At 35.9% G+C, this 144,179-nt stretch overlaps 2 protein-coding genes and 1 long non-coding RNA gene across 15 annotated transcripts; 2 read left to right on the top strand and 1 right to left on the bottom strand.

The window, feature by feature from the left end:
• Positions 1–8,295: 8,295 nt before the first annotated feature.
• LOC110599690 (probable cinnamyl alcohol dehydrogenase 1) lies at positions 8,296–12,874 on the bottom strand. 9 transcript variants are annotated; one of them, XM_021736219.2, is made up of 8 exons: positions 12,717–12,874; positions 11,290–11,524; positions 11,109–11,199; positions 10,381–10,494; positions 10,072–10,302; positions 9,281–9,566; positions 9,008–9,158; positions 8,296–8,911 (listed from the first exon to the last, which is right to left on the bottom strand). In XM_021736219.2, exons 3-8 carry the CDS (start codon positions 11,195–11,197, stop codon positions 8,715–8,717), a joined length of 1,068 nt encoding a protein of 355 aa, XP_021591911.1. In that variant the 5' UTR covers positions 11,198–11,199; positions 11,290–11,524; positions 12,717–12,874; the 3' UTR covers positions 8,296–8,714. The 9 variants fall into 9 exon arrangements, with proteins under 9 accessions (XP_021591911.1, XP_021591910.1, XP_021591914.1 ...); XM_021736218.2 differs by having other exon boundaries at positions 11,290–11,520; XM_021736222.2 differs by having other exon boundaries at positions 11,290–11,345; positions 12,717–12,873.
• A 26,516-nt stretch (positions 12,875–39,390) lies between these two features.
• LOC110603243 (vacuolar sorting protein 3) lies at positions 39,391–64,414 on the top strand. 3 transcript variants are annotated; one of them, XM_043952155.1, is made up of 14 exons: positions 39,393–40,687; positions 47,546–47,821; positions 48,727–48,923; positions 49,023–49,164; positions 50,411–50,683; positions 50,771–50,843; positions 50,931–50,979; positions 51,470–51,758; positions 51,949–52,004; positions 57,737–57,805; positions 57,905–58,016; positions 58,729–58,818; positions 63,051–63,221; positions 63,965–64,414. In XM_043952155.1, exons 1-14 carry the CDS (start codon positions 39,512–39,514, stop codon positions 64,055–64,057), a joined length of 3,066 nt encoding a protein of 1,021 aa, XP_043808090.1. In that variant the 5' UTR covers positions 39,393–39,511; the 3' UTR covers positions 64,058–64,414. The 3 variants fall into 3 exon arrangements, with proteins under 3 accessions (XP_043808091.1, XP_043808092.1, XP_043808090.1); XM_043952156.1 differs by lacking the exons at positions 57,905–58,016; positions 63,965–64,414 and having other exon boundaries at positions 39,391–40,687; positions 63,051–63,191; XM_043952157.1 differs by lacking the exons at positions 57,905–58,016; positions 58,729–58,818; positions 63,051–63,221; positions 63,965–64,414 and having other exon boundaries at positions 39,391–40,687; positions 51,949–52,009.
• A 12,677-nt stretch (positions 64,415–77,091) lies between these two features.
• On the top strand, positions 77,092–89,657 carry LOC110604078. Of its 3 annotated transcripts, XR_006348965.1 has the most exons (3): positions 77,100–77,639; positions 77,756–81,762; positions 89,045–89,657. It is a non-coding gene; the product is annotated as an uncharacterized LOC110604078 (long non-coding RNA). The 3 variants fall into 3 exon arrangements; XR_006348966.1 differs by lacking the exon at positions 89,045–89,657 and having other exon boundaries at positions 77,092–77,564; positions 77,756–79,295; XR_002486202.2 differs by lacking the exon at positions 89,045–89,657 and having other exon boundaries at positions 77,092–77,639; positions 77,756–79,295.
• Positions 89,658–144,179: the final 54,522 nt, after the last annotated feature.

The following is a 144,179-nucleotide window of genomic DNA, read 5'->3' as shown; positions in this document are numbered from 1 at the left end:
CCGGGTACTACCTGAGAGAGTTAGAGTTAGTTTTGGGTTAGCAGTGAGAAGAAGCCAGTTAGTAGTGAAGATGGAGAGAAAGAGTAAGGATCAGAGTAGCGCAGTGGAAGCGTGTGGAGTTCAGGAGGAAGTTGGGTATTGCTAAGGTGGGTTTGGAAGACCTGGGAGTTTATACTCCAGCAGTACTCGTGTCTCTCTTTTAGGAGAGAGGTTTTTAGGTTTTGCTTGCTTGTTTGCTTGCTTATTTATGTATGCTTGATGTTATGTTTTATGCTATGCCCGTTTGTTTGTGGAACATTCGGGGACGAATGTTCTTAAAGGGGGGAAGAATGTAATACCCGGCTAGATTCCGGCATCGGAATCTCTACCTTCCGGCGGAATCTCCGTTGGAATCTAGAATTTCTGAAGATGCCAGAGGCTTCTAGAGGGGTAAAATGTGTTTTCTAAAATGTTTTCACAATGATTTCATGGTATTAAATGGAAAAGAATTGAGTTTTAAAAAGAAAAGACCAAGGAGGCGTTTGCCAGGTTCGGCCGCCGAACATGGAAAGGCTTCGGGAGCGCCTTTGGCCTCCGAAAGTCTTGTTTGAACGAGCCAAGGTTCGGCCGCCGAAAGTCAAGTTCGGCCGCCGAACATGCATGAGTTTAGGGGGCACGTTAGGCTGCCGAAGGTCTCTGACCAGGCCACCTATAAAGGGCCCTCAGATCGAAAATGGGTGAGTTTTCTCCCCATTCTCGAGCTCAGGTGAGTTCATGTCTTCTCTTGGCCGTTTTCATGTTTTTCTTCATCTCTTTCATGTTTTCATGAGCTCCATGGTTGTTTTGAAGAGTTTTGAAGCTTGAAAGCGAGTTTTGGGAGCTTGGAGCTTTTGGAGCTTGGATTCTCCATACCTCCGAGTTAGAGATCACGCAACCCTCGATCTTCAAGAGGTAAGTGTAGATCTTTGCTCTCCTAGTGTCTTTTGAAGTTTTAAGTAAGTTTAATGGTGTTTTAATGGGTAGATATGCATGTTTAGGTTTATGTGGGTTTTATGCCCAATGTATGCTTATGTATGTTTATGAGTGTTTATGTGATGTTATGATGAAGTTTAGGCTAGTTTATGCATGTGGGAGAGTGTATGCATGATTGGGAAAGAGCTAGTGAGGTTATGGGTTGTTTTGATGGTTTTGGCCTATGTGGGTCATAAACTATCTAGGTATGTTTTGATGTTGTTTTTGGAGTTTAATCTAGTTATTAAGCTCCTTTATGCATGGTTTAAGGTTTATGCATGTTTTGGTAAGGTTGGATGCTTGTGTTGGGGTGTTTGGAAGGTTTGGGAGGCTTGAATGCAAGAGAAGCTGAGTTCTGCCCTTCTGGGAAGAACTCAGGTTCGGCCGCCGAAGGTGGTTTCGGCCGCCGAACCTGCCTTTGGATGCATGGATTGGCCGCCTAACCTTGCCCCCGAAAGTTGAGTTTTGGCTTGAAAGCAGACTTTCGGCCGCCGAAGGAAGGATTCGGCCGCCGAAGGAAGGATTCGGCCGCCGAAGGAAGGATTCGGCCGCCGAAAGTGCCTGACTTTCATCTCTGCAGTGGGACTTTCGGCCGCCGAAGGTGCCGCCGAAAGTGCCCGAGTTTCGTCTCTGGAGGGAGGGTTCGGCCGCCGAAGGTGCCGCCGAAAGTGCCCTGTCCAGCCTTTTCATGGTTGTTTTCTATGCATGTTTAAGTGATGTGTTAGAGAGTTTTTGGGGAGTTGTTTATGAGTTGTTTAGAGTGTGTTGGCACCTCATTCGAGTCCACCTGTGTAGGATCGGACCCGAGGGATCGAGGAGGCCATCAGTGCTAGCAGTTGCAGAGTCAGTCAGCGTCTGCCAGGAGGTGAGTAGAACTAAACTTAATCTTTTGTGTACGAAATCTAATGCCTAAAGCATGTTCATGCACCATGATTACATGTAATAGGATTGATTGCACTAGTTTCACGAATATGGCGCATTGAATTATTTGATGTTGTTTCAGGAGGTTTGGACCAAGGCGACTTCAATAGCCCATTTCTGTCATTGAGTCTTGGGTACGTCCTTTGAGAGCCGGACAAGTACATATAGGAAAGTCCCTATGAGCTCTCTGTGGACTAGGTACCCTGTCATGTATGTGAAAGTCCTGTGTGAGCTCCTTTGGGGGAGCCGGGCACCGACAGAGGGAATTTTGAGGTCATGTCTGATCCTTGAGAGGAAAGGATGCTAGCAAAAAGAACTCTTAGAAACAGGTCCGTGGGGAGTAGATATTTGCATGAACCCCGAGACGGACAAGATATAGTTATGTGATTTCTTTGTGTTATGACGCATTTCATGAGAGCATGTAATTAATGAACTGTTTTCTTTGTTTCTACTCACTGGGCTTTTTAGCTCACCCCTCTCCCCTAACCCCAGTTTTGCAGGTCAGTGGTAGGTCAGGAAGACGTCAAGGGTAAAGGTCTTGCTTATGTAATAGTATTAGATTAGTGTTTTAGTGTGGACATGTAATGTATTTTTGAGATAATGGATTGTAAGATAATGATTGTAATGTAAAGTAAAGTTATGGTTATGGATTAGAAATGTGCTTGGCCCTAAGACTTGGTTAGTCCCTTTTTAATACATGATGTATGTTATGCTAGATGTTGAGTTATGTTTGAACTAAACTTGTAGCATGTGTTGTGTACCACGCTATGGTAATGGATGAGGACCCTAGTGGAGGTCTTGTGTTGTGGTTTGATGCATGCACAGGTTAGGTTTGGTTCTTTGGATGTGACTCCGGTTTGATGTATGTTATGTAGACCCAGCTAGAGTTTTGATGAGGGCTCTAGTAGGGGGTCCTTTTATGTTTTCAGTTATGTCGCATACAGGTCAGGCTCGGTTTGTACATCAGATGTTTAAGTTTTTATGTTAAAATTTTGATCATGTATGGGATTTGACCAGGTGATAGGAAGTATGTTTGGCTTGCTACGGGTCCCGGCGGCCTTAAGCCGATCTGGATCCTAGCGCCGGTGGCGGTTCGGGCCGTTACAGAGGGGTATCGGTTTCCGGGTCGTTACATGGGGATTCCGGCCATTTTTTCTCCGGGAGATCTTTTAGATCTTCGCTGGTCTTCTACCTCAGTGAGGTCTTCTACCTCTCAGTGAGGTCTTCTACCTCAGTGAGGTCTTCTACCTCCCTAAGATCTCTATATCTCAGTGAGGTCTTCTCCCTCTCAGTGAGGTCTTCTGCCTCAGTGAGGTCTTCTGCCTCAGTGAGGTCTTCTGCCTCAGTGAGGTCTTCTGCCTCATTGAGGTCTTCTGCCTCAGTGAGGTCTTCTGCCCCAGTGAGGTCTTCTGCCTCATTGAGGTCTTCTGCCTCAGTGAGGTCTTCTGCCCCAGTGAGGTCTTCTGCCTCAGTGAGGGCTTCTGCCTCATTGAGGTCTTCTGCCTCAGTGAGGTCTTCTGCCTCAGTGAGGTCTTCTGCCTCAGTGAGGTCTTCTGCCTCAGTGAGGTCTTCTGCCTCATTGAGGTCTTCTGCCTCATTGAGGTCTTCTCAGGGAGGTCTTCTTTTGCCAGGACCTCAGTGAGGTCTTCTTATGCCAGGACCTCAGTGAGGTCTTCTTTTGCCTGGACCTCATTGAGGTCTTCTCAGGGAGGTCTTCTTTTGCTAGGAGATCTTGGGGATCCTGGTCTTTGTTGCTTCGGGAGATCTTTTAAGATCCCCACCGGCCGTTTTTATTTTGTTTTCCCGAGAGTTCTAAGGGATCCCGGTCTTCTTTGTTTTCCCGGGAGTTCTAGGGGATCCCGGTCTTCATGCTCCGGGAGGTCTTTTAAGATCCCCACCGGCCGTTTTTGTTCTGGGGTGACCTCGGGGCCCCGCCGGCTGTTTGTGCTCTAGGAGATCTTTCGGGATCCTGGTCATTTTTGTTCCGGGGTGACCTCTGGGCCCCGCCGGCTGTTTGTGCTCCAGGAGATCTCACGAGATCCTGGTCGTTTTTGTTCCGGGGTGACCTCGGGGCCCCGCCGGCTGTTTGTGCTCCAGGAGATCTTACGAGATCCTGGTCATTTTTGTTCCGGGGTGACCTCGGGGCCCCGCCGGCTGTTTGTGCTCCAGGAGATCTCACGAGATCCTGGTCGTTTTTGTTCCGGGGTGACCTCGGGGCCCCGCCGGCTGTTTGTGCTCCAGGAGTCTTACGAGATCCTGGTCATTTTTTTTCCGGGGTGACCTCGGGGCCCCGCCGGCTGTTTGTGCTCCAGGAGATCTTACGAGATCCTAGTCGTTTTTGTTCCGAGGTGACCTCGGGGCTCCGCTGGCTGTTTGTGCTCCAGGAGATCTTACGAGATCCTGGTCATTTTTGTTCCGGGGTGACCTCGGGGCCCCGCCGGCTGTTTGTGCTCCAGGAGATCTTACGAGATCCTGGTCGTTTTTGTTCCGAGGTGACCTCGGAGCCCCGCCGGCTGTTTGTCTTCTCAGTTTGGTTCATGGTGTCAGGAAATCTAGGGGATCCTGTACACCTACCTCCCTGAGGTCCTGCGCAAGATTCGGGCTCTGTGGCCTTACTGTCGCTTCGTCTTCTCAGTTTGGTTCATGGTGTCAGGAAATCTAGGGGATCCTGTATACCTACCTCCCTGAGGTCTTGTTCATCTTTTTGAATTTTTCTGCAAAATAAGAGCTTGCACAAAGCGTATATAACGAGAATGCTCGTTGTTAATTTAATAATATTCATCAATAAATAATACGTCGCACACGTCACTTAGTTTCATACTTCAGATGAACAATTTATAAAATACTATGCTTGAACATGTAAAATATTGTGAAAAGTGTAAGTATTATTTACACTTTATAATTCTGAAATCAATAATAACTGCAAAACTATAAAGTGAAAGTAAAGTAGAAGATTCTTGAGCTTAAATTTTGTCTGGTTGTGACGGTGATTAGTAATGAATTATTTGCAGGAGGAGTAGATTGTGTGTAAGCTAATTTTAGAGAATCATTTACAATGGCATTGTTATAATATTTATAAAGGATTTGGGTACCTACCTCCCGGTGATCAAAAGCCACGTCGACCACTTTTGCATGGATTGTGTGGGCGCGTCACTTTACTGCAATTCCCTCAAATTAATAATTTTGATATTTGGCCGACCTGCTGCAGTCCGAGCTCCTTTCGGTCTTGCTACTCCGACTGGCCGATCGACCACCACATTTACATACGGACGAAATGTTAAATCATGATTCTTATTGGAATTCACAGCAATTTAAGGATAGAGCAAAGAAAATGCTGAAGAAAGTGATGTGCTTGATTTCTTCATCCTTGGAAAGCGTGCGTTATTGGAATTCAAGAGTACCCTTATTGTTGTAAAATCCAGCCATTTGTCAACTCTCTTCAACATGTGCGATAGGCATGCTCATACCAAATCTTTCCCTATATAAGCAATCCATGCTAAAGCTGTTAGACCGTCTGCAGCAGATCTCAAATGGCTTGAGAAATTCAGCCAATCCCGCAAAATCAAGTTTCTGAGTTTGCTTAGCCTTAATGAGAAGCTCCTTCTGAACACTAAAAGCTTCTTGCGCAATCTTTGTAACCTCCAACACCTGTCCACCAATCTTCTCATCCGCAGCCAAAAACCCTACCAAAGAACTGTCCCAATAGATCGTCAAATGCCACAATTGATGGATCGATGGTCACATCAGCTCCACTAAAGTCCGAAACTCCGCGGTCCCTGAACGCCGACGTAGATAGCGCCTTTAGCCGCGCCACTACCGATTCGAGCCTGTCAATTAGCTTCTCCTCCATGAAGCAGAGCGAAATCCTGCCAACTTCATTCCTCTCCGACCTCATGCATTTTGCCGTCTTCAAGCTGGCCAACACGTATAACCCGAATCTCTTCTTCGATTAGTTTGGGCATCTGATAATTTTGTATCTCCCTGTCGCCCTGATGCTTTCCATCTGTCCTGAAATGCGAGTCCAGCCTCAAACACGGCTTCGACCTCGACCACGAATCTAATTTCGAACATGGATCCGACCTCAACGAGCAATCTATCGCTGTGGTCGTCGGATTTGCCGAGTTTCTTTCTGTCTTGCTAAACACGGCTCCGACCTCCTGCATTACGCGAACCATAGCCGAGAGCGGCAACTGGACGCAACGATCATTTTTATCCGACCTGAAATATGAGCCCGATCTCAAACACGGCTCCAACCTCGATCACATCCAAGCTCGCGCACAGGTCCGACCTCAATGAGTAATCTATCGCTGTGGTCGTCGGATTTGCCGAGTTTCTTTCTGTCTTCCTAAACACGGCTCCGACCTCCTTTTTTGTCACGGACTCCTCTTCTCTTTCTCTCGCCTTCTTCTTTTCTTTCTCTTTTCTTTTCCCTTTTTTTTTTTTTTACATATACAGCAGACCTCAGAATTTTAACAAATACATATACTCCTCACCCTTCTTTTTTTTTTTTTTTTTTTTTACAGAAAATATTCACCAGACTTCAAAGAAAAAATCAGCCTAATAAAATCTAATAAATATTAAAATAAATTATCTGAAAGACCATCAAAATATTCTTTAGCACAATGAACCTTTCTTTTCAGCTGGGTTATCTGCTCAGACTTTCGTACCTTATGTGGATCTCAATGGGTGGATCTGAAAACTTTTGAGATAGTAAAATCTCTTTCGTTTCCCACAGACGGCGCCATTTGATAAATCTTTTCCTCTTCCTGGTCCATGATAGATCTGGTTTTCTTCTGGGTCCCTTCTTGCTGGGCTCCCTGATGGGTCTCTTCATGTTCTACCTGGTGAAAGGACCTATAAAATAAGAAAGAATGGTCAGGGGCCTACCGGGGGTGCCCCGGTGGAGGCCCTCCGACGCTCAGGTCAGATTTTATGGCTCAGAGTAGTATATTTGGGCAAGGGTTACAGAAAGAATAAAAATGGTGTCTAGGAAGGAGAAGGAAGAAGAAGAGAGCCCCCCTTCTGCGTGGCCTCTACCGTGATATATATATTTGTCTCTCTGCCACAATGCTAGCTGTCTTCTGCCGCCCAGCTCCGTATGTACGGATGTGTCAGGCGCCTGCTCCATGCGTAACAGCCATTAATTCTCCTCCGATACGCATGCGGAAGGACCCACCAGCGGGGCAGGTTAGTCATTTTCCTCTTTCCGGGCTGGGTTGAATGGTAGGGCTGAAGTTGAGCCTGGTGAGAGCCTGATTATTGGGCCGAGAGGTTTGGGCCGGCTTGATTGAGGAGTCTAGGCAGAGTCCGGCCCTGTGACTGAGCGGGCTAGACCTGGCTCTCGAGGGGAATATTGAAGCCTTCGGATCATGGACTGTTTTCATGGGCCTGGCCTTTAGGCCGAGGTGAAGAAATCCATCAGTCATCAGAGTATATATACATACAATAAATTAAATTTTTATTAAACTTAGAATAGCCCCAAATAACTATTTTGTTTATACTTTTATTTATAATTTTCTACCATACATTATCTAAGGATTTATAAAATTAAGTTTTAAATTCATTAAATAAAGTGCTATAATTTTTATAATATATTTTTTAAGATTATTGATATTAAAACTATAATTTCATTAAAATTATTATATATATATATATATAATTATTTGGTACAATTTAGTTTCGGTATGATTCTTGTTTAAAAATCAGAATTAAAATGAAATAGATAAATAAATTCAATTCGGCCTATTCAATTTTTACAACTGTCTTTCGGTCTGATTTTTTATTTCTATTCGAAACTCCAATAACCATCCACAATCCTACTTACCACTAGCATTTTACATATAAGAAATAAAAAGATACTAAAGAAAAACTGTTATACTAATTAAACACCATTCACTGTATACTTGTGTATCTCTTTTTTTTTGTCCAGTTTGTTCCATATTAGGAGTCTAATTTCATGGATTGAACAGCAAAACCCTCGTGATTCTATTGCTCATATAATTCTTTACTAGTTAATGCTTACTTTGCTAATGACTTTTGCCTATCCCCTCTGGCCGTCTTCAAAGTGAAACATTCCTTTGCTTCTTCATTTTCCAGCACAAAGTTTACAATAATTTATAATATAATTTTTCTACGGAACTGTTTTCATCTTTTTTAAGATCAAACAAATTAATCTCATCTCTTTTTTTTATGTTCAACAAATTAATTCTTCTGCTTAAATTCGTTGTTACTTCTAATGAAAAATAATCAAAATGCCCTTCTAAAGAACTTGAGAAAATAAATTTTGTTTCTATTTGCTTATTTTGCAAGTTATTCCACATTGAAAATGGATTTAAGAGTATTTCAATAATTTTTTGTTATAATTAACAATAAATAAGACATAAATTGGACAAATTACCATATATTATAGCGGAATTTGTCATCCCACCTAATTTCTAGTACCCCAACAACAGAATAATATTAAAAAAAAAAAAAAAAATACCAGAATGCAAGCATGCATGAATACATGTCACCACCCGGACAAACAGACAGAGCCATCTCAGCTTTGCCGATTTCGTTTGATTTCATCATCCCATTGGCAAATAATTTAGAAAGTACTTATTTGAATATTTGATGCCCAACACTTGATCACCATGACCTTACATTAACCAATTTCCCTCCAGACACGCTACTAGCAAAGGTTAATTGCCTTTAGTAATCAACCACCTTTTACTTAATTATTTGAGCAGAGATATTTCCTTTTGCTTCCATAAAGAGACTTCCCATACCTGCCAGATTTATATCATAAGCCTTCATCTCTATCTTCACTTCAAGGAGTTCTCTATATCTATCACAAACCGGTACTTCACATCTCTCTTTACTACCCTTTCAAGAGCTTCATTTGCATAATCAATAGGGATTAATTCTATCTCGGGATAAATTTTTTTAGCAGCACAAAAGTCCAGCATTTCTTGTGTCACTTTTGTACCACCCGTTATGCTACCAGACACGGTTCTCATACCTGTAATTTGTTTTTGTAACAAAAGTAACCATCAGTAACAAAGGCTAAAGCTCAATAACTTAAAACAGATTTTAATTCTAAAACTTGCATGATTACCCAGAATGAGAGATGCTGGACTGAATTTGACTTCACTTGGGAACCCCACAAGAACAAGAACCCCAGCAGTCTTCAAAAGTGACATGTATGGGTCAAATGGATGATCACCAGAAGCTGTGTCAACTATAAAGTCCAGTGATTTAGAGAGTGCCTGCAAAAAAGATCTCATTCGTGTTTTAGAAAAAAAATAAATTATAAAAAGGCAGATCGATTTGTTCTTTTCATATTGTGTTCACAGAGAAAGCTCTGGTAAGAAGATTTAACTGATTTTACCTTCATCTGTTCTTGGTCAGATGAGACAACAAAATTGTCTGCACCAAGCACACCCAAGGCTTCCTCTTTCTTAGAAATGCTTGTGCTAAAAACTGTTACTTTCAGTCCAAAAGCCTTCCCAAACTTCACTGCCATGTGACCAAGACCACCTAGCCCAATCACTCCTAGAGATTTACCAGGTTGGTTCATCCCATGTCGCATCATGGGATTGTAAACAGTAATTCCAGCACATAGCAGGGGTGCTGCTAAGGCCAATGGATAGTCATCTGGTATCATAAAGCAGTACCTGCAGATTTAAAAAATAAAAATTAACATCTTCAATAGCTAAAGCTAGCTCAATTTCCTGAAATTGGGCAAGTGGTCGACTCTACAAGCTATAGCATCACGTTCCTTTTGCCACATCCTTGCACTATGCTCCTCTGAAGTGAAGGAACAGAAGTGCATTATCCCGGCAGTTGCAAGAATTAGCACATGTCTAACTATGAGCTCAATAAAGTGGAAAACAATCACAAATGTCACAATATAATTCCTCCATTAATTTCCTTATTCCATGTAATACAATGAAATCCTCACATCAGAGATCTAAGACAATTGTGAGAAAGCCTGCATGCAAAATTGTTGCACAAGGGAAATTACATATCCTGAAGTGGAAAACAGTTTAGCAGCAGAAATGAATAATATCTTTCAGAGGCATATAAAGCAGGCACAATACAGAGGATTTATATCATTTTCCATATAATAAAATAGAAGTGGAAGGATAAGAATAAAAAGATTGACTCAAGGGGACTTGCCTTTCATGGACAACAATGTAGCTAGAATATCCTCCTTTTGTGATTGTACCGTCAAGATCAATGGCATTAAAAGTAAAAACTGACCCTTTTTCACAATGAACTTCTTCCCTATCATTACAATACTCGCATTCTTTGCATGAGTTGACATAAGTGCCTACTCCAACTCGGTCACCAGGCTTGAAGCGGCTAACATTAGGTCCAGCCTCTTGTACCATTCCAACAATCTCATGTCTGCATGCAGCTAGTAGTCATGGACTCATAAGTTTAAGGAACTTATCAAACTAGTGAAATTATAATCAAGCCACATACCCTGGCACCAAGGGATACTTTGAATCCCCAAGTTTATTCCTAGTCCAAATAACATCAGCATAGCAGATTCCACAATGTGTGATTTTTAGGGAAACATCATCTTCCCCAGTAGTCCTGAAAAGCGTTTACAAGATTAGCTAGTAAATCATTAATACAAGTTATCAAACTGATAGACCAGAAAATGAAATTCAAAAAGGAGTGATACCATCCTCAGTGAATCTAGGCCTTTGATGAACCATAAGAATGCTGCTGTTCTAAATATGATGCTGAGTACTAACAGTTAGAAAGTAAGAATTTATTGTAAAGAGAGAAAGAAAATACCCCAATTTCCAGCTTTTACTTGTTGGAACATCAGTATTGGGCAGGAAACCTTTTTTTCATAACAACATTATTTTTGAAAAAGGGGCTTCATTCCGTCAGTGATTCAAGATAATCTGGGACATCACTTGTGAAGCTTTTGTTTTTCTTTTATCTTAAGCAATCTGAATCTAAAACAATTTTCTGAGAACTTATGTGGTATATTCCAGGTTGTCTATATCATCACATCACTTTACATCATGTGTTATTTCATAAGATGCCAAGAAAACACAAAGTTTGACATTAGTATTTGAAAAATGAAACCAAACGTTATATAACAGGACATAGGCATGAGACAACAAAAACAGTCAATTGGAAAAGACCATTTCAGTAAATTTTCATAGATAAAGAGTAAGATGCATCAAACATACCTGCGCTTGAACTTGTATGGTGATAAAACTCCAGATGGATCTCTAGCTGCCCATGCAAAGCAGTCCTCCTTTACACTCTCAGAACTCATTCCTAAATGTCAACGATTCCACCATTAAGCATTGGCTAATCAGTTACTCCATGTAAATGAATCCCACATCAGTTTGGGATAAGGTAATGCACCCTTTATAAAAGCCTTAGGCACTTCTTCCTTGAGCTAACTTTTGGGTGAGTTAGACCTGATATAAATTTAATATGGTATCAGAGCCTCCCACCGATGTTGGATCTCCCGTAAATGTGTCACGTTCCAGTATAGTCCTGGGCGTGAGGGAAATTCTACATCGGTTTGGGATAGGAGTAATGTGCTCCTTATAAAGGCTTTAAGCACTACTTCCCTTCAACTCCTCCTCTGAACTATCTTTTGGAGTGAGTTAGACCTTATCCAAATTTAACAATATAAAATTTCTAAATAAAAAGTATTTTTAATAAATAACAAATTGCAAGTTGTAAGCTAAGATTGGGTTGCATCAGAGTGGGAGAGGGAGTGAAAAAGAAAATAGACAAGAGCTTAAAAAAGGAGAAAGAGAAAGACAATAAAAAGTTTGAGCACAACAATTAGCACAGATGTAGATGAGAAACAACCAATTGTATTTGTTTTCTTTTAGCTTATATCTTAAAGGAGCTCAAAATGCTTTAGGAATTTCATTCCACACCCAAAATGAACCAAACATGACTAAAATTACTCATACATACTAGTCAACCAGGTCAAAATAGGATTACACCAAAGACATCTTCTAAAAATTCATTGTATTGGAGATAAGCAAGGAGGTAGTTTAGCTGAAGTTTCAGACAGCCCATGAATGTTACCCTTTGTCTGGATTCCTAAATGTATAGGAGAAATTAAGGAGGAGAACTGGAGAGAAAAGAAAAGAATAGAAATTTGATTTCCAAAGGGAAATATAATTTCTTTTTACCCATACAATTTAAAAAAGGATCCTCTAGTTTAAAGGGCATTAAAGATTTTTCATACAAATAATCTTATCTCCATTTCCCACCAATTTGGAGTGAAATGTTTTAGGTTCACTCTAAGGGATTGAGAAATGATTTCTCTTGTTTTCTCCTCTTTTCTCTCTTCTAGTCATTGTCCAAAAAAGATAATTTAAAGAAATCAAATTTAGTTTCTTTTCTTTTCTCTCCAATTCCCCAACCCAAACACAGATAAGAAAAAGATAACAACATTTTGGGACGCTGAATAGACAATTAGGACAAACTGGAAAAACACCAATGTTTAGATCAAGATAAGCGCATGGGAGGAAATATTTAATTCGAGGAAACATAAGTTTACTCTCAAAGGCGCAATCAAAGAGTGAATCAAACGTCAGGATAAAATCTAGGACTAATTAATAAAACAAGAAGTTTAAATGCTGGTCCAAAGATGTTCAAATTTGGGATCTTCGATCAGTGAGTACAATACCGTCAATTGTAACAAATAACATTAAATTTAGCGAAATCAAATAGATATTGATTGTTGAGTAAAATAGTATGACTGAAATGAGATTCTACTAAAATCCAAGAGAATTGACAGATAAGAGTTGGATTTTATTTAGTACCTGGAATTATGAGCGTAGAATTAGGGCTTTCAGCGAACCAGATAACAATTCAGACCAGAGACGGAAGGTAGGGAGAGTGTATGTGTAGTTGATGTTGAGAGAAACAGTGTTCCTCACTAGTTCTGTGGAGGCTAAAAACTGAAACGCTTGGAAAGGCTAACAACCATTAATCTATATGATGTCCATAGTAAGACTATAACTCTAGAGATAATTTTAAAATAAAAAAAAAATTATTATTTTATCTTTATAATATAAAAAAACATTTATAATATAGAAAACTGATAAAACTACCCTCTCATTTTAAAAAATATATTAAAATATTATAATATTTTAAAATTTATATTAATTAATTTTTTATTAATTTAATTATTAAATATTTTATAATTTAATTTCTACCATTTTAAAATATTTATTAATTAATTTTTTAAATTTTTAGCAAGTCCATTAATAATAATAATTAATTTATGTAATTTATTATTAATTAGATAATATTGAATTAGTTTAAACATTATTCTAATTATCTATGATATCTTATCTACAGGTGTTTTAATATTCAAATATCAAAGTTAGAGAGCGAGTAGAATTACTTTAAATGAAAATAATCCAATTAAACTTAACAATAGAAAATATATATTCTATGCAGATCACAAAGAAAAATACAAAAACTCTTTCTTTCTTTCTTTATCTCTTGTTTTTCACAATCTTTAAGGCATGAGCTTTTACACTGAATAAAGAGAGTAATTCGGCTTCCTGTGATTACTTCTACTATCAATAGACCAGCTATACGAGATTAATGCTACAGTCATCCCGGTATTGTTTTCACTGCGCATCAAAAGATAGGTATTCCATCCACCCTCTTATATGCATATATTTGTATATGTATTGCATAATATTGGTAGCAGAGCTTTTAATGTTTTGTTTTGTAATTTTGAATCAATTAATTGTGTTTTAATTGATTAAAAAAAATCATTTTTTGCAATTTCATGGAGTTTTTCCATACATAGTTAAGTTATTATGTTTGAGTTTTATAAATTGTATTTTTTGGTATTTTATATTAGGTAAAATTGCACTACAAGAATATTAAAAAAAAAAGCTATAAAATTTCACAAGTGAATAGTCAATAATTTAATGATTAGTATTTCAAATATTTGATAAATCGTAAGTAATTTATTTTACCACATTTACAGAGTTTTAAATCAACATATTATTTCATTAATTAGATGAGAATGGAGGGAGTCATAGCCTTTCCAAGATGGCTCATTGAAATTGTATAACTATTTTTCTTTTGTTTATTCACTCAATTAGATGAGAATTTTTGGTTAAACATAGGATAATATGTGAAAACTAACTTTGAAAAAAAAAATCTCTGAGAGAACTGACTCATCAAATAGACATTGGAATCCAAAAACCATTTATTAGAAAAAGTCTAGATAGTGGGCTTGAATTGCACTCTCTAATTTTGAGAGTGGACTTCTCTAAGGTAATGCAAAACTAATAGGATTTTGCTGTAAGGCAATTTCTTATTGGTTGTAGTATGAAAAGTCTATTTAGGCCTCTTTTCAATATCGTTTCTTCATGAATTTATCGTTGTTGGATGCAAAATAATTTTCTTGATTTTTTGAAATCTGTTTCAAAACAGAATAAAAGAAAGAATAAGAGAAATGGTGAACGTCAATCACTACTACAAAATAAACATGATATCAGTCCTTCTCCTCTTCACACAAAGAAATCAATACTAGTGCCCTAATCTCTATAAGTTTTCTCACTAGAATCATGGGCTAAAAAAATAGGTTTGAGAAAGTAAAGGGTTTTCATCTTTAAAAACTTATTCGTAGGCACACTAAGCTCGAGAAAGAGTTTAGTATTCACAATTCATTCATTTTGTTGCAACAATCTCAATTGTTGTAATCTTCTATATATTGCTTCCTTGGTTTTCTCCATCTCTATAAATTTAGGAAGAAGTTAATAGTAATGGAAAAAAATAAAATATGAAAATCTATAAATCTCGATCCTTAATCTCAAGGTGTTAAAGAAATAATCTCTGAACCCTTGCCTAAATCCCTTTTTGTTTTTAGTTTTTTATCATTTTAGTTCTCTTTAGATCAAATTGGAGGCAAAGTCCAACACCAAACATGAGCTAGTATTTTTAGATTTTAGGATTAAATAATGATGGAAATTTTCCTGTTGCAAAAGTATATAAGTTTTACAATGGAAAATAAATTTGGTCCTTAATATCTTAATATCAGTCAATTGTTGCTAGAAATATGATTGCTAAAACTTCAATTTCTTGTAGTGATTTTAGAATTTATAGCATACATACATTTTGAAGAGTTTATAACTAATATAACTTCTTCATAGGAAGTAGGAATATCAATATGATCAGTTTCTTTATTAATGAACCATTCATCTTCATGAAGAAATGCATCTTTGTGGTGGTCTCAAAATCCTATTTGACTTTATTGGAATTCGAATAGATTTGATGATATGTTAGACCATCTTATTTTAATAAGATTAAGATCTACATCTATATCCTCTATTTGTTAGCTTGAATTTTGTTCCTCAAACACTAATTTTCTTCCTTTATCTCCCTCTTGGAAAAAATATTCCCCCAAGAATTTTACATCTTTGTTAATGATAACTCTTTGCTTATCATGAATATTAAAGTAATATATGAAATCCTCCTTGAGATAACCAATAAATTGGCCTAACTTTAATATATCTTCTAATTTATCAATTTTCAATTTCTTTAAATATGTTGAAAAATCTCAAACCCTAACATGCTTAAAACTAAGAGGTTTACCAAACCATATTTTGGTGGAGTAGTGGAGACTAATTTATAAGAAAGTCAGTTAAGTAGATTCAATATTGTTTTTAGTGCATTCCCTACGAGGAGATTGGTAAATTCCTATAGCTCATTATACTTCGCATCATGTCAAGCAAAGTATGATTCCTCCTTTATATTATATTATTTAGATGAGGAGTTTATGAAGGTGTTAACTCTGAAATTATGTAATTTTCTTTAAGAAATTGGCCAAATTCAGTAATTAAGTATTCACCTCCTTCATCAAATTGAAGAATTTTATTACTTTTTCCTATTTGGTTTTTTACTTCAGATTTAAACTCTTTAAACTTTCCAAATTACTTAGATTTGTGTTTCAATAAATATAAGTAATATACCTAGACAGATCATCTATAAAGAAAATAAAGTAGACAAACCCTCCTCTAACATTTTCCTTAAAAGGTCCATAAACATTTGTATGTATGATTTCCATTATTTCTTTGGTTCTTTGTGCTTGTCCTATAAACGTTTTTCTGGCCATTTTACCTTAGAGACAAGCCTCACATGTTGGTATAAGTTCCAAAACTAATTGAGACAAAATTCCTATTTGTACTCATTAATCTTTCTTTATTTATATGATCTAACCTTATGTGCCAAAGATATTTGAAATTATCTTAGATTGATTCATGACATTAATTTCACTTGATTTTTTAGAGTGGAACTTGGATTGAATATCTCCATAATAAAGGCCATTTTTATATATCCAGTGCCAGTTAATTTATTTTTTAAATAAATATGACAAAATCCATTCATAAAATGAAATTCATAGCCATTGCTTGTCAAATTAGAAACATAAATTATATTAACATAGACACTTAATATATACATATATTGTCCGAAAATAAAACATTATTATTTATATACAATATAACATAACCTACAGCTACAACAACAACCATTGCTCCATTGCAAAATATGACTTTCATGCAAGATCTTATTGCCATTAGTTCATGCAAATTGTTACAAACATGAGAACTAGCACTAATACCAATGATCCAAGAAGATGAAATAAGAGTATTAATAGATTCTAAATAACAAGAAATGGACATACCTTCAGAAGGCTTCACCTTCTTATTCTTCACATACTCAACGTACATTGGATAATTTCTCTTCCAATACACATCCTTTTGATAGTGGAAACACTTTGTCAGTTGGAGTAGCATCAACCTTCTTGTTTTTCTTAGACTTTTTCTTCTTAGCTATCTTATGTGAGGGACTAGTAACCAAGGCCTTCTTTCCTTTCTTGTTATGTTGCTTTCCAGTCTTACTAGTAGTGGAAATAAGAACGACCTCCTTGCCCTTATGACTTGGCATATTCTTTTGAGCAATCACCAAATGGTTAAAAAGCTCAGCTAAAGTGCACTCCATTTTATTCATATTGAAATTGGTAATAAAATTACCAAAGTTATCAATAAGAGATTGAAGGATCAAATCTAATTTTAATGTAACATCTATAGTAAAATCAAGAATGTACACCTACATCAGCTCCCTTATACATTTTCATCCTAAATAACTGCTTAGATATCTCATATCTTTGCACCCTACTATGTTCGCCAAAGAGCTCTCTAAGGTGAAAAAGCATCGCAGAAGCAGAAATCTATATTCTCATATTGCTTTTGGATCTCATCCTCTACAGAAGCTAACATGTAGCACCTAGCTTATAAATCCTCGTCCAACTTTTTACATGTGCTCCTCTTACAATAGTATATGATGATTGTTTTTCGAATTTATAACACTCTCTTTACAATCTTAAGGTAAAGAATATGTTTCAACTTGGAAACAAAAACTTCTAAAGCCAAAATACATTGATTGGAGCTTCACATAAGGTATTTAGTGCATTAACTGATCTTGCAAGAAATCAAATGTGTTAAGAATATTTTGACTATTTGAGCCTTGATGGTATATTTTCAAGTGTACTTATTACCTTACTGGTAATATTTGAGCCTTAATAGTATTTTTAAAGACGAACAGAAAAATATAAATGTCATTGTTATAAATACAACTATAAAACATAAACTTTCTTTCTATTTTTATTCTTCATTTTTATATCAGCCCTCTCAATTCTCCTCTTTATATTCTTTTTTTTTCTCTTGTATACTCTACTTTCTACTGTTTATTTTTTCAGTAGCAACCTATGCACTTTATATGTAAAGATTGCTTTCTTTGGTCAACAAGTGCTCATATTTAAGTGTGGTTGTTTTTCTTTTCTTGTACATGAATATTTCACCTACTAAAATCTCATGAACTCCAACAATATGTGTAAGAGACATTGTAATATGTTTTCTAAGAAAGTTACTTCTTGCATCAAATATTGAAATAAATAAATAAATAATTTCTAGTTGTACATTGATCCTAAGTTTCTTCCCACATCTTTCAATAAGGCCTTAAGAGGCATTGATTAAGCATGAAGCTAGAATCTGAATCATTGCAAAAGAAAGTACCACTACCATATAATCCTCACTAAATGCAAAATGCATTTGCAAAAAATGTTCAAGATTTCTATTTTTTGTTGGAGTGGATAAGCTTTTTAGTTTCTATATACTTATATGGGTTTTATTGACTAGTTGAAGGCATTTCCTTTGCTCTTTAATACTCTGACTCTTCATTTTGCCATATCGTACCTTCATAGGATATGACATGAAACTTATGTTCGATATATATTCATACAGTTGGACACTTGAATGATATATTCATGCATAGTTAATAGAGTATTCTTTTCTCTCAAGACGAGGAGCATGTATTCAGATAAAAATAATTATTTGGTTGTATTTTGGATGATATATTTAGTTATATTTGATACTCTATTTAGACTATAATTATTAATATTAGATCAAATCAAAAGTGGAAAAAAAATGTAAAGAGAAGTATACTATTGATAGAAAATTGATCTTATGTATTTCATAGAAAACTAATGTTTATAAAGAGAATATAACAATAGTGATGACCTATTTTTTTGAACTTAATATAACTGAAAATAAAAATAAAATAACAGATAAATATCTCTAATTTATTCCATGATTTCCTACTAAAAATGACAGCTCTTTAACATTCCTCCTTGGCATTTTTGTTACAGACTCCAATCCATTGTCTAAGAACTTCAAACCTTTCCTTGGGCAGTGCTTTAATTAACAAATAAAACAAGCTAATTTTTAGATAAACAATGGACCATAATCACTTCATTAGATTATTAAATTTCTCAAATCAAATGAAACTTGATCTTGATGTGTTTTGTCCTTCCATAAAATACATGATTCTTTGAAATTGATATTGCTGAAATGTTATCACATCTTATTTTAGTTGGACCTTTTTGTTGACAATCAAAATCCATTAAAAGCTTTCTTAACTAAATGACTTGATTCACAGTAGAGGCAGTAGCAATATACTCACCTTTCACTATCGATTGAGCTATTGTTTCTTGCTTCTTTGAGCTCCAAGTGAAGATACCATAACCCAAAGTGAACAAATTCTCAAAAGTATTTTGCAATCATCTAAATAGCCCCCCTAATCACTATTAGAATATTCCAATAGCTTCACATCTTCTTTTCCTGTACTTTTAAACATAACACCGAAGTCTATGGTGCTTTTCAAGTACCTAAGTACTCTTTTTGCTGCGGAAAAATATCTTTCAGATGGAGAATGCATATATCTAGACAAGGCACTCACAACAAATATAATGTCTAATCTATTGCTGTGAGATTCAGTAAGCTGCCTATGAGACTTTCGAATAAACTTTTATCAACGTTCTTTGCATCACCATCTTTGCTTAATTTTTCACATGTGGGAATTGGAGTACTCATTGGCTTGCAATCTTCCATGTGAAATTTCTTTAAGATATTTGTTTCATATTTCTTCTGGCATATGAAAATACCACAGCTTGATTGCTCCACTTTTATGGCCAGAAAATATTACATTAATCTAAGCCTGTCATCTCAAAAACTTGTTTCATTTTAGCTTTGAATGATTGAATAAGATTAAAATCTTCTTCGGTTATTAACATGACGTCAATGTACATAGACACTACTAAAATTTTGCTGCATTCTCCTTTGATGTATAAGGTGGCTTCATATCACTTCTCTTGAAACCAAGCTGCAACAAATGGATGTCAATTCTGCTATACCAAGCTCATGGAGTTTGTTTAAGGCTGTAAAGAGCCATTTTCAATAAATAGACATAATTTTCCTGTTTAGAAACTACAAAGCCCTCATGCTGCTCAATATAAATATTTTCATAAAGAAATCCATTTAAAAAAGCATACTCGACATCAAGTTAATGAATTTGCCATAGTGTCATACCTAGCAATAGGTGCGAATATTTATTGGTAATCAATGCCTTGTTGTTGTACTTATCCCTTCACGATTTGCATACAGAGCCATTAGAGTTTAATTTAGTTTTGACAATCACCTTTTGCATTTCAAGTCTTTCAATGAGCTACCATGTTTCATTTTTGTTGATCATATCTATCTCCTCCTATGTTGCTTTTCTCTAAGCTGGTAAAGATTTTGCTTGACTGAAGTTGCTAGGTTCTGAGATAACGAGATTGCACCTCTAATATACATCTTGCAGGGTTCTTGTACCTTTAATGGGCTCATCATCGAAAGTTTCCTCATCTGTAATAGGTTGTCGCTGGTTTGGTTGGCAATTAAGGACTTTAGGTTGCACTTTGCCTTTGTTGTCCCAATTCTAAACTGCCATTTCATTAAATTTGACATCCCTCCTCACAAGAATTTTGTTGGTTTTCAAGCAATAAATTATGTATCCCTTTGTGACAAGGCTATAACCAACAAAATTTCCTTTTTCTGCTCTTTTATCAAGTTTGTCTCTTTATTGCTGAGGAATTTGATAAAAACAAATGTATTTGAATACTCTAAGATGATGAATAGATGGCTTCACACCATACCAAGCCTTGTAGGGAGTGTTGCTCTTAAGAGCCTTGGTAGGTAATCGATTTAATAAATACACCGAATTGTTTATGGCTTTCACCCAAAAGTACTTCGGTAAGTTTTTCTCAAACAATAAGTATTTGACCATCTCCATAACAATCCAATTCTTCCATTTGCTCACACCATTTTGTTGAAATGTGTAAGTGATGGTCACTTGGTGTGCAATTCCTTCATCACTGCAAAACTTATCAAATTGGCTAGAGTTGTACTTAGTGCCATCATTAGATCTCAACATGTTAATCTTCAAATTGCTTTGATCTCAACATAGCAGGAACTTCACTTCTAGCTTTAAGAAAATAGATCCAACACATTCTAGAAAAGTCATTAATAAAGAGAAGGAAGTATCTATTACCATTCATTGATGTGATTTCATAGGTCCACATACATCACTATGCACAAGTTGCAACCTTTGAGAAGCTCTCCAAGCTTAGCCTTTTGGAAATGGAAGCTTCACTTGTTTACCTTGCTGACCAGCATCACAATCATGATGTTCAACTGTGATTTCTGATATATTTTCCACCAAAATTTTGCCTTCTGAGGTTGGTTAAACTCCTATGGTTGAAGTGCCCAAATCTTTTTGTTCCACAAATTTGATGACACGTAGCCTTAATAATTTGTTTGAATAAGTCTTGTATTAGTTTTTTATTATTATTCTTATTTGTTTTAGTTGTTGCATAATAGGTGGGTTGTTTCCTTGTAATTAGCTTAAGCTGTTAATTATTACTACTATTTAAGCTCATGAATAAAATAACCAAAGGCATGACAGAAAATATAACAATTACGTTTCAATTGAACGTAGAGGCCTTGGTTTCCTCTATTAAACCTTGTTCTTGTTCTTTATTTCCTTAACCTTCTGATTTTCCAGAATAGGTTCTAAAAGCAAGAGGCAGTTCGTACCAAAGTAGTATCAGAGCTCTGGGATGGACCAGAGAGTGGAGAAATTGGAGCAGACAGTTCAGTCCCTTTCTGGAGGACAGGAAGGAATTGCGAAGAGATTAGAAGAACTCTTTTCCCAATTGAACGTAAGAATGGATCAGCTGGCTACCCACTCTTCTCCAGGGAAGCACACTGAGCCTGAACCATGGACTCCGGAATCCAAGATTAAATCCAACGATTCGGTCGCTACCTCTTCATATGCGCCGAAAATGGTCAAACTGGATTTTCCACATTTTGATGAAAAAGAGAACGCCACATGCTGGATTTGTAGGGCGGAGCAATTCTTCCAATTTCATCATACCTCCGATGAGGATCGAGTGGGCATCGCCTCCTTCCACATGGTTGGGGATGCTCAACTATGGTACCAATTACTGAAGCAAGAGAATCCTGTCGTCACATGGACAGAATTCAAAGATGGATTTTATGCACGATACGGGCCCAATCAGCTGATTGATTTCTTTGGGGAGCTTTCGAAATTGCAACAGCACGGTACAGTTCACACTTATCAGACGCAATTCGAAAAGCTTTTGGCCAAAGTGGGGGGATTGGCGCAAGATAGACAAGTTAGCTGTTTTGTCAGCGGGTTAACACCATTAATTCGCACTGATGTTCAGGCCAATCGGCCAAAAACATTAGCAGAAGCCATTTCTCTTACCCGGTTGTATGAAGCACGAAACGCAGCTTCGGGGAAGGGGCTGCCAGCGCAAACCCGACCAGCACCTCAGGTGGTTCGATCTCCATCTCGGCCAGCATCAGATTCCATCAAAAGGCTGACATGGGATGAGCTCAATGAAAGAAAATGGCTAGGGTTGTGTTTTAAATGTAATGATAAATTTGGCCCTGGGCATAGGTGCAAGAAGCTCTTTTCAATTCAAGCAGTTCTTGAGGACAGTGATGATGACACTGAAATGGAGATAGAAGAGCAGGATTCAACAGAGGATGTTCCGGCTATATCCCTACATGCAATTGCTAGTTTTGAAGGACCATAAACAATGCGGCTATGTGGAAGGGTAGTCAGATTAGATGGAACGGTCTTGGTAGACTTTGGCAATACTCATAATTTCATAAGTGCAGAGTTCGCTAGAAAAGCTGGTTTGGAGCCAACAATAAGGAAAAAACTAAAAGTATAGGTAGCTTCCGGTGAGGAATTATCAAGCCCAGGTATTTGTACCCAGACTCAAATTTTAATTCAAGGAGAGTCTATAACATTTGATTTATATATACTGCCATTAGAGGGCTATGATGTCGTGTTGGGAACTCAGTGGTTGCGTACTTTGGGTCCTATTGTATGGGATTTTTCTAAGCTTTTAATGGCATTCAACTTAGATGGAAAGCAGGTACTCTTACAGGGCTCTTAAATTCATCCAAATCAAGCCATTTCAGCAATTCAGATGTAGTAGATGCTCAAACACATAAAAAAGGGGTTCTTATTGCAAATCATGAAATCAGACTCAACCATCCCACAAATTCCAAACCTACACCCTGAAATCTAAGATCTTTTAACCAAATTCAGCATGACCATGACCGAACCAGTGGGATTGCCACCACAACGCTTCCATGATCATAAAATTCCCTTAAAAAACCCAGAACCTATTTCAGTGAGGCCATACCGATATCCCCATTACCAAAAAATAGAAATTGAGAAAATAGTGGCAGAAATGCTTGCGACAGGAATAATTCAACCCATCCAAAGCCCCTATTCTGCTCCTGTTCTGTTGGTCAAAAAAGCGGACGGTTCTTGGCGAATGTGTATCGATTACAGGGAATTAAATAAAAACACGGTGAAGGATAAATTCCCAATACCTATTATCGAAGAACTTCTGGATGAGCTTTCGGGTGTCCAATATTTCACCAAGCTGGATCTCCGTTCAGGATACCATCAAGTAAGAGTTCATCCTTCAGACATTGAAAAAATAGCCTTCTGCACTCATGAGGGCCATTACGAATTCCTGGTAATGCCCTTCGGCCTCACCAACGCACCATCAACCTTCCAATCACTTATGAACGAGGTATTCAAAAAGCATTTAAGGAAATTTGTGCTTGTCTTCTTCGATGACATACTCATCTACAGCAAGTCTTGGAAGGAACACATCCAGCATTTAGAAACTGTGTTTTCAATTTTACAAACTCATCAATTATTTGTTAAAATTGAGAAATGTCAGTTTGGCACCAGGGAAGTTAAGTACCTCGGCCATATTATCTCTAATGGTGGAGTCTCTTTAGATCCAGAAAAAATTGCAGCAATACAGAGGTGGCCAAAGCCTACATCGCCAAAAGCTTTACGGGGATTCCTGGGACTTTACGGGTATTACCGGAAATTCATACAGCATTTTGAAAAAATTGCAGGGCCCCTAACCAGAATGTTAAAGAAAGATGGCTTTAACTGGTCACTCATGGCGGAAACAGCATTTGCTAGTTTGAAGGAAGCAATGACAAAAGCACCAGTTTTGGCTTTACCGGACTTCTCAAAAAAAGTTTTTGTGGAATGTGATGCTTCCGGCTCAGGAATTAGCGCGGTACTAATGTAGGAACAGCCAATTGCATTTTTCAGTCAAACTCTGCATGGTAAACATCTTCTTTTGTCAACTTATGAAAAAGAAATGTTAGCTCTTGTAATTGCAGTACAGAAGTGGAGACCTTACCTTCTTGGACAAACCTTTGTGGTCAAGACTGACCATCAAAGTTTGAAGCATCTCTGGACTCAAAGAATTACCACGACAGCTCAGCAAAAATGGTTGTTTAAGCTGATGGGCTTTGACTTTGTTATTCAATATAAAGGGGGAAAAGAAAACGTGGTGGCTGATGCTTTGTCCAGAAGAGATGAGAAAGATGATGGGGAGGGGCAAATTTCAGCAATCTCTTGCCCAATCCCAAATTGGATCGATTCAATTAAAGAAGAAGTACAATCCTTACCATTTTTACAGGAGAAGGTGAAGCAAGTTCAAGATGGAGAGGCTCTTGGACCATGGGAAAATAAAAATGGCATCTTGTTGTTTAAAGGGCGGATTTATCTGTCAAAGGAATCAGCTTTGGTCCAAGAAATCATTAACCAGTTCCATTCCAGCACCCATGAAGGATTCTTTAAAACTCTTCAACGAATCCGATCCAACTTCTACTCACCAAATCTCAAGGAGCGAGTGAGAAGATTTGTGCGAGAATGTGATGTCTGCCAAAGACATAAAGCAGAACACACTGCTCCAGCTGGTCTCCTTCAACCTCTCCCAGTTCCTAGCCGAATTTGGGAAGACATTTCAATAGACTTCATAGATGGGCTGCCGAAATCAAACGGTAAGACAACAATATTTGTGGTGGTGGATAGACTGTCGAAGTATGCTTATTTTGTGCCCATCTCTCATCCTTATACTGCTGCCTCTGTTGCATAATTATTTTTTGAAAATATTTTTAAGCTGCATGGGATGCCAAAAATAATTGTTTGTGATCGGGACTCGGCTTTTACTAGCCAATTCTGGAGAGAACTATTTGATTTAAATGGAACTCGGTTCAACTTTAGCTCTGCTTACCACCCTCAAACCGATGGCCAGACGGAGGTGGTGAACAGAACACTAGAAATGTATCTCAGATGCTTTTCTAGCTCCAAACCCAAACAATGGCTGAAGTGGATATCTTGGGCAGAGTATTGTTACAATACAAGTATCCATTCGGTTACTGGAAAATCTCCCTTTGAAGTTGTATATGGTAGGCCGCCTCCTACTTTGCTCACTTACATACCAGGTACTGCCAACGTAGCAGCAGTGGAAAAGGAATTGGGTGATCGTGATGTCATGTTGAGGGAACTCAAAAAAAGAATTCAGCAGGCACAAAGCAGAATGAAGCAAATATACGACTTAAAGCACCAAGAACGTGAATTTGCCATAGGAGACTTAGTCTATCTTAAGCTGCATCCTTACAAGCAGCGGACTCTTGCTGTAACGACCCGAAAATCGGACCCTATCGGCGCTAGGATCCAGGTCGACTTAAGGTTGCCAGCACCCGTAGCAAGCCTGCTATACTCTTTGTCTACCTGTCAAATTCCATACATGATCAAACATTTTCTGTAAAAACATAAAACTGATTCTCTGAACCGAGGCTCAACCTGTGCATGCACTATCTCTGTACTATAAAACCCCTTACTAGAGCTTGCTCTAGACGGGTTCAACTCATACTCTGTTAAGCCTGGTTTTTTTTGTACATACTGATAAAAACATTCACAGCACATAAACAGACCATGTATACAAAAGGGACTTACAACAGGGGTCAAGCACAATACTCGACACTATACAATACTAAAACATTGCTTTACAATATTACATGTCCACACTATGCTATTACAAAACTTCTTTACTCTTCCTGTACCCTGCCGACTTCCCTCTGACTCTGATCCTGTAAGACTGGGGTTAAAGGAGAGGGATGAGCTATACTAGCCCAGTGAGTAGAACAGATAAAACATGTTAATAAAACATGCTCATATGGAATGCATCACATCACAAGTAAATCACCCATCTCAAACGGACAGATTCAAAATTCCCTCTATTCTGTGCCCGGCCCCCGAAGGAGCTACTCAAGACTTCTCTACGCACCCTATGGCGCTCTGTACCCGGCCCTCTTAGGGCTCCTCAGGACTTTACTCGGAGGGCTAGTGAATCCAAAACTATGTCCGATCCGTACAAGCATAGAATATTGCAATGCGTCACATTAGTGTATTCTAGTGCACTCAACCTATTACATATCATGATGCATGGAACATGCTAAAAGCATTTAAGTTCTCATATTAAAAGATTTAGTTTAGTTCCAATCACCTCTGGCTGACTCTGAGCTGACTCTGAAGCAGTGCTCACTGCTGACCTCTTTGGTTCCTCTGGTCCGTTCCTACACAGATGGACTCAAATGAGGGACCAAACTAACTCAAGAACAACTCTAGAAGACTCCCCAAACCCCCCTAAAACATCCTAAAAGAATCAAGAAAAACATGCAAAAGAAGGCTGGATAGGGCACTTTCGGCGGCAGGTTCGGCGGCCGAAAGTCCCTTCCAGAGCCGAACCTCAAGCACTTTCGGCGGCACTTCGGCTGCCGAAAGTCCTCTCCAGAGACGAAAGTCCCTAACCTTCGGCGGCCGAAACCCTCATCCAGAGCCGAAAGTCCAAACTTTCGGGGGCAAGCTTGGCAAGCTTAGGCAGCCGAAACCACCTCCTTAGCATGTTCGGCGGCCGAACCCTCTTTCGGCGGCCAAAACTGGATTCTCCAGTAAGGCAGAAACTTGTTCTGCTTCATGCAAACGTACCCAAACTTCACTCAAACATGCACCCAACAAATTCCCAACCTGCATACACTCCAGGATAGGCACAAAGGGGTCCAAAACTAACTTAAAACCCCAACAAACAACACAACTCAACACATAAGCATGCTTTAACCACAAATCAACCAAACCTTAACTTACCCTAAACATGCATCTCTACCCAAACACTTCATAAAACCTTCATAAAACATGAAAAGAAGTTCAGGATCTTCACTTACCTCTTACAAACAAGAAGATAAACGATCCCAACGTGGAGATATGGAGAAACTCTCCCTCAAAGTCTCCAACTTCAAAACTTTTGGTTGATTTGCTCAAAAGCTTCAAAACAATATAAAACCCATCAAAACTTTGCAAGATTTGAAGAAAACATGAAAATCACCCAAGGAAGATCATGGTCTCACCTCTGTCTGTGAATGGAAAGAAAATCTTATCCATTCACCGACCTAGGGCCTTTTATAGGTGGCTGGCCAGACCACCTTTGGCGGCCTAACGTGAAACCAAAACTCATGCATGTTCGGCGGCCGAACTTCACCTTCGGCGGCCGAACCTTGCATTTCTTCCTTGGCTCTTTTCTTTCCAAAACTCATTTCCTTTTATACTTAAAACATTAAAACATACTAAAATCCTTTACAAAAACATAAATCTTACCCTTCTAGCGGCTTCCGACATCCGAGATTCCACCGGAAAGTAGAATTCTGATGCCGGACTCTAGCCGGGTATTACATTCTCCCCCCCTTAAGAACATTCGTCCCCGAATGTTCCACAAACAATGAAACACATAAAAAGGAGGAAAATAGCCTTAAAACAGATATGGATATTGCTGGAGCATAGACTCCCGTGTCTCCCAGGTGTACTATTCTAGATTGTGGTGGTTTCAAAGGACTTTCACCATTGGAATTTCCTTATTCCTTAGCTTTCTGATCTGAGTGTCTAGGATCCGTACTGGCTGCTCTATATAAGTGAGATCTCCAAGAATCTCCACTTCAGGCTCACTAAGAACCTTACTCGGATCTGACACAAACTTTCAGAGCATAGAAACATGGAAAACCGGGTGAATTCTCTCCATAGAAGCAGGTAAATCCAGCTTGTACGACACATTCCCGATCTTCTGCAAGATCTCACAGGGTCCAATGTATCGTGGGGCTAGCTTACCCTTTTTCCCAAACCGAACCACTCCTTTCATTGGAGACACCTTCAGCAATACCATATCACCCTCCTGAAACTCTATCTGCTTCCTGCGGATATCTGCATAGCTTTTCTGTCTACTCTGAGCAGTCTTGATTCTCTCTCTGATCATGGGCACCACTCTACTGGTGATCTCAACTAACTCCAGCCCTGCAAGAGCCGCCTCTCCTACTTCTTCCCAGCAAACAGGTGATCTGCACTTCCTCCCATACAAAGCTTCATAAGGGGCCATCCCTATGCTAGTATGATGGCTGTTGTTGTAGGCAAACTCCACCAAAGGTAGATGCTGCCTCCAAGAACCGCCAAAGTCTAACACACACATTCTGAGCATATTCTCTATGGTCTGGATGGTCCTCTCTGACTGTCCATCAGTCTGTGGATGGAAAGCAGTGCTGAAATCCAACCTTGTACCTATAGCACTCTACAGACTCCGCCAAAATCTGGAGGTGAACTGAGGTCCTCTGTCTGACACTATAGACACTGGGACTCCATGTAACCTTACTATCTCCTCCAAATAAACCTTTGCTAACTTGTCCACAAAATAAGTACTCTTCACAGGGATGAAATGAGCTGATTTCGTCAGTCTGTCCACAATCACCCATATGGAGTCTAACCTGTTGGATACTGCCGGTAAGCCCATTACAAAATCCATAGCTATGTTCTCCCATTTCCACTCTGGAATCGGCAGTGGATTAAGCATTCCAGCTGGCTTCTGATGTTCTAGTTTCACCCTCTGGCAAACCTCACAGGCGGACACAAACTGTGCCACTTCCTTCTTCATAGCTGGCCACCAATATACCCTTTTCAGATCCTAATACATTTTGGTGGCTCCAGGGTGAACACTATACCTTGCATTATGAGCTTCCCTCATAATGTCTCCCTTTAAACTTCTGTCATCTGGTATACATAGTCGATTCCCATGGCGGAGGATCCCTTTGCTGTCAAATCTGAACTCTGCACTGTTGCCTGACTGAACAGTCCTGGCAATTTTAACTAACTCAGGGTCCTCATGCTGTTTCTGAGCCACCTGCTTCAGAAACACTGGGGTCACTCTCATTTGTGCTATCAAAGCACCTATACCAGTCAACTCTAGCTGTAGCCCTTCGTCGATGAGCTTATAAAACTCCATCACCACTGGTCTTCGCTCTGCTGCTATATGGGACAAACTGCCAAGTGAGTTCTGGCTTAGGGCGTCTGCCACAACATTCGCCTTACCCGGATGATACTGAATCTTGCAATCATAGTCACTGAGCAGTTCTACCCACCTTCTCTGCCTCAAATTCAGCTCTTTCTGACTCAAGATGTACTGTAAACTCTTGTGATCTGTGAAGATCTTGCATTTAACCCCATAAAGGTAATGCCTCCACATCTTGAGTGCAAAGATAACTGCTGCCATTTCTAGGTCATGGGTGGGGTAATTCAACTCGTGCTTCTTCAGCTGTCTAGAAGCATAAGCAATCACCCTGTCATTCTGCATCAGAACACAACCCAATCCCACTCTGGACGCATCACAGAACACTGTGAAGTCCTCATTACTGACAGGCAGAGCTAACACCAGTGCTGATGTTAATCTTCTCTTTAGCTCCTCAAAGCTCTCTTCACACTGGTCCGACCACTCGAACCGCTGATTCTTCTTAATCAGTTTAGTCATAGGAGTAGCTATCTTTGAGAAGTCCTGAACGAACCTCCTATAGTAACCTGCCAAACCCAGAAAGCTTTTAATCTCAGTTACTGTGGTGGGTCTAGGCCAGTTAGCTACAACTTCTATCTTCTTGGGGTCTACCTCAATACCTTCGGCTGATACAACATGCCCCAAGAATGAAATGCTCCTCAACTAAAACTCACTCTTAGAGAACTTGGCATATAAACCATGCTCTCTCAGTGTCTGCAGAACTGTCCTCAGATGCTGGGCATGCTCCTCTGTATCTCTGGAGTACACTAAGATATCATCGATGAAGACAATAACAAAGTGATCCAGATACTCACTGAAAACTCTGTTCATGAGATCCATGAATGCTGCAGGGGCGTTAGTCAACCCGAACGACATTACTAAGAACTCATAATGCCCATATCTAGTGCTGAAAGCTGTCTTTGGCACATCTGCTTCTCTAACTCTCAACTGATGATACCCGGACCTCAGATCTATTTTAGAGAAACAACCTGCTCCAGCTAGCTGGTCAAATAGATCGTCGATCCTAGGTAGGGGATACTTATTCTTGGTAGTAACCTTGTTCAACTGCCTGTAGTCGATACAAAGTCTGAGGGATCCATCCTTCTTTCTGACAAACAACACTGGAGCACCCCAAGGTGAGGTACTAGGGCGGATGAAACCCTTATCGACCAACTCTTGCAACTGCTCTTTCAGCTCTTTTAACTCTGCTGGCGCCATCCTGAAGGGAGGAATAGAGATAGGTCTGGTACCAGGCAGCAATTCTATTGCAAACTCTATCTCCCTATCAGGTGGTAGTCCTGGAAGCTCGTCTGGGAAGACGTCTGGAAACTCTCAGACTACTGGAACTGAGGCTGGTTCACTAACCTGTCTATCTAGCTCTCTCACATGAGCTAGAAACCCCTGACAACCCCTCCTAAGCAAACGACGAGCCTGAAGGGCTGAGATCAAACCTCTAGGAGTACCCCTCCTGTCTCCTCTGAAGACACACTCTGACCCATCGTGGTCTCTGAGCCTAACTACCTTGTCTCTGCAGTCCAAAGTAGCTCCATATGTAGATAGCCAATTCATCCCTAGAATGACATCAAAATCCATCAACTCTAGAACCACTAGGTCAGTTGAAAGGTATCTACCCTCTATGAACACTGGACTGAAGCGACAGACTGACATTGCCACTGATGGGTCACATTTGGGTCCACTGACCCAGAGAGGACACTCTAACTCAGAGATCATCAGACCCAATCTCTCCACGGCTCTCGAAGCAATAAAAGAGTGAGAAGCACCGGGGTCCATCAAATCATACACATCAGAACACCCAATGATGAGATTACCTGACACCACTGTGTTCGACGTGTTCGCCTCCTCCTGAGTCACAGTGAAGATCCGTGCTGGGGCTACCGAACCTTCACCTCGGGAACCTGCTACTGAAGAAGAGGCTGACCCTCTCCCTCTGCCTCTGCCACTGCTCTGCGGTATGGCTGGAGCTGCTGGCTGTGCTACACTGCCTGAGCTCATCTGCTGGGATGGTGCCATAAAGGTAGCCTGAGGACATTCCCGTGAAAAATGTCCCTCCTGCCCACACTTATAACAGGCGGTAGATCCCAACCGACAAACTCCTCTGTGCGGTTTCCCACATCTCATGCATACTATACTGCCTGTGCCAGAGCTTGAGCCACTACCCATTCCCAGACTAGATTTGATCTTGTTCCAGAACTTGCCTTTCTTAGCTTTAAACTTCTCTCCCTTCTTACTGCCAGCAGCTACTGCACTGGGGGTCTTAGAACCCGAAGACTGTGCCACATGCTGTTTTACTGTTCCTTGAATAATGGCACTCGCCTCCATCTTCCTGGCGGCATCCACTATAGAATGGAAACTATCTTTCTCTGCTGGAAGAATCAAGGAGGAATACCTGGGATGCAGTCTCATCGTATATCTCCTTGCCTTTTTCTGGTCAGTGTCATAAGCCTGACCCACATACTGTAACAGATCCAGGAACTTATCTGTGTATGCATCTACACTCATCTCTTCAGTCTACATCAGCTGCTCAAATTCTACCACTTTCAGCTCTCTGGAACTGTCAGGAAAAGCCCACCCTGCAAACTCATTGGCGAACTCTCCCCATGACATGCTGTCCAACCTGGGGTCCATATAATTCTTGAACCACTCTCGAGCCTTCTTGCATTTGAGTGTGAACCCTGCCATCTCAATGGCTCTGCTATCATCAGCTCCTAACTCATCGGTTATCATCTTAACCGTTCTGAGGTACTCAAATGGATCATCTCCCGTATTGAATTTGGGAGCATCCAACTTTAGGTACTCTGTCATTTTCACTTTGCTTCCCTCAGCTGAGCTAGGTGGAGGTACTTGGACAACAGGGACTACTGGTTCTGGTGGTGGAGCAGAAGGTGCTGAACTTGGATCTGAACTGGGATGAAAAGGTGTGGGTGGATACATGGGATATGGTGGGTAAAAAGGAGTATAAGGCATGTAAGGCATGTAGGTAGGATATGGGGTAAAGCTAGAGTAATCTGACGTACCCCCCATCGGATACCCTGGGCCCTGTGGAAAGGGTGGATAATGGGGTGGATAACCAAACCCCGAGGCCTGAGCGTCTCCCTGAGGCTCTTCCATATCCTCTTCAAACCTGCCCATACCCATACTTTCCTCTCTTGTCTGTTGATCCACCTCCATAGCCTCCCTCACTTCCTCTGACCTTCCTCCTCTATCTGTTCCTCTTCTGCTCTCGTCAACAGACCTTCTAGGGTCCCTTGACGTATCCTCCCTGCTAGTCCTCTGAGACCTTGCCCTTGGCAACGCAGGAGGACGAGCATCTGAACCCTCATTCACTGGTGAGACTCCAGTCAATCGTGCCGATCGACGAGTTCCTCTCATCTTAACGTTCTGGAAAACAATACATAACAGCACACATCAGCATAGAAACATCACATAACAACAATGCACAGGCATAACTCATGGCATTACATCTCAGCAAATAGACAGGACTCAACATCCTATCCTAGTGGACATGCTTTCCAATTGTGCTTGACCTACTATAACCTCTATGAGCTCGACACTCGCTATCTAGGTCTGACCATATGAACCTAGGGCTCTGATACCAATCTGTAACGATCCGAAAATCGGACCGCTATCGGCGCTAGGATCCAGGTCGACTTAAGGTCGCCAGGACCCGTAGCAAGCCTGCTATACTCTCTGTCTACCTGTCAAATCCCATACATGATCAAACATTTTCTGTAAAAACATAAAACTGATTCTCTGAACCGAGGCTCAACCTGTGCATGCACTATCTCTGTACTATAAAACCCCTTACTAGAGCTTGCTCTAGACGGGTTCAACTCATACTCTGTTAAGCCTGGTTTTTTTTGTACATACTGATAAAAACATTCACAGCACATAAACAGACCATGTATACAAAAGGGACTTACAACAGGGGTCAAGCACAATACTCTACACTATACAATACTAAAACATTGCTTTACAATATTACATGTCCACACTATGCTATTATAAAACTTCTTTACTCTTCCTGTACCCTGCCGACTTCCCTCTGACTCTGATCCTGCAAGATTGGGGTTAAAGGAGAGGGATGAACTATACTAGCCCAGTGAGTAGAACAGATAAAACATGTTAATAAAACATGCTCATATGGAATGCATCACATCACAAGTAAATCACCCATCTCAAACGGACAGATTCAAAATTCCCTCTGTTCTGTGCCCGGCCCGCGAAGGAGCTACTCAGGACTTCTCTACGCACCCTATAGCGCTCTGTGCTCGGCCCTCTCAGGGCTCCTCAGGACTTTACTCGAAGGGCTAGTGAATCCAAAACTATGTCCGATCCGTACAAGCATAGAATATTGCAATGCGTCACATTAGTGTATTCTAGTGCACTCAACCTATTACATATCATGATGCATGGAACATGCTAAAAGCATTTAAGTTCTCATATTAAAAGATTTAGTTTAGTTCCACTCACCTCTGGCTGACTCTGAGCTGACTCTGAAGCAGTGCTCACTGCTGACCTCTTTGGTTCCTCTGGTCCGTTCCTACACAGATGGACTCAAATGAGGGACCAAACTAACTCAAGAACAACTCTAGAAGACTCCCCAAACCCCCCTAAAACATCCTAAAAGAATCAAGAAAAACATGCAAAAGAAGGCTGGACAGGGCAATTTCGGCGGCAGATTCGGCGGCCGAAAGTCCCTTCCAGAGCCGAACCTCAAGCACTTTCGGTGGCACTTCAGCTGCTGAAAGTCCTCTCCAGAGACGAAAGTCCCTAACCTTCGGCGGCCGAAACCCTCCTCCAGAGCCGAAAGTCCAAACTTTCGGGGGCAAGCTTGGCAAGCTTAGGCAGCCGAAACCACCTCCTTAGCATGTTCGGCGGCCAAACCCTCTTTCGGCGGCCGAAACTGGATTCTCCAGTAAGGCAGAAACTTGTTCTGCTTCATGCAAACGTACCCAAACTTCACTCAAACATGCACCCAACAAATTCCCAACCTGCATACACTCCAGGATAGGCACAAAGGGGTCCAAAACTAACTTAAAACCCCAACAAACAACACAACTCAACACATAAGCATGCTTTGACCACAAATCAACCAAACCTCAACTTACCCTAAACATGCATCTGTACCCAAACACTTCATAAAACCTTCATAAAACATGAAAAGAAGTTCAGGATCTTCACTTACCTCTTACAAACAAGAAGATAAACGATCCCAACGTGGAGATATGGAGAAACTCTCCCTCAAAGTCTCCAACTTCAAAACTTTTGGTTGATTTGCTCAAAAGCTTCAAAACAACATAAAACCCATCAAAACTTTGCAAGATTTGAAGAAAACATGAAAATCACCCAAGGAAGATCATGGTCTCACCTCTGTCTGTGAATGGAAAGAAAATCTTATCCATTCACTGACCTAGGGCCTTTTATAGGTGGCTGGCCAGACCACCTTCGGCGGCCTAACGTGAAACCAAAACTCATGCATGTTCGACGGCCGAACTTCACCTTCGGCGGCCGAACCTTGCATTTCTTCCTTGGCTCTTTTCTTTCCAAAACTCATTTCCTTTTATACTTAAAATATTAAAACATACTAAAATCCTTTACAAAAACATAAATCTTACCCTTCTAGCGGCTTCCGACATCCGAGATTCCACCGGAAAGTAGAATTCTGATGCCGGACTCTAGCCGGGTATTACACTTGCAGTGCAAAGGAACTTCAAACTGTCTCCTAAGTATTATGGGCCGTTCAAAGTCCTACGAAAAATTGGTGCGGTCGCTTATAAGTTGGAGCTGCCAGCAACAGCGAAAGTGCATCCTGTATTTCATGTCTCACTCCTTAAGAAGTATATTGGAGCTGAAAGTGGAGTACAGACGCAATTACCACAGTTTGACGAAGATGATGAATCGAATCCACAGCCTGAAGCTATTCTGGACAGCAGAGTAAGAAGAAAAAGAAGTGAAGTTTTGATTCATTGGCGTGGTTCATCTCCCATGGAAGCAACTTGGGAAGAGCTTGAGCAAGTGAAAAAGCAGTTTCCAGATGTCTCTCTTGAGGACAAGAGAATTGTTTAAGGGGAGGGGAAATGACACGTAGCCTTAATAATTTATTTGAATAAGTCTTATGTTAGTTTTTTATTATTATTCTTATTTGTTTTAGTTGTTGCATAATAGGTGGGTTGTTTCCTTGTAATTAGCTTAAGCTGTTAATTATTACTGCTATTTAAGCTCATGAATAAAATAACCAAAGGTATGACAGAAAATATAACAATTACGTTTCAATTGAACGTAGAGGTCTTGGTTTCCTCCATTAAACCTTGTTCTTATTCTTTATTTCCTTAACATTCTGATTTTCTAGAATAGGTTCTAAAAGCAAGAGGCAGTTCGTACCATTTGAGGAAAATAAAAATTATGAAAAAAAAGGAAGAATGAGAGAAGAGGAAAAAGATAATTAGAGAAAGGAGAAAAAAAAAACAAATGATTAGAGAAGAAAACAGATGAAGAGATAATAGGAAAAAATTATAGATAGAAAGAAAATGATAGAAGAAATTAATATGAATAAAAATTATAGAGAAAATAAAGACGATGAGAGGAAATTAATATGAATACAAATTATAGAGAAAATAAAGACAATGAGAGGAAATGGAAGAAAATGATGAATAAAAAAGAAAATGGAGAAAGAAATGGAAAGGAAAATTATGGAGGAAAGTTAACGAGAGAAAAAAATGATTAGAAAAGAAAATGAAGAAAGTAATAGAATGGAAAATTATTGAGAAAATAAAGAAAATAATAGAATTGAGAAAATAATAAGAGAAAAAAGAATAAGAGAAAAAATGAAAATAATAGAAAAAAATAAGAGAAAAAATTATGAGATAAGGAATTCAAATGAAAGAAAGTAATCAAAAAATAAAAAAAAAGAGAAAGAAAATAAAAGAAAAAAATAATAAAATGAAAGAAAGAAAAATAATAAAATAAATGAATGATAAAAGAAGAGATGATGATATTATATTTATAAATGTGAATTATTAATGGATTTAGTAAGAATTTATAATTTGTTACTAAATTTCCTCCTAGAATTATAAACAAATTTGAAATTCATTAATAATTTCATCGGTAATTATAAAAGAGTGGATTTTACAAAAATATAAAAATTTTATGTGAAATTTTATTGTAAAGCACCAACAAATTTATTAATGAATTGCATCCCTCGATAAATTTTAATAATTTTTTAATATATTAATTTAATAATAAAATTTAATAATAAATTTTTAAATTTTTTATTAGCAAATTACCAATAGATTTAAACTCCATTAATAATTTTCTAACACTTTTTTAAATTTATTAAGTGATTGAAATATATTAGTGAATTATCAATAAATTTATAATATATTTTAAATTTATTAGTAAATTTTAATATCAATTAGTTTTTAAATTTATAAATTATCAATAAATTTTAAAATTTATTAGTAATATCAAATACATTAATAATAAATTTTGAAATCTATTAGTAAATTGATTGATATTACTAACAAATTAAAATTAATTAGTAATTCGACAGATTTTTATTGTGATCAATCATAAAAATTACAATAATAAACAAATATATGAAATAAAAATTATAATTTTACGTTGGAATAAACTAATATTAGTTTTCTTAATTGGACCAACTCTAAGTACCAGTAATTTAATATTTTTATTTTTTGGGCCAAAGTTGTAATTTTTTTATAAAAATATTATTTTTATATTTGTGGCAAATACTTTTAATTCATTCTTATCGCCTAAAAGTAAATTATAAGAGAATAAACAAATTTAAAATAATTAATACAGTTGTAAAAAAATAAACCTGATAGATAAATTAATCTTAAAGCATCTTGAAACTATATTTCTAAATGGATGAGACTCAATATCTCAATATAATAAAAGTATAAAAGTAAAAAATCTTTGGTAACTGTATATATATATTTATTTCATTTGAATCCATTATCCTATAATTTTTTTAAAAATTAAGATTATCATTAACCAGAATAAAACCTAATTTATATAATCCGTTATTCAAAATTTTTTATTTTTTATTTTTGAAATACGCATTGAGAGAGTAAAAACTGAGATATCTTATATTTACTCAAATGCACTTATTACCAGACTAAATCTATGAGTGCTCAAAATTTTTTATTTAAAATTAGTATATTCAATTTGCATGACATAATTTATGTCCATTCAGGCATAGATTTATATTCTGGATTTTATTCATTCATATTTATTTCATATATTTAGAATATGTGCAGCCCACAATTAATAATTTTTATCAATAATTATTTGTTTTTATACTTTATTTTGTAAAATAAATATTTTTTAAATATTTTTATACGTTTTTTTAAAGTAAAACTAGTAATTATATTAATAAAATCCCATGAAAAAAGAATATTATCCCAAACAGAAAGACAATTATACCTAATAGATTTTTTAGCCAAAATATGAGCAAGAGTAGTATTACGACGAATTCATCTAACAGAATTATTCGTTATAGAGTTTAACAAATATTTACAATCATTCAAAATCAAACTATTGCATAAGATAATTTGGCAAATATGCTCCTCAAATGCCTGTCTAAACTCCTGCATAAGATAATTTAGCAAAGATACTCTAGCAAAGATACTCCTCCTTCTTTCTCATCTCTCGAGTATAAATCATTAAAATCTCTCGAACAAAGTCACGGAAGAGAGCTTGTACGAGATAAAGCTCGAATAAGATTCCAAAACTGACGTCGTCGTTGCGATTCTGGAAATCCATAATAACTAGTAAATCTCTATTGAATACTAACTTCCGAAACAACCGAATTAATAAAATTTAGAGAAAAGCCAACCACAGAAACATATACATGACTCTTTCATATTAACGAAAGGTCTCCTCCCAATTCTTGTCTATCGACTGAGAAGCAACCATCAAAATATAAAAAATTACGAAAAAATTTCATACGAGAATTAAGAGCTTTTGTTTCCATAAAAAATAAAATGTTCGACTTGTAACTAGTAACCAAATCTTTCAATGTATTAATAGTTCGAGGATTACTGAGTCCTCGGCAGTTTCAACACAGGACGATCATTGCTTTCGGCCCCTATGAGTCGCTTCACTGTTACCTGTCAAATTAATATGCAGGGGTGTTGTTAGAGGTATCCTGTTGAGAGAAAAGAAAACCTGTAACAACATTATGTTTAGTGTTTCTTAACCTTTTTTTAGCATCATCATTTATTCGGGCTGCAATCTCATCATCAAACTTATCAAGGACAATAACATCTCATTCTAAAAGATGCAATAAATCTGTCAAATAGGTATGCATATTCTGAAAATTGATTGGATTGTATGTGAGAAACATCCACACCATACAGAAATATAAGTGATGATCACATATCGTTTTCTATGGGGAAGAGAAAAAAAGAAGTTAAGTTTAAGGAAGAAGAAAAGACGAAAGTATCGGGTCACAAAGGGAGCACAGATAAAAATTTAGTGTAGTGTTAATATTTTTACACGTTAAACATAAAAATAATTAATTTTAAAATAATATAATAAATTGAACTATTTAATTGTAATTAGGTTGTTTCGTATATGTACTTTGTTTTTTTGTTAATATTGAATTGTTAATATTAAAATTAAGATAATTTTTAATATTAAAACAATCTCTTCTAAATAATATAAAATTATTTTATTATTAAATAATTATTTAAACACATCTATAAATCATTTAGTTAAATTAAATTATTACCTAAACCATATTAGATAATATTAAAATTATTAACATTTAAAATAACAAAACTCATTAATAAAATTATAAAAATATTTAAGTAAATTTAAAGTATTTTTTTCTTTCGCGTCACGCACTTATATAAGTACTTTTTTTAAAAAATTTATAGTTAAAAATTTTAAATATATTGTATACTTAAAGATTAATAGATTGGATTTTAATTCTCATAATTTGCTATAGAACTTTTAATGCTTCATGCATGGTAACAAAATTAAAAACCTATTTGTTATTTTGATATTTCAAAAATAATTTTAAATAAGACTTTATATCTTCCGATTATTATTTTTGGGAAAGTGCTTTATTATTTAATTTATTTTTTAAATATGGAAGTGCTTTATCAACAATGCTGTAACAGTAATCTTATAGTTAGGATTAGCAGGTGATGTGCACGTGACTTTCTAGAGCACTCTGGTTGACTGATGTGGCAGCTTGTTACTGGCTTGATCCGTTGGTGGAGACCAGGACCAGGACGAGGCCTGTGCAAGAATTTTCCTTGTTTCAAAACCTAACACTAATGGGAGTAAAACATCGTCTTCATCGTCGTCTTCTTCAATTTCATGGCTTTCTCTCCTAAGTCTTAGCCTCTCCATATCCCAACCTAACAGTCTCTTCACAATTCGATGGCTAACTCCGATCCCTCTGCTCGAACCGTTCTCGAACCTCTCTCTAACATTGACCTCTCCTCCTACTCTGGTACTTCACTCCGATCTCTTGCCATCTCTTCAATTTCCGATTCTCAATCCCTAATCTACGTTGGCACTTTCTCTGGATCTGTTCTTTTATTCTCCATTAACACTGGCGATAAAGCCACCGCTACTACTACTACTGCTGCTGCACCCAAAGACGCGCCGGCTGCTCTCGATTCCGACGCTTCTATAAAGAATGTTTCCTTTCTGCGAAGCATTTCTCTTGGGGATTCTCCTATAGAAACAATGCTCGTGCTTCCTGAGATTGGAAAGCTTCTTGTGCTCTGTGATGGTTCCTTGTTCTTGGTTGATACTCTTTCGTCCCATTCTGTTAAAAAATTGAGTTTTGCCAAGGGAGTATGTGCAATTGCGAAGAGGATTCGAAGCAGTGAATTGGAGAGCACTAGTTTACTGGGTATTTCTGTTAATACATTGGAGTCTTCAAGTGCCAGCCAGCGGATTTTGCTGAAATTTGGAGGTGGTATTAGAGCTAATGGAGTGAAAACTAAAGAACCTTTGCAACGGAGTGAAGGTAACAATGTTTTTGCTGTTGTGATTGGTAAAAGATTGGTACTTGTAGAGCTTGTTTCCGGCACTAATAGATTAGGCAAGACTGACCGAGACGTTGATAGTTCAAGTGGGTCTTTTGTAATTTTGAAAGAGATCCATTGTATTGATGGCGTTAAAACTATTGCGTGGCTCAATGACTCCATAATTGTGGGTACCATCAATGGATATAGTTTGTTTTCCTGTGTTACGGGGCAGAGTGGTGTGATATTTTCATTACCAGATATATCTAGCCGACCCCAGCTTAAATTGCTAATGAAAGAGAAGAAGGTCTTGATGTTGGTGGATAATGTTGGAATTGTTGTTAATGAGCATGGGCAGCCAGTTGGAGGGAGCTTGGTTTTCCGTATCAGTCCAGATTCTGTTGGGGAATTATCTCCTTACATAGTGCTTGTTAGGAATGGGAAGATGGAGCTGTATAATAAGAGATCAGGTAGTTGTATTCAGACACTAACATGTGGTGGGGAAGGAGTTGGGCCATGTATTGTGGCCAATGAGGAAGGTGGGATTGGAAAACTTGTTGCTGTTGCCTCACCCACCAAGGTATGCATTTATTTTCTCCTAAATCATATTTATTTTTTCTTTCTGTCGATTGAGCTGCTTATTTTTAGTTTAGAAGTCCTTTTTCATTTCCTTCTTATTCTTGTTCTCCTTCGTATCAACAGATTTAGGAAAGTTTATAGCTTGGATTGGGAGACAAAACCCTTTTCTAGGTTGTGCTAATCTAGGATGTAGTTTGGTATACCTAAAAGTTAAGCCCCTATCCATCCTCTCATAACCTCTGGTTATTGCAGAAGAATGAAATAAAAAACATTAGCTTGGCCAGTGTTTGCATGAGGAAGGGAGTGGAAGAAGGATATTTTATATCCGTTGTTTGCTTATGTAGTAAAGTGAAGAGAAAACTAATGGTAGAATTTATATATATAAATATATATAAAATCTCAGGTGAGGACTTGTTCTTTCTTCACTATCTAATCTATTTGGTGGGCCTAGTAACTATTTAATTATAACTGTAGGATAACTGAAATTCCTATCAGTGAAATCTTCAAGAAAGGAAAAAAGGCTGTTGTATGTTTTCCCTCCAAGTTGTATACGTTGATACAGTTGAAAATATCCAACATGTTAAGACTGTCTAATCTGAATGGATGCACAAAATATCTGATGTGAGATGTCATCGAGTTACCCCATCATGCTTACCATGATCCATGAAAGGTCATAGGGATCAAGGTCCAATCGGCTCAAACCAAATGGCCAAATGATAATCCCTTCCTATTGGGATCAATTTTGAAAGGATGCCAGCTTTAGATGTGGCACAAAGTTCATAGGCGATTTCACTAGAGACACTTCTTCAGAGGAAATGTGCAATACATATATCATTATTTCACTTGTAGATGCTAGATTAGCTAATAACTGTGAGTTTGTAAATTGTTATGGGTGGTTCAAGGCATAGGCCATCTGCAGTCTTATAATTATGCCTCCAATTGTTGAAACCTGACCAATCACTATGCTGCCTGGTCAATACAAATGGAAAAACAAAAACTTAAATTTGGAGAGCACTAGGAGGTATAAAGACCATAACTGCCTTCATCTCATTTTGTTAGTTTAGAGGTTAACATAAGCATCAAAGGTTAACTGACAAGGGATTCAATACTCGAATCTCACTTCCTACCGTGCGGCACTTGGCTCCATGAACTAAGTTCAACCTTACCAATAGCTCAAAATAAGAGTGGTTGGGTGATTGTGACAACGGAAGCTTGATTGTAGAGAAAAAGGTTTTGGCTGAACACAAAGGAGAATGATGATGGAAGGAAGAAAATTCTATTGCTTCAAAAGAAAGCTTTACAAGGCTTCACTCTCTTGTATGAGTGCTTCTATGTCTCTCTATGTATCACAACATATGTACAAATGAATCCCTAAGTGGCTATTTATAGGCATCCCACTTTCTTAACATGTGGTGGAGATGCATTCTCTAACTTGTGGCTAGAAATTATCATCTAGAACTTTGAGGGACTAAATCGTAATTTCTCACCCTAGAGTGAATTCTGGTTATGGTGGCTAAGTTGCCTGTGGGACCCACTTGGCTAGGGTGAATCTGCTGCCCAGCAAGTTTCTGGGCTGTTCTGGCGGGCTGCTGGCTGAATTGGGCGAAATTGGCCAATTCCGGTCCATTTTGGAACCTTTAGCGGCCAACCAGGATTCTCTGGCCTGTTCCCGCACACCCCAGGCGCTTCTGGAAGCTTTGCGCGCCTTCCAGCACGTTCCGCGCCTTGCACTGCCTTGCGCGCAGATTGGAACCTCGTCTGGCGCAGTTCCATAGGCCAACCAGCTCCGTAGGCCAATCAGCTCCGTAGGCCTACCAGCGATTGCCCTCCCTGCGCACGCCAGCCTTGCGCACCACAGCCGGGCGCTTGCAGCATTGCTACACGTCCCATAGGCCTATCATGCGTTCTGCAGGCCCAGTTGGTAGAAGGCCGTTCCCCCGCAGGCTTACCAGTACCTGCCAACTGTAGTTGTTGCCACCAACTGCATGCCCCGCAGTTGTTGCCACCAGCTGCATGCCCCGCAGTTGTTGCCACCAGCTGCATGCCCCGCAGTTGTTGCCACCAGCTGCATGCCCCGCAGTTGTTGCCACCAGCTGCATGCCCCGCAGTTGTTGCCACCAGCTGCATGCCCCGCAGTTGTTGCCACCAGCTGCATGCCCCGCAGTTGTTGCCACCAGCTGCATGCCCCGCAGTTGTTGCCACCAACTGCATGCCCCGCAGTTGTTGCCACCAACTGCATGCCCCGCAGTTGTTGCCACCAACTGCATGCCCCGCAGTTGTTGCCACTGCCATTAATTATAATTTCTATTGCTGCAACCCATCCATAAAAGCATCCATAAAAGCCTATTTTTTTTTAATATTTTAAATAGGCAGAAAAATATAAGTGTGTACCTGGTCTTCTTGCTTAAGTATAAAGTTAAGGCTAAATGCATATTTGCACACCTATACTTTAGTAATTTTACTTATCAAATACCTCAACTTTAATCGTGGCCTAATAAATAACTAAACTTTAAAAAATATTACTTTTAAACACAATTTTACCAAATTCATAGTTTTAAAGTTATGTTTAAAAGTAATTTTTTAAATCCATGATTTTAAAGTTGTATTTAAAAGTAGATTTTTTTAAAGTTTAGGTGTTTAAAATATTATTATTTTTTTAAACTTTAGGTGTTTAAAAGTAATGTTTTTTAAAGTTTAAATGTTTATTAGGTTACGATTAAAATTGAGGTGTCTGATAAGTAAAAATGTTAAAGTATAGGCGTGTAAATATGTATTTTTTCATAAGATTAATTTGAGACTTGAGGCCGTAAATTAATCAATTTAAATAAAAGCAACAAAAATTAAACAAAACAATAATAAATCAATAATGTATTACCATTTAATCAACAATTAATTAATTATACAAAATATATGTACAAAAGCCATTAATTATAATTTCTGAAATTTTAAAGCTGAAAACAATAGAATAACACCTGTTTAAAATAAATAAGAAAGCAGTCTACAATTTCTAAAATTATTCAATTATAAGCAATACGAAACAACATGAGTACATAAAGTAATTAACTAAAATTGCAGACCAAAAAAGAAAAACAAAAAGAAAAAGGAGCTGTTCACCTGCTGTCACATATTTGGGGAAAGGATGAAAGATAATGGATTTATGGAAAGATGAGAAGAGGAGAGGAGGAGGAAGAGAAAAGAGAAAAGAAAAAACAAAGGTGCTATAGGCTGCTGTGGGGCAGCAGTGAGGAGGAGAAGAGAATATGATTATGAGAAAGAGAGGAGAAGAAAAAGAAAGAGAGAGAGGAGGGAGAGACATACTTGGTGCTGTTAGGAGGAGAGCTTTCTTTTGCTGTTTACAAGTCTTGGCTGCTTAACGTTGTAACTCTAGGTTCAAAGTTAAAAACCTTGAAACTTGAAAAAAAAAAGAAACTTGGTTAAGAAAGGCTGCGCCTCAGGGCCTCTTGGTTGGCGCCTTCTCTTTGAGAAACTCGATTCAGAGGAATGTGCCTCACTAGGCATAGGCGAGGAGAAAGAGGAGTGCGTCGCATCGACTTCCCTAATAAATCCGGCCTCCTCCAGCATCTGCATTTCTTCCCTTGTAGCCTGCTGCTTCTCTTTCCTAAACACCCTTTTCTTCTGCTTTATTGGTTTGGCTCCGGGGAGGATATTTAATTTGCGGGTCATCACCTCAGGATCAATCCCTGGCATGTTTGGAGGCCTCCAAGCAAAACTTGAGGCATGTCCTCTGATCAGAGCCATTGCTGTCTCTTTCTGGTCTTTTTCAAGGCCGGCATTGATACTGAAGACCTTGTCGCCTTCTTCCTCGGATAGTGGGAAAGTCTCCAGCTTATCAACCAGTTCGGTCCTGGCCTCCTTCTCATCTTGGACCTCCATGACTTTTGGGTTTATTTCTTTTGGCTAAGCGCTCAGCTCTTCTACTGTAGCCAGATATACAACTCGGGCTTCCTCCTGTCTTCCTCGCACTATGCCCACCCCTGATTTTGTTAGGAACTTCATAGTCATCCAGTACCGGATGCGGCCTTCCCAAAATGGCATTATAATTCATGGGCAGTTTTACCACGAGGAACACTGCATAGTAAGTGCGGAATAGGGGTGGTTCTCCCAGAGTGAGGGCTACTTTTACTTTACTCTCTTCTGCCACGGGGTCCCTCCTATTTAATGTTATGGATAATGGATAAATCAAAATCCATTACCGTTCCAATGTTGAGAAAGTTTTTTCAAATCGGTCTTAATTATAGTTCAAATTAGGATAGGTTTCTTGATTATCATCAATATTTATCATTATTTAGATTAGGATAAACTTTCTGATTATTATTAATTTTTATTATTATTTAGATTAAGATAAACTTTCTAGTTATTATCAAGTAAGGTAAGACTTTTATTTTGTTAGAAATCCTTATGCTATTGTAAATCCTTCATTATATATATGGGGTTAATTTATGAGCAATAAAGCAAACAAAAAAGTTATAAACAATTTATGATTTAAGGCTCTCTCATTAATGAGTTTGAGGTGTTAACTGCTCCCTTTGATGAGCTCCTTCCCTCCTTTGATGAGCTCCTTCCTTACTTTGACGCAATCCATTACCCAGGACCATTATAAAGTGGTATTAGAGCCCATTTTCATGGGAGATTCAACAAACTTAAGTGAGAAACTGAAATCCTTGCTTTGCAAAATGCAGGCACAAAATAAGGTTAGATTAGTTCAGTTAGAAGTAAGGATGGAAGCTAGAATTGCTCAACTCGAGGCTCAGATGCAAATTATGTTTTGCCATTTACAAAATTTTCTTTCTAATCCACATGACAATTGTAACAAAGACTTGGATATAGGTACAAGTAACAACTTTAGTTTTCCTAATAAAGGCATCTAAAACGAAGATAAAATTGACACTCCGGTAGAAGTAGGGAAGACGATTGCCATGTATCTACTACGAGCATTTGACTGCAAGCAACAATTGGAGAGAAGTAGTGAATGGAAGGCAATTTCTTGGTCCGCAACACAATCTACAATGGTTCATTCTAAGGTTACGAAGGAACCTTCTCTATTTATTAAAAAGCTCACTAAATCAGAATAGCGGAAAAAAATGCCAAAGGTCTTTCTTACAATGGTGACAGATTTTATTTGGTTGGTTATCAATGCAAGAAATTATTTTGGCGGGGAGTGGAGGAGTAGGAGGATCAAATGCTGATAACAGAAGATGATGCCCTAAAAAGGAATATGCTATATCACTTTAGCCAAGGTTATCTAGAATTTGAGCGTGAGGACAAGCTTTTTGTCCAGAGGATAAGTAATGTATGGATAGATTAAATCCATTAGAGACCAAATATTGAGGAAGTCTCTTTTCAAAACTGGTCTTTATTATAGTTCAGATTAGGATAGGCTTTTTGATTATCATCAATCTTTATCATTATTTAGATTAGGATAAACTTTCTGATTATTATCAATTTTTATTATTGTTTAAAATTAAGTTAAACTTTTTAGTATTATCAAGTAAGGTAGGACTTTTAATTTGTTAGAAATTCTTATACTATTGTTAACCCTTCTATATATATATATATGGGGTTAATTTATGAACAAGCAGAAAAATTACAAACAATTTGAGATTTAAGACTCTTATTAACGAGTTTGAGGTGTTAAGAGCTCCCTCTGATGAGCTCCTTCCTTACCGTGACACATTGGGATTGTAACATTTAACAACACTGATTACAACCTTTCTCTATTTTGTAGGTTTCATTTGTCAAGTCAACATGTTCCACATATTTCAAACCACATTATGTGTTATCTTTTATAAAGAAAAAGGAAATCACACTTTATAAAATTGATAAAAGAGATTTAAATTTATAACTAGTAAATGTTAAAAATAAATATTGTAAGGGTTTGGTTCTCAATTCCAAGGGACAAGATGTGATTGAACCTCTTGGATCAAAAGCTATAAAAGATTCCCTAGTTATTAAAGACGCAACTCACACTCGAGGCTTTCAAAGATTCGACACCAAGCTCCTCTACGGGAGAATGCGAGCGGCAATTGCCAGGTACTCGCTTTATGCGCATAGGTGTACACCTTGTTTTGAGTGCAAGGCTTTAGAAAAATGCGCCTTTATTTCCACCTTTAGCAAGCACTTCTATTGGAAAAAACACTACTAATCAGATCCAAGGTTTGCTGGTTTGCCAGAATCCGATAATGGCACATTATACATTTCTGAAAATTAGTTTTAGTATTTAGTAGAGATAATTAGCTTCTAAGATCTTATCAAAATACACACCCATGATTACAAACCTCCCACATTGCCATTTTCAACACTCATGGTGTTTTTAATCCTCTTATATTGCTTTGTTTTCAATTTCTTTTATTATCTTTCTCATAATCTAATGTTAGCTGTTTTTGCACTCCTCTGTTTCTAATTTATCTGAAATTGTCCTTTAAATACAAGTTACAATGTTATGTGGGTTCTTCATTTTAGTACTTCTTTTCTTATTTTTCCAAACAAAAAAAAGAGACTAAATTTTTCTTTTTTTAGTAATGAGGTAATTTTATTTATTGATTATTTGCTATCTATTTATAAAGTAATAGTAACATAATTATTTTTAAATCCTCTATTTCTAGTTGTCTAAAACATACTTTTTTTTTCATTTTCTTTTCTTAATACTCATAGAGCTATTTGGATTTGTTTGTGAATATAAAAAATCTAAATTGTTTTTTGAATGTCCAAAATTTTTGTTTATTTTATTTTCTAACAATTTCTAACGAATAATATTAATGAAAGTCTTTGTTATGCTATAAGGCTTTGTAGTTGATAAGACTTTTGATATATTATTGTGTTTCACCTTGATTATTTCTAGGTTATATGCTATTGCAAAGTATCTTCTGAAGAACAAATCAAGGATCTTTTGAGAAAGAAAAACTTCAAGGAAGCCATCTCCTTGGTGGAGGAGCTTGAGTATGAAGGTGAAATGTCCAATGAAATGCTATCCTTTGTTCATGCCCAAGTGGGTTTCCTCTTGCTTTTTGACTTGCATTTTGAGGAGGCAGTGAATCACTTTCTCCAGTCAGAGACAATGCTGCCATCTGAAGTGTTTCCTTTTATAATGCGAGATCCAAATCGCTGGTCACTGCTGGTATATCTTACTCTAACCTTATTAGTGGTGTTTATCATTATCGTGCCATCCAGTGGTTCAGATTATTCTTGGTGAAAACTGTTGTCCTATTTTATGTTACTGTCAAAACATTAGCATGCTATACTTTACAAAGTGAACAGTAAATGGGAAGTTTAGATGAGTAAAAGCTTGCTATTCATAAGGAAGTTTAGCTTCAAGCCAATTATATGCATTGCATTTCTGTTGATGTATTTTCTAACACTTTCCTTTATAGTGTATGAATTTATTTTGGCAGCTATAATTTATCATAATTGTCAGGTTGTGTGGTCCAATGACCCAGTGCTGAAAAGAAAGGGTTTTTCAGGGGTTTATATTTGGCGTTCTTTCTTTCTCTCTTCTTCTTTTAAGTTCTTTTCACTTCCTTTCCTTTTCAAGAGAACGTATTCTTATGTCAAACTCTTGGATTTTCTCCTGGGCTTCCATCCTCCTTTAAGCAAGCAAGTTAAAAATGAAAATCATTGATGACATATGGATCTGTAAAATGTGTTGTCTGATAAAGTAATTGGTAATAATGCCCTCACTGAATTTTCAGAGACAACCTATGAACCGCTAATCTTTCATAAGCAACAAAAGCGGAAGGAGTTAATTTCTATGAAAAAGAAAAATAGGAAAACTTCAACTCATTTAGCAACTGGTTTTGCTTGATGTGCTTCTTTTGGATATTCTTACTTTGTCATTAGATATGTGTACTTTAATATACAATTAATTAACATGCTTAGTATGATGGCTAGTTGTTGTGAATATGTTTGATTGACGTAAATCAACAAATGGAGCAGGGAAAAAAAATACTGTTCTTCTGATCCTTGTATCTAGACTTGTATGCTTGGCACTTGCAGGCAGTCATAATTTTGAACCCACCTTTTCAGGTTCCTAGGAACCGGTATTGGGGCTTGCATCCTCCTCCGGCCCCCCTTGAAGATGTTGTAGATGATGGGTTGTTGGCTATCCAAAGAGCTATTTTCCTCAGGAAAGCAGGTGTAGATACAGCAGTAGATGATGATTTTGTATTGAATCCACCTACTAGATCCAATTTACTTGAGTCAGCAATCAAGAACATTATCAGGTGTCTACACTTTTCACAGGAGTTTTTCATTTTATAATGGTTGAATTTGTTAGCCTGTAACTAATGTTGATCCTACCTTCTCTTATTTATTTACTACAGATATCTGGAAGTTTCTCGTGAGAAAGAGTTGACTTTGTCGGTGCAGGAAGGAGTTGACACACTTTTAATGTATCTCTACAGAGCTTTAAACCGGGTGGATGATATGGAGCGGCTTGCTTCTTCAGAAAACAGTTGTATTGTGGTATAATCATTTTCCCTTATGCTTGAGATGGTAATAAATTGTTTCCATTGTTATCCTTGGAGATGGATTAGTTACTACATATCTAAGTGACTGCTACATGGTGAAAATTTTCCTCAATCATTTCTGTGAATAGCAGAAGAATTTATCATGATAAAAGTAAGAACTTCAGGATCTAGTTTTTTCTTTTTTTGGTGATGAAAAACAAGCTTATCCATTGTACTTCTGTTTTTCTCCCAATGCATATCACAGTAGTACTAGACTTAAGAATGAATAGCCTTCCCCATCTTAAAAGCACCACTTGGTTATTGGAGGTCACTGGTGGTAGCCCAAGATATTTTATTATTAGTTAGGGAGATTTATTGGCTGGTCTGATTGATACCAACAGCTTGTTTGGAAATTGTTAAGTTTTTATTATAAGAAAAAGAAAGAAGGGAAGGGAAAGAATAGAAGAAAAGGAAAATAACTAAAAGGGCTACATCTTTACTCATTTTCCATCACTCTTACATAATACATAGTGCATATTTATAGTGAGAAATTACCAAAATATGGATCCTTAAATTTAGGAAGATATGTTCCTTAAATTAAGGAGAGACTTTAATCCCTAAATTGAGGAGTAATTTTCTTCTTAATTTAAGGAGAATCTCATCAATTCTAACCGAAATCATGGAATATGATGGGAGAAAATTTCTGTTGATTTTCTTCTTCTACATGGAAAAGAAAATCAAGTGAAAATCTCACCTTGTGGTTACTATTTGTTCCTCAAATTGTGGTTATTATGATTTTTTTTTTCTTAATACTGTTTCTCCTTATTTTCTTTGTTCACATTCTGCATTGAACTAAGTCTCAGAAAAGGGAAATCCATTCCCCCAATTTTTCATCCCTTCATTTTTCTCCATTCCTTTATTTCCTTTTTTTTTAAAAAAAAAAAACATGCAAACCAACGGGAATTCCTTATGCATCTTTGACAAACAAGAATTTGGACATTTTAGATGAGGTCAGCTGAAATCTTCTATTCGAGCAATTATAGAACTCAAAAGGGGCATTACTAGTATCTATAGTTGATTCATCCAATTTATTTTGGTTAGAAATACTGCATTTGAAATTGTGCATCAATATCAAGTTAGTTTATAGGCCTCAAGTAAGTGGTAGACTGTGGAATCTTAGTATTCCAATGCATTGCAAAACAGAGAGGCTGTTGTCAGGAGCTTGCTTGAAGATGACTGTACAACTTCCATGGGCGGTGCAGGAGGAGTTAGAAACTCTATTAGATGACTCTGGGCATTTACGTACACTTGCCTTCTTATATGCAAGTAAAGGGATGAGCTCAAAGGCTCTTGCAATATGGCGTATTCTGGCAAGAAATTATTCTTCTGGTCTGTGGGAAGAGCCTGTTGTGGAGACTGACTTACAGGATGGCAGTAAAAATATTCTTTCTGGTAGAGAGATTGCTGCAATCGAGGCATCAAAAATTCTAGAGGAGTCATCTGATCAAGATTTGGTTTTGCAGCATCTTGGATGGGTAAGTAGTTTTTGAGTTTCGCTGATGTTTAGAGAATTTGTATGGAAGCTAATCACTAATTCTCATTTGGTGATTTCTATCTATTAGATTGCAGATATTAACCCCATTCTTGCTGTTGAAATTTTGACTTCAGATAAAAGAGTAAATCAGTTATTGCCAGGTTAGCTTGGTTAGAGAAATTTAAATATTGGTTCTTTTGGAAAAAAAAAACTGTGGCCCAATTTTGAATTTTATTCTTTCATTCCAGATGCAGTGATTGCTGCCATTGATCCAAGAAAGGTTGAAATCCTTCAAAGGTACATCCATCGCTTATTGAATAAGTTGCAGCCTTTTCGCTATACTAGTGCTTGAAAATTTTTTAAGCCATGTGAGCAGTAGGAGATGTCTTTGGTTATTAATTTCTTCCCTTGAAAACTTTTTAGTCAGTGGTAGCCTTGTTATGAATTTTTGTTTCATATTTTATTTGCCAAAATTCTCATCATACTTCTCGAATTCCTTTCATTGATTCGTTATAGTATTTGATCAGGCCAATAACTGGTCTTGGAAGATAGTCCTGCATCTTGATAAGAGGAATTGGATTATTCTCCCAAATAAGTCCTATATATTTAATTTTTCAATTTCAAATTGCAAATTGCAGTGTCTATCATCATCACTGTTTGGCAGAATCATTTGCTATAATGTTTTCCTTGTGGATTTTTCTAGCTTTATCCTTTATTGCTAAGTACTTTGTTTTTTGAGTTTGGTCCTACATGGCAAATACATCATATCATGATCTGTATTGTGCAGTTATCTCCAGTGGCTGATTGAAGATCAGGACTCTATTGACACCCAATTTCACACATTATATGCCCTCTCACTTGCAAAGTCAGCAATAGAAACCTTCGAAGTACAGAGTGTCTCCAAAAGCCCTGATGATGAAAGGTTAGAGGAGGCAAAATTTTCCGATTTTAGTCAAAAGTCAATCTTTCAAAGTCCTGTACGTGAAAGGTTGCAGATATTTTTACTATCATCAGACTTATATGACCCAGAAGAGGTCCTTGACTTGATTGAAGGTTCAGAGTTATGGCTGGAAAAGGTTTGGAGCTGCTTTCTTTTGTGTTCTTTGATATTGCTTGTTTGATGACAATGAGACTTCCTAAATTCTTGGTGTTTGTCCTTTATGTCCATATTCTTTTAGGTCAATCGTGGATTATTGATACTTTTGGATTGCAAAATCATCACTTCTAACTTTTGCATACTCATGGAAGATTTTGTTTACTTGACAGGCCATTCTGTACAGAAAATTAGGGCAAGAGACATTGGTGCTTCAAATTTTGGCGCTGTAAGGTTCAAATCCTTTTAGGAATATTAATTGCAGTAACCTGTGACCAACTTATTCAGATGTCCACTTCATGTTGGGTTCATTTGTAGTCATTGAATTGGTCAACAGTGCCAGAACATTTTTTTTTTGGACCAAAATGAATTGAGAACCAAATATTTCTTTATAATATTGTTGACTTATTTGCTGATCCTAACTGATTCTAGGGATATGATTTGATTTGATTAGGATCCTTAATTATCTCTGGAATTATTATTTGATTATTTGCTTCCTGTTTAGATATAATTCTTTGTGTATAAATAGTCATACAAACCAATTGTAAAGATTAAGAGTGAAATATAAGAATTCTCTAAATTTTTCCAAAATTCTTCATGGTATCATAGCTTTTTCCTGATTTTAGGGTTCAAATTCAATTTTTTCCTCGTTAGGGTTTCAAAATCCTAGATTTACCTTTTTTGGTACTAACCCATCTAGGAGCCTTCCTCCTCTCACCGCCGGTACCAGGATTGTCGCCGGCCGATCGCCCAGCTCCGACGCTGAAAAAGCCTGCACGTGAGGCTCACGCACCTCCCCTTCCCGACGCGTGACCAATCGCCTGATGCTGCTTCGCGGCTCCGATCACTTCGGCGACGATTTCGACCATCTTTCCGACCTTTCTGTGCCGCTACCCGGTCTTTTGGTGAATCGATTGGGCTCTCTTGTGTGTACAACCTTGGGTACCTCCTATTCTTTCACTGTTCATAAATCTTTACCATGACAGAAGGTAAAAGGGTCTTGATTCCTAACTCTGATTACTCGTTCTCCGGTGCCACATCTAACTTTGTAAAGTCAGGTAATACTTCCTCTCTTAATAATGTTCCATGGATTATCGATTCTGGTGCGAATAGACACATGAAAGGCTCTTCTAAAGGCTTTCTCAATTATTTTCCTTCTCTAATCAAAGATAGTGTTGGAATTGCTGATGACTCTTTTACTCCCATATCCGGAACAGGTTCTGTTATTTGCACATCCAACATTAAATTATCATCTGTCCTTCATGTTCCCCACTTTCCTGTCAACCTTTTATCTGTCAGTGCTATTACCAATGCCCTTAATTCTAAAATTGAATTCTTTCCTGATCATTGTGTTATTCAGGATCTTTGCACAGGAAAGAGGATTGGCAATGGTAGGCTGCATGATGGCTTATATATGTTGGAGGGTGATCTAGGTTCTTCGATATCTCACGCTTGTTTTGGAGAAAATAAGGATGTCAATCAGGAAATAATACAGTGGCATAGACAGTTAGGGCATCCATCATTTTTTGCCTCAGAAAAACTTTATCGTAATTTGTTTGCTAGAACTCAGTTTGATTCTCTATTTTGTGATGCTTGTGAGTATGCTAAACACACTAGAACATCCTATCCTTTGAGTCATAATAAAAGTCAAATTTCTTTTGCGACTATGCATTCTGATGTTTGGGGGCCTATTCAAACTGCCTCCTTGTCTAGTAATTGATGGTTTGTCACCTTTATTGATTGTTGCACTCGAATGACTTGGGTCTATTTGATTAAAGCTAAAAGTGATGTCTTTTCTTGTTTTCAATCCTTTCATAAGATTGTTTGTACTCAATTTGATACTAAGGTGAAAATTTTGAGAACTGATAATGGAAGAGAATACATGAATAGTAGCTGTTCTGCTTATTTGGAGAGTAATGGGATAGTACACAAGACTAGTTGTCCTTATACTAGTGCTCAAAATGGCGTTGCTGAGAGGAAAAATAGGCATCTATTGGAGGTAGCTCGATCTCTTATGTTCACCATGAATCTACCCAAAGCATATTGGGGCGATGCAATCCTTGCATCTGCTTATCTTATCAATAGAATGCCTCTCAAGACCCTTGACTTTATGAGTCATTTGGCGGTTCTACAAGGGAAGAATTCATATGTTGTTCCACCAAAAGTATTTGGGTATGTTTGCTTTGTCCATACTAGGACGGTAGGGAAATTGGATCCCAAGGCCCTTAAATGTGTGTTTGTTGGGTATTCTCTAACACAGAAGGGATATAAGTGTTATTATCCTCCATGTAGGAAATACTTAGTCAGTATGGATGTTACATTCCGAGAAACTGAACCCTACTTCTGTACCACCCACTCACCTCTTCAGGGAGAGAATAATGAGCAAGAAGAGGTGATTTCGAATTCTGTGATTCTGAATGATATGGTTCAACTAGAAAGTTTGAGTTCTAGTAGACAGGGGGAGATGTCCAATTAGGGAGAGAGAACTGATCGTTTGGACAAGCCAGATTTGAGAATTATGCAGTCTACTCAGAGCCAAGAATCTTCTCCTGGGGAGTTACCCAGTCAAGAATCTTCTCCTGGGGAGTTACTCAGTCAAGAATCTTCTCCTGGTGAATTACCCAGTCATGAATCTTCTTATGGTGAGTTATCCACAACTCTTGAATGCTTCAATGACTTAGATAAACCTATTGCACAAAGAAAAAGGGTCAGATCTTATACTAAACGCCCTATTTCTAACTTTGTTTCTTATGAATCCTTATCTCCTTCCTATAGAGCCTTTGCCTTGTCTATTTCCTCTGTGTCTATTCCACAGAATTGGAATAAAGCTCTTGCAGATCCTAAATGGAAGAAAGCAATGATTGAAGAGATGAAAGCATTGGCTAAAAATGAGATCTGGGAGCTTGTCGCTCTCCCACTTCGGAAGAAACTCATTGGCTGTAAATGGGTGTTCACGGTGAAACACAAAGCTGATGGCACAATTGAACGGTTTAAGGTCAGATTGGTTGCTAAAGGATTCACCCAAACCTATGGAGTGGATTACCAAGAGACATTTGACCCAGTTGCAAAATGAACTTAATCAGAGTTATGTTATCCTGTGCAGCCAACTTGGACTGGGACTTGCAACAATTTGATGTGAAGAATGCTTTCCTCCATGGAGATTTAGAGGAAGAAGTGTTCATGGAAATTCCTCCTGGGTTCGCTGATGAGAAGACACAAGGAAAGGTGTGCAGGTTAAAAAAGGCTTTGTATGGACTAAAACAATCTCCCAGAGATTGGTTTAACAGGTTTAGCAGAGCCATGATGTCCTTTGGTTACCAACAAAGCAATTCTGATCACACTCTGTTTATCAAACCTCACAAGGGTAAGATCACCCTTCTTATTGTTTATGTTGATGATATAGTGGTGACAGGCAATGACAAAGAGGAAATGGCTCAACTAAAGAGGTTGTTAGCTCAGAAATTTGAAATCAAAGATCTAGGAAAACTACAATATTTCCTAGGTATCGAGGTGGCTAGATTAGAAAAAGGAATTTTCATCTCTCAAAAAAAGTATATTCTGGATAGTATGATGGGGTGTAAACCAGCATAATCTCCCATTGAAAGTAATTACAAGCTGGAAGCAGGAACTGGTGAGTCCGTGGATATTGGAAGATACTAGAGATTGGTAGGGAGGTTGATTTATCTCTCACATACTCGACTGGATATAGCCTATGCTGTTAGCTTAGTCAGCCAATTCATGCATAACCCTCGCGAGACTCATATGCAGGCTGTACTTCGCATCTTAAAATACCTAAAGTCTGCACCAGGGAAATGGCTTCTTTACTCTAAACATGGTCACCTCCGAGTTGAAGCTTGGGCAGGATCTCTCGATGACAGAAGATTCACCTCTGGCTACTGCACAGTTGTGGGAGGGAACCTTGTCACCTAGAGGAGCAAAAAACAAAGTGTTGTTGCTCGGTCAAGTGCTGAAGTAGAATACAGGGCAATGGCCCAAGGTGTGTGTGAACTCTTATGGTTACAGAAGTTATTGGAGGAGTTGAGGTTGCTCGAGAGAGGCAAGATAATTTTGTATTGTGACAATAAAGCTGCTATAAGTATAGCACAAAATCTAGTCCAACATGACCGGACGAAACACATTGAAATTAATCGGTACTTCATTAAAGAAAAATTAACAGGCAGTGTCTTGAGTTTAGTTCATGTGACTTTTACTGGACAACTTGCAGATGTGTTTACTAAAGGGCTCAACAACAAGATCTACCATAATTTGATTTGCAAGTTGGGCATGTGCGACATCTTTGCACCAACTTGAGGGGGAGTGTTGACTTATTTGCTGATCCTAACTGATTCTAGGGATATGATTTGATTTGATTTGATTAGGATCCTTAATTATCTTTGTAATTATTATTTGATTATTTGCTGTTTTGTATGAATAGTCATATAAACCAATTGTAAAGATTAAGAGTGAAATACAAGAATTCTCTAAATTTTTTCAAAATTCTTCAAATATATATGATAAGAAAGAAAAAGATACTAAACATGCTTGAAGAATGCATTAAAGTCAACTTCTTTAAAGATAATAATCTCGTTGAATCTGTTGTTTTTAGTCTGTTTCACATGCTTTTTAGGCTTTCCAAGACATTTGTCTCTCTTGTGCTTCTATTATCTCTCTTTCTCCCCCTCTTCCTTTGAAAGACATGGGGAACAAAAGCAATGACTCTCTTTACTGTCTTTCCCAGCCAAGTTATTATTTTTGTTTCATAATTTTTTGCCTACAGAAATAAGAGAGAGAAAGAGATTATGGTTGAAAGAAAGAGGAGAGAGAATAATTATCTTGAGTGGCTCACCAAGCATGCAAATATGTTTAAGAAGTCCGATGTGGTGGTTGTGTCAGGTGTTGAACTTTGAACAAAAATTAGCCAGAATTTGTCTTCAATAATTTTATTGTACAAAAAAAGGGTTTGGTGATTTTTTAATAGACATTGAAAATTAATGGATTTAATGGGATTTAGTGACGTTTTCAGTAAGTATGAGTGAAATTGAACTCTTTAAATTGATAGGATATGATAAGAGAATTTTCTATTGTGAATTTATGACATACATGAGGCTTAACTAAGAAAAGCTTCTTGACAGATTCGACAATTTTGAATTGGCTGTTATATTTTCTAAAATTCAAGTATTATTGCACTTGTTTCAGCTAGTACTGAATTAACCTGTGTTTGGTCTTACACAAGCTTAGCTTGTGTATTTTTGGCCTATCTTGCTGACTAGGCTATTCTCGTACGTGTCTTGAAGCTTTGTATGACTCCCAGTGCAAGTTCACATATACTCCTCATTTATCTAGGCTATCTGGTTGTGTGATAAATGATTTCCTAATTATTGTACATAAGGTTAAATGTCAGATACATTTCTAGGTGTTAATTCAGCCAGTCGGTTGTATTGAAGATGCAAGGAGATTAATAGCTGTAGCTTATGGTAGACCTTGTTAGGGCAGCTCACATTCCTTGATCCATAGGTTCACGATGATGTAGCATTCTTAGGTCAAAGAAAGCCTTGGATGTTTGGAATATAGGGGTTGTTAAATATTTGGATAAGCTGAATCAAGTCACACAAAGAATATAAAGTTTAGTGAGAATAGGAATATAGATGAAATAAATAGATATTGCTAGCTGAGTACACCTTTTGCTTCCAACGATGAGGGCATTGTTCATGTGCTTTTGTATGCGAGTGCACATTATTTCCAAGCAATCCTTATCTCTGAACATTTGTTAAAAAGTTGAACCTTTTTATATTTGCACAAACAAATATTTTATTCTTGTTAAGAGGCAGTGCACATAATTTGTTGACTAGAAGTGCCTGAATTTCTACCCTCACCACCTTGCTTGGTCCAAAAGAGGGGAGGGATGTAGATCTAGCAGCTTAAAATTTGGGCATATTTGAATAACTTATAATGGTGTTTCAGGAAGCTGGAGGACAGTGAAGCTGCTGAACAATATTGTGCGGAGATTGGGAGACCAGATGCATATATGCAGTTCGTTTCTTTCCTTATTTTTCCAATTCATTATTGTCCTTTTCTCTAGACACTGTGTGCCAGATGAACTTTTTCAACCAACTGTGATATGATGTCTAGGTTACTTGATATGTATTTGGATCCACAAAATGGTAAAGAGCCTATGTTTAAGGCTGCTGTTCGCCTTCTGCATAATCATGGAGAATCACTGGATCCCTTGCAAGTTTTGGAGGTACCAACCCAAAGCAAGAGAAAAATTGCTGTGAATGAGGCACATTAGAATAGTTTGCATATACACTTTATCCAAATTGCAACTATATGATTTTTGAAAATGCATAAAGCATTTGCTTATCTATATCTGGCCAATCAAGGACTTCAAGCAAGTACATTTGACAACTTTTTTTAGTGGATCTTATAACCATTTATGAGATTTATGACATTTGCTTATTGATGTAGAAATTATCAAATGTAGCTGTTTATGAAAAAAATATGCAATCCTGAATTTGCTGTTTCACTTTTATAATTGCTGTATACCAGCCAGGCTTGGGAATCAACCAGACCCCAGACCTGATAATACACTATTATGGGTGGTTCCCAAATCCATTATATAAGAAAAAAAACTCGCACCAAAATGAGGACTATGACAATCAAGAGACACTTGACAAGTTTGGGGAGGGCTCAGCTTGGCATATCAAATTTCTGTCACTCATGGTTCTCTTTATATGTGAAGGAAAATGTATCTGACTGCTTATTTGGTTGCACAAAATAATGGAGTTTGACCATGGTTGGATACTGGTTGTTCATCCTCAAAGTGATTGATGCTAACATTTCATTTTGTAACTCAAAGGAACACTTTATTCTGCTGGAACAATAATGTTAGTTATTACTTTATTGTATTGCTTTTTGCACCCATTATTCTTAAGAAATAAGTTTTTCTGTTGCAGACATTGTCCCCAGACATGCCTCTTCAACTTGCATCTGATACAATATTACGAATGTTGAGGGCTCGGCTTCACCATCATCGTCAAGGACAAGTAAGCTTTTTCACTTGAAATTGTAGGACAATCTGCGAGTCTACTTCTATCTGAAAATTGTCAACCTTGGGTTAGGTAGTCAGCATAAGTTTTAGACTGTGCCGGGACATTGTATTTCTAAGTTTATTGAAAACATAAAAAGTTAAAGATTTCCCTCATATATCCCATGGCTTTCCTACCCTGCAATGTGAGTGATGTAAAATTTCAGTAAATATTTTTCTGTGGTACCCTGTCAAGCCCCATGTGGATGCAAACAATTGTACAGTTGGGGTTTGGTGGATAACTTGGGGAATTTTGGGACCTACCTTATAAAGGCACGGGGTTCCATGCCTTATTTAACAACTGGACGAGTAAGGAAATACATTGAAGACCACTAAGGGTGTTCAGGTCATGTTCAAAAATTACATCGTACACTGGATTGAGAATCCACAAAATAAGAAAGTGCATGAGCATCTCAAAATATTGTCCCCTATGCCTAAAATGAATAAGTTTGGAGCCTTTTATCTAGAGTAACAAAGAGGTGGGATTCTGACTCTCAAAAGTCTTCATTCTCTTCTAATATTGTCAACTTTAGCAACAAACCTACATGAATAGGCACCAGGGCTGGATGTGGAGGGACTACCGAGTAGGTATCAATTTGAACAAGTAGTTATAATTCAATGAAAATTTATAGATTCTCCTTCATTCTCTTTTATGTTGTTGTTGTGCGTGAAAGTTTTCTTTTTTATCCTTTCTTATTAATTTCATTCTTCCTTACATTCTGCCTTAATGATTTTTGTCCTAGCTCCTGCAATTACAATGCTTTTCTCACCTTGCTGATGTTATCTAACAAATTGGGCTAAGAAGATGGAGAAAGGGGATTGTATATTGATAGAGATTCAAAACAATACAATCAATCCTTCTAGTGCAATGCTGCTCTGTTCTCTGTAAGTGTAAAATACCAAACCAGGAGATATTCTCCTGAACTAGAAAAAGGTGGCCCACAGCCCAAGCTGCCACAGCTGATGACAAGAGAAAAAACCACCCTACCAGCTATCCATCCCCTTGTTTATATTTACAATAATATGACTATTCAGTCACCCTGCTGATGCTGATATTTTTCCGAGAACCTCGCAATAAGTTACACTGTACTGCTCCAGAAACTTCCATTCCAGCGCCAGCAATATTCTCTTCTATTCCAGCTCCAGCATTATTCCTTTTCCACCTCTGATAATAAACTCTCAAATGTCCTGGGCCTTGTTGAACTGGGCCTCCATCAGCATTGCTAACATTACCCTCCCCTTAAGAGATAGCCTTGTCCTCAAGGCTGAAAGAAGGGAACTGATTTTTATGTCCACAACATCATCCAAGTTGCGTTATATTTGGATTTCCCTTTCCATTTGACCGATACTTTTTGTATCCGCTGCCTACTGATGGATTTAGTGCGCTGCTGCAAAATGTTTTCTGGTTCAATTAAAGGTTCATCCGCAGCAATATTCCTTGGTAACTGCTGTAAAACTGAATGATTGCCCACTGATTTCATTAATTGAGAAACATAGAAGATGGGATGGATACGGGCTTCCGGTGGTGATAACTTTGCGAATTTTCTGAGTGATTTTGAAGGGACCGAAATATCTTGCAGCCAGCTTGGGACTTATAGTCTGTTGAGAGATTGTTGGCGATGAGGTCTAATTTTTAGGAAAAATGAATGGCCAATTTCAAATTGAATGTCCTGCATGCTTGTTAACAGCCTTCACTGTTCGTTTTTTAGGCTCTTGTGAGATTATACTTCAATTGCCTGAGTAACTGATCCCTTGTCTCCAATTCTTGGGCCACAGCTACTTTAGTCTCTCCTGGAAAATATTGCTGAATAGTAGGTAGAGTACGGCCATAAATAGCCTGGAAGGGAATCATTCCCACTACTGTAAGGAAGCTGGAATTATAATAATATTTTGCCCAAGCCAACCATTTTCCGCATTGTTTTGAGATGTTTTAGGTCAATAAATGAGCATATTTGGATAAGTGGTCTACAACTACTAACATAGCATCCAATCTATAGAACGGGGTAATCCTGTGATAAAATTCGTAGAAACACCTTCCCAAATTTTGTTGGGAATTGGCAAAGGTTGAAGTAACCCGGTTAGATAGGTGGTTTTGTATTTGTGTTGTTGGCATATCAAACTAAGTAGCAACATAATTTTGAACAGACTCTATACCCGGACGGTAGAGATTTGAAGCTGATCTCTGTTAAAATCTTGAATGCACTGGCATGGCCACCCATCGTGGTTGAATGAAATTCAAGGAACAATTTTTGAATCAAGCAAAATTGGCAGGTAAAACAAGTTGACCCTTATAAAATAGTTTGCCTTGGACTAGGGAGTGATGGATGTGATCCTTTAAATTGCCTTCTAAATAAGAAATTACTTTTTGGAGTAAATTTCACCCATTATCCCAAAATTTATGGTGTTGTAACGATATTGTTTCAAAATTTTAATTTATAACATAAAACTCCCTAAATTTTGATTTATATAATATAAAAATTCTCTTAACCTATAATAACCAATTTTCTAGTCTTAACATGAAAAAAATATTCTAATACCCTTAAAAACAACTTAAATTCACACACTAAGAATGATTTCAAATCCATGTCCTTCCGGTGTTAATCTCCAATCCCTTCTTCACCCATCTATGGCATTTTTCTTCAATCCAATCATCTTCCTTCCTCCAGTTTCTTCTTGCCTCTCTTCATCTCTCAATTTCCTCTTGTCCCTTCTTCTATGCTCCAACCATACCAAAGCCACATGTGTACAAAATTTTGCAACCCATAATCACAAATTCAAATCTCAATCGGCACGTTTAGTTTCTTGTTCATAGGCATAATCAACATTACTATTAAAACCACCCCAAATATGGTGTTTTGTAGCATGTTCAAAGCTATCGTGGGCTTCTAGTACCCCCTAATCAGCACGTCCAACTCACAAGCTATTATCTCTTTGATTAACATGGAAGGACCACAATGGCCAGTGGCACGTCTGAGAAGAACAGTGAGAAAGTTGGGTGGCTGGGAGTGGAGAAAGGGGGCTGTTGGCAAGGTAAGAGATTTGCATTGATATTTGAAAGATAATTAGAAAAATAAAAGATTGGTTGAAGAGGAGAGACAGGCTTGAAAGAAAAAAAAATTGATTAGTGTGGCAATAGACATAGAAGTCAAGAAGTTAAGGTTATTAGGAAATCACAAAAAGAGTAGAGTAGAATTGATGATGAAAGGCACATGGAGCAAAGAAACAGAAAGGATGGTGGTGAGAATGGGAGAGGTAGAGAGTAAATTGAAGAGTGGGGAGATGGTCACCAATGAAAGGTAGTTGAAAACTTAAAACACGAAAAACGCCATTAGAAATAGGAACTATGAACAATGAACTTGTTTATAAAATAAAGGAGATGCAAAGGAAGAGGAAATTGGGGATAGAGATGGAAGCAATGAACCTATTTCAATTATTGACAAAAAAAAAACCTGTTCTAATTGTGAGATTAAGGATTTATGAGATTGCAAAGGGTACTAGTGTAATGGTTTTATCCATCTATAAGGCAGAGGAGAAGGAAAGAGATTCTAGAAACTCCATGGGAGTACAGGACTGAAGGCAGAGAAAGGAAGGGCAATGGTATTTTTTTTCATTGAGATGACGGAGGAGAAAAGAAAGGGGTACAGGGTATTTAAGTCATTTTGATTAATTTATTTTTCATAATAATATGCCACAGGCGAAAAAAAATGAGAAAACTGGTTGTAGCTCGTTAAAAGGACTCATGTGTTAGTTAAATTAAAGCTTAAAGAGTTTTATGTTACAAATTAAAGTTTAGGAATAATATTGTTACAATACTCTTATTTTCTGCAGCTCTGGATCAACTTTAATTTCTTCTTCCAATTGTTCCCAATCCATCCAAGTAGGACAGCTGACAACTAACAATTCCATTGGTTCATCTTTGTGGGCTTTGAAAGAGTTTTGAGAAATAAATTTAAGTTGAATGACCAAATTGAGAATATACCCCAAAGTTGAGAGCTGCAGATGAAATTAGCCAGCAAACTGGAACTTTTTGAGTGTGCATGTATTTAGCTATTCCAAATTAAAATGTATGTTTGTGGTTAAATAAGAAAGAAAAAATGTATATTATGTGCTTTGACCTATCGTCTACTACACGTGTTCTTTATCCCCTTGGCCCATTGTAGTGTTTATATTGATGTGTTGCCTGCTTTTCAGATTGTTCATAATCTGTCTCGTGCTATAGACGTTGATGCAAGACTTGCAAGATTGGAGGAAAGATCACGGCATGTGCAGATTAATGATGAGAGCCTCTGTGACTCTTGTCATGCACGCCTTGGTACAAAACTGTTTGCTATGTATCCTGACGATACCATTGTCTGTTACAAGGTTGGTTGCTATCTTTCTCTCTTAGTCCCTTCATAATTTTTGTTGCAAAGTTCAAGTTCAGTAAAAAAAAAAGTATTAATAGTCATCCTAAATAGCATAAAGCTGATTATCCCTTTTGCAACCCTGAAGATTCTCTCAAATTCACAATACTACTGAAGTTTATGAATACTTTAGTCATAAAAGAACTAGTGAGGCTGTGAAATCTATGATCATGTTTCCTTATCTTTTGTTCATTTTTTGTGTTCTACCTGTTTGTATTGCTATAAAAGAGGTTTTTGGAGGTTTGGCAAGATGCACTCGGATCGTATGGGTCGGTATGCTTTTCATCGCATTACGCCTGGTGACATATGCCCTAAAATACTGGCCCAGGATGTAGTGGATTGGTGATAAGTCGGAGCGTCAAATCATGTCGACCCCATTTCGATATCAGAGTCGACATGTTAATCTCAACTAGCTCTGGATTGAGCAAGCTTTCCTTTGAGCAGAGAAAAAACAACAAAGGTTAAAATATAATAATGGCATTTGGTCAGATGAGGTCTGGGTTTAATTTATGCCATGGGGGGAGCATAAAGGGTAAATTGCAGGAAGAAAACACCCGATGAACTGACTGAAATTCATGTCAGAAAATAATCTAATTCCGTGGAATTTTCTCATTTCTGATTGCCCATCAAATTGCCACTGAGCATTTCACGGTGAAGTAATAAATTTTGGTAAAACTAAATATTTTTTTCCCATCATTGCAGTGTTTCCGTCGTCAAGGTGAGTCAACTTCGGTCACAGGCCGAAACTTTAAGCGAGATATACTGATAAAACCAGGTTGGCTTGTAACTCGTTGAGCATGCAACACTGTATATTGGAGGAATTAAAAGACTGGCCTAGGGTTCGCGGCTATGCTTGATGGTCCTAAATATCGATTATGCTCGGATGAGTGGTATAGCAGCAGGCCAATTGATGTCTATATGCGGACCATGAGTCTTTGATCTGATCAAAGAAAGAGTTGTAGACAAATACTTATTTGTAGAGTAGTATATTTTATTTTGCGAGTGCTGAATGTATAAACCCACTCAATTAACAGTAGTTTTAGGGAACTCGATAGAAAGCGTTGTTTTATAAATATTATTGGGATAGATAGTTTATTTTTAGTTTTTTTTTTCCCAAATATTTGTAGTTAAATAAAGGGTTGATTCTGGTTATTCTGATTGTTTTTGAAATTTATAATGTGGTGACTATTGTAGTAATTTAGGTGGTTTCTATTTTTTTTTTTCATTTAAACTAATTGTTTTTTTTCCTTCCATACTCTATTTCCATATTGCATTTCACACAAGTCGCATTCTATTTCGCAAATCTACAGAGATCACACGAATTACAGCTTAGACTCAACTTAGAAAATCCAACAGATTACAACAATTTTTAACAAAAATAAAGAAAGATACAAGATTTAATAAATCACTAATTTGCGTCCGTATTTGTAGGCTCTGGGGAAGAAGAATAAAAGTCTCGTTGAATTATTTTCAAGTTAAAACCATTAAATGCTCACCCTTAAAATTGATATTTAGTGAAGTGTTGTAGGAGTGAAATGAAAAGTGAAATAAACTACATAACAAGAATCAATACAGAAGATACATATCAATTTAGTTTTGAATAAATTAGAAAGGTATTTACATAAGAAAAATTTAAAATTTTTTACTATTTTATAATTTAATTTAAAATTTTAAAAGTTTATAAAATTGTCTAAAATTATAAATTTTATTATAATTATATTTAAGTTTAAAACTTGAATAGGAGATAGCGTGTTTTGCTGATATTACAATATATATGTGAATTATTTTATTATACGCTACTTAAATAAATGCTATTGATACGAAAAATTTAAAATTTTTAACTTTTCTGTAATTTAATTCAAAATTTTAGAAATTAATATAATTTAACTCAAAATTTTTAAATTTATTCTCATTCACCATTAAATTTTTAAAATCATATTATTATACTTCATTTTCAATTTCTAAAACCATATTACTACATTTTCATTTGTTTAGTACAAAAAATTAACAGGATTTCTTTCTATTTTGTAGTTTTGATTCTCTTAATTCAATTCATTTTTAATAATTTTTTCTTAATACAATATTTATACTTGTATTGTCAAGTTTTGATTTATACTATTAAATAGTAATAAAAAATTAATAGCACTGTAAATAATAAAAATATAATTTCTATTTTTTTTATTAAATTAATATAATTTTTTTATAATGAATATAGTAAAGTTTATTGTGATTGACACTTAATAAGGTATTTAAAAAGTAAAAACTTAATAAATATTATACGGATATAATTTTTGTTGAAATTAGTAGAAAAGAGAAAAAGTTAAAGTTGTATTTTTTACACCAAGCTAGATGAAAACGAAGAAAAAAACTTTAGAACATCAATTTTTAAAAATTCGGATTAAATTATAAAATAATAAAAAATTTGAATTTTTTATATCAATAACATTTATCTACAAGGCATATAAATATAATAAAATATAAAAATTCGGATTAAATTATAAAATAATAAAAAATTTGAATTTTTTATATAATAACATTTATCTACAAGGCATATAAATATAATAAAATAATCCACGTTATGTTGCCACATCGGCAAGACATACTCTTTCCAATTTAAATTTTAAATCCGGATATAATTACAATAAAGTTTATAATTTTAAAAAATTTTATCAATTTTTAAAATTTTAAATTAAATTATAAAATAATAAAAATTTTAAATTTTTTTTTATGTAAATAGACTTATTCAAAATGAAAAAAAAATATATTTATAATTTGATCCATGCTAATACCGAAAAAATATATATATTTTCTGTTTACATATCAGAAACGAAATAAAAATCAATAATATTTTAAATCCAACATCATTTATAAATTAGAAATAGAAGAATTTGTTTCTAAATATAAATTAACTAGAAATAGATTTATTTCCATTTCAAAAATTCGTTTCTAATTAGAAAATTAAAAAAAAAAAATTTGTATAGAAGTGGACTTTTTTTCTGTTACTAATTGAAGTAGAAATTCGTTTCTAATCTTTTTTAAATTAACCAATACTAAAAAAGTATTAATTTCAAATTAATTTAAAAATGAAATGACGACACTACAATAAATTAAACTTTTTATGGAGAAATATATTTCTTCATAAAAATTACTTAGAAATTCTAACACATGTGGGAAAATCATAAACTCCCTCACAAATAAATGAAGAAATATGTGCGCTCTCCCCAAATCCACTTCTTCTTCCATCTCAAACTCGAGAGCCCTAACAAGCTTGGGTGCAAAATGTCGACTCCAAATGCACTTCTAGAAGGCTTTAGATTACTAAGAGGAACTGGAACTAAACAAGTAAGGAGATAGAAGGTCTCCTTGTTTGAGCCCTCTAAAATGAGTAATAAAACCAGTCTTATATCTATTAATATTAATAGAGAAAGAAACAGTAGAGACACGAGACATAATCCACCTAATCCATTTTTCATGAAAATCAAACCTTATAGGCCTTATTAATATCATGTTTAATAGCCATACCATAATCTTACTTTTCCTGTGTGAATGAAGGTAATGTAAGATCTCATGGTCAATCAATATGTTATAAGAGATAAAGATGGTTTTGGGTAAAAGCACATTGTTCTTCATCAATAATGGCATCAATGAGAGGTTTGAAACGAGATGTGAGGATGTTAAAAATAATTTTATACAAAATATTACATAAGCCTATCTGTTGAAGATCCTTAATATATTTCACCTCCTTAACTTTTGGATTAAAGCAAGTGAAGTACACAAGCATGGAAATATGATGAATTCTTATCACCCAATTTCAACCAGCATTTTTGGCCTAGTAGGTTTCCGCCCTTTTAATCTCAAAAGCCAACTCTTTATCCAAATCTCTAATAGTATGAACATTCCAAATTTCGTTGTTGTTTTTTGCTTGTTTTAAATGCTTATGCAGGGGCTTCAATCTTTTGTCTTCAGTTGTGTTTGTTTGACCTGCAATAGTTAACAATAAATATCTAAAACATGTTCATTTTATTACATTACAGTTACCCCCAATTTTTCCATTTAAGGGTAAAAAAGCATTAAAGTCTCTTACAACAATTATAAAATAATTAAAATTACGTAGGTAGTTCAAAATAAAATCAAACTGGTGTTTCATAAGCTCTTCTTCACTATTGATGTGCATAAAAAGCATGTCCCATGATCTATGTCTTTTAGCATCCACTATTGTAGCATGGATCATGAAATTTTTCATCTTAATAACTAAGAAAAAACAATTTGATTTTCTTGCCAAATATAGATCTCCATGCAATACCAATAGGATCGACACAAACTAAGTAAAAAAAAACCACGTTTGTTATATTTTTTCGAAACAAAAAAATTCATTTTTGATCTCCACCAAGTAGACAACATCGGGAGAATGGGTTCATTAATGCCCTTGAGGTTATGGAATGTCAGGGGTCTCCCTGTAGCCTAACAATTCCAGTTGAGGATCTTAATGGCGATTGTTGAGGCCGTTTCCAGTTGGCCTCCCCAACCTTATCAAAGCAAAAATCATCATCGCATAATTTTTTATTGCTAAAAATAATTTATGTTTCTCTGCTTCATTTTCTTTAAGTTGGGTGCCTCTCAAAGGATTGTATGGGTCCATAGTTTGCCCATCTTGTGTAAGCTCCTATATGGTAACACCTTATGCTTTGTTCTCCTTCATCCAAGCTTTTCTCTTCCAAGTTCGGATAGATGGTGAAGGTGTTCTATAATTTGCCTCCTCTTCTACTCGATTCAAACTCTCTTTCTGTTGAGGATGGAAGATTTCAACTGCCATGTGTATCAGACGTTCACAAGGAATCCATTCTTGAATATTCATCACTTTTGGAGGGATCTCCAAGGTTTTAAACGACGTGCAAACCTAAGTTTATGTGTTTCTCATGCAGTGTCATTAGTCCAATCATGCTCCAAATTATCTTTATTTTGTTCCCCATATGAAAGAAATTCAAAAGCTATAGTTAGCTTAGATGTGAAACCGATATAGGCGTTGCTGTTAGTGGTAGTCTCTTAACTTGATATTAGTTTAGAGCTGTGTGCTTGATTTGTGTGAGCTGCTTGAAATGGCTTTTAAAACTGAAGAAAACAGGCTCTTCTCCGAGTGTTAAAAAGGCTTGAGAGGTATACTTCACTAAAGGCCCAACATTATGAAATAGTCTCTCCTCCGGCATCTTATCATTGAAACTGACCGTTTCTCTATCCAGTCTCCATCTCCTTCCATCACTGCTCTCCCAACTCTCATTTAATGTAGCATGCTGAAAATATTGCACAAGGTAAGGGTGTTGACAATTATTTTGTATTTCAAAAGTTCCAAATCCCACATGGATTAGGAATCGCAGTTTCTTATTGGTTTATAAATGGGTTCTAGCTATTGAGCTTGTAAAGAGTAAGTGAGAGGAGTAGGGCTTGCGTGCCTAATTCAAATCCATCTATTTGCCTCTCCTGTGCATGTGAATAAAAAGAATTGCAAAATTTCTATTTTTCGATTGTTTAAATTTTAAACTTTACTTGCAAACAATTATACTTTAACCGATTCAAAATTGTTTAAATTGGATGTTAATTTCCTAATATTTGCAAAACTGCTTATATGATAATGTGAGATTTTTTGTTATTGCAGATAAAATATTTTGCTATTGCATATTTGATTTTTAGAATTAATTTTTACAATAACTAATAATTCCACCTTTAAATAGTGGTAGCTGGATCATCATGCACCTCAGGGTAAGAAAAAAGTGAGAAATGATAATTCTCCTAAACCAAAAGTAGATTTAGTTGAAGGAGATGATATTATTGCTACAGTCACTTCTCAAACTTTTCTTATAGTTTACAAGAAAGGGTAGTAGACTCTAGTGCTACTACACATTTCTGTATAAATAAAAATGCATTTATTTTCTACATTACTGTTGAGAAAGGAGAACATGTGTATCTTGATAATTCTAGGACTGCAATATCTATGTTAAAGGGAAGGTCATTCTCAAACTTACATTTGCCAAGACCTTGGCTCCTAGTGATGTTCTCATATACCTAATATGAGAGTAAATTTAATTTCTATAGCTTTATTAAAAAAAAAGGCTTGCATTAAAGTGTCTTTTGTGTGAGACAAAACTGTATCGACTAAAAATAGTAATTTTGCAGAAAAAGGTTATTGTAATTAGAGACTCTTGTTCTCAATTTTCTAAAATACTGAATGAAAGTGCATCTTATTTTGCTTACTTGATTGACTTTATTGATTTATAGCATGCTAGAATATGATTTATTAGTGTTTATTATATTAAAAAAATTCAATATCTTGGTTTAATATCTAGTATTAGTGATACATATTTAAATAAATATGAAATTTGTGTAGAATATAAATTAATTGAGAAATCGTATCCAACTATACTAAGAGAAACTGAATTTCTTAGTTTAATACATACAGACTTGGAAAATTTAAAACAAACTATAACTAGAAGTCGTAAAAAATAATCTTTATTAATGACCATTGAAGATATAATAAAGTATATTTGCTTAGAAATAAAAATGAAGTCTTTGATATGTTTTAAATATATAAAGTTAAAGTAGAAAAAATTAATTACATAGAAAATTTAAAAAGGATTAGATTAGATAGAAATGGTGAATATATCTTATTTAATGACTTTTATAAAAAATAAAAAGAATAATTCATGAAATTATTCTTCCTTTATTCACCTGAATCTAATAAAACAGCGGAAAGGAAAAATAAGACCTTAAAAGAAATAATGAATGTTTTATCATTGAGTTCATCAGCACCTAATAACTTTTGGAGAAAAGCCTTATTATCAGCTTGTTATATACAAAATAGGATATTTTATAAAAAAACTAGTAAAATACCCAATAAATTTTGAAAATGTTATATACGTAACATAAAATATTTAAACGTTTTAGAGTGTCTTACCAAACTAATACTTCCTAATCCTAAAAAAGGAAAATAGGTTCAAAAATCTCTGATTGCATGTTTATAGATTATGCTAAATCTAGTGTTACATATATATTACTTATTCTAAAAAGTGATGTGCTTGATTATGATACTATAATTGAGATAAAAAAAAATGTAAATTTTTTGAACATTTCTACCTTTAAAATCTAAGAAAATTTTCCACGCACTGAATGAAAATTATTTTTGAAAATAATAATGAAGATTTAAGAAGCAAAAGACAAAGAAAAGAGACCTATTTTGGAAATGACTTTTACACTTATCTTATTGAAAATGATTCAATAACATTTTCTGATGCTATTATTCTTCTGAAACTTCTTTTTTAAAAAGAAACGAGTAAAATTGAAATAAATTCTATTGCACAAAATAGTATTTGGGTTTTAGTAGACTTACCTCCAGGAGCTAAAGCAATTGGATGCAAATGCTATTTTAACATTTTTGCCCCTGTGCCTAGAATTTTTTCTATTACAGTGTTAATTACTTTGATTTTAATACATAAACTTTTTATTCACCAAATGGATATTAAAATATCATTTTTAAATGGAAATTTGAAATAATAAATCTATATAATACAACTTGAGGATTGTGTTGTTTTTTGTCAAGAAAATAAAATTTACAAGCTTGTAAGATTTTGATATGGTTTAAAAACAAGCACCTAAATAATAGCATGAGAAATTTGACCAAGTTTTGATGTGTGATGGTTTTTTCTCTATTGAAGTTGATAAGTGTATATATACAAAACTTATAAATGATGAATATATGATTATTTATTTATATGTAAATGGTATGCTTATCTTTACTACGTATTATGATGTAGTATGTGAAATAAAAAATTTTCTTAGTTCTAAATTTGATATGAAATATATGAGCGAAACAAATGTAATTTTGAGTATTAGAATTATAAGAAAAAATAATAATATAATATTATTGTAATATCATTGTGTTGAAAAACTTTTAAAGAGGTTTAGACATTTCAATATCAAAGTAGTAAGCATCCTTTATGGTCTAACTTTTAATTAAAGAAAAATAGAGATGACCTGTTACTCAATCTAAATATGCACAGACAATCGGGAGATTTGCATTTAATGGATTTTTTTCGACATGATATAGCTTATGTTATATGTAGATTCAGTATGTATATATATAATCCCAATTACAACTATTAGGCTGCATTAGCTAGACTAATAAAATATTTGAAAAGTACTGACATGGAACCCTATGGCACAAGCCTTAAACCCACACGTACAAGTATATATGGAATCCAAAAATTTGATAAACCCACCTCCTATGGCACCTCACACTTAGAGAAGTTGAAACACCAATGATCAAAGGATTTAAATGAGAATCTGACAAACGACACAACGAATAGTTGATAAGTTAGCCAAGATTCCTGGTGCAATTGATGAAAGTAAATCCTCACTCTCACTCAAAGCAATACATGCCAGCACTCCATACCTAAAGAAGCTGAAACACCAATGATAGAAGGATATAGATGAGAATTCGACAACGCCACAATGAATAGTTGATAAGTTAGCCAAGATTCTTGATGCAATTGATGAAAGCAAATCATCACTCTTACTCAAAGCAATACACACTAAAGGCATGAAAAAAAATTTTAAAAATTTTGACTAAAAATTGCCACCTACAAGTGTTCCTTATCCTTATATAGTAAGGAGAAAAATAAAACCATAAGATACTCTTCTTTGGGCTTGGCCGAACCACACACTAGGCTCAAGCCCATTCATACACTAAAATAACACCTTAACTCATAAGTAATAAAACATAAGCTTAAAACATGACCCAATACTCTAAAACTTAGAAGATAAAATTATGGGTAGAATATAAGATCAAACAAAGCCAAGATAAAACAAGTGTTTAAATAATAATACATAGCAAATCCATCATGACAAAGTTGAATCTTCATAAAAACCTTTCTTTGTAATACCCGGCTGGACTCCGACGTCAGAATTCCAATCTTCCGACGGAATCTCAGTTGGAACCTGGAATCTCGAAGCTGGAATCTCCTTAAGAAGGGTAAAATAAGGTTTTTATAAAATGAATTTTGAAAATTTTAAGGTTTTAAGAAAGAAAGAAAAGAGTTTTGAAGAAAATAGTTTTGGAGGGGAAAAACCAGGTTCAGCCACCGAAGGTGGTGCCGCCGCGGGACCTCCCATTTCGGTTGCGCCAGGTGGTTTATCCAGCCATTTATAAGAGGCCTTCAACCCTAAAATGAGAGAGTTTTTCTCTCCATTTTCGGGCAGATGTGAGTTCTTGCCACCCTTTGATGCTTTTGTGGTTTTTCCTTCAAATCTCTTAAGAAAATCATGAGTTTCCTTTTGTTTTTGAAGATTTAAGCTTGAATCCAAGTTTTTAAACCTTGGAGACCTCCAGAGAATGTTTTTCTCTCATCTCCAAGTTTGGGTTGCTACTACCCTTAGATCTCCATGAGGTAAGTCTAGATCTTTATTTTTCTTTTATTTTAATCAAGTTTTAAGAAGGGATAAAGGGTAAAAAATGTATGAAATAGATAGATATAAAGTTTTAGGGTTTGAGTTGGGTTATTAATGAATGTTTGCCCTTATGAGTTTTTATTGTTGTTTGTTGAGGTTTAGGCTAGTTTTTATACCCCTTATACTTGATGAGTGAGTATGCATGCGTTTGAGTTGTTGGGTGTGAGGATTGGAGTGTTTTGGTGGCTGTGTGCATAGGGCAGAATCAGGTTCTGCCTTACTGGAGAACCTAGGTTCGGCCGTCGAAGTAAGGTTCGGCCACCGAACCTGCTTGTGGAGGCAGCCTTTTGGCCGCCTAACCTGCCCCCAAAGGCATGACTTTCGAATCTGTAATGGGGTTTCGGCCGCCGAACCCGCCTCCGAAGGTTATTGACTTTCGGATTTGTGTGGAGTTTAGGCAGTCGAACCTGCCCCCGAAAGTCCTTGACTTTTGGATCTGTGAGGGACCTTCGGTCGCCGAACCTGCCGCCGAAAGTCCCCTGCTCAGCCTTCCTTTACTTATTTTATGTGCATGTTTTGGTATGTTTAAGGAGATTTTTGGAGAGTTGTTTAGAGTCATGTAATAGTTATGTTTGGTCCCTCATTTGAATCCTTTTGTGTAGGATCGGACCTGGGAGACCGTAGAGGCCTTCAGTGAGTTAGTTGCACCATTGTTAGGCAAGCGTCAGCCAGAGGTGAGTAAAACTAAACTAATCTATTATTTTAAAGTAATCAAATTCTTTTAAGCATGTTCATGCATCACGAATGCCATGTTTATGTACTAGGCTGTTTGCATTAGAACTCACGAATATGATGCATTGTATAATTTACTGTTGATGTGGATGGATATTGGATGACCCACTAGCCCTCGAGATGTTATGATATGATATGATACGGAAAGACCAGGGCTTGCCCATTCTACGCGCCTGGCACGATGTAAGGGAAAGACCAAGGCTTGCCCATTCTACGACCCTGGCATTATGGATATGTTATGTTATGTTATGTTTAAGTGAAAGTCCTGAGGAGCTCCGTCGAGGGCCGGACACATTGGAATATGTAGAGGGTTACTGGTGACAAGTCCATCTTGATGTGAATTATTTGTATTGTGACGCATTTCATATGAGCATATGTTTATTAAACTATTTTTATGTTCTGCTCACTAGGCTCTTGTAGCTTATCCCTTTTCCCTAACCCCAGGTTTGTAAGGTCAAAGATAGCATCGGGAAGTCGGCATAGTAGCTGGTATAGTTCTTGTAATAGTATAGTGTGGACATGTAAATTTTAAAGGATTAGAATTGTGCTTGGCCCTAGCTTTCTTTACCTTTGTAATTCCCTGTTAACATGATCATTATGTAAAAGTTTTTATTATGAGTTATATTTGAACCAAGCTTGAGGCATGTGATGTTAACCATAGTAGAGCATTTGATGAGGGCTCTAGTATGGGTTTTATGTTTTCAGTATGATACATGTACAGATTGAGCTTGGTTCTATGGAAATAATTAAGTTTTTTTGTTATTATGTTCGATCATGTATAGGATTCTATCAGGTATACAGGATGTATAGTAGGCTTGCTACGGGTTCCGGCGACCTTAAGTCTATCTGAATTCTAGCGCCGGTAGCGGTCCGGTTCCCGGATCGTTACATTCTTGACCTTCACTTTAGACTTCCCTTTGTGTAGATTTGACACATAGGCTTGATTAGGCTCCCTAAGCCCATAATTTTAAAAGTTACAAGTGTATTTGGTTTATATGAATATGCTTGTGAACTTCCATTTGAATGATATAAGGTTGCTCCACACTATTATTGAAAATTTACCATATTGGAACCGTATCATTCCCTCATTCTTTAAAAAAGATTCGTCCTAGAATCTTGCTCATGTTCATGTCAGGAATGAAAGTTTTAGGAACCAATGCATCTTCAAAGATCTCCTCTTGAATAGGTGGAAATAGCATGAAACTTTTATCAACAACATGCACATCAAGAACAAATGAATTAGGCATAACAATGTTAGTCATAGAAAGATCCTGTGAATGTGATCCATTCTCCTCGACAACTTTCAAAGCAGCCCCATTTATCTCCTCCACCTCATCAATCATGTCCTCCCCATGTCCACATTCATTCATAACCTTTTTTATAAGTTTATTGATGGAATTTTCATTAACAACTACATTAACTTCATACATTACAACTTCTTTAATTTCAATCTCTATAGAAGTTGAGATTGAAATTTTAGCCTCTTCTTTTCTTTCTCCATCTTCCCTCCTTGCACTAATCTTGCAAACCTGTTATTTAAATCCCTATAATAGTGTGAAGGGATGAATCTCTGGCACATCAACTCTTCATCTCGGACTTGAGGCCTATTAGAATTAAGAGTTCTTTGAGGTATTCTTGTAGAAGTGAAAGCTTATGAGATTTTCAAACTCTCCATAGCTTTGGTCATCCTCTCAAGAGTCCTATAGAGCCTTCCAAACTCATCACCAACTGGCTTTTTGAAGAGCTTATAATCACTAGCCATGTCCAGTTTACTTTCATCATTACTATTCACTACATTCTTGTCTTTACTCATCCTACCTTAAATCAACAAAGAACAAAGAGAACTAGCAAATACGATATTAGAAATAAAAGCACTCAAGTGTTTGCACTCTTACCACTCTTTTGCTGATTTTTCAATTGCACTTCAGATCTAAGGTCAACTAACCAACCACAAGGTGCAAAAAATAGAAAGAAGACACTGACAACTTGGGATGTAACACACAAACAAGGTTTTATGCTACTTGAAATTTATTACTTAGAGTATAGACACAAGCAAACAATACTCTAGAAATGTCAAGAAAGCAAAGCAAGCTTAAACCAAGAATCAGAAACTTAGAATTCAAATGGAAACAAATCTGGGCAAAAAGTTTGAATTTAATTCACTTCAAAGCAAATTAAATATGAATCTATTTAAAAACTATCCAAAAAAGACAAGTATCAAACCCTACTAATAGGATCATAAAATTAAAATTTCACTCGACAACAGCACAATGGCTGAATTTATGATCTTAAAAGAAGGATTAGATACCAAATCAATTTAGATGTAATTACCTTAAATGTGCACTTTAGAAAATATGCAGAATTTCTTTTATCTCCCAATTTGAATTCAAGCGAATTCAAAATTCAAATTGATTCTCATAAATTTCAGCTATCAATTGAGAAAGATGAGGCAATATAGATGAAATAGGAAACATATCACAATTTCTAGCCAAATCAAGAAATAAAACAGAAATCAAGAAGCAAATCTCAAGTGTTCGGCCAAGAAGAATTCAGGAAAAAGATCTCACCAATTTCGGCCAAAAATCAAGATAAATAAGGCAATGGAGATTTCGGCCAACAAGAATAATCCTTGAAATTTCCTCTTTTTTTTTTTTTTTTTTTTTCTATTATAGATTTTGAATTTGTCTTCCAAAAAAGATTAAGTAACAATTCGACAATCAAGAAGGTGCAGCCATGGATACAAGAACTTCACCAAAATCAATAAGGCAGAATAAAGTAAAACTCAAAAACCCTAGAACCTAAGATAAATTAGAATTTACCACACTTTGGCTCTGATACCAACTGACGTGGAATCCTATAGTACAAGCCTCAAATCCACACACAAGTAGATATAGAATCCAAAGATTTGATAAACCCACCTCCTATAGCACACTACACTTAAAGAAGTTGAAACGCCAATGATAGAAGGATTTAGATGAGAATCCAACAAACGCCACAATGAATAGTTGATAAGTTAGCCAAGATTTTTGATGCAATTAATGAAAGCAAATCCTCACTCTCACTTAAAGCAATACATGCCAAAGGCATGAAGTAGAATTCTGAAAATTTTGATTAAAAGTTACCGCCTACAAGTATTTGTTATCTTTATATAGTAAGGAGAAAAATAAAACTCTAAGACACTCTTCTTTAGGCTTAACCGAACTACACACTAGGTCCAAATCCATTCACATACTAAAATAACACCTCAACTCATAAGTAATAAAATATAAGCCTAAAATATGGTCCAATACTCTAAAACTTAGAAGATAATATTATAGACAGAATACAAACTCAAACAAAGCCAAGATAAAGCAAGTATTTAAATAATAATACATAGCAAGTCCATCAAGAAATAGCTGAATCTTCACAAAAACCTTTCTTGATCTTCACTTTATATTTTCTTTTGTGTAGTTTTGACCATAGGCTTGACTAGGCTCCTTAAATCCATAATTGCAAGTATTGCACCAAATCTGCCCCATATGAATTGAAACACGTCTCAAGTATGCTTGGATCATATAAATATGATTTTAAACTTCCATTTAAATGATATAAGATTGCTCCACTCCATTGTTGAAAATTTACCCTATTGAATTCATATCACTTTGTCCTTTTCTAATCAGAATGGTCCCTTGCTATCAAAACTAGCTTATCTAGATTACCCTTATTCATCAAATAGCAGTGAAATCAATACCTATGTTAATTGTTCAAGTAAGAAGGATGGTCATTCAAAAGATTTTTTGCCGGATAGAAACGCTAAAAACCTTGATCACTTTGCTCTGTCCAGCTAAAACGTGAATGCCATTTATGACTCCAATGGAAAAAATGGCGTTTCAGATGCTTCTCCAGCTCACAAAAAGGATAAGATAGCTTTCGAAAGCAACGAAAGGTTGGAAGATAGCTCACCAATTACCTCAAATGTCAGCGGCTCTCATCGTATGGTGCATTGCCGTGAATGTCTTGGTTCCAAGAATCCCGGTGTTAATGAAAATGATATAGAGAGCGCAGGTGATTCTGAAGATGGGCCCTTTGATGACCAGTATGTCTACAGCCTATGCTTAGATAGTAATTTGCATCTCTCTGCATATAAGGCCTCTAGGCTTATTAAGCATAGGTCCATCTCTCAGCCCATTGTTGATTTGCTTGACCTATACCCAAAATTAGAAGCTGGTGGAAAGAAAAAAGGCATGAAAGTTTCTAATGGCTCTTGTCTATCCTTTGTTGTGACAGACAGTGAAATCGATCGAAAAAATGAAGATTATTTGGCCAAATTGACAAAAAGAAAGTGTTCTATCTCTCCCCTTTCTGAAGCGGCAAAGACTGTTTGCTTTGGGAAATCGCTTGGCATCATTTTCCATGGCGATGAGGCTTTTGGTTGAGGATTTCACCAATAATATTTCCAGAGACAAATCTTTATGTAGCAATGCGATCTAACAGGGCTGCTATGTGGTGATTTCTCATCTGGTATTGTGGTGATTTCTCATCTGGTATTCTCTGTGGTTGTATTTTCTCCTGTTTTTGAGTTTTTCTCAGTTTGCTTTTATTTTTAACTATTATATGTTAGTATGCCTGTGATTCTTTCTTGGAATGCAAGGGGTTTAGGAGGTAAATCGAAAGCTTCACACCTGAAAAAATTAATCTTCAAGCATAAAGTTGATATGGTTCTCATCTTGGAATCAAAATGTTGTAGTTCCTCAGTGCCTTTCTCTATTATAAGAAATTTTTGGGGTATGGCTAATTTGGATTGGGTAGGTGTGGATGTTGTTGGTTTGTCTGGAGGAATCTTATGCATCTGGAATAAAGATTATGTGAGCGTCTCTTGCAGTTTTAAATTCCAATCATGGATGCTTCTGTCCTGCCGCTTTTCTTCCCCGATTTTTAGTTCGTTCGTTGATGTCATCTATGCCCCTTGTTGAAAGCAAGAACAACAATGTCTTTGGGAATCCATTACTCATGATCTTACTAATTTGGCATAACCTGTTTTAATAATGGGAGACTTTAATCAAGTGTTAGACCGCTCGCAAAGATCCAGTGGTAATGCTTCTTCCTCAGGTGTTCGATTTTTTAAGAAAATGGTGGATGATCTCCTCTGGTTGATATAGATTTGTGTAGGCGGAAATTCACATGGCGTAATTCTCTTTCTAAGAATCGAATTGATAGAGCTCTTGTCTCTTTCCATTGGTTGCAAGATTTTCCTAATCTCTGTTTAGTTGGGTTGCCAAGGGGACCTTCAGACCATAATCCTATTTTGCTAATATCTGAGCTTGCTCTTGACTGGGGACCTAAGCCTTTTCCTTTCCTTGATGCATGGTGGTCTTGGCCTGGTTTTGTGAAATTGATGGAATCTTTTTGGAATGAAATTATGGATGTTAATCCCTCTACTTCTCTCGTAGTGAAACTAAAGCTGCTTCGCCAAAAATTGAAATCTTGGAACTCTGAAGTTTTTGGGTATGCTGATATTAATTTAAAGCAGATTTGCTCTAAGATTGATGAGTTAGAAATTGCTGGGGAGAACAGGATATTAACATCTGGGGAAAAAAAAGAATTTTCTTTCATTAATGGCTGATAAAGCTTCTTAGACTTCTCATTGTGAAAGTATTTGGAGACAGAAAGCTCGTATGGCTTGGTGTAAGTTAGCGGATAAAAATACAAGATTTTTTCATTTATAGTGTTTGAATCGATGGAGGAAGAATACCATCCTTAAAATCTCAAATGTAGATATGTCCTTTCATGATGCAACTTTAATAAAGAGGATCATTGTTGACTATTTTAAAGATCGCTTTTGTAAACAACGTTCTTTTTCTGATATTCTCCTTAATATGCCTTTACAATCACTTCCATCAAAATTTTCTGAAAGTCTTGAATTGCCCTTTTCTTTGGAAGAAATAAAATCGGTTGTATGGCAATATGATTCTTCTAAAGCTCCTGGCCCTGATAGTGCAAATTTCTACTTTTATAAATGGGCATAGCCTCTTATTAAGGAGGACCTCTCTAGGCTTTTTTATGAGTTTTTCACCAGTGCTTCTCTTTCATCTCCTACTCATGCCTCTTTTATTGCTTTGATTCTAAAAGTTATGGGTGCCTCAAGAGCAAATGATTTTAGACCAATATCCATGGTGTTTATAAAATAGTTTCTAACTTGTTGGCTGCTAGGCTTAAGAAAGTACTCTCTCTGATCATCAGTAAGAATTAATGTGCTTTTGTTTCAAGTATGCAGATTCTTGACTGTTTTCTCATTACTTTGAAAGTAATTGATTTTTCACAAGAAGGCTGGGAAGGGATATTTTATATTCAAATTAGATTTTGAAAAAGGCTTTTGATACTGTTTGCCAAAACCATCTAGACCACACTATGTCATGCATGGGTTTTGTGTTAAAATGGAGAAAATAAATATGGACTTGTGTCTCAAAGGCAAGAGTTAATATTTTAATCAATGGGTGCCCTTCAGAGGAATTCTCCTAGTAGAATGGCCTACGCCAAGGTGATCCACTTTCTCCTTTTTTATTTATTATTGCTGCTGAACTGTTAGATTTTCTTATCAATTCAGCCATCAACAATGGCCATCTTAAAAGTGTTGAGGTAGGTGCTGGAAACCATAGCTTCTCCATTTCTCATTTATGCTTCGCAGATGATACTCTCCTTTTCACTACCCCTCATACTGATAATGTTCTGGCAATCTAAAGAATCCTTCGTTGCTTTTATTATATTTCTTGCTTGAGTGTCAATTTCCATAAGAGTATGCTTTTTGGTATTGGTGTTGCTTCGGATGTAACTCAGGAAGCTGCTAATCTCTATTGCTGTAATTATGGTTCTTTACCAACAAGATATTTTGGTTTTCCTCTTGGTACTAATAGTAGAAGATGCACCACATGGTCACCAATAGTCCAAAATGTTGAAAAGAGATTGTCTTTTTGGAAAGGTAAAGTTCTCTCAATAGCTGGAAGGTTAACTTAGATCAAGTCATGCATCAACAGTTTGCCCCTTTATTATCTTTCTATCTTTAAGGTCTCCAAAAAGATAGCTAATAAAATTGAGACTCGTATGCGAAACTTTTTTTGTCTGGTGGTATGTCTAGTACAAAATTACACCTTATCAACTGGAATACTCTGATTCAGTCTAAAACAGATGGTGGTTAAGAGATTAAAGACATTAGTCTACAAAATCTGGCCCTTCTCTTTAATTGGATTTGAAGACTTAGCACTGACCAAGAATCTCTTTGGGGTCGGGTCTTAAAATCAAAGTATCCTTTTCAGGTGGATGGTGGGCTTGCTATAGCTGTGGGTAAAAAATTGTTCCCTATTTGGACTGACATCCAAAAATCTTTATCTATAAAGGGCGCATTTTTTATTTTGGAAAATATCTCCTTTGCTATTTGTAATGGAGATTAAATTAAGTTTTGGCATGACAAATGGCTTAGTGATACACCTTTGAAATTTATTTTTATCAGTCTTTTTAGTTTATCATTAGATCAGGATGTTGTGGTGGGCGACCTAGGTTATTGGATCTGGAAGCTCTTTTGGAAGCACAACCTATGGGAGTGGGAGCTTATCTCTCTAGTCACTTGCTTGCTGCTATTAGTAATGTGAATTTATGCAATTTTAAGCAAGACCGTTTCATTTGGAAATCGGAGAAAAATATGCTTTTTTTTCCATGAAATCTCTTTAAAAATATGCTTTTTTTTTTTTCTATGAAATCTCTTTAAAAATGTTTGCTAGCCTCATCTTGTGATATGAAGTTGGGTGTACCTTTTGTTTAGTTAGGTATTACTCCACCAAAAGTTGGAAATCTGATTTGGTTGATAAGTCATGGTAGATTATATTCAAAAGATTGTTTTTGTCATCTTGGTATTATTCCACCTGACTAGAATTTATGTCCGAGATGTGGTATGTTTGTGGAAACTATCTCTCATATCTTTATTCACTATTTGTTTTCTTGGAATGTCTGGGTATGGTTCCTTAGATGGTGGAGTTGTTCTTTTTGTGTTCCCATCTCCGTCCCATCTGTTTTAGTTGAAGGACAATTTTTAGTGGTTGATAAATTTCAAAGAAAATTTTGGGTTGCTTTAGCTTATGCAATTCTATGGTCCCTTTGGTTGGCGAGAAATGATAAAATCTTTAATGAGAAAGATGCTTAATTAATGAGTTTTATTGTCTTATTTTGCACCGTGTTTCTACTTGGATGAAGGCTCTAGATGCTGCGTGAGGCAAACTGGATTGCAGACTTCTTAGCCAAACAAGGTGTTTGTAGGCAAGAAGATTTTGTAGCTTGGTTATGATCTGTTTGTTTGTTGCTTAAGTTTTTTTATGTGCTTTATTCTCCTCTGTTTCCATAATTTTGTATATCTAGTTTTGGGTGTCTCGGTTTTACTTACTAGATTTTTTCATTTAGCATGTAAGTGTTTAAATTAGATATTTTGTTTGGGATTTGGATTAATAGTGCGTGACATTTTAAGCTTTTCATGAATTTTATATTAAATTATTCATTTTATTTAAAAAAAAACTGTTTTTGTTTTCGAGTTTGTGATCACAGCAAAACAGAAGTCTGTGACTTTTAGAGTTTGGGATTGGCTTTGGGTTATGTTTGACCAGTAATGTATCGTGACGAGAAATCCTTAACCTGTGCTATATTGAAAACCATTTGAACAGTAGTAGTGAGGACTTTTTGCTGTGTGGTTCCAATTCTAATACGTTACTAGTCAAATAATTGCATTGGACAGCTGCTGCAGTTCAACACCTATTTGGTGAAATACCCAAGACTCTAAAGTTGGGGACAAACCAATAGTATTTGCAAAGTGAGTTTCTAATAGTAAAGAGAGACTATTTATAATAGAAATAAAATTCTAATATGCAAAATTATAAAAATATTTAAAAAAATTTGTTAGAATGCAAAATTGACTCTCCAAACGATAGAATTTTTATATCGAATTTTGTGACAAGTCTACTGCTCTTGTCACACTTTTGAAAGTCGTACATCTTGAAATTCTCTTTCTGGAAAGCTATCATAAGTCTCTATCGAACGTCGACAGCAAAAGTTAGACCCGGTCCAAGTTTGCCGTAAAGTCCAAGACTAGTTGCTCCATGTCATTCACTTCCACTTGTAAAGAACTCGATCTCGAGTTGTCATCAGCAGGGTAGTACTGAAATAGATTCGTCACGTTAAATGTTTTGGAAATTTTCATTTCATGTGAGAGGTCAAGAGTATAGGCATTGTCATTGATCTTCTGAATGATCCGGAATGGACCAATCTTTTTGGCAAGCTTTTTCTGTACTCTACACGCTTCTTGTGTAAATAAACCATAACTTGATCACCGACATTGAAGGACTTGAAATGCCTATGTTTATCAGCTGTAGCTTTATATTTGTCATTGGCTTCTGTAAGACGTTATATCTGTTTAAAAACATCAACGTGTTGCTTTGTTAAGTTGCTTGCTGCAATATTGTTGTGAGAACCTGTGGAAAGGGCAATAAGATCAACTGTATGCGCTGGAACTTTTCTCTACACAACAGCAAACGGTGACATCTTTGTGGAGCTGTGGACAATACTGTTGTAAGCAAATTCTGCTTGGATAAGAGCAAAGTCCCAAACAGTTTTCTTGTTACTGCAGATGCAGCGCAGAAGATTGCTAAGCGTGCGGTTAATCACTTCAGTTTGTCCATCAGTTTGGGGATGGGCATCACTGCTATATAAAAGTTCAGTTCCAAAATGTTTCCATAAAGTTATCCAGAAATAAGCTAGAAACTTCACATCTCTGTCAGAAGTAATGGTCTTAGGGACGCTATGTAAGCGAACAACTTTATGGAAAAATAGTTTTGCCACATGAGAAGCATCATTAGTTTTCTTACAAGGAATGAAATGCGTCATTTTGGAGAACCTGTCAACAACAAGAAAAATAGAATCAGATCCACGTTGAGTACGTGAAAGACCAAGAACAAAATCTATAGACAAATCTTCCCAAGAATGTGCTGGAATAAGCAGTGGAGTGTGTAAGCCTGTATTCTGCGAATGTCCCTTCTGAGTTTGACAAACTGGACACTTCTGGACCATTTGACCCATATCCCTTTTTAATTGTGGCCAGTAAAAATGCTCCTCCAACCTAGCAATTGTCTTGTCACACCCCAAATGACCACTTAAGCCTCCTCCATGGACCTCCCGAATCAGCTTTTTTCGCAAAGAAAATCGAGGAATGCATAACATGTTCTCCTTAAAAAGAAAGTCATCATGTATCAAGAACCCATCAGCAGGCTGGTGAGTCTGGACTCTAGCTCATATATCAGTAAAGTCATCATCTGTAGCATACAAATCCTTTAAGAATTCAAAACTTACAACCTTCTGATTAACTGTAATCAACAGAGCAGTCCTCCTACTCAAACCATTTGCCACCTTATTACTATGGTCAGCCTTATGTTTGATGCATAATGAAATGCTCCAAAGTAAGCTGTCCATCGAGCATGCATTTTATTCACATGTTTTTGAGTTTTAAAATGGATCAAAGATTGATGATTTGTATGAATAATAAACTCTCGCCTCATTAGATACTGCTCCCAAGTTTTAAAAGCCCAAAATACTGTATATAACTCTTGCTTATAAGTGGACCACTTCTTTCTAGCTTCATTCAATTTCTTATTAAAGAAAGCAATAGGCCTTTTAGACTGTGATAATACTCCGCTAATCTCAACTCCACAAGTATCACATTCAACCTTAAACAATTTATCAAAATCGGGTAGAGCAAGAATAGGGGTAGAAGTAAGCTTATCTTTAATCTCTTCAGAACTATTGTTGGCAGCGTCAGTCCAAGTAAATTTCTACACTGTCTCTTTCTTCAAGCAATCTGTGATAGGGGCAAAGATGCTGCTGAAATTTTTGATAAACTATCGATAGAAAGTAGTAAGGCCATGAAAACTGCGAACTTTAGAAATAGTTGTGGGGATGAGCCAATTCTGTATTGCTTCTACCTTCTCATCAACATTCCTTCTGCATTAACAACGAATCCCAGGAACAGAACGCGCTCCGTCATATAAATGCACTTCTTAAGATTAATAACCAGCAACTTTCTTGCAATGTTGTTATGACTTGACAGAGATACTGTAAATATTTTTCTTCGCTGCAACTAAAAATGAAGATGTCATCAAAATAAACAACCATAAATTTGCGTAAGAAAGGATGCAAAACCTGGTTCATGAGTCGTATAAAAGTGTTAGGTGCATTTGTCAAACCAAAGGGTATAACCAGCCACTCATACAAGCCTTCCTTAGTCTTGAAGGCGGTCTTCCATTCATCTCCCTCCTTGATCCGGACTTGGTGATAACCGCTTTTAAGGTCAATTTTAGAGAAGACTTTAGATCCGGATAGCTGATCCAGCATGTCATCCAGTCGTGGAATAGGAAATCAATACTGAACCATAATTTTGTTTATGGCCTGCTATCCACGCACATTTTCCAAGTCCATCTTTCTTTGGAACTAATAGGACAGGTACTTCGCAGAGACTAATGCTCTCCCGAATATGCCCCTTCTTCAGTAATTCTTCAACCTGTTCTTGGAGGATTTCACTCTCCTTTAGATTCATCTTGTAATGAGGCAGATTCAGTAATTTTGATTCAGGAATGAGATCAATCTGTTGTTGGTTATCCCACAGAGGTGGAAGCTTGGATGATTCCTCCACTATCTTAGGAAACTCTTTCAACAGCTTTTTGACGGGTGGTGGTAAAGATGGTGCATCCTCCATTGAACCTTTTGCTCTCACTAATAAAGCCAATGTGCCTCCAGATTTCTGAACTGCGCTTGATAGCTTCTGCACTCCCGTGGAAATAGCAACAACATTCTTCCCTTCCATTTTAGAATATTTCGCACAACCGGAAGGCAAGATAGTAATTTTCTTTTGATTCCACGTGAATATGTATGAATTCTCCTTCCCCTTATGCAAAGCATCAACATCGAACTGCCAAAGGTGACCTAGCAAAATTCTACAGTAATCTATATGCACAACATCACAATTGACAGATTCAGTATAAGATTTACCAATCAAGATAGGCACGCTGCAAATTCCGTTGACCTCAATTATCGAACCTTTCTTAATCCATCTGATTTTGTATGGCGAAGGGTGCAGCTGTGTAGGCAACTGCAATTTCTCCACCAATTGCTTAGCTATCAAATTCTCACAACTGCAACTATCTATAATTAGCCTACAAATTGCCTCTCCTACTCGACACATTGCCTGGAAAATCTTTCTCCTTTGCGTCTCATCCTCATGTTTTGTTAAGCATAAGATTTTCTTCACCACATAGGTGACCTCTCGATCTTTAGAACCAGCAATAGATCCGTCATCGTCATCCACTTTCTCGTCAATTTCAGCCACCTGCGCAACTACATTAACTTGTCAGTGATCAGTATTAACTCCTCTACGTTCTGAACAATTATTTGATCGATGACCATATTGCCTGCAGCAGTAACATATGTCTCTCGTTGGCTTCTAATAAGGATTGGTTCTGCCTCCTTTATCTACTGTAGTGGTGATTGCTTTTCTTTTACTGTCTCTCCTTTCTTTCATAGTATTTTGAGGATTGCTAGAATTTACAACCTTAGAAGGTTGTCCGTTGTAGTTGCCTCTGTACTGCTACTTTCTTATCAAACTAGAATTTCTGTAATTGAAATTCTGGTTGCACTGCTGTCGTGGCTGCCAATCAACACACTATTCTGCCCTTTTTGCCATCTTAATGGCGTCTGCCAAGATAAAAATCACAGCTACTCCCATCATACAAAGAATTTCGTGATTCAGGCCCCTCTGATAATGAGCAACCTGCTGGGCTTCGTTCTTATAGTTTTCACACCTCGCTTGCAACCTCAAAAACTCATCGGTATATTCATTCACCCTTTGATTCTCCTGTACACATTCATGATACCGGTTATACAAAACCTGAGCGTGATCGCTAGGCAAGAACTGTTGTTCAATCATCTGCTTCATCAACATCCAGTTTCATATGGGTTTCAGCCTCCTCCGATAGCGTTCATTTTGAATTGAATTCCATCAGGCTACTGCACCTCTTTTAACTTATAGGCCACAATCGGAACCTTGTGATTCTCTTCCACGTTCATAACTTCGAAGAAACGTTCAACCTCTGCCAGCCAATCAAGAACAGATTACACATCCAACGAGTCAAAAAAATTTTGAAGGTCTATCTTGATCTTGTAACCTTCCTGATAATTCTATTGGAGATTTGTAGGCATAGATTTGGCGACCACAAGATTGGCGACTGGCTGGGGTGTGCGGCGGCGGCGGGTTGGTGGATTCCTTGTTGCAGGGTCAGCTGTCCGATTATCTCCTTTAATTCTACCAAAGATGCCTCAATCGTAGCAAGTCGCGCCTCTTGGTTATCTGTCATGGTTGAACTTTGTTCTGATACCAATCTGATAAAGAACTAATTAGACTCTGTCAGGAGTTTTAACTAATATCATTTGACTAAGACGATATAAGAGAAAAAATAGGCCGAAAGACGAACAGTATTATTAAAATTCTTCAAATATTGCAAAGTGAGTTTCTAATAGCCAACGGAGGCTATTTATAATATAAACAAAACCCTAATATGCAAAATTATGAAAATATCCAAAATATCCAAAAAAATAATTAAAATGCAAAATTGACCCTATATCGAACTTTGTGACAAGGCCTGCGGCCCTCGTCACACTTTTGAAAGTCATGCGTCTCGAAATTCCCTTTCTGAAAAGTTATCATGGTTCTCTATCAGACGTCGGTAGCAAAAATTAGGTCCGGTCTAAGTCTGCTGTAAAGTCTACGACTAAATAGAAAGTAAGGTTCGGTCCTGCAGACAAAGTGATAGGATTCTTTCAAAACGATCCGCTAATTGTCAAAATCCTTCTAAATAGGTATGAAGGCAAGTATTGGTGGATATAGGTAGTTCTATTAATTTTCTCATCCTAAATATTTTTAACAAGTTAGGCTTGGATAAAAATAATCTTGTCAAAGTTTTCTATACGTTAGTAGGATTAGGAAATAAGATTGTAGCAGTACTGGACACCATCAACCTCCCCTAATGTTGGGTGACGAAAAATATAAGCGGGATCTGTATGTAGAGTTCACGGTGGTAGATTGCATACAATGTGATACTCAACCGCCTAGTTCTAAACTGCTACGATATAGTTATTAATATGGGTGCTATGTGTCTTAAGTTACTAACTCTAAGTATCCCATAGTCCGAAGCAACCCGAGGTTAGTCAAAAAAGGTTGCGGAAGCCCCACAAAAAGCCTCGGGAAAGTGAAAATATCCATCAACTTGCTAGAGAAACTAGAATCTCACATAAATTAAATCCAGCTGACCCAGTAGAAGAGATGCATCTAAGTAAGGATAAAAAGGTACAGTTCGATATTGCATTAACTTGTTAAACAAAGAACCGTTTAATAGAATTACTAAAATGTCGAGTGACTATTTTTGGTTAGTCTCCAAAAGATGTAACAGGAGTGAACTCGACTCTCATTACTCATAAGTTGTCTATTGACAAAGCCATCAAACTAGTCCAACAAAAGAAAAGAAAGTTCGCACCGGAGAGGCAACAAGTGATCAAAGAAGAGGTTAACAAGCTGTTAAGTGCAATGTTAATAAAGGAGGTTTAGTATCTCACATGGCTCAGCAATGTGGTTTTGGCGAAGAAGGCCAATAGGAAATAGAAAATGTGCATGGATTTTACTGACCTGAATAATGTATGTCCAAAAGATCATTGTCCATTATTATCTATGGACATGTTAGTAGACTTAACCACAAGTCACGCAGTGATTTTCTTTGTTGATGCCATTTCAGGTTACCACTAAATCATGAGGACATTGAGAATAGAGAGAAGATCGCATTCATTACAGATGAATGAGTTTTCTGCTACAAGGTGATCGCATCCGGACTAAAAAATGCGGAGGCGACTTATCAAAGGCTGGTATCAGGCATCTTTAAAGACATAATTGAGTCAATAATCAAAGTGTACGTAGATAACATAGTGGTGAAGAGCCGATTCTTGAAAGACCATACAGATGATATCCAAAAATTCATTGACGTACTAGACAAGGCAGGTATGAAACTAAACCCTAAAAAGTGCACCTTTAGGGTGAGAGCATGGAAGCTTTTGGGATATATAGTTTCAAAAAGAGGTATAAAAGCGAACCTTGAAAAGATTGGTGCCATCCAAAATATGAAAGTGCCTAAAACCATTAATGAAGTACAAAAGTTAAATGGGCGAGTCACAATCTTGGGTCGGTTTATATCATGATCAGCCAAAAGCTATCTCCCATTTTTTAAAGCTTTTAAAGACAAAGATAAATTTGTGTGAGGGAAAGAATGAGCAGAGACATTTGAAAGTTTGAAAACCTTTTTATCATCTCCTCCATTGTTAAGCTCGCTTATTGAAGGTGAGGTTTTATTTCTATACTTGATCAGTCTAAATTTAGACCATTTTATCATGTTGTTATTAATGTTAATTTATATTTTTTCTGCCTAATTTTGTGATTTTGATTTTATTTTGCAGAAAATAGTGTAAAAGGTAATTTGGAGAAAATACTCTTAAAATTGCGTAAAAAGGAACAAAGGAAAATAAGCTTATTGTCCAAGTCAACTTGCAGCTGAAGTGAAGATAAATAATGAAAGAGCCAAATAAGGAAAGTGCAGTAGTGAAGATAAATAAGAAAAGCGCAGTCAGCAGAATAATTTGAAATTCAAATTTCAAATCTTCCTTCCTTTATTTAAAATGTGAAGACACCTCAGCATTTAGTTCTGCCTATTCAGGAAGCCAAATCTCAAGAAGATGCACTTGCCTCTCAAGCATTCAAAATTTGAAATTCAAAATTCAAAAGGAGGCTTCACCTGACAAGCAAACTTAGAGCAACACTCTTCTCCTCTTACTTTGGGATCAAGCAAGCTGCACGCCTATATAAGAGCATCAACAAGCATCGGCCACACTTTTTTCGCATCTCAGATTCGGCGCAGGCTTCCCTTCTCCTCCAAGTCAAGCCATTCGGCCATCTCTTCTTCTCCTCTTTCTTTTTATTTTTGGTTTTGTTTCAGTCATGAGTGGCTGAAACCCTTTTTTCTAGTTGAAGATTGATTGATACTTTAGTTGTTTTATGGATTGGAGATCTGAACACACATTGTTTAACTTTTGTTTTTCAATATTCATGCAATCTCATGCTTAATTTCATTGTTGCTTTGTTATTTTGATCAATATGGCCAATTGATTCTTGATTGCAAAGTAATAAATTATTAGTTTGGATAGTTTTAAGTCCGTAATTGCTTGGATTGTTCAAACATAAGTAACTTTTGGTGTAAAAACTAAGGAGATTGTATGATCTAGCAATATCACTATGCGTTTGGGTAGTTAGAATTAGGTCTCTCTATTTCTTAATGCAATTGACAGTTGTTAGATGACTAAGGCCCAAAGACGTTCATTGATAACTTGTTAATTAGTGATTGGTTAGAGGACGTTCCCTAATTAATTTATGCTCAAGGAGAGATATGGTGGTGAGAAACGTCTTCCATCTCCATAACTAATTTATTGAATCAAATAAAAGAATCTAAGTATCAATGATCGATTCCAACAACTGAAGTGGATCCAATTCTTCAACTAAAGCTTTTCTCATATTTGAATTCCTTTACTTTAATTATTTGCTTTATTTTATTGCTTTCAGTATTAGTTTAATTGAATCAATCTCAAAACCCTCCTTTTTAATTTGCTTTCAATTTAATTTATTTATTGTTCATTTACTTTTAGTTTATTTTCTTGGTCTTGATAAGGAAGATAGGTAAGTATCGATTCCCTGTGGATTCGATCCTTTCACCACTATCTGCAGTTGTAAAATTGTTGATAACTGAAAATGTTATTTTTGACCGGCTTCGACAACCGCACAGTTAATACTTATTTGTGATGCAGGAAACAGTTTGCTCGGTACTCGTTCGTGAGAATAATGGGGAGCAAAGTTCAGTCTATTATGCCAGTTAGGTCTTGAAGGGGGCAGACTTAAACTATCCTCCTTGAAAAGTTAGCGTTTTTAGTTCTGATGTCAGCCACAAAGCTATGACCATACTTCGAGTCACACACCATTAGGACAAATTATCCTCTGTGAAAGGGTCTACATAAGTCAGAGCATTACAGATGAATGAGTTTTCTTCTACAAAGTGATGCCATCCGGACTAAAAAATGCGGAGGCGACTTACCAAAGGCTGGTATCAAGCATCTTTAAAGACATAATTGGGTTAACAATCAAAGTGTATGTGGATGAAATAATGGTGAAGAGTTGATTCTTGGAAGACCGTACAGGTGATATCCAGAAATTCATTGACGTACTAGACAAGACAAATATGAAATTAAACCTAAAAAGTGCACCTTTAGGGTGAGAGCATGGAAGTTTTTGGGATATATAGTTTTAGAAAGAAGTATAAAAGCAAACCCTGAAAAGATTGGTGCCATCCAAAATATGAAAGTGTCCAAGACCATTAATGAAGTATAGAAGTTGAATGGGCAAGTCACAACCTTGGGTCGGTTTATATCATGCTCAGTCAGAAGGTATCTCTCATTTTTTAAAGCTTTCAAAGACAAATATAAGTTTGTGTGAGGGAAAGAGTGTGCAGGGGTATTTGAAAGTTTGAAAAAAATTTTATCATCTCCTTCATTGCTAAGCTCGCCTGTTAAGGTGAGATTTTATTTATATACTTATCTGTGACCCAGGAAAAAATTTGCTCGGTGCTCGTTCGTGAGAACAATAGAGAGCAAAGTCCAGTCTATTATGCCAGTCAGGTTTTGAAGGGGTAGACCTAAATTATCCTCCTCTTGAAAAGTTAGCGTTTGCAATTTTGATGTCAGCCATAAAGCTATGACTATACTTCGAGTCACATACCATCAGGAAACATTATCCTCTGCGAAAGGGTCTACATAGGTCAGAGCATTACAGATGAATGAGTTTTCTACTATAAGATGATGCCATCCGGACTAAAAAATGTGGAGGTGACATACCAAATGCTAGTATCAGGCATCTTTAAAAACATAATTTGGGTCAACAATCAAAGCGTATGTGGATGAAATAGTGGTAAAGAGTCGATTCTTGGAAGACCATACAGATGATATCCAGAAATTCATTGACGTACTAGACAAGGTAGATATGAAATTAAACCTTGAAAAGTACATCTTTGGGGTGAGAGCATGGAAGTTTTTGGGATATATAGTTTCAGAAAGAGGTATAAAAGCAAACCGTGAAAAGATTGCTGTCATCTAAAATATGAAAGTGTCCAAAACTATTAATGAAGTACAAAAGTTGAAAAATGGGTGAGTCATAATGTAACGGTCAGCTTCTGTTTGTGGATTTCGTCCCACATTGATGGATTACGATAATTTCGAATTGTATATAATAGCTAGTACGAAACTATTAAATAACTTGAGTTAACTATTTTGGGTCAAGTGAAAAGTGGGTTCAAAAGTTATTTGGGTCAGTTTGGGTCGGACTGTTTCAACTGGTATCAGAGTCACCCTGGATCAGACAAGTTGTGCAGAGCTAGTGGACCTACGAGGAAAGAGCTATTCGTGTGAGACGAGATGGAGCTGCCCGAGGTACTAGCAAACCATAATACCCAAGGGTTCGGTCCTGATTAGCAATTGTATCCGATTCAGTTGCGATGAAGACGTTGTAAATTTAGCGGGACCGAGTATAACGGTCAATTGTCTGCTTGTGGATTCCGTCCCACATCGGCAAATTACGACAATTTCGAATTGTATATAATAGCTAGTACGAAACTACTAAATAACTTGGGTTAACCATTTTGGACCAAGTGAAAAGTGGGTCTAAAAGTTATTTAGGCCAGTTTGGACCGGCCAGACTGTTTCACATAACCTTGGATCGGTTTATATCATGCTCAGTCAGAAGGTATCTCCCATTTTTTAAAGCCTTCAAAGACAAAGATAAGTTTGTATGAGTGTAACGACCCAGAAACCGGACCGCTACAGGCGCTAGGATTCAAATCGACTTAAGGTCACTGGAACCCGTAGCAAGCCTAACATACATCCTGTAAATCTGATAAAATCCCATACATGATCATACATTTACATAAAAATTTTAAACTTTTCATACACCAAGCTTGACCTGTGCATGCACCATAATTGTAAACATAAAACCGCATACTAGAGCTCTCATCAAATGCTCTAGTTGGGTCTACATTTCATATATCAAGCTTGGTTCTTTAGATAACATCATTAAAACATTTACATAAAGATCATGTACAAAAGGGATTAACCATATATTAGGGTCAAGCACAATACTAATCCTCATTACATTACTGAACAATACCTTATATTACGTTACATGTCCACTACTAATCTATTACATAGACTATACCATAACCTTGCTGACTTTCCCTTAGCTACCTGAGCTCCTGCAAACCTGGGGGTTAGGGGAGGAGGGTGAGCTACAAAAGCCCAGTGAGCAGAACAGTGAAAACATTTTAAATAACATATACTTTTCATGGAATGCATCACAACACAAACAATTCACATCACGGATGTACTGACCCAAAAATCTCTTTACTCTGTGCCCGGCCCTCGGTGGAGCTCCTCAGGACTTCTATTACATAACATAAGCTCTGTGCCAAGGGCGTAGTGCAGGTCACACCTGGTCTTTCCTGTACTCTGTGCCAGGGGCGTAAAATGGCAGACCTGGTCTTTCATTACATAACATAATATCTAGAGGGCTAATGGGTCGTCCTGTTGTCCATCCACATTAACAACCAATTATGCAATGTGGCATATTCGTGAGGTCTAATGCAATCAACCTATTACATATACATGATGCATGAACATACTTAAAACATTTGATTTCTCGAAATAAAAGATTAGTTTAGTTCTACTCACCTCTGGCTGACTATGAACTAACTCTGAAGCAGCTATCTCACTGCTGATCTCCTCGGTTCCTCAAGTCCGATCCTACATAGGTGGACTCAAATGAGGGACCAAACATACTCTAACATGACTCTAAACATCTCCCCAAAAACCCCTTAAAACATTATAAAGCATGCATGCAAAACAGGTAAAGGAAGGCTGAAAAGGGGACTTTCGGCAGCAGGTTCGGCGGCCAAAGGTCCCTACAGATTCGAAAGTCGGGCACTTTCGGGGGCAAGGTTCGGCGGCCGAAAGCTTTTACAGACCCGAAAGTCACCAACCTTCGGGGGCAGGTTCGGCGGCCAAAACTTCCGTCCAGAGCCGAAAGTCCCAACTTTCGGAGGCGAGTTTAGGCGGCCAAAGGCTGCCTCCACAGGTAGGTTCGGCGGCCGAACCTGGGTCCTCCAGAATGGCAAAACCCGATTCGCCTCTCTCATCTAGCCTCCCAAAACCCTCCAAAACTCATAGTCAACACTCAAAAGCATGCATAAACACATCATCAAGAATATAGGGGCATAAAACTAGTCTATACCCCCACAAACATCATATTTCTCATTAAACTAACATAAATCCTAACATTCTAGATCTACTCTAGTCATGCATTAAACACCATTAAAACCCCTCAAAACATACTTAAAACATAAAAGAAAGGAAGGATCTACACTTACCTCTTGAAGATCGAGAGGAGATGCGATCCCAAACTTGGAGATATGGAGGAATGAGCTCCGGGGGTCTCTAAACTTCAAAACTTTGATCTTAGCTTAAAATCTTCAAAAACAAGATAGAAACTCATAAAAATCATGAGAGACTTGAAGAAAAAGCACAAGATCGACAAGGGGTGGCGGAGACTCACCTTGCCCGGAAATGGAGAGAGAAAACTCGCCTATTTTCGGACAGAGGGCCCTTTATAGGTGGCTGGCCAGACCACCTTCGGGGGCCAAAAGTGCCTCCGCATCCGCCCCATGTTCGGCGGCCGAACCTGGATTTTTCCCTCAAGCTCTTTTCCTTTAAATCTCAATTTCTTTCTTCATTAAAACTATAAAAACACATAAAAACATTTTAGAAAACCTTTATTTTACCCTTCAAGAAGGCTCCGACATCCGAGAGCTCCGGATTCCAATGGATATTCCGCCGGAAGGTAGGAATTTCGATGCCGGGGTCTAGCCAGGTATTACATTCTTCCCCCCTTAAGAACATTCGTTCCCGAATGTTCAACAAACAAACATAGCATGGCATAAACATAAACACATAAGAACACATAAACACTAACCTTAAAAGAGATAAGGGTATTGCTGGAGCATGGACTCCCGTGTCTCCCAGGTACATTCTTCTACATTATGGTGATTCCAAAGGACTTTCACCATCGGGATTTCCTTGTTCCTCAGCTTTCTGGTTTGCGTGTCTAGGATCCGCACTGGTTACTCAATATAGGTGAGATCTCCTAGGATCTCTACATTTGGCTCACTAAGAACCTTGCCCGGATCTGACATGAACTTCCGTAACATGGAAATATGAAAAACCGGATGGATTCTCCCCATTGAAGCAGGTAGGTCCAGCTTGTACGATACATTCCCAATCTTTTGCAGGATCTCGAAGGGTCCGATATACCATGGAGCTAGCTTACCTTTCTTTCCAAAACGAATCACCCCTTTCATAGGAGACACCTTGAGCAACACCATATCTCCCTCCTGGAACTTTACATGCTTCCTGCGGACATCTGCATAACTCTTTTGCCTGCTCATCGCTGTTCTGATCCTTTCTTTGATAATGGGCACTACCCTGCTGGTGATCTCTACTAACTCAGACCCTGCCAAGACCTTTTCTCCAACTTCTTCCCAGCAGATAGGTGACCTGCACTTCCTCCCATAAAGAGCTTCATAAGGAGCCATTCCGATGCTAGCATGATAGCTGTTATTGTAGGCAAACTCCACCAAAGGTAGATGTTGCCTCCAAGAACCGCCAAAATCTAGCACACACATTCTGAGCATATCTTCAATAGTCTGGATGGTCCTCTCTGACTGTCCGTCCGTCTGTGGATGGAAAGCAGTGCTAAAGTCCAGCCTGGTACCCATAGCATTCTGCAGACTCCGCCAAAACCTGGAGGTGAACTGGGGTTCCCTATCTGACACTATTGAAACAGGAGCCCCATGCAGCCTGACAACCTCTTCCACATACACTTGTGCCAACTTGTTCACAGAATAGCCACTCCTGATAGGGATGAAGTGAGCAGATTTGGTCAGTCTGTCCATAATCACCCATATGGAGTCTAGTCTGTTGGACGTTGCCGGTAATCCCACCACAAAATCCATAGCTATATTCTCCCATTTCCACTCTGGAATCGGTAGTGGGTTAAGCATTCCAGCCGGCTTCTGATGTTCCAGCTTCACCCTTGGACATACTTCGCAGACGAACACGAACTACGCCACTTCTCTTTTCATAGCTGGCCATCAATAGACTCTTTTTAGATCCTGGTACATCTTGGTGGCTCCAGGGTGAACGTTGTACCTGGCATTATGAGCTTCCCTCATAATATTTCCTTTCAAACTCACGTCATCTGGTACACATAACCTGTTCCCGTAAGGGAGGATCCCCTTATCATCGAATCTGAACTCATCATTCTTGCCTGCCTGGACAGCTCTGGCTATCTTCACCAACTCTGGGTCCTCATACTGTTTCTGTGCCACCTGCTCTAGAAACACGGGTGTCACTCTCATCTGAGCTACTAGTACACATGTACCAGACAACTCTAACTGCAGCCCTTCATCAATGAGCTTGTAGAATTCCCTCACCACCGGTCTTCTCTCTGCTGTAACATGGGATAAACTGCCAAGTGATTTCCGGCTTAGAGCATCTGCCACCACATTTGCCTTACCCGGATGGTACTGAATCTTGCAATCATAGTCACTAAGCAGTTCTACCCATCTTCTCTGCCTTAGGTTCAACTCTCTCTGACTCAAGATGTACTGCAAACTTTTATGATCTGTAAAGATCTCACATCTTACCCCATATAGGTAATGCCTCTACATCTTGAGTGCAAAGATCACAGTTGCCATCTCTAGGTCATGTGTAGGGTAATTCAACTCATGCTTCTTCAGCTGCCTAGAAGCATAAGCAATTACCCTTTCATTCTGCATCAACACGCAACCTAGTCCCACACGGGATGCATCACAAAACACTGTGAAGTCTTTATTACTAGTAGGCAGAGCTAACACCGGTGCTGACGTCAACCTTTTCTTCAGCTCTTCCAAGCTTTCCTCACATTGTTCAGACTACACAAACCTCTGATTTTTCTTGGTCAACCTGGTCATAGGAGCGACAATTTTGGAGAAGTCTTGAACGAACCTCCTGTAGTAACCTGCCAAATCCAAAAAGCTCTTAATCTCTGTTACTGTAGTGGGTCTAGGCCAGTTAGCTACAACTTCTATCTTCTTGGGATCCACTTCAATTCCTTTTTCTGACACAACATGCCCCAAGAATGAGATGCTCCTCCACCAGAATTCACACTTGGAGAACTTGGCATACAAGCCGTGCTCCCTCAGGGTCTGCAAAACTAACCTCAGATGATGGGCATGCTCCTCTGCGTTTCTGGAATACACTAAGATATCGTCAATGAAAACGATAACAAAGTGATCCAGATACTGGCTAAAAACTCTGTTCATGAGGTCCATGAATGCTGCAGGGGCATTGGTCAGCTCAAACGGCATCACTAGGAACTCATAATGCCCATATCTGGTCCTGAATGCCGTCTTCGGCACATTTTCTTCCCTGATTCTTAGCTGGTGGTACCCAGATCTCAGATCTATCTTGGAAAAACAACCTGCTCCTGCTAGCTGGTCAAATAGATCGTCGATTCTGGGTAGAGGATACTTGTTCTTGATAGTGACTTTGTTCAACTGTCTGTAGTCGATACAAAGTCTTAGGAATCCATCCTTCTTCTTTACAAACAGCACTGGAGCACCCCAATGTGAGGTACTAGGTCGGATGAAACCATTATCTTCCAACTCTTGCAGTTGATCTTTCAACTCTTTCAACTCTGCAGGTGCCATCCTGTAGGGAGGGATAGAGATCGGTCTGGTTCCAGGCATCACTTCTATTTCAAACTCTATTTCCCTAGCAGGTGGTAGTCTTGAAAGCTCGTCTGGGAAGACATCTGGAAACTCTCTGACTATGGGCACTGAGGCGGGCTCCCTGCTTTGACTATCAAGCTCTCTAACATGAGCTAGAAACCCCTGACAACCTCTCCTGAGCAACCTACGAGTCTGTAGGGCTAATATCAAACCTTTAGGTGTACCCCTCCTGTCTCCCCTGAAGACAACCTCTGACCCATCTTGACCTCTGAACCTGACTACTTTGTCTCTGTAGTCCAAGGTAGCACCATGAGTAGATAGCCAATCCATCCCTAGAATGACATCAAAGTCCGTCAAGTCTAGAACCACAAAGTCGGCTGGAAGGCATCTACCCTCAACAAACACTGGACTATACCGGCAGACTGACTCTGCCACTGATGGGTCACACTTGGGTCCACTGACCCAAAGGGGACACTCTAACCTAGAGACTATCAAACCCACTCTATCTACGGCTCTCGGAGCAACAAAAGAATGAGAAGCACCATGGTCCATTAAAGCATACACATCAGAACATCCAATAATGAGATTACCTGACACCACGGTGTTTGACGTGTTAGCCTCCTGCTGTGTCATAGTGAAGATCCGAGCTGGAACTGATGGACCTTCACCCTGGGAACTTGCTGAAGAAGAGGCTATCCCTCTCCCTCTACCTTTACCACTACCCTGTGTCGTGGCTGGAGCTACTGGCTGAGCCACACTGCCTGAAGCTGTCTGCTGGGATGGTGCCATAAAGGCTACTCTAGGACACTCCCGTGCTATGTGTCCCTCCTGCCCACATCTGAAACATGTTGATGTCCCAAACCGATAGACTCCCTTGTGCGGTTTACCGCACCTCAAGCATTCGGAGCCATCCGAACCAGAGCTCGAACCACCATCTAATCCCAGACCCGACTTCAACCGGTTCCAGAACTTATTCTTCTTCAGCTTTATAGAGCCTCTGTCCCACTTTTTACCCTTCGGGGCGGCTGCACTCAGAGAGGAGAGATCAATATTCCCTGTACCTGGGGTCTTAGAACCCGAGGGCTGTGCCACGTGCTGTTTCACTGTTCCTTGAATGATGACACTAGTCTCTATCTTTCTCGCTGCATCCACAATAGAGTGGAAGCTCTCCATCTCTACTGGTAGGATCAAGGAGGAATACCTAGGGTGGAGCCTCATGGTATACCTCCTGGCCTTCTTCTGATCTGTGTCATATGCCTAACCCACATACTGCAGCAACTCTAAGAACTTGTCGGTGTACTCGTCAACACTCATATCCTCAGTCTGTCTCAGCTGCTCAAACTCAATAACTTTTAGCTCCCTTGAATTATCCGGAAAAGCCCATCATGCAAACTCATTGGCAAACTCTTCCCAGGATAGGCTATTCAGCCTTGGGTCTACATAGTTTTTGAACCATTTTCTTGCTTTCTTGCATTTCAATGTGAACCCTGCCATCTGAATGGCTCTACTGTCACTGGCTCCTAGTTCATCTGTTATCATCTTTACCGTCTTGAGGTACTCAAACGGATCATCACCTGTCTTGAACTTGGGAGCATCCAGCTTCAGGTAATCTGTCATCTTTACTTTGCTCCCTACAGATGAGCTAGGTTTGGATGTTTGGATATCAGGGATCATAGGTTCTGCTGGTGGTGGAGGAGGTGCAGCATTCCCTGGGTTAGGATTTTTTGGATTTGGGTAAAAGGGTGAGGGTGGAAACATGGGGTACTATGGATAAGGTGGGTAAAAAGGAGGATAAGGCATGTAGGAGGGATATTGGTTGAAGCTGGAGTAATCCGATGTACCCCCATCGGATACCCTGGGTCCTGTGGAAAGAGTTGGTACTGGGGTGGGTGAGCAAACCCCGAAGCCTGAGCGCCTCCTTGAGACTCTCCCATATCCTCTTCTGACATACTCATGTCCAGACTACCATCTCTTCTCTGTTCATCCCCCTCTACCTCCCTCACATCAGCTGACATTCTACCTGGATCTGTTCTCCTCCTATTTACATCAAAAGACCTTCTAGGGTCCCTTGATGTCCCTTCTCTGCTGGACCTACTAGACATTACCCTTGGCAGAGCAGAGGGAAGGGCATCCCTGCCCTCATTCTCAGGTGGGACTCCAGTCAATTGTGTAGATCGACGAGTACCTCGCATTCTGTTTTCTGAAAAACAACATACACCTCAAAACATTAGCATTAATGGTTCATGTGAAAACACATGAACCCGCATCACATACATCACATATCATTAATGCGCATGCATATAGTCATGGCATTTCACATCATCATCAAGACAGGACTCTATATCCTATCCTAGTGGACATAATTTTTCCTATTGTGCTTGCCCTTCTATGACATCTATGAGTCTGATACTCTCTAGGTCCGACCATATGAATCTAGGGCTCTGATACCACTCTGTAACGACCCGGAAATCGGACCGCTACCGGCGCTAGGATTCAGATCGACTTAAGGTCGTCGGAACCCGTAGCAAGCCTAACATACATCTTGTACATCTGATAAAATCCTATACATTATCATACATTTGCATAAAAATTTTAAACTTTTCATATACCAAGCTTGACCTGTGCATGCACCATAACTGTAAATATAAAACCCCATAATAGAGCCCTCATCAAATGCTCTAGTTGGGTCCACATTTCATATATCAAGCTTGGTTCATCAGATAACATCATTAAAACATTTACATAAAGATCATATACAAAAGGGATAAACCATACATTAGGGCCAAGCACAATACTAATCCTCATTACATTACTGAACAATACCTTATATTACGTTACATGTCCATTACTAATCTATTACATAGACTATACCATAACCTTGCTGACTTTCCCTTAACTACCTGAGCTCCTGCAAATCTGGGAGTTAGGGGAGAGGGGTGAGCTACAAAAGCCCAGTGAGCAGAACAGTGAAAACATTTTATATAACATATGCTTTCATGGAATGCATCACAACACAAACAATTCACATCACAGATGGACTGATCCAAAAATCCCTCTACTTTGTGCCTGGCCCTCGGTGGAACTCCTCAGGACTTCTATTACATAACATAAGCTCTGTGCCAGGGGCGTAGTGCAGGCCACACCTGGTCTTTCCTGTACTCTGTGCCAGAGGCGTAAAATGGCAGCCCTGGTCTTTCATTACATAACATAATATCTAGAGGGCTAATGGGTCGTCCTGTTGTCCATCCACATCAACAACCAATTATGCAATGCGGCATATTCGTGAGGTCTAATGCAATCAACCTATTACATATACATGATGCATGAACATGCTTAAAACATTTGATTTCTCGAAATAAAAGATTAGTTTAGTTCTACTCACATCTGGCTGACTCTGAACTAACTCTGAAGCAGCTATCTCACTTCTGATCTCCTCGGTTCCTCAGGTCCGATCCTACACAGGTGGACTCAAATGAGGGACCAAACATACTCTAACATGACTCTAAACATCTCCCTAAAAACCCCCTAAAACATCATAAAGCATGCACACAAAACAGGAAAAGAAAGGCTGGGCAGGGGACTTTCGACGGCAGGTTCGGCGGCCGAAGGTCCCTACAGATTTGAAAGTCAGGTACTTTCGAGGGCAAGGTTCGACGGCCGAAAGCCTTCACAGACCCGAAAGTCAGCAACATTCGGGAGCAGGTTCGGCGGCCAAAACTCCCCTCTAGAGCCGAAAGTCCCAACTTTTGGAGGCGAGTTTAGGCGGCCAAAGGCTGCCTCCACAGGCAGGTTCGACGGCCGAACCTGGCTTCGGCGGCCGAACCTGAGTCCTCCAGAATGGCAGAACCCGATTCGCCTCTCTCATCTAGCCTCCCAAAACCCTCCAAAACTCATACTCAACACTCAAAAGCATGCATAAACACATCATCAAGTATATAGGGGCATAAAACTAGCCTATACCCCCAACAAACATCACATTTCTCATTAAACTAACATAAATTCTAACATTCTAGATCTACTCTAGTCATGCATTAAACACCCTTAAAACCCCTCAAAACTTACTTAAAACATAAAAGAAAGGGAGAATCTACACTTACCTCTTGAAGATCGAGAGGAGATGCGATCCCAAACTTAGAGATATGGAGGAACGAGCTCCGGGGGTCTCCAAGTTTCAAAACTTTGATCTTAGCTTAAAATCTTCAAAAACAAGATAGAAACTCATAAAAATCATGAGAGACTTGAAGGAAAAGCACAAAATCGACAAGGGGTGGCGGAGACTCATCTTGCCCGGAAATGGAGAGAGAAAACTCGCCCATTTTCGGACAGGGGGCCCTTTATAGGTGGCTGGCCAGACCACCTTCGGGGGCCAAAAGTGCCTCCGCATCCGCCCCATGTTCGGTGGCCAAACATGAGGTTCGGCGGCGGAACATGAGGTTTAGCGGCCGAACCTGGGTTTTTCCCTCAAGCTTTTTTCTTTTAAAACTCAATTTCTTTCTTCATTAAAACCATAAAAACACATAAAATCATTTTAGAAAACCTTTATTTTATCCTTCAAGAAGGTTCCGACATCCGAGAACTCCAGATTCCAACGGAGATTCCGCCGGAAGGTAGGAATTTCGATGCCGGGGTCTAGCCGGGTATTACAGTGAGGGAAAGAATATGCAGAGACATTTGAAAGTTTGAAAACATTTTTATCATCTTCTCCATTGCTAAGCTCGTTTGTTAAAGGTGAGGTTTTATTTCTGTACTTATCTGTGACGCAGAAAATAGTTTGCTCGGTACTCGTTCATGAGAACAATGGGGAGCAAAGTCCAATCTATTATGCCAGTCAGGTCTTGAAGGGGGCAGACCTAAACTATCCTCCTCTTGAAAACTTAGCGTTTGCAGTCCTGGTGTCAGCCACAAAGCTATGACCATACTTCGAGTCACACACCATCAGGACAAATTAGCCTCTGCGAAATGGTTTATATAGGTCAGAGCTGTCAGGGCAACTATCCACCTGGGCGATAATATTGTCAGTCTTTCATACCAAATACGTCCTAACAAAGGCCATGAAAGATTAGGCAGCCGATTTTATCGCAAAAATGATTCCTCCGTTAGAGCCTTTGGAATCCCCTGAATTAACCGTGGAAGAATGGAAAGTTTAGGCAAATAGAGCTTGCAAAGTCGGGGGTTCTAGAATCAGGATCCTTTTGTAGAGTCAGACCGGTATAAAGCTTTGGTATGCAGCAAAACTCACCTTCAACACTACCAACAATGTAGCCAAATACGAGGCTGTGATAGTGGCCCTATGAATCATCAAGGAATTAGGTATATAGAAATCTATTATTTTTAGTGACTCATAGTTGGTTGTTAATCGTGCTCGGAATAATTTAAAGTTCGAGAATTGAACCTGTCAAAAATGAGGAAAATGTTCGGTCCTTAATAGAGAGGATTAAAGATGGGCAAGACAGCTGTGAGCTTCGCCAGATGGTCAGAGGCGACAACAAAGAGGCAAATCTTCTAGTCAAAATGGCGGCGGCAGGTGAACAACACTTGACTCAGCCTTTTCAATTTGAAGAACTGCACACTTCAGCGGCTGACGTGGAAGAGTCTTTTCCCATTGAGGAAAGGAAATTGTGGATGATGCCCGTATATAAGTTTTTGGCACAAGATGATTTGTCATCTGATGAATTATCGGCCAAATAGGTACGAAGAAAATCCTCTAAATATTCATTAATTGATGGTTGGTTGTACAGGAGGTGCTTAACTCAGCCATGGCTGGTTGTGTTATAGAGAAGGTAGGTTAGGGAATCCTAAAGGACATTTATGAAGGTGATTGCAGGAGCCATGAAGGAGTTAAGAAGATCACTTGAAAAGTATTCAGACAAAGCTATTACTGGCCAATAATAATGCAAAATGCCAAGCAGCTTATCGAAAAGTGTCGAAGATGTTAAGTACATGCGAACATCTTGAGGACTCTAGGAGAAATGCAAGCAGCAATTGGAAGCCCCTAACCTTTCTTTCAGTGGGGGATAGACATCCTTGGCCCATTTTTGAAGGCAACTGGGTTGAGGAAGTTTGTAATCGTAGCAATTAATCATTTCAGCAAGTGGGCCAAGACTGAGGCAATGTAGTCCATCACCACCCAACAAGCAATCTCTTTCGTCAGCAAAAACTTCTTCACACGATTTTGAATCCAAAAGGTAGTAATAATCGATAATGGAACACACTTTGTGAGTTCTAAGTCGAAAGATTTCTGTAGGAAGTGGAAGATTGACTTGAGATTCAACTCGGCCTATCATTTGCAGATCAATGGAATGACCAAGATTACAAAAAGGACTATCTTACAAGGGCCAAAGAAAAGATTCGACAAAGTCAAGGGCAACTGGCCCGAGGAGTTGTCTCATATACTATGAGCATACAGAACAACTTCGAGGACAACCACAGGAGAAACACTCTTTTCTCTTGTATATGGAGTCAAGACAATTATCGTCGTGGAAATCCAAGTAACCAGCTTCAGGACACAACACCCTGAGATTTTAGGAAATCTCAAAAAAATACAATTCAATTTAGATCAAGCTGAATTTCTATAAGAGAATGCTGCAATTAGAATGACAGTTTATAGAAATAAAATGTCCAAAATGTTCAATAGTAATGTCAGGCCACGTGCTTTTAATGTGGGGGACCTAGTTCTTAAAAGAACATGCATAACAAGTAGTAGTGCCAGGTATGATAAGTTGGGCGAGAACTAGAAAAGACCGCTTAGGGTCTCGAAGGTCATTCGCTCAGGGTTCTATAAGCTAACCAAGTTAGATGGCCAAGTTATTTCCCACTCTTGGAATATTTGTAATCTAAGAAAAAGTTTATCAATAACGGTTTATGAGGTTTTTTTTTTTTATATATTGTGCTCTTCAGTGATAAGAAATAATGAGATTGTCTTCCTCAAAAAGATTAAGGAGACAAGAAAAGGCCACAAGACGAGTTCCACAAGGTGGGTTCTGCTAGGTCAAGCCACAAGGTGAGTATGCCTGAGGCAATATTCTAGGTGTTAGTTCCACTAAACAAGGCCACGAGGCGGGTTCTGTCAGGTCAGGCCACAAGACGAGTTCCGCCAGGCCAGGCCACAAGGCGAGTATGTGCCAGGACATAATATGGATATCAGTCCCTCTAAACAAGGCCACAAGGAGGGTTCCGCAAAGTCAAGCCACAAGGAAGGTTCTGCAAAGTTAGGCCACAATGTGAGTATGCGCCAGACAATAATCTAGGTGTCAGTCCCACTAAACAAAGACTATAAGGTGGGTTTCGCTACACTAGGCCACAAGGTGAGTATGCATTAGGCCATAATCTGGGTGTCAGTCCCACTAAACAAGGCCACAAGGCAAGTATGCATTAGCCATAATTTGGGTGTCAGTCCCACTAAACAAGACTACAAGGCTAGTTTCGCCAGGTGTCGTCAGGCCACAATTCAGGCGTTGGTCCCACCAATCAAAGGCATCTTATGCTAGGCTACAAGGTAGGTTCTGCCAAGCCACAAGACCGAGCGTTGGTACCACTAATCAAGGCATTTATGCTAGGCCATAAGGCGGGTTCTGCCAGACCATAAGGCCGGTTCTGCCAGGCCAGAAGACCGGGTATTAGTCTTGCAAAACAAAGCATTTTATACTAGGCTATCGGGCGAGCAACCGACAGGCAAATCTGTGGGTGCCAATCCCCAAAAGATGAAGGTGCCAATCAGAGATTAAAGTTGGTTGGGTGAGACTTACGACTCAGCCTCAAGACTTGTGACCGAGTGTAAGTCCTATATTGCAAAATTTCTCTAAAGCACTTCATGGTCAAAAGGTGGAAGTCCACCAAGCCACATGTCCAGGTATTGATCTTGTTTTACAAAGATTATTTTATGACCGCTAACCGGGTGTTAGGCCCTACTAAGTGAACCTGCCTTAGCTTCTTTTTGGGGCAGAAAATGGTGATCACCAAGTTCTTGGGTTGGTTGGACGGTAACCCTATAGCCAATTGTAAAAAGATTATTTCAAGTTGTTAATGGTGATGATTGAATGAGGGTACGGGACAAAAAGGAACATACAAACACCTAGTGAAAATAATGACAAGATATGCAAAATATATATTTTCATTAGAAAAGATCACAGGGGAAGAGGAAGGTCTTTAGTTTCCTCCTCTCAAGCCTTTATTACATTAGTATTTTCTATGTCTATTACGGTATCAGCAGACATCTGATCGGTTGGATTTTTCTTAACTTGTCTTTCACCCTCTTGCTTGACCTCATCCTCTAGAAAGATGTCGTCGATCCAGGTAAAGTCCCATGAGGGGGACCCGTTTCTTCGATTGCACTCCTGGCCCTCAAAATAAATCTTGCACAATTTAACCCCCTCTAAGAGTTTTGACACTGGAAACCATTAAAGAGGCTAGTCACAAATGCACTTGCATGAAGATCCACCTTGTGCAGCTCTTCGTAGACCATAATGGTATCTTCTGCATGGATCTGGTTATGCACAGAAGTAAGAATGGGGCTGTCAAAGGAAGAGTCGAAGGCTAGACTTCCATCAGTAGAAGAAGGAGAAGAAAAGAAAGCACCCCTATTCATTTCTATAAAAGAGAAAGCAAACAGGAAATGCCCTGAAATCAAGAAGTAAAAATAGCAAGAGGAAGGGGAGCAGTTAGGATTTTCGCAGACATCAGTTGTAAGCAAAAGGCGAGAAGAAGGATTTTTATACAACGGCGCAGCCAGCGACCTTTAAACGTGGCTCGAGAAATAAGCAATCATCATTTGTGGACAAAAGCAAGCAAAACGAAGAAAGCAGAGAAGATCAATCTAATCATGCCACATGTCCTAGATCAAGAAGACAAAGTGTCACCTTCGAATATAAAGAATCAAAGACCAGCGGGAGATATCTGATGCTATACAAGAGTCGCTCAAAGTGAGTCATGAACTGTCACCACGAAACAGGGCCACATGACAAGAATTTGATAAGTGGGTAATGCGGTCTCACCTAAGGAAAGAAAGACCCGAATGCCTTAACATCCAGTTCATCACCAAGACTCGCCCTCCCCTAGATGGGTCTAGTCTTGGCATAAAGTTATCGCTAGTAGGAACAATCCAACGGATTCTCGTTACGCCTATAATCACAGGATCCCTGACCAGTTAACCCGACGGGATCCCTTATCAAGCAGCCAACCACATCATTGCTTTAGAAAATGTTATATTTATCTCCATCTTCTTACCGTATAAAAGAGAAATGATCACAAAAACAAAGGTACATTATTTTCTTACACAACTACTCTCAAGTTCTACATTTGCCCTATTCTCCAGTTTACTAACTCGAGCATCAGAGTGGCTGTTGTACGCACCCACCACTTCACATTCTCTTTCTTACAGTTTTAGCTAATTATAGCACAATTCTACTTTCGGCTACATCATATATATATATATATATTATGAACAAGAATTATTCCACATTCTATAAAAATGTTGATGATGATGATGAATTGTTGGAGTTTCAGAGCTGTAATAATTTAAATTTATCTCCAAATCTATAAAAATATAATGTATAAATTAGGCTGAAGTAAAAATAGCAGGGAATAATTATTTCAAAAAAAAAAGTAATAATAATGATGAAAGCAAGATAATATATGGATCTACTCACCGATGATAGAATTTGCTTTCAAGGTTGCAACAATTTTCTTTTTTTAAACTGGAGATATTTCATTAAATGAATAAACAATGCATGGTCTGAGAACTAAAAGAAATAGCTGTGATAAAACACCCAATCCAGAATCAGTCCATAAGAAAAAAAACTTTTTATAGAGATTAAAACTAGAAACTTCAATCGATATTAAGCTAGAAGAAAGACTCCTTGGCTTCAACAGTACTAGAAGGACGAAAAATTTGTCTTGACAAAACTGTTGGTGCTAAACAGATCAAACATAAACTGACATTAATGAAGTAGAAAGGAAGACAACATAGACATGAAAGAAAATAGACTCACAGCTGCTGAAAGAAAACTCTTTTCTCTTATATTTCAAAGCACACTTACATACATCATCATCAGAATATCTTTTTCTTTATATATATATGTTTACAGAGATATTACAAGGGTTCTAGAAAATTCTAGGCGGCAAAATTATAGTCTTTATACTTGTCAACAAAAGAGTGGCTTGATAAGACACTACTAAAGTTCTCTAGAATTAACTACGGCTATACTTAATTAATTTACTAAATATTTTGGAACCTTCATTGAGAAAACTCTCAATTCTAACACTCCTCCTTGAGAGTTTTTTTAGAAACTACCAACTTGCTTCTCAAACATTCAAACTTGCTTCTTGAAAGTGCTTTGGTGAGGTTATCAACAACCTGCATCTCAGATTTGCAATGCACTAGCTTCACTTCTTGATTTCTTTCAGCTTCTCTGATTGCATGATACTTGACTAAGATGTGTTTGTTCCTACCATGTTGCACTGGATTGTTAGCAATGGCAATACCTGACTTGTTGTTACACTACAACAAAGTAGCTTCAGGTTGATCATTTCCAAAATCAGCAAGTAACCTACGAAGCCAAATAGCTTGATTTGAGGCTGCAGCAGCTGCTATATACTCTGCCTCTGCGGTAGACTGAGCAACAACTTCTTGCTTCTTAGAAATCCAAGAAAAATAACTTGATCCAAAAGAAAATAGATAACCTGAAGTGCTCTTCATATCTTCAGTACTACCAGCCCAAAATCAATTCCTGGCAACTGAGCATAGCCCTTCACAATATGTCTTGCTTTGTGTTTGAACACGGTGCCATTTGGATTCAGTTTTGTTCTAAATACCCACTTTGCTCCAATGACATGCTTTTCTTTTGGTTTGGCAATGAGTTCCCACTTTTTGTTTTTCTCAATCATAATCATTTCATCTTCTATAGCTTGCTACCATTCAGGAAACTTGCTTGCCTCTTGATAATTAGATGGCTCCATATTCACCATATTAATATTTTTCATAAATTTCAACAATTGACTTGGTTTTTACATTAGGAGAACCAAGTTCATAATCACTTCCATCATCATAGGAAGTATGCAATCCTAAAATTACATCTTCTTGCTGTCTTCTTGCAATAGAATCATTTGAAGGCATCTCAACCTCTTCCTTCTTCCAATTCCAAAAAGCTTGCTCATTCACCACCACATCCCTTGCAACCATTATCTTATTGTAGATTTTAGTTCAAGAATTCTATAACCCTTGGAATTTGCAGCATATTCGAGGAAAATTCCCACCATAGCTTTATCATCCAGCTTAGATCTCTTTACATTAGGATCATAAACATAACAAGGAGAGCCAAATACTTTAAGGTGTTTAACAGATGGTTTCCAACCAAACCAAGCTTCATATGGAGTCATTCCTTTAACAGACTTAGTGGGAAGCCTGTTTAAGAGATAAACAGCTGTAAATACTGCTTCTACCCATAAGTGCTTTGGTAAGTTCTTCTCAACCAACATACACCTTGCCATTTCAATAAAAGTTCTGTTTCTCCTCTTAAAGACACCATTTTGTTGAGGTGTATAGCTCACAGTCAATTGATGTTGAATACCAACTAATTCACAGAACTTCTCAAACTCTGAAGAGTTATACTCCATGCCATTATCTGACCTCAAGATCTTAATTTTCATGCCACATTGGTTTTATGTTAGAGCTTTAAATTTCTTGAATACAAAAAATGCTTGAGATTTGGCACTTAGAAAATAGACCCATGTCATCCTTGAAAAATCATCAATAAATAGAATAAAATACTTGTTCCCACTCATTGAGGGAACTGACATAGGGCCACAAACATCAGTGTGGACAAGCTCCAGCTTTTTTCCAGCTCTAACAGCTTGATTTACAGAAAAAGATTGTCTATGCATCTTTCCAAGTTAGCAAGCTTGGCACACATCATCATTTAGATGGATCTCAGGCATGTCTTTGACTAAATCAATTGAAGAGAGAGATTTTAAGGCATTTAAATTAAAGTTGTAATACCCGGCTAGAATCCGGCACCGGAATTCCTATTGTCTGATGGAATCCGGGGTGTTGGGATTCTATATAAGGGTAGGAGTTATGTTTTCTCAGTATTATGAGGTGTTTTCTGGTTTTACAGTTCTTTAGTTTTGAGTTTTGAGTTGCAATGAACCAAGGCAGAGGAGCCAAGTTCGGCCGCTGAAGATAAGTTCGGCCGCCGAAAGTGCCCAATGTTCGGCTTCCGAAGGTAAAGTTCGGCCCCCGAACGATTGCATGGTCTTGCATGTGATTGGGCAGCCGACGATGAGTTGGCCAGCTAGCTGAGTCATGGCTTGTGACAGATGTTGGCCTCAGATTTTTGCCATGAATTAGCCACGTCTTTTATGACTCATCTGCAAGTGTTTTCAGCAGCTCATACAGAATGTCTGTTGGTTTGCTAAGTGTTTGAAGGTTTTGTGCATAAAAGCTAAGAGTTAAGAGTTACGGTGTGTGAAGGAGAGTTTGTCCAAAACTTCACGTGAGGATTGGTCATCTTCTTGTTATACAGGAGGTAAGTGAAGCTTTGGAACTTGTTTAGATGTTTTCTGAAGGTTTTAGGGGGATTTGTGGAAGGAGATGCATGTTTAGGTTCTTAATGATAGTTTGGATGATTTATGTATGTATACATGTTTATGTGTTATGTTGGATTTGTTGTTTGGGGTTATTAGATAGTTTTGGACCCCTGTGATCATATACTTATGTATATGTGTGTTGAGGAGTTGGTATATGCATGTATGGAGAGCTTGAAGGGAAGAAGGAGATGGTTTGCCGTTGAAGCTGAGTTCTGGATGAACTCAGGTTCGGCAGCCGAAGGTTCATTCGGCCGCCGAACCTCTTGCATGGTGGCTTAGGCTGCCATAGCTTGCCCCCGCGAGTTGTGCATGTTCGGCTCTGTTTGGGGGATTCGGCCGCCGAAGGTGCCGCCGAAGGTTAGAGACTTTCGTCTCTGGAGTGCCTTGTGGCCTCCGAAACTTGCCCCCGAAAGGGTTCGGCCGCCGAACATAGAGATTCGGCCGCCGAAGGTGCTTGAGTTTCGTCTCTGGAGAGGACATTCGGCCGCCGAACCTGCCGCCGAAAGTGTCCTGTCCAGCTTTCCTTTGCTTGCTTTGCATGACTATTAGAGTGAGTGTAAGGGGATTCTTGGGGAGTTTAATAGAGTTAGTCATAAGCTTGTTTGGTCCCTCATTTGAGTCTTTATGTGCTTATACAGACCAGAGGAACCAGAGAGAGCAGCAGTGAGTACTGCTCCAGAGGTTCAGAACCTGCAGAGTCAGTCAGTCCAGACAGCCAGAGGTGAGTGGAACTAAACTTAAGATTGATGATTTTTAATTGAACTACAAACTGCTTCTAGCATATCTCATGCATCATGTTTATGCCATAGGTTGATTGCATTAGTATACACGAATATGTTGCATTGCATTGTTATTTGGTGATGTGAGTGAATGCTGAATGATCCAATAGTCTCAGACAGGAAGTCCAGGAGCCTTTGACTACGCCCTGGCAAGTATAGCAAAGTCCAGGAGCCTTTGACTACGCCCTGGCAGGTATATAGTAAAGTCCAGGAGCCTTTGACTACGCCCTGGCAATGGTAAGTACAATGGTGTTATATACACATATACATATATGACAGGAAGTCCAGGAGCCTTTGACTACGCCCTGGCACAGAGTTACTGGGACTATGTGGTGACAGGTTTACTCTTGATGTGGCTTGTCTGTGATATGGTGCATTCCATGAGATCATATTTTACTGAGATCTTTTACTGTTCTACTCACTGGGCTATAGAGCTCATCCCACTCCCTTAACCCCAGTTTTGCAGGTTCAGTGTACAGTGTACAGGGACAGTCCAGCAGAGTACAGGAAGAGTAAAGAGATCTGTAATAGCTTAGAGTGGACATGTAATATTAAAGAGATGTAATAGTTGTTGCTTGACCTAGACCTAGTGATGTATGTTTTGTACATGATCTGTATATGTATATATGTTTTCCTGTATGTGAAAACCAGGCTTAACAGGTATGAGTTAACCCATCTAGAGCAAGCTCTAGTCAGGGATACAGAGTACAGAGTACATGAGTACAGAGTACAGAGATAGTGCATGCACAGGTTAAGCCTTGGTTCAGAAAAGAGTTTTATTTTCACATAAAATGTATGATCATGTATGAGGTTTACAGGTACACAGAGAGTATAGCAGGCTTGCTACGGGTTCTGGCGGCCTTAAGCCGACCTGAATCCTAGCGCCGGTGACGGTCCATTTTGGGGTCGTTACAAAAGTGGCCAAATCTCTTGTGCCATAACTTCACATCAACATCAGCAGCATTATATACATGATGAGATGCATTTGCCATATCAAATTGAAAGCAATTACCAATCATGGTGACTTTAGCAATCTCTGTTAGTGTATTTTCCCTAGGCCATTATCTTGGACCTTTTTGTATGTCATTTTGGTTATTAATAAAAGAGGTTTTACTATCATTATTATTTGTTTGCATGTTACATAATAATGATTAACATCCATGGTTACTTATTATTATGTTGATAATAATAAGATATAACTAGTATAATTATTGATTGATAATCATGAGATGATTATGTATATATTCATATAATTCAATAATCATAGATACTTGTTAGAGAACAAAGTATTGGATGGACCCGCACTGAGATCATTACATGGGTTATTGTCATAAGTGAATCTCAAAGTGGTTATGTCTTAATCATTTGACTTGAGATTGTCATAATTTCCAACATAAGGACTGTTATATTTTGACATAATCAAACATTGTCTTTAATCGGACAATCATAAAGGTTATGATTGAGCATAATAGAAATTATGTAGAGGATATTGAACAATCAAGATAGAATTTGTCCCTCTCTTTGAGAGAAATATCTTCTGGGCCCCTCGATAAGTGAGACTGAGAAATGCATGGCCGTGCTCAAATGAATTGATAGTGTGATCAATATCATTTGATTTTATCAGTCTACTTAGAGATCGAGAAATCATAAGTTTGAACATTATAAGTTTGACATTGACCATGACTTATGTTCAAACTAGATATCGTGTGACAAAGGGATTAATACATGTTCTATTTATTAGGTTTTATCGGATTATCGATCCTCATATTAGTTGGGTAGTCATAATATCTTGCTAGAGGCCGCTTATGATTTATGGGCCTTGTGGGACTGGGCCTACTGCCAATTAATGTGAGTCTATTGGGTCACACACAAAAAGACGTTGTTGATGTGCTATATTAATGGGCTAAAAGCCCATTAGTATAATTAATAATAATAAAGATATTATTATTAATATTAATTATTATTATGAGATAATAATATTTAAAAAGATATGTAGTCTATCTGTAACTGTTACAGATAAAAGATTCTTCGGTTTTCCTTATCAAAACAAACTATCATGTAAGATATTTGAGTAGCTGTTAGATTGTGATAGTGGGTTATGCACAATACTCTTTTACGAAAATAAATGTGGAAAAACTAAAAGACTTAAAACGTATATAATTCCTACTGCAAATTGTGAGTAGTACGTTTTTTAGAGAATTCGTTTTGATCTGCAAATTGGAAAAGCACATAGCTTATCCATCTTTGAGAGAGCTAGCACTCTAGAAGGATAAAAGACGTTTGTGTGGATACCATAGCGGGTGTTCGTTGAAAAAGCAGCACCTTGAGTCCGAGATTGCATCTTCTTGTCGAGTCTAACAGGTTAGTAGCTCATCCTTCCTTTTGAATTAAACGAAGCACACATATCTCGAGAAGGAAATCAGAGATTTTTTAATTTTTTCACTGCGTGTTTGGAGTTGCAGTAATCTCTTGGTTTTCTAACAATCTCAGCACCAGTAGAATCATAGATAATGCAAGATTCATCTTTAAAAAAGATAGAATAATTTTTTCTCAATAATTGGGCAACACTCAATAAGTTCTAATTCAAGGCAGGAATAAGTAACACATCATAAATAAACTTTGTACCTGACTTGGAGTATATTGATACAGTCCCCTTGCCTTCAACTTGCACTAGTTGGCCATTTGTCAACTTAACTTTTGTTTTGATAGATGAATCTAGAGAAGAGAACAAATCAGCATCTTTGGCCATGTGTACAGTGCAACCACTGTCAATAAACCATGTGCAAAAGCTGTTTAAAAAGGAAGAAGAGTGATGAGAGGCCATAAACAAATGCTCTTCAGCTTCTTGTTGTTGATTTTCAATAGAGTTAGCATGTTGGGTTGATTGCTGCTTCTCCTGCTGCTCCTTGTTTTGCTTTGCTTTGCAGAATTTTTCAATATGGCCATGCTTTTTAAAATACCAATATTGTAACACCGGTTTACCTTTATGCCAACAATCTTTCTCCAAGTGATTTGTCCTTTTGTAGTTGCTACATGGACGGAACTTGCCTTTTCTTGCTTCTTCTCTTGAATTCTCAACTGATTTGCTCTTCCCATGCTTTTCATGGGAGAATTTCTTCCCATTTTTGCTTGGAGTTGGTTTCCCCTTTTGCTTCACTTGAAATGCAGATTCAGTGATTTCTTGATTCCTCATGGAGCATCTCTATTCCTGAGCTTAAAGCTTGCTGATGAGTTCAGTAACCGTAAGAGTCTTGAGATCACATGATTCCTCAATTGCAGAAATTTTTTACTCAAATTTCTCTGAAAGACTAATCAAAATCTTCTCAACAACCTAGCTATTAGGAAATTGAGCACCATAAAGTCTCATTTGATTCACCAACTCTATTAGCTTTGAGGAATACTGCTTTATAGTTTCTCCTTCCTTCATCCTCAACATCTCGAATTCTCTCTTTAAAGTTAGAAACTTGACTGATCTAACTCTTTCACTTCCTTGGAATTCATCTGTCAGCTTGTCTCATGCCTCCTTGGCTGTTTGAGCTCTCAAAATTCTTAGAAAAATTGCATCTGAAACAGATTGATGGATGAATGTCAAGGCTTTAAATTTTTTGGAACACTCATCATTATGATACTTGATTTGCGCCGATATAGGATCTGCAGGCAATTGAGCAGGTTCTCTACCTGTAGAAACAACCTCCCATAGATCATGAGCCTTCAAGAATGCTGTCATGCTGATAGCCCAGAAATCATAATTCTCTCCTATAAAAATAGGAGCTGAAATGGAGGAAATGCTTGCTGACATTTTTGAGAGACCACTAAAATTAAAAAGAAAACAGAGAAAGACTTAATTACTCAAACAGAAAATACATGACCTGTAGGAAGGGGCTCTGATACCACTGTTGGAGCTAAACATATCAAACATAAACTGACATTAATGAAGTTGAAAGGAAGACAACATAGACATGAAAGAAAATAGACTCACAGTTGCCGAAAGAAAACTCTTTTCTCTTATATTTTAAAGCACACTTACATATATCATTATTAGAACATCTTTTGCTTTACATATATATATTTACAGAGGTATTACAAGGGTTCTAGAAAATTTTAGGGGGCAAAATTATAGTATTTACATTTGTCAACAAAATAGTGGCTTGATAAGACAGCACTAAAGTTCTCTAGAATTAACTACGGCTATATTTAATTAATTTACTAAATATTCTGAAAACTTCATTGAGAAAACTCTTAATTCTAACAAAAACAAATGAATAAAACAAAGATTTTTTCTAACCTTACTTGCTATAGACTAGTTATAGAACAAGAGGGAGAAGAGCAGCAAGTCATCTTGGAGCCATAAGCTAAAACCATGTCAGGGCATAGCCGGGTACGAGGGAGCAGAAACAAATGCTTAACAAATTTGTGAGAGAAAAGCTCAAACTTAGAACTCCTCCTCTTGCCCATCTTAGCTGGAAAACTCCAAATCACATTAACTCTTATCATCGGTCACAAAATTCAGTGAAAGTGGATGGTAGGTTGCACCAAATTCAATGAAATTTGGTCTTTTAAAATAAATTGATCTTGATTCATATTATTCATATCCATTATTTTAATTTTAATTAAATTTAATTATATAAAATGAATATGAGTTGATTTGGATTATAAATTTTAATTTAGTTGACGCAAGTATAGTGAAAATGACATAATTTTAATTTTAATTCAATTGAATTAAATAAATTCACTTCGTCTTAATTCAATTAATTCATTTTATAGTTTATATAGTATGAATAAATTTTAATTTAAAGTGACCCATATATAATAAATATAAGATAATTTTAATTTTAATTTTAATTCAATTAATTCACTTTATATTAAAAATTATAATGTAATGTTGTTATATTGTGTTATATTATAATATATATAAAATTTTATTTATATATGATATTCTAAGATCCAGATAAAATAAAATTTATAATAGTTGAGTGAGCTTGACCCTTGAAGAAGCTTCTTCCTCTCTCTCATTTTCTTTCTTTTGCTTACTAGTGACTTCTAACGGTTTTTTTACTACAGTGATGCTCATCCCTATCAAACAGGTCCGTACGTGTAGTAGTGTTAGTTTTCTCAACGATTATCAATATTCATTTAAAAAAAAATTATTTATATAATATTATCTTAAAAATTACTTTTATATTATGTAGAGAAAATAAGTGTTTTGTAATTATTTCTTATATCTTGAGAATATTATCTTAATTAATTATTGATTGATAAAAAAAATATACAATTGAAAAAATCTTAATAAAGCAAAAAGAGCGTAAATTGAGGAGAAATTTTACCTCTTAAAAAATAAAAATAATATTTTATATTGATAGAACCCTTTTAATTCACATTAAATATGAGTTAACTATTTTTGGCTAGTATAAGAGAAATACATTAATGACGTGGCAGCGTCTGATTGGCTGGGTGTATGACCAGGTCAAACACCCAGTGTGTATGGAAATTCCCAGTAGTTCACCTACATAATTCTAGTTTCTAGGAGTATAATTGAATGAATTTTGATAAATTTAAATTTAATTAAAAAATAAATTTAAAAATTTTAGTTCAACCTCAAATTTAAATTAGATTCGATCTTATTTATAAGTCGAGTTCAATTTATAAAATAAATATTAAATTTGAATTTGATTCGTAATAAACTCGTTTATCACATTAATGAGTCAACTTAAATTTCATTTAAAAAATTAAAATTTGATTTCATTTAAATTCGAATTTGAACTCGATTATATTATAAATAAGCTCTATATAATTTAAATTTATTTAAATTATAAATAAATTTAAATTAAAAATAAAATTTAAATTATAAAATCATTAAAAGATTTTAAATTAAATTTTTTTATTTAATTAAAATCTCTTAAATCTAAAACTAATTAAAAAAATATAGAAAAATTAGTTTTTTATAGAAAAGCCATAATTTTCATATCTTTTCAATTTTCGATGTGAAATTGGTATTGTTGAATGAGAGTGCTTATGAGCCTGTTTGCGAGTTTGTTTACAAGTCAGCTCGTGAATCTATCTATGAGTCAGCTCACAAATTTATTTAAATTTAAAAATGAAATGAATTTGCGAATCTAAATAAATCAAATTTAAGCTCAAGTTTAATTCATTTATTAAATGAATCTAAAAATTAAATTTAAACTCGATTCATTTAAAAAATATATTGAGCTGTATTGATTTTTTATTAAAATAATTTTTAAATAACTCAAATAATTTAATTCATTTACATTGTATGCATTTTGCATGTTTAATTGTCGGTATTTAAAAAGCAGACGAGGGGAAGGTAGCTGTTAGACTAGCAACCTTGAAGTTTAAGCCCACCGTTGAGATAGGACCCATATGGCCATATTTAGTATTTTATTAAATAAATTATTTTTTCCATTAAAATTAATGTATGTCCATCAATTTTTAAAATTAAATAGTTTATTTTTTATTTTAATTTTATTAAATGAAAATCTCTCAATCCATAATTTGAAAATAATATGATTTTAACATTTCATAAATTCAAATTACATAAATTAAACTATTGATTTTTGAAAATTCAAATAAAATTTATATCAATTTTGATATAATTCTAGAATGAAAAATAATTTATTTTAAGGACATTTTGATAATTTTGTAAATAGTTAATGGAAATATTTAATAGAGATTTTGGATTAGATAAAATATAGAGACTAATTCTCTATTTGATATTATTTTTATTTTTGTAAAAATGGAAATCATGTAAGATTTATATTTTTCTTGAAGTTAAAATTTTTAAAATTAAAAATAATTAAATTTTTTTATTTTGAATAAAAAAGTCAATTTAATTTTTATGAAATTTTTAATTTTAAACAGAGAATAAATGAGGTTTTAAAAATCAAAGCGACGTGTGTTAATGATAAATTTAGAAAAAAAAAAAAAAAACAAACAAAAACTTAGTCAGTTTTATAATAAATGCTTATTCCCTTGTGAGCATCTCATATGCAGTATGCTCCGCATTCCAGATCATTGAAGAACACTGGGAAGTATTCCCTTTACTTTCCGGCCGCTTATATATTTCCCATCTCTTTGCTCCGTCTTCCTCTGCCTTTATATATAAATTTGTTAATATGTTATTTTTTAAATAAAAATTATGTAATAAAAATAAATTATTTTATTGAAAAATATTTTTATATTTTTTTATAAAAAATAAAAAATATTTTCTAAATGTAATTTGTTTTTTTCATATAAACGGGAGTTTTAAACATAAAATATATTTACCATATTAAAATCACATTTGTTATTAATAATGCAATGATTAACTCACTCAATAAGATTTAAAATCCCATTTGTAAATCTTATTATTTGAACTCTTATTTCACCTTGCACCAAATAATTCACCTATCTTCTATACTATTTTTAAAGTGGAAAGCGAAACAATGAAAATTTTCATTATACCTTTAAGTCTTTAGATTCTTTAAATTATTTATAATATTATTTAATTAGTTATTAATTTTATTTTAAAATTTAATTTTTAAAATAGATAATAATTTTATTATTTAAATTAATGTTAATTAATTAAAAAAATCTTAAAGAATATATAAAAATATAATAAAATTAAATTTTTTAAACAAAGATATACATTAGATAATAATTTTATTATTTTAAATTAATTTTAGAGTTTATTAATGAAGTATTTAAACTTACAGATATCCAAATGAAGTTTTTAAATTAGACTTACATACCATTGAACAATATGTTTATAGATTAATAAGAACTAAAATATGTGTATGAGAGAGCCCAAATTTATCAAAAGACCTCAGCTACCAACACATCTTCACAATCCATACATGTTTCTCTCAAGCATTTCATCAAACATAAAGCATGCATTACACAACAAAGTGTGATGAAGAGATTTGATTGATGGATCTATGGCTAATTAACAAAATTAAAAATATCAGTACAATTGAAGAATCAACCGCACATAAAAATGTGATTAGAGAGACTTTATAATGGAAGAAGAAGAAGAAAAATGAGTTTAGGTCTTTAATGGAGGAGTAGGTGGCCCTATATCTTATAATAATTTGAATGTGGTTAAAGCTGCTTTACAGAAGTCTTGGCATACAAGGAATGAGTTTCACATCTTAGCTAAGACTGCTTTATTGAAGTCTTGGCATACAAGGAATGATTTTCAGATCTTAGCTAAGAACAACGTTTTTCTCCTATTATTTGTTAGGAAAATGTGATTAGCTTTGTTACTGATTTGTTGAAAATACTCGGATACCATTTTGTTGGAAGAAAACTATGATATTGCTTTGTTGGAAAGGATATTACTCAAGAAAATACTAGGAAGAGAGAGAACATATGAAAGCACTCATATTGTAAGCAATAAGAAAACTCTCCACTAAACTCCACTCTTCACCTAAATACAAATATAATGGGGTATTTATAGGCACACAATAATGATTCTTCAATACTCCTGACTCTTAATATTCTCAGTGACTCTTGACATTCTAGGTGATTTTTTATATTCTAAGATATTAATTATAATTATGAAACCACATTATTAGCTAGCCACAAAGAGCTTAGCCACACACTAGTCTAGATTTATATATCTAGAAATTATAAATTATTTATTATTTAAAACTTCTTCTTAATTTAAAATTTCTCTTTCATCTAAAGACACCATCTCACCTTTAAAAATCTTCAAATTTATGAGGTTTCATTAGAATGATCGCAATATGGAGGAAAATTTTTAACTACAAAAAATGCTACTTTTCTTTTGGCTTAAAATGGCAACGGCTCTTCATTACTTCCAAATTTCTTTGATTCTCTTTCTTCCATTTTTATCTTTAATTCATATAGTTTTTCCATAACTTTATCTAAACATTTCATTAAAACTTCATTTGCGTCTTTTAAACATTCCAAGTCATTTTTTTTGCTTCATATAATTTCCTTTCATTCACATCACTAATGACCACTTTATAAAAATATTTGAAGTACCTTATTGCATGTAACACAACTTCATTTTTAGCTTCTTTCTTGGTGTACACCTTGAAACCAGATTGTTCGTATAATCCAAATTTGTCTTCAAATATTACCTTTGCCAAAAAACTTGATGGATGATCTGGACCAAATTTTTCACACACATACTTTGTTAGAGTACTCCCAATTTTTCTAATATTTTCTTAAATATTGTCATTGGCCATTGCAAACACTTTAGAGGTTCTCCTATTAACCTCATAATTTCTTTAAGTCTTCTCTTGTCTTCTTTTCTAGTAGAGTCACTACTCAACACTCTCTCAATAGATTTTCTTTACCTGGAGATGTAACACTTTCTCAATAGGTCTACTTTACTTGGAAATTTCACAACACTTTCTCAACAAATCTTCCCTTTTGAAATCCAGAGATGTAATACATGCAAATAGCCAAATAGTCTTCTTAGATACCAAGAAACTTATCTCTGAACTTCTCTTAACAATCTTCTCCTAACTCCAACTAACCAGGATTTAACCAAGCTCTGATATTGATTCTTTTGAATCAGGCTCAATGAGGCTATGACCTTGGCACTTCTTGACGAGGCTTAACCAGGCTCTAATCTTGGCTCTTCTTAACAAGGCTCAATCAGGTTTTGATCTTAACTCTTCTTAATGAGGCTCAACCAGGCTTTGAATCTTTTTGCCCCAACTCTAATATCACTTTGTTAGGAAAATGTGATGGGCTTTATTACTAATTTGTTGAAAATACTATGATACCACTTTATTGGAGGAAAACTTTGGTGCTGCTTTATTGAAGAGGAGAAGGATATTACTCAAGAACATACTAGGAAGAGGGAGAACATATGAAATCATATATATTATAAGCAATAAGAACACTCTTCATTAAGCTCCATTCTTCACCTAAACACAAATACCATAGGGGTATTTAAAGGCACATAATAGTGACTCTTCAATACTCCCGACTCTTGACATTCTAAGTGACTCTTAATATTCTAGGTGACTATTGACATTTTAGGTGATTCTTGATATTCTAGGATATTAACTATATTTATGAAACCACATTAATAGCTAGATATAAAGAACTTAGCTACACATTAGTCTAAATTTATACATCTAGAAATTATAAATTCTTTATTATTTAAAATTTTTCTCGTGAAGTGGATGCCAAGTACGTGATGGATAACAAAATATAGCCCATACATAATCAACTCCTAACAATTAGGGACTAGCCAACTAATATAATGAGCTGAATCTAAATGAGAATCCCTTTTGGATTCAAGCCTATAGCTTCCTTCCAAACCAATTGAATGCCGCAAATGCTAAATAGATCAACAGCTTGGTAGGTTCTTTCATGGATGTAGATTTAATGCAAGATGGTATCATAAGGGTTGCTCATATTCTTGCAAATTAGGGTAAGCCTGCCTTTTGATAAACCCCTACCTACTCATTTCCAAAATAAAAGGAAAGATGGGCAGAATAGCAGAGTACATTTTAAGATAGAAAAACCTCTAGATTTTTGCTTTGCTTATGGTTGTGTTTGACATTTAGTTAAGCATTGTTGTTCCATGACATTCTTACTAAATTAAATCAAGAGGTAATTGCTTCTCAAACTTCTTGAGGACCATGGCTCAAAGTTGCTAATCTAGGTAAACATCAATCTCCCAAGCAAGATAGTTCAAGTTTGCATGTTTTTTTTCTAATGCGTGAACCAGTCCAACTTGTTCAAATTCAACCAAAATATGTTCCATGACCTGGATTTATCTTTTCTCAACTATCTTTCCACTGTTAACTTGAATACCACCTTAGATAAACCTAAAACCACCATTTTAACCCAAAAACAACCTACCATACTCTCTCACATTATTTTGATCATTGTCAATGCACCTTACCTGAAACAACTACCTTTTCCAAAAACTATAGTCTGTTATGGTATGGAAAAAGCAATGTTCCTTCCTTTCAACCAATGTCGAGCATTGGACCTTTTTTATCCAATGTTACACTGCCACAACCTGTTTCCAAAGACCTGATTCCTTCCCTTTTTTAGGAGTACCTATCGTCCTTGGGTTTAATCATATCAACATTCCTACCTTTCTCCATAAATTTCCCTTGTTTGAGAACAATATTTAAATTAAGTAAACTTGAGTCATGAATAGCACTATTCTTGAGAATTATTTGGTAACTCCTAAGTTAAACATGTCCTTCTGGAATTGAAAATCCTAGGAGTAGAACAATAAGATAACAATATTGTATAACCCAGTAGAGGAGTAGAGAATAAGCAAAAAAGAGTAGGCATATAAAACCAAGTGAGTTGGAAAGGATTGCCAAATAGTCTATCTATAGATAAAAAAAATAGAGTTGTTAAAGGTTGTTAATTAGCAAAATCAAAAAAATTATTTTAAAAATCAAATCTAACACCAAAATATTAGTATCTGCATTAGCAAAAAATCTCATATTGATAATATAAGAACTTTTTGTAGATATCGAGAAATCAGCATCCGATTTAAATAATTTTTAATCAATCAAAACATGGTTGTTTGTTGGTAAGGTTTAAAATTTAAACAACCAAAAAAGAAAAATTGACAGCTATATTTATTCACATGCGTAAGGGGGCAAATCGATGGATTTGAACTAAAATTGATTTTTTAGTTTAATCCTGTGAGCATGAGCTCTTCTCCTCTTCTCTTACTTGCTCTTTACAAGCACAATAGTTAGAACCCATTTATAAATCAAGGAGAAACTCTTATTTTTAACTTATGTGGGATTTGAAACTTTTGAAATACAAGTTTCAATAATCCTCCATATATTTCAAAAGTTTTGAAAATATTTTACACGATTAAAAGTGTATATATTTTTGAATCTAGTACCTTTTGGACTATGAACTAGATCTAGACTTGATAAGACTTAATAACTAAAGATTTGGTAAAACTAAAATATGAACTAAAAATCTTTTACATAAGTTAAAATCCTATCAATCTCATTACACCTTATGATTCTTACTGTTAATGTTATTTTCTGCTAGTAGGCCATGCATCTACTTGGTAGTTCATAAGTGCTCTAGAGATTATACCACGATTTCATATAAGCGGCCCTACTCCATACTTATATAGGTGATACTATTGTGTGTAGACTGTAATTTATATACTACCCATAAGGGATATGAATATGATTAAGAGTTTTTAGCTCATCCTCTCATTTGATGCAGTCTAGCATTTCTCACACTATAGGAAGGGACAAAGATAAATATTACTAGTAGAACTAACAAATGATTGTTATCACCCATATGAACATTTTTTATAGGATCTTCAATAGCAAAGGTTGGGGTCCTACTATTGTCAATTTCAAATTGGCTCAAGTCTTATTTCCCTTGATATTTCATTTATTAGTTTTCTTCCTGAAGATTATGTCAGAATATTGGCCAAATTCACTTCTTACTTCACATAATAAATGGAAATAATTTTATCTTTCAGTAGCTGCTTAACTACATTATGTCTTCAACGAATATATCTATTCTTACTATTAAAAGTTTTATCTTTCTAATGGCTATTGCTACTTGGTAACACAGTGACACGACTGGTGTTAATTTTATTCCCAAGGAAATATTTGCTAAGAAGTTTCTTAGCCACTTAGCCTTGTTTTTAGCTAATTCTAAAGTAATAAACTTTGACTCCATGATAGATTTAATAATAATAGTTTATTTAGTTAATTTCTAATTAACTACACCACCTCCTAGAGTGAATACATAATCACTGGTAGATTTTATCTCATCTGAATCTAAAATCTAGTTAGTATTAGTATATCCTTCTAATACAATGAAAAATCCATTATATAAAATACCATAGTTTATAGTACTTGATATGGATCCAATAGGACAAATTTCTAATAATGGTGTGGAGTAAACTTATATCATTGAAATTTATTTAAAAGGAGTTCAAAATCATATTCATATAATCCATATACATTTGGAGCGTGCTTCAACTCATATGGGGCAGATTTGGTGCAACACTTGTAATGATAGGCTTAGGGAGCCTAATCAAACATATAGGCCAAAACTACACAAAGAGAAGCCTAAAGTGAAGATCAAGAAAGGCTTTTGTGAAGATTTAGCTTTGTCATGATGGCTTGCTATGTTTTATTATTTAAACACTTGCTTTTATTTTGGCTTTGTTTTGGCTATTATTCTGGCCATATTTTATCTTTTAAGTTTTAGAGTATTGGGCCATGTTTTGGGCTTATATTTTAATATTTATGAGTTTGATGTGTTATTTTAGTGTGTGATTGGATTTGGATCTTATGTGTGGTTTGGTCAGGTCTAAGAAGAGTGTCTTAGGGTTTTATTTGTTTTCTCCTTACTATATAAGGATAAGAAACACTTGTAAGAGGCAACTTTGAATCTAAATTTTTATAATTCTTTTCATGCCTTTGGCGTGTATTGCTTTGAGTGAGAGTGAGAATTTGCTTTCATCAATTGCACTAGGAATCCTAACTAACTTATCAACTATTCATTGTGGCGTTTGTCAGATTCTCATCTAAATCCTTCGATCATTGGTGTTTCAACTTCTCTAAGTGTGAGGTGCCATAGGAGGTGGGTTTATCAAATCTTTGGATTCCATATCTACTTGTGTATGTGGATTTGAGGCTTGTGCCATAGAGTTCCACATTAGTTGGTATCAGAGCCAAAATGAGGTAAATTATGATTTATCTTAGGATCTAGGGTTTTTGAATTTTCCTTTTCTTCCTTGTTGATTTTGGTGAAGCTTGTGTGTCCATAGCTGCACCTTCTTGATTATTAATCATCACATAATCTCTTTTGGAAGAAAAATTCAAAATCCATAAAAAAAAATCGCATTTGCCTTATTTATCTTGATCTAGCCGAAATTATAATATACTTTCTATTTCATCTATATTACCTTAACTATCTTAATTGATAGCTGTAATTTATGAGAATCAATTTTGAATTTTGAATTGGATTGAATCCAGATTAGGAGACAAAAGAAATTCTGTCTATTTCCTAAAGTGCACATTTAAGGCAAATTGCATCTAAATTGATTTGATATCAAATCATTCTTTTAAGATCAGAAAATTCATCCATAATGCTGAAGATGAGTGAAATTTAAATTTTTTTTTCTAATTCTATTTGTGAGGTTTTGATACTTGCCTTTTTGGGTAGATTTAAATAGATCCATATTTAATTTGCTTTGAAGTGAATTAAATTCAAACTTTTGTCCAGGTTCGTTTTTATTTGAATTCTAAGTTTCTTCTTTAGGTTTAAGTCTGCTTTTGCTTTCTTGACATTGTTGGAGTATTGTTTGCTTGTATCTATACTCTAAGTGATATTTTTTAAGTAGCACAAAACCTAGTTCGTATGTTACTTTCCAAATTATCAGTGTCTTCTTTCTAGTTTTTGCGCGCTTTCTTCTTTCTTTAGGTTTTCTTCTGTGTTTCATTAAACGCATCTTGTGGTTGGTTGGTTAACCTTAGTTTTTGAAGTGCAATTAAAGAATAAGCAAAAGAGTGGTAAGAGTGCAAACACTTGAGTGCTTTCTTTTCTAACACAATATTTGCTTGTTCTCTTTATTTTTTTGTTGATTTAAGGCAGTATGAGTAAAGACAAGAATGTGGTGGATAGCGATGGTGAAAGTGAATGGGACATGGCTAGTGATTATAAGCTCTTCAAAAAGTCAAATGGTGGTGAGTTTAGAAGGATTTATAAGACTCTTGAGAGGTTGACTGAAACTATGGAGAGTTTGAATGTCTCTCAAGTTCCCACTCCTACAAGAATGCCTCAAAGAACTCTTAATTCCAATAAGCCTCAAGTCCGAGATGAAGAGTTGATGCGCTAGAGATTTGTCCCTTCACCTTTTATAGGAATTTGAACAACAGGTTGGCAAGACTAATTCAAGGAGAGAAGATAGAGAAAGAAAAGGAGAAAGAAGAGGCTAAAGTTCCAATCTCGAAGAGGAAGTTGTAATGCATGAAGTTAATGTAGTTATTGCCGAAAATTCCATTAATGAGCTTATAGAAGAGGTTGTGAATGATGGTGGTCATGGGGAGCACATGATTGATGAGGTGGAGGAGGCGAATGAGGCTGTTTTGAAAATTGTAGAGGAGAATGGGTCACATCCACATGATCTTTCTATGACTAATATTTTTATGCCTAGTTCATTTGTTCTTGATGTGCAGGTTGTTGATGAAAACATCCATGACGAAAATTTTATGCTATTTCTATCTATTCAAGAGGAGGTCTTTGAAGATGCATTAGTTCCTAAAGCTTTCCTTCCTAACATAAATATCAGCAAGATTCGAGGACGAATCTTTTCTAAAGAAGGAGGGAATGATATGGATCCAATAGGGCAAATTTCTAACAATGGTGTGGAGCAAACTTATATCATTAGAATGGATTTAAAAGGAGTTCAAAATCATATTCATATAATCCATATACATTTGGAGCGTGCTTCAACTCATGTGGGGCAGATTTGATGCAACACTTGTAATGATAGGCTTAGGGAGCCTAATCAAATATATAGGCCAAAACTACACAAAGGGAAGCCTAAAGTGAAGATCAAGAAAGGCTTTTGTGAAGATTCAGCTTTGTCATGATGGCCTTGCTATGTTTTATTATTTAAACACTTGCTTTTATTTTTTGCTTTGTTTTGGCTTGTATTCTGACCATATTTTATCTTTTAAGTTTTAGAGTGTTGGACCATGTTTTGGGCTTATGTTTTAATACTTATGGGTTTGATGTGTTATTTTAGTGTGTAATTGGGCTTGGACCTTATGTGTGGTTTGGCCAGGCCTAAGAAGAGTGTCTTAGGATTTTATTTGTTTTCTTCTTATTATATAAGGATAAGAAACACTTGTAAAATGCAGCTTTGAACCTAAATTTTTAGAATTCTTTTCATGCCTTATAGGAGGTGAATTTATCAAATTTTTGGATTCCATATCTAGTTGTGCGTGTGGATTTGAGACTTGTATCATAGGGTTCCACCAATTTCTTCGCAAACAAAAATATGATACCTGAAGGAGCCCTCTTCCACAGCAAAAATTTTATTAAAATTTTCCAAATGATCCACAAGAACAAGGATTCTTGCAACTTCCATATTTGTCTTTGAGATGGTTGCACAATCAATATCCACAAAAACACCCATTTCCTTAGCAAACCATTTAAAGAAATGAGCAGACCACAAATGGAGAGGAACCCCATGAAGTCTAAACCATGCCAATCTTTTATCTTGAGCAAAAACAGCATTGCATGGCCTTATCTTCGAGAACCAGCTTTTCAATCATTCTGCATCATTACTTAAAAAACTTTCCATGACTTCTTGACTATCAAAGTTCAACAATACAGTTTTCCTTCCCAAGGGGATAGCTTTAATAGAGAGAACCCCTTCTTTGGAGAAATGAACATTCATGTATGACATTGAATTGATATTTAGGGCAGTTGAAATAGCAGACTCTGCCAACCAATCATCATCATCATTTTTAACATTGTCAGGAATAGCATAACTACCATAAGACATGTATGGAACTTTAAAAAGCGATAAACCATGGCACAAGTTAAAACCTTCTCCTATATTCGTTGTTTGCTCTCCATGTAAATGCTCTTTACCTGCATTTTGGGGCTTTCCCCACCTTTCGGATACAGAATGGCGCTCCAAAGGCTTAGAGACTTCATACCTTTTATTCCTTGCATCACCTTTAAGGAAATGTGACTTTGTTGCCTTTAGTTTGAAGGATCCAATCCACAGCAAATTTAGCGCGTTGATGAGATTAACCATTACAAGAACAGTACTCACACGAATGAAAGCGAAGTACTTCTCATACTTAGATAACTTCCTCGGAATAAACACATCAATAACCCTTACGAACTTAGATATTATCCTCTTAAAAAAGCCAGCATTACAATTAAAGGGAAAGTTTTCAAGGTACACCGTTAGATAACTTTGGTGATAGGATGGAAGTGGTTGACGGTTTAAAAGGGGAGGTAACAGGGACGGGATGGGTCACTGTGATTGTTTGATATGGGTGCCTGGTTGGGGAGAGATGGACCCGGAGCTGGGGGTGGCAGAGGAGGGGGAGGCCTAAGGGGTTGGGAGGATATTTGGCGACTCATTTTTCGTATGTAGTTCCTCTGGAACTTATTTGTTTCTCTATTTCTTAAATTTTCTTTAGATCTTGATTTTCTTCTTTTTTTTTTTCATAAAAAACAGCTATAAGTGGCAATCATCAGGCATAATTATTTAACTTTCATGGGGCTGTCGCATTAGTTGTTATCAATCTTTGAAAATGGATCCTTGGTTTACATGGGTTTAATCTTAGCTTCTTATGCTGGGGTTTGCTTTGTGTTATAGCTCAAGAATGAAGAGAAATGCAGGAGCTTGCATATTAAAGGAGATAAACACTGAACAGATCAGGAATTGCTGGAACTACTGATATTATCATTCTAACCTCAAAATATATGCTCAGGTGACAGGCATGTCATCCAACTGTAATGTGACTATTGAATAATTAGAACTTATATCTCCCACAAAAGAAGATAGGAAACTGAACAAAATGTACATGTACCTTTCTTTTAATAGAATCAACCTCAGTTTTAGTCAAGATTGAACCTTCAAAAGCGCTTTTGTTTCTTGCAAGTGTACGATCTGGGGATTCAAGATTCTAATCCTAAAACATCTAGCTGCTTCTTAAATAAAGCTTAAGATGTCTGTGGAATGTCTACAGCATATATGATTTCATTACAAGTGATGGGAAAGGGACTGAAATGGTAGAACCATTCCCAGCTTCATGTCCCGGTTTGCTTCACCAAAGTTGGTTACCCTAACATATGGCGTCCAGGATGAGGAATTTCTGCGGCTTGAACTCCGTATTCGTACGAGCCATATAAAGAGCTTTTCCTGCTTGCTGAGAGTTTAAAAAACTCCCTTCTTCAGTCAGCATTTTTCTCAGCGAAGGCCTCTTGTGAGAAAATTGCTCCAGTCTTTTCAAATGCCGCAATGAGTTTGACTAACCAGAATTTTGGCCATCTGTCTCAGAACTGAAAATGGAAATGGACTTAACAGGGCCAAAGTGAAAAGGAAATTGAACAGAAAGATATTGGCAATCAGAGATCCAACAACAATCCAATACCAAATAAGCTTCATGGAAAATTCCACGAGCAACTCAATTTGTTTTCGAAAAATAATTTTGAGAAAATATTTTCTAAAAATTAATTTATTTGTAATTGTTTAATTTAATTTAAAAAATAAAATATATTAACTAACTTATATATAGGGTGTTAATAAAATTATAATAATACAAAAAATGATTTTTTCTTTTTAAAAGTTAAATTATTTTTTAAAAAATAATTTAATTTTTCCTTTAACAATAAAAATATCTTTCGTTGATTACTTTTTGAATATTTCAAATATTAAAAAATATGAAAAATATTTTTTTAAAAAAAATATTTTCGGTGAAATGAAAGAGTTTTCAAGAAAATTTATCTCGACTCAACATACAAACAAATGGTTGTTCAATTTAAATGAGACTCATTTATTTTTACTCTTACATGTCTTTACGATTAAGATATAAATTAATTATTATAATTTTATTTTATTTTTAATACAACTTCAAATTAATATCTTATTTTTTAAAATAATAATTTAAACTATCATTACCCTTTAATTCAAATCATTACTAATGATTTATTATTTATATAAAATTTAGTATCTTTTTTATATTAAAGATGGATATTATTTGAAATTAATAAAAAAATTATTTTACAAACTAAAATAATTAGCATTGCTGAATCTATATGAAAACGTAAAGTTGATAAAAATTATATAATAAAAAAAGTGGATTCATGGTGTACTAATGGAGGCCAAAATTGTCTTCGGGACAGTAACTCTAAAACTCTTAAATTTTATGTTAAATTAGAGGATAAATTTTATATAGACTTGATTTACAATTAATCATAATATAAAAATTAAATGAGATTTACTTATTTATATTTGGACATTTATAAATTGGATTAATACATGAATAAGCAGTTGAATTAGTAGGAAATTGCAACTACATAATAGTTAATTTGATTGATCATGTTTTTTTCTTTTTGAAAAGTATAAACAGATAAAGAGAAAAACAAAGTGAGAAGCAGAGAGAGAAAGAGGAAAGTATGGAGTCGAGTTCCTTCATAGTTCGATGAAGAGTGCCCGATCATGTGAATATATTATTTTTGTTTTTTGTTTTTTTTTTTTTTGGTTTTTAAGGGTGATGTTCGTGTTGGTTGTTTGTTCAACTTAGCTTTTTGCATTTATTTTTGGCAGCTATGACTGGTTTCATCAAAAGGTGTAGGAGTTTGGTGATTATCAATGTCGATACTCTTTATTTGCTCTAATGGTGGCTCCATGACTATGTTAGACTGAAAATATCATGGACTAACTCTTTTTCTGGCAGAAGTTGCTACTTAATCATCATGGAATCAATTGGTTTTTATGGTGCCCTTCTTCTTGGGTCGATATGGTTGATCATGAAGGCTTTGGATAGATGGACTGGATTTAAGACCATTCTTATTTTCTTATTTGAGCGATGCTCTCACCGATGCAATTAGGAAAGGTGTATATTAATGTTGTTGTAGGGATGCTAAGGAGAAGCTAGTTTGGTTTGGTGCAATGTGAGTGTCAGGCGGTGGGTGCGTGTTATCCAATGGTCCTTCGAGTTAGGGTTTATGGGCTTTTTATTTTAATTTTTTTGAATTCTTATGATTTTGAGTTATAATTTAGTTTTCTAAATATTTTGATATCTACTCTTAATTCATTGAACATTATCAAATGCAATGGCTTTTAATGTTTAATTTTCTTGTCCAAACTTCAAAGAATAGTAATAAAAAAAAAATTCATGTTATAGTTTGAAAAAGTGTTCTCTCATTATTCTTTCTTCTTCTTTTTTTTTTCCTAAGAGCTTAGTCTCTTTGTTTACTGTCGCGCCATCGATCTCGTCTGCTCCATCCGGCAGTGAGACCTCATTTTCGACTAACTAGAGAGTGGATTTTCCACCTTTGGGTGGTTTTTCTTTTTTTTTTTTTGCTTCTTGCTTTTCTTTGCTTCTTTTGTTCTAAGATTTTTAGATTGGATGTGCTTGTTGGATATTTAACAATTATTTCAAAAGAATCATAAATAATTCAAAATATTTTGAAATAAGTTACAGAATTTTAGTTGGTTAAAAAGATTTTTTCCACTTTAAATTATCTTAATCTTTATCCTAACTGAACCATATTTTTAGCTGATATTGTGGATATCTTAATCTTTATCTTAACTGAACCATATTTTTAGCTGATATTGTGGATTTGAATAACGTTAAGCACTATAAATAGCAGTGCATTTACGTTATTCAGGATCACACAAAAATAAATAATTCTCTTTCTCTCTATTGCTTTTTCTCTATTCCTGGGTAATTAATAATTGTTGCTATTCTTGCTCCTGGGTTACTTGTAATTCAGAAGGCTTGTTGAATCCTGTAGGATACACAACCGTCGGCGAATTATCCTTAAGGACAATGATTATTATCACGCCTCAAGCAAATATTCTGCTCATCTTTCATTTAATTTCTATATCTTTTTCTACCAATTTTCAACAATCTTAAGGATAATGGCTGAAATTACTTATCCAACAATACTTCCATTACTGGACCTGTTGATCCTTTTACCACTGGCATTCCAAGTGGTGTTCCTACTGCTATGATGCAACCTGCCATGACAATGTCCAAGCCATTCCTAGATGTCTCCAAAATTAAACAGTTCAATGATGACAATTTCAAACGCTGGCAGGAACATGTATTTTCAGTTCTTGATATGCATGGAGTTGCTTTTGCTCTCATCGATGTGAAACCTGTAAAAACTTCCAATAAATAATGGGAATTATGGGTTCATGCTAATAAGGTATGTAGGTACACTATTATTAGCATATTATCTAACAATCTCTTTGATGTTTATTGCTCTTATAAAGAAGCAAAACAAATGTGGGAGTCCATAATTGCCAAATATACTACTGAGGATATTGGCAAACAGAAATTTACTATTGGAAAATTTTACAAATGGGAGATGGTGGATGATAAAGATATAAAGGCACAAATCAATGAATACCACAAATTGATTGAGGACCTAAAATCAGAAAATATAACACTTCAATAGGAGCTTGTTGCTGGTTTGCTAATTGAAAAGTTACTGACTTCGTGGAGCGACTACAAGCAACAACTCAAGCATAAACATAAGCAGCTATTCCTTTCCGAGCCTATCACTCATATCATCATAGAATATACAAATAAGAAAGAGATCAAGAAAGCTAAAGGGAAAGAGATTGCTGCCAACGCCAACCTAATCCAAGACAAGCCACACTACCAAACAAAAGGTATGAAAAGAAATATGATTATAAACCAAAAATTAATAATCCTAATTTTAAGAAAAAAGGTAGTTATTTTGTGTGTGGCAAGCCAGGCCATCATGCACCTCAATGTAGGAAAAGAATGGGAGAAATGACAATCCTGCTAAACCAAAGGCAAATTTGGTGGAAGCAGATGACATAATTGTTGCGGTCATTTCTCAAGCCAATCTTGTGGCTAATGTGAATGAATGGGTCATAGACTTAGGTACTACGAGGCATATTTGTGCAAATAGAAGTGCTTTTTCATCCTACACTCAAGCTAATGCAGGAGAAGATTTTGTGTTTCTTGGTGACTCAAGGACTACACAAGTTCTTGGAAAAGGCAAAGTGTTTCTTCGTTTCACATCTGGCAAATTTTTGAAACTGAATGAGATGCTATATGTCCCTGAAATTCGAACTAATCTGATTTCTATTGCTCTGCTTGGTAAAAATGGAGTGAAAGTTGCATTTAAATCTGACCAAATAGTTATAACTAAAAATAATGTGTTTGTAGGTAAGGGATATTGTAATAATGGACTGTTTGTATTGAATGTTTCTAAGATTGTTAATGATGAAAATGGTGATTCTTCTGCTTACTTGATTGATTCTTTTAAATTATGGCATGATAGGATGGGATATGTAAGTTTACCTTATATTAAGAAGATGCATGCAATTGGACTTATATCTAATATTAATTATTCATGCTTAGATAAATGTGAAGTATGTGCTGAATCAAAACAAACAAAGAAAACATGTGCTTCTGTTTTTAGAGAAACTGAATTATTAAATTTAATTCATACTGACTTAGGAGATTTAAAACAAACTATGACTAGAGGTGGAAAAAGATACTATGTAACTTTTATTGATGATTTTTCTAGATATACTAAAGTATATTTATTAAGAAATAAAGATGAAGCCTTTGACATGTTTCTTGTATATAAAAATGAAGTAGAAAATCAATTAAATAGAAGAATTAAAAGAATTAGATCAGATAGAGGAGGTGAATATGTCTTGCTTAATGATTATTGTGAAAAATATGGCATAATCCACGAAATTACCCCACCATATTCACCTGAATCAAATGGGGTAGCAGAAAGAAAAAATAAAACTTTAAAGGAAATGATGAATTGTTTACTTGTTAGTTCTAATGCACAAAATAATCTATGGGGTGAAGCTATTTTATCTGCATGTCACTTACAAAATATAATTCCTTATAAAAAAACTGGTATTACACCTTATGAATTATGGAAGGGTTATCCTCCCAATTTAAAATATTTAAAAGTGTAGGGGTGTTTAGCCAAAGTTATGTTTCCTAAACCAAAGAAAAGAAAAATTAGTGCAAAAAACTTCTGATTGTTTATTTATTGGTTATGCTAATTATAATGTTGCATATAGATTTCTTGTACTCAAAAGAGATGTTTTGGATTGTAACACTATTATTGAAACTAAAAATGCTGAGCTTTTTGAAAATATTTTTCCTTTGAAAAATAAAGTTGTTTCTAATGCATATGTTAGTGAAAATATAAATGAAAGTGAAGTTGAAGAGTTAAGAAGATCAAAAAGACAAAGGAAAGAAAAATCATTTGGAAATGATTTTTATGCTTATCTTTTGGAAGATAATCCTTTAACTTTTTCAGATGCAATTTCTTCTTCTAATGCATTATTTTGGAAAGAAGCTATTAAAGTTGAAATTGATTCCATTTTACAAAATAATACTTGGAAACTTGTTGATCTACCATATGGAACAAAACCAATTGGTTGCAAATGGATTTTCAAAAAGAAATTAAATTTTGATGGTTCAATTGATAAATACAAAGCTAGACTTGTTGCAAAAAATTTTACTTAAAAACAAAACATTGACTATTTTGATACATATGCTCCTGTTACTAAAATTCCTTTAATTAGAATTTTAATTGCTTTGGCTTCTATTTACAAACTTTATATCAATCAGATAGATGGATGTAAAAACTGCATTTTTAAATAGTGATTTGGAAGAAGAGATTTACATGGTACAACCAGAAGGTTGTGTTATTTTAGGTCAAGAAAATAAAGTTTGTAAATTGCTTAAGTCTTTATATGGTTTAAAACAAGCACCAAAACAATGGCATGAAAAATTTGACCAAGTTTTGTTAAGTAATGGTTTTTCTTCTATTGAAGTTAATAAATGTGTTTATACAAAATTTATTGGAAATGATTGTGTAATTATATGCTTATATGTGGATGATATGCTCATTTTTTGTTCATGTCTTGATATAGTTCAAGAAACAAAACAATTTTTATCTTCTAAATTTGAAATGAAAGACATGGGAGAAGCTAAAGTAATTTTGGGTGTGAAAATTGTATGAAATAATCATGGGTTAATGTTGACTCAAGAACATTATGTTGAAAAACTTCTAAAGAAATTTGAGAATTTTGATGTGAAACCTATAAACACTCCATTTGATACTAACAGTCAGTTAAAGAAAAATGTTGGAGATACTGTATCCCAGTCTAAATATGCTCAAATTATTGGAAGTTTAATTCATTTGATGAATTTTACTCGACCAGATATAGCTTACGCAGTGTGTAGACTGAGCAGGTACACTCAAAGTCCTAACCATGATCATTGGAATGCTTTGGTACGTTTAATGAAATATTTGAGAGGTACCATAAATTATGGTATTCTATATAGTGGATTTCCCGCTGTGCTAGAAGGGTATAGCAATGCAAATTGGATTTCAGATTCAGATGAGATCAAATCCACTAGTGGTTATATTTTCACCCTATGTGGTGGAGCAATATCGTGGAAATCAGCAAAACAAACTGTTATTGCTAGAGCAACTATGAAATCAGAGTGTATTGCTCTAGATTTGATTGGTAATGAAGCCGAGTGGTTGAAAAACTTCTTGGCAAGCATTCCATTAGGAATGAAACCAATACCTTCTGTGTCTATTCATTGTGATTTACAGAGCCTTCTCTTTTAAGGTTTTATTTATTTATATATTATTTATTGTATTTTGCAATCTTGAACCCATATTTTCTTTCACATTTACAACTTAACTGGTTTCCCTCTGGCCTCCTCAATTTCTCGGGATTCCAATCAAAAGTATTTCGTCTTGGTCTTTGTTTCTATAAATTATTACCGCAAGCAAGGTGTCTAAGTGGCTAACAACCTTGAAGACTTTACCAAGTTAGGTTGATCCATGAAAGAGAGAATTTTTCTCTCTTTAGTTTCTCATAAGGGCAAAGAATGATAAATTTGAATTTTCATAAAGGATAGTTTTGATATTTTATAGATAATAAACACTAAATTAAGGTCCATTTTAATAAAAGAATTAATTTATTAATAAATATAAAATTTAAAGACTAAATAGTTATTTAAATTTGAAATAAGGATTAATTTAGATTTTATTAAATGTCAAAGAGTTAATTTTAAATTATTCTTTAAAATAATATAGAGCAGTGTACTTAAAATGATATCAACTAAATAAGTATTTTTTTTCTTAATTGGAAATTGGGAATTGAGATAGTCAAACCTAACACCTCTCAGATTTATTAAAATGCATTTATCACTAGACTAAGTTTATGAATGTAATTAAATAAATATTTTAAAATTATCTATCTATACTATATATATATAAAAGTGAGAAGAGGATGAAAATATTAAAATTTTCTAAGATATATTATTAATTATAATTTTATTGTTATTTAAAAATTTTAATTTAATTATATAATTACATTAATATTCTATTTAAATTCAATTGATTGAAAAGAATCTCTAACATTTACATTATAGTTAATTAAATTTTATTATAGAAGATTTTTTTAATATTTAAAATTTTATTATAAGTTAAATTAATGTTTTTAAAATAATGAATTAAATAAAATATTTATATATAAAATATTTAATATATTAATATTCTACTTAAATTTAAATTGATTGAAAAATCTCTTAATATTTAAATTATAATTGATTAAATTTTATCATAAAAAATATTATTTAACATTTAAATTTTTTATGAAATTTTATCGTAAGTTAAATTATTTTTAATAATGAATTAAATAAAAAATTTTATATAAAAATATAAAATTAGCATTTTACATTAAAAATTAAAATTTTATGATATATTATATTTAAAAATAAAATAAAAATTATTTAATTAAATATTTATTTAATTGAATTATTATTAATAAATTTATATATTTTTATTTTTTAATTTTACATATAATTTATATTTTATATAAAAGTGAAAAAAGAGCAAATAATAAAATTATTTAAAATACTCATAATTACATTTATTATAAATTATTTTATTTTGATTAATTAAAAAAATAATTAATTTACTATTATTTTAATTTTTTATTTATCAATTGTAATTTTTATAATTTATATAATCTCTGTATTTTCTATATTAGATTAGATCAATCATATTTTACGATTATATTAATTTTATTATTATTTTTATAGTTCAATTTTTATTTTTATACTACTTTTATATATAAATACTTAAAAGAAATCATTCTATCCAATTATTCTTTTAATTTTTTTTATATTAATTTAATAAATATTAGAATTACAATGTTATGAGATTTTGAATATTTTTTGGACTGAAAAGTGAACTATAAAGAGAAATTTTTACTATAGCATCATTCGCTATCATTTCAAAGGGAAAAAATAATTTTTAAAAAGAGCGCTTTTAGACATAATGAATTTAGCAAAATAGTCCTCAACATTCAAGTAAAAAAAAGAAAAAGTCATATATAACTGCAAGAGCGAGAGGAATGATTCAGTTCTAAAGTTTTTTTTTTTTTTATCTGTTATTTTTATTATTATTTTAAAAAATTATTATATTCATAAAAAATATAAATTGTTTAATAATATTAATAAAATTTTATTCAATTGGATTCTATATGTTATGCTAAATATAACTCTATTATCTTATACACTTCTAATAATATCTGAACTCTATCTAATATACTATATAATGAGGTTATAACCTTCATAATCAGGTGTGTTCTTTTATCAATAGTTAATTTGATTATTTATCCAATATTTATACTGACTTATGCATCAGAGCGGTTGCTAAACCAAACTACCCTATATTTTCTTTTATTTTGCAGGTCCATACTAAAGAAATATGATGTGTATAATATTATTGGCATTATATGTGGAAATTGACACAAAAGTTATATATTTTCATCATACTATTTAAAGGAGATGATGAACAAACAAGTGGAAATATGAGTTTCTGCGACAAAAATTTTCATCGCTAAAGGGTTTGTTCCGTCGCAAAGGATTTTCTTCCCTCGCAAAAAATTTTTATAACAAATTTGTATCTCATATCTTTTCAAAAGTATGGACTTCTGTGGTGAAAATTTCCATCCCTAAAGGATTTTATTCCATTGCAAACCTTTCACAACAAAATTTGTATCAATCCAACGTCTCATTAGAAATTTAAGTTTTTGCAACAAAACTTTTTGTTGCGAAAAGTTTTTGTTCCGTCACAAAAACTTTTACAACAAATTTGCGACGGTTTTAATATTATATTTGATGCACATCAAAAATTTTTGCAACAGAAATCTGTGTTTCTAAATCTAAGGGACAAATTTTGTAACAATAAATATTAATCGCTAAATCAATGAAAAATCTATCGCTAAATGACATACATAAATATTTTAACGCAATATTACTTTTAAGTATCTCTCTAACTCTCATTTAGTATAAAAGTCTATCAGTATTAATATTTGATTAAGTTTTTTCAAAAAAAAAAGAAGAAAAAAATACTGATTATTTTATTGGCAAGATGGCGATATTTACATACATCAATCAAGTAAATGGCGATATTTACATACATCAATCAAGTAATTCTATGTGTTTGACAATCAGTAGTAAACAATAATTACTTTTTCCTATTATATTTATTTTATTTAAACTATGCATTACGTGTCATTGTGGATCATCTCATGTAAGTTAAATTTTAATATTTTTTATATCATAATTTCTAATAAGTACTAAGAAATTTCACAAAAGTATTTTATACAAGAATAAATTTTGCAGATGAAATTCAAAAGGTTATGTGACCTATAACAGAGGAACAGCTCTAAAATAATGGTACATTCCACAAATCAAAAGTTTTATGCTCACTTTTAGCGGCCTTTCACCCATATGAGTTTTAAAAGGTTATATGACCTATAACAGAGGAACAGTTCTAAAGTGATGGTACATTCCACAAATCAAAAGTTTTATTCTCACTTTCAATAGCCTTTCACCCATTTTAGTGGATTTCAAAATTAAAGCAACTTATTACCAAAATCCCAAGGCGACAAGTTCGTAAAGGGAAGAAGAATCCCATAAGGTGACAAGTTCGTCCCATTTTTGTGGATTTCAAAACTAAAGAACTTATTACCAAAATCCCACAAGGCTACAAGTTCGTAAAGGGAAGAAGAATCCCACAAGGTGACAAGTTCGTCAAGGGAGGATTCTTTTCATCAAAGGGAAGAAGAATCCCACAAGATGACAAGTTTGTCAAGGAAAGAAGAATCCTACAAGGCGACAAGTTTGTCAAGGAAAGAAGAGTCCCACAAAGCGACAAGTTTGTCAAGGGAAAAAGAATCCTATAAGGTGACAAATTCATCAAGGGAAAAATCAAGACACATCGTTACTAGAATCTTACAAGGTGACAGGTTCGTTAAGAAAAAAAATCAATGCAACTCATTGCTAAAATTCACAACGTGATAGGTTTGTTAAGAAAAAAAAAATCAAGATAGCTCATTGGCAAAATTCTATAAGGCGACAGGTTCGTTAAGGGAAAAATCAAAGCAACTCATTACCAAAATTCCACAACGCAACACGTTTGTCAAGGGAAAAATCAAAGTAAATTATTACTAGAATCCCACAAGGCGACATATTTATTAAGTGAAAACTCAAAGCAAATTCATCATCACAATCTCACAAAGCAATAGATTCGTCAAGGGAAAAATCAAGGCAATTCATCATCAGAATCCCACAAAATGACAAGTCCGTTAAGGGAAATCATCAAAGAGATATCGCAAGGTGATAAATTCGTCAAATGGAACTACCAAAACGATTCATCACCAAAATTTTACAATGCAATAAGTTCGTTAAAAGGAACCATTGAGGCATTTCGTTGCCAAAATTCTGCAAAATGACAAGTTCGTCAAAGTGAACCATTGAGGCGTTTCATGACTAAAATCTCGCAAGGCAACAAGTTCGTCAAGTGGAACAATCCAGTATTGAACCTAAAGATTCAAAAACTAGAATTAAATTTGAATTTTTGTAATTCAAATCACATCAAACTCTTAATAAAATTATAGATTCCTTATCATAATAGGATACTATCCATATGAAAATATTATTCTTATCCGATAGGATTTTATATAGGATTTCTTATTCTATCTTATCTAGGATTTCTTATCCTACACTAGGTATAACTTCATTATCTTTTAGTCTTCTAATAATATTCAAATTCTATTCAATATGCTATATAAGGAGTTTACAACCTCCATAATCAGATATATTATTCTATCAACAGTCAATTCGATTATTTATTTAGTACCCATATCGACTCAAATATCAGAGAAGTTATCGAACCAACCCACTCGATGTTCTCTCTTATTTTGCAAGTTCATACCGAAGAAATGTGATGCGTACAACATCATGTACAATAAAATGAGTGTAGATATATTGCAAAAAAAAAAACCTTACACTCCAGGATTTCCTTTGTATATAATTCGGTGCTTGTTGCTAATTTCTAAACCGAATACATGTTTGTACCCTTAAGTTTATCAAAAAACTTTACATCATCCTAAATGTTAAATATATCGCATAACAACCTAAACTATATAAAAGCAGAATTAAAATAATCATTGCAATCTCAATTGGCAAGTATCGTGAATTCTCCAAAATATTGTTAGAACAATTTCAATTCAGAGAAGAGATTATTTGAGTATAAAAAATTAAAGAATTTATATTTTATGAATATAGATATTATTATTAGGGTATTAGTAGATAATATTGAATTTGGATAGCAATTTAATATTTATAAATATATGTTAGCATATTTATATTTCAGGCTATACTGTATTAAGATTATAAAATTATTTTAATTATATTTTTATATTTAGTCACTCAAATTTGAGATATATTTTATTTATATCGTTTAATTTTAATTTATTTTAATAAAATCACTCAATTTTAATTTTATTTTTAAAAAAATAACTCTAACATGCTATAAAAAAATTTCAAAGTTAACAACTCTCTATTCATTGTCTCCCCTTATCTCATATCCTTTACAATTAAGTAATTGATAATTTTTTATTAATAGAATTATTTTATTTTTAATAAACTTTTATTAGAAAATTATATGATATACTTACCATTTAATATGATTATTGGAATTTAAAATTTTAAAAAATTATCATTATACAAAATAAAAAGTTTAAAATTTATGCTTAGCTATAATTAATGGTATATTATTAATCTATTTATTAGAATTTTTTAAATAAATTATATTATTAATCCATAAAAAGAATTAACTAAGTAATAGTAAAATATAAAATTATAAATATAAAAATCAGTTAATTTTAAAATAAATAATTAAATACTTAATAAAAATTAAACTAATGAAAATTTTCATCACTAATAATTGGATTTTATAAATAATGCTAGGTGTTTTGAAAGCAATTATTTATTGCACAAATATTTGACATAAATAAATTTTTTTATTTTAATATTAATTTAAAATTATTATTTTCTAAATAATAAAATTTTATCGCTAATTTAAATAAAAAAAATCACATTTTCAACATTAGTTAATAAGTGTTGTAAATAATAAATATAGAATTTATGAAGAAAAACAAATTAAAAGCTTTATATTAGTTTTTATTTAAGTTGAATTTGAATTAATTAATTTAATAAAATTTAGAATAAAAGATTTTATTTAAGATAAGATAATTTTATTAATTTTTAATTTTTTAAACTTAAGGATGAAAACGATGAAAAAAAGAAATATAGAAATATGAAAAGGAATATTAAAATGATTATTTTTCATTTTAATAATCTTAAAATTTGGTATAATAAGTTAAAGTTATTTTTTACGAAATAAATATAAAGTTAAATAATTTTATTGAAATAAATTAAAGTTAGAAATAAAAATTAATATATTTCAAAATTGAATAACCATTTATAAAAATTATTTTTTTTTATAAAAAGATTAAAATTTCATTAATTAAATAAGGTGGTGGATCATTATCTAAACCATACAATCCGTAATAGGTGTAACTATTCTAGCAAGTGCATGAGTAATATTATTCGTGTATTTTGTAATAAACTTAAGATGCACTCCTCTGATAGCAGAGTTTTATAATTTATAGCTAAAAGCTGGAAAGCAGAATCATCTGTGTAACTAGAATCAATAACAGTCGGAAAGCAAAGTTGAGCATTGGGCTCTGTAATTACAATAAACCATCCTACCTCCTTAACCCAACTTAAAGCTTCCCTAATTGCCATTACTTCAACGATATGTGGTTCAAAACTTTCAGGTATTGATTTCTACAACGTTGGTACAAATATACCATCAGAGTCTCTTGTAATACAACCAATTCCCACATAATCTATCTAAAAATTGCATTGTCCACATTTATCTTCAATGTACCTAATGTGGGTTTCATCCCCACATATGCAGCAGCCGTTACATGCTCCTGTTCAACAATTCCCACTACCAAGTAATCTGTGAGGAAAATCTGAGCTCGTCTTAGAGTCTGTTGTAGAGTACACCATTTTTGACGTCATACAACTATGTTTCTCGCTTCCCACATAACCCACAAAATCATAATTAAAAGCTTATCTTCCTCTCCATTAACAACCTCCATAGCTTTCACAAACCACAAGACAAAATTACCCTATAAAGGGAATAACTAGCCCACCAAGGAGAGAGACCATACTTCTCGTGCAAATTGACATTGCACTAAGACTTCTACTTCTTCATAGCCATAACACAAAGGCAAGATCCATAAATCGGCATCTGTCGACGCTGCAACAAGGAAATACAGGGAATTGCTGCATTTGAAGTCCGCCATATGAAGTTTTTATAATTTGGAGGTACCTGAATAGACCAAAACTTCCGCCACATCTGATACAAATTCGCTCCCACACTTGAATTTGCAATCTGTGTAAGTAGTCTATAGGCACTCTTAATAGAATGTGCTCCCCATTAATCAAATTTCCAACACCATGAATCTGTGGTGTTCCTTGAGCTCAAGGGAACCGCTAAGATTGCTACACAATCCAAACCACTAAGTTCTGTCTTATACCCCCTTTGACCATCTGCCATTTCAATTAAATCAGAAACAAGAAGTACCTCAATATCAGGTGGTCCGTCACTTGTTACAACTAAACGCCAAGTAGATGGAAGCCAAGAATCAGTCCACACACTTGTAGACAAACCAGACCCTATCCTCGTATAAGCTCCTTGTGAAATTAAACTGAGACTTTTCCAAACACTATGCCAAATGAAATTAGGATTATTACCTAGCTGGGCATTTAATAATTTAGTCGATGGAAAATACTTTGCCTTCAATAAACATCCCACAAATGAATCTGGTTTCTTGAAAAATTCTCGAAGCTTATTTGCCAATCATAGCTAGATTAAATTCCCTAACCCTTTTGAAATCCAAACCACCCACTGTTTTTGGTTTACTCAACTTGTCACAACTCATTCAATGTAAAGCCTTTTTCATGATGAATACCTTTCCCCCACCAAAACGTTGTCATCATCCTTTGTAGCTCTATATAAAAAGTTTTTGGCAATAAGAAAAGGTTCATAACATAATTAGGCAATGCTTGAAGTGCAATTTTAAGCATAACCTCTTTGGCCGCTTTAGATAAGCACCTTCTCTTCCCAGAATTAAGTTTTGCCCAAACTTGATCTTTAATAAAACTAAAAACATCATTCTTATTCAAATCCACCCGAGTAGGAAGCTCCAAATAAGTCCCTAAGTCACTCTTCTCTTCTACCTCCAAAGAGGGAACATATTTCTCTTCTAGAAGTTGGGGTCACATTCTTTCTTAGTAAAACAAAGTAAGGATTTAGCCATGTTAATGATTTGACCTGAAGCCTATGGATAGGTAGAAATTACTTCCTTCACTTTACTAACCTCCCTGTCATCTGCCCTAAACACGCAAAAGCTATCATCAATGAAAAATAGATGATGAATTAATGGTGCCCCTCTTACAACCGCACACAACCATGTCATAACCCCAAATCTACTTTACATGTGATTAGCCGCGACAAACCTTCTGCACATATAAAAAAGTATAGGGAGATAAACCCTGTCGCAACCCTCTTGAAAGAAGGATTGGACCCAAATGATGACCTTCGTGCAGAACACAATATTGTACCATAGAGATACAACCCATAATCAGACTAATACACTATAGTGCAAAACTCATCTTTTGGATAACTGTTGAGATATAGCCCCATTCTATACAATCATAGTCTTTGGAGATGTCCATTTTCAAAGTGGCAAAACCCTCTCTACCACTCCGCTTATTAAGAAAAAAGTGTTTCAATTCATAAGCAATAATACTATTATCTTGACTACTCCTCTCTGGAACAACATTGTGTTTATGAGATATTGCTAGGCAAAATATTCCTCAAATGATTAAAAATCATCTTACTCATTATTTTATAGACAACATTGCAAAGATCCATACTTTCTGGCGAAGTCTTCTTAGGGATAAGTATTAGCAATGTCTTATTAAGTGTTTGAGGAAAATTATTGTGATGCAAATAATTGATGCAATCGGCTGAAATGTTAGGACCTATAATATCCCAATGCTGTTGGTAGAAACCAATATTAAACCCATTTATTCCTGGCGATTTATCTGATTTCATACTGAAAATTACTTTTTGAACCTCCTCAAACTC

The sequence above is a fragment of the Manihot esculenta genome, chromosome 16 (genome assembly GCF_001659605.2).
Source record: "Manihot esculenta cultivar AM560-2 chromosome 16, M.esculenta_v8, whole genome shotgun sequence".
Lineage (NCBI taxonomy): Eukaryota > Viridiplantae > Streptophyta > Magnoliopsida > Malpighiales > Euphorbiaceae > Manihot > Manihot esculenta.
Note: the sequence above shows the minus strand (reverse complement) of the source record. Positions and strands in the feature narration are given on the sequence as shown.

Excerpts from the sequence above, each read along its gene's own strand:
- LOC110599690 (XM_021736219.2), bottom strand. The coding sequence starts at position 11,197 with ATGAGTTCTGAGAGTGTAAAGGAGGACTGCTTTGCATGGGCAGCTAGA. Across the intron at positions 10,303-10,380 it reads AAGTATCCCTTGGTGCCAGG|ACATGAGATTGTTGGAATGG; the intron begins GTATGTGGCTTG and ends AGCTGCATGCAG. Across the intron at positions 8,912-9,007 it reads TCCAGCATCTCTCATTCTGG|GTATGAGAACCGTGTCTGGT; the intron begins GTAATCATGCAA and ends AACAAATTACAG.
- LOC110603243 (XM_043952155.1), top strand. The coding sequence starts at position 39,512 with ATGGCTAACTCCGATCCCTCTGCTCGAACCGTTCTCGAACCTCTCTCT. Across the intron at positions 40,688-47,545 it reads CTGTTGCCTCACCCACCAAG|GTTATATGCTATTGCAAAGT; the intron begins GTATGCATTTAT and ends GATTATTTCTAG. Across the intron at positions 63,222-63,964 it reads ATACCATTGTCTGTTACAAG|TGTTTCCGTCGTCAAGGTGA; the intron begins GTTGGTTGCTAT and ends CCATCATTGCAG.